The sequence below is a fragment of the Phytophthora cinnamomi genome (assembly GCF_018691715.1).
Source record: "Phytophthora cinnamomi strain GKB4 chromosome Unknown Contig53, whole genome shotgun sequence".
Classification (NCBI taxonomy): domain Eukaryota; phylum Oomycota; class Peronosporomycetes; order Peronosporales; family Peronosporaceae; genus Phytophthora; species Phytophthora cinnamomi.
Window position 1 is genome coordinate 628,489 of NW_027150986.1, and position 111,046 is coordinate 739,534.

Here is a 111,046-nt window from a genome sequence, read left to right on the forward strand (position 1 = left end):
ATTCGAACCTGCTCCGCACCCTTCCAGGCCAGGGTCCATGTCGGTCTCCCAGTCTCACGTGTCGTCGTCGGCTACATTGAACAACGCATCGAAGTTCTTTTGTCCACGAAGGGGAGGCGGGGCTGCTAGCTAGACGAGAAAACAATTATGGCAGGTCACACGAACTGTTTGTGGCTCGTGCGGTAATGCATTTTACAGGTCCATGGAGACCTGTTAGGTTGTACAGTGCTTTGCCGTCGTCTCGTAGCTTTTAGTTTTGGCCAATCGCATCTTGCGATTAGACCTCTTATGGGTCCCTATGGACCTATAAATCACTCCAGCTGGCTGGTAGTCAAAGGGTTAAAAAAGATATATGTCGTGTTATCGCAAAAATCTCCACACCTGCACAGGACGCCGAGATGATCTGCCAAGAAGACACGGCACAGGCGATGTGGAATCGATTCATCGATAAGCAGACGAACCGAGAGTACTCTAATTACATATTTGCTCGTGCTGAGTGCTACTCTAATGTGCATACATCGGAGAAAAGCATGAATCAGTGGTTGCGTGAGATGGAGTCGCTGCGCCGGCAGCTGCTTCACTACGGCAAACGCGTGACTGATGATGACTATGCGGAAACGCTTTTGGGCTCATACCCTGAGGGTATGCTGGGGTCATTAATCTCTGGTTCGTCCCCCCCCCCACAGGTACAGGCAGATTTCTTAGTGCCTGCGGAGTAGCAATGGGCCGGCAGTCTTCCATGTCAAAGCGCCTCAACACTGTCAATGTAGCCACGTTGTGACATCCGCAGTGCCTCGCCAGGAACATAAGAAACCGTCATATGCAATAAATCAGTAACAGGAACCACCTCCACCTAGATGGCCAGTGAAGACTCGGACGTGCTGCTGCTGCTTACAGACACCTTCGTGAAGCAAGGCGAGGCGCTGCACGAGGCTCGCCGTGAGGTCTTCCGCCTCCTGGTCGACGAGGCATGGAAGATGGCGATGTGCAGCCGCCATTACCTCACGACTCAATGTTTGGACGTGCCCTGTGACTCTGCGTGGATGGTGCTGTACAGAGCGACATCAACTTCCTAAACGCTACCAGCCTTACAAAGTACGTTGCACCGCAGCTGTGTTGCCTCAAACACGTTTATTAACAGTACATGAATGCTATAGATCTTCGTTTCACCAGCTACTCCGCCGATTCACTAGCTACTACTACATCCCCCGCGCTCGCTCGAGGGGCCGGTCGCTCAGGCTTCGATACCACCACCAGGTGTTAGGGCTGGTCCTGTGCTTATATGTTGGCTCGATGGAGCTGAGCATTTTGAGCATGCTGTTCGGTGTAACGGGGTTACACACAAATGACAACTGTCACTTGTGCGTGACAATAGTCACTTATGGTTTTAACAGATAAGATATCTGTTAAAGTTTTAGATACTTCCTCACCTTGGTGTAAGTCACACCAATGGATACATTGAAGTGGGCCACCACAATGAGTGGTCCACACCTACCCAAAGATCCTATTGGTAGAAAGCAGCATCTTTCTACCAATTAGAGACGTGCATATTGGCAGGGCTCTGACAGCCAGCCGCTGTCAACCCCTTTCATAAATAATAAACAATTTTAGCAGATTTAGGAGAAAGATCAATTTACAAACAATACAGTTCTCATTTTTTTACCTTAAACTACCTACTTGGAATCTTTATTTGATGTAAATTATACTGGTGGACTCAAGTATAATTAATTCAAATTATTAATAAACTCCTATGCTTTCTCATACACGTAGCGCAACGTGTAAGAAACAGTAGTGAGTCAAGTTAGACCCGCTACACCTGGTAGCACTTTGTAGTCCGTCCAACGACCGACTGCTTGACGTTCGTACGAGGTGTACGAACGCGGAGCCGAGAACCACATGAGCACGGAGGTGCCCATGGAGAGCTCCAACACGCCTGCAACGCATGTTGCACGCTTACTGCCCCCACCTGTCCGACCCAGAGTGGGAAGCCCTTCAACGACTGTCAACAGTCATTGGAGAAGCGGCGATAGCTACGATGCTGCGTACGCTATCGCCGACGGAGCAACATGGTGTTGCTCTGGGGTTCATCATGAAGGAGCAGCGTGATGCTGCTTCCTCAGTGACGGCGTCGTCAGGAACGACACCGCGTGCTCAACCATTAAAGTTGAGCGTAAGCAATTACGTGGGAAGAGAGGGCGAGCCTCTCCTCCGGTGGCTTGGCGAGCTCGACACAGCCATAGCGGCTCGACGCATCGTCGACCCGCTGTCGAAGGTCGCGTTCGCCATGTCCTGCCTTGGCGGACGCGCAAGGAGTTGGGCGTATGGGCGCCGACTCTCCGATCCTACGTGCTTCAGCACGTACGAAGTATTCAAAGAGGAGCTCAGACCAGCGTTTGAGCCCCCGCAAACGAGATCCGGTCGAGGGCGGAGTTCCTCGACCTTCAGCAGGGTAAGCATGACGTTCATGCTTACGCGCAGCGCGCACGATACTTGGTCTCAAATATCGCGACCAATCCAATTGACGAGGCGACTAAGGTCGTCACGTTCATGAAGGGACTTAGAGATGGGCCCGTGAAGACCTATCTCTTCCGAGAGTACCCGAGTACTCTCGAAGCTGCAATCACCCTTGCCATGCAAGAAGAGTTTAGCCTGCGGCAGGCTAAACTCCATGCAAATGTACCGAGGCCACAACCGCGCCCGGTAGTAAGGACGGGAGGTCCAGAACCAATGGACCTCTCGAACGCAACGACTGCTGGTTACCAGCAGCAAGGAGGCAACGTGCGATGCTTCCGTTGTGGAAGGATCGGTCACTTTGCACGGGAGTGCACAGTTTATATGCCCCCTGGAGGAGGCCGTCGTGGCGATGCTAGGCATCGCCGCGGACCAACAAAAAACGCGAACATCCAGTAGGCGCGGGGCGCCCTACTGGTAATGCGGTCACGCGTGCCGACATCGGGCGCGCGGCACTGAGGACTGCAGCCCCCAGGGAGACTAGCTCTCGCTGCAAGAAACAAGATGACAGGCCGAACCTAGTCATCTTGAAGGTTTACTCGAAGAGAGCGAGCGACTCTCTTCGAGCTTTGGTAGATTCAGGCGCGTCGAACAACTTTGTTCGACTACGAAGCCTGCCGAGACTTGACTTCGAGGAGGTAAATGTACCTCGAAGTCTTCTGGAGGTACGACTGGCAACAGGTGCCATCGTGACGACTGAGAAGCGCGTCGTGAACGTGCGCTTCTCGTACAAACAACGAGTGTTTGTCGAACACTTTATCGTCCTGGACCTGGCCGATAAGTTCGACGTGGTAATGGGCATGCCGTGGCTTGCACGGCATGATCCGGTGATAGACTGGAAGAAGCGCACGCTCGTGCGCTTCGGTCGCGCAGCGGAACAGAGAGCGATGGCCCTGTTACCGCAGCGCACGCACCAGCAGGTGCGCGCGGCTTACCAGTCGAGACAGCGCTCAATTCTGCTGTCCCGGAGTGCCCAGGAAGTGTGCGAGGGCGCGCACAAGTGAGACAAACGTCGGCAATGCTGCCGACGTCAGAAGAAAAAGATGTACTGGTTCCGGGAACCAATACCCACGTTCAAGCGTGTAAGGGACAGTCCCTGGCCCGAAGAGGTCAGGTCGACAACGACGCGTCGGCTCCGGGAGCCGACGCACCCTCGGTCATGAGGGGCTCCACCAATGAATGGCGTCGAGGTGACGAAGGCGTGTCCACTCCGGGAGTTGACGCTGCAAACAGTGCGGACGGTTGCAAACGTACCGCACTGACGCAATTTGCATGCTGTCGTGCAGCCCGGCTGCACGACGAAGCGCCATGCGATCAAGCCGGGCTTGATATCGCGCGCCCGCAGACAGAGTCTGCCGGCGAAGGAACACATTTCCGTGCAGCCGGGCTGCACGAAGAAAAATGCGGTCAACCCGGGCTTGATACCGCGCGCCCGCGGACAGGGTCCGCCGGTGAACAACTGTCCACGGCCGGGCCTGGACCAGAAGAACAACTTTGCGGAGCCCGGCTTCGCACAACAAGAAGACGGCGCATGCGAAGAACACTGCGCAAGTCTCGGTCCGGAACCGAGACGCCACGAGAACAGTCTGCTAAGCAGACTGAGTCGGTGACGCCGGACGTCGAGACGCTAAGCGTCTTGGCGCGCACCGATGCTGGATTCCAGTATCGTGAGATGGAACTCGCTAATCCTCCGACGACGGCGTCGGAGTTGACTTCGCTTCCAGGCATGAGCTGGAAGCGCTTCACGCGCGACTTGTACGATGGACGCATCGAGCAGGTCCGCGTTCTTTCGAACAGCGAAAGAACGGAGAGCGAGAGCGAAGAGCTGAGACAGTTCTTCATGGGAAGTACCACTGAGAGCAAAGACACTCTCAGTGCGAAGACGAAGCGAGAGCGCTTCGAGGAACAAGGTTGGGACTCGCTGAAGTCGAGTCCCTATCACGAATTATTGAGGGAGTACAAAGACGTACTCCCGGAAGAGATTCCTGCGGAGCTTCCGCAGGATAAGGGCATTCAGCATGAGATTGATCTCGTGCCGGGCATGAAGTACTGTGTCACGCGGCAGTGGCCACTGCCGCGAGAACAAGTAAAGCGATCGACGACTTCTTGGAAAGTCGTCGCAAAGCAGGACAAGTGCGGGAATCAAAGTCCCCGCACAGTGCTCCGACGTTCTGTGTCAAAAAGCCACAGGGCGGATGGCGCATCGTTCATGCGTATAACAAGCTGAACGATGCGACGGTACCGGCGCAGACGCCGATACCGCGAAAAGATGTTATCATCGATTCGATGGCCGGGAGCACCGTTTACAGTGCTCTCGACTTGCGAGACGGATTCTATCAGATCCTAATGGGTGAGAGCGACATCCCTCTCACGGCAGTGAGCACGCCAAGCGGCATGCTCTGGGAATGGCTAGTGATGCCACAGGGGCTTAAGAACGCCCCTGCGACCTTCAACAGGTGCGTGACGCACTTGTTGCGCTCGGTGCGCGACTTCGCACCGAGCTACTTCGATGATGTGTTCATCCACAGCCGAGCTGTGGACGGGAAGACCGACGTAGAGATGCACGGGATGCATCTCCGGAAGCTACTTGAGCTTATGCGGAAGCATAAGCTCTACGCGAACCTGAAGAAGTGTATCTTCGGGGCGAGCGAGATACCCGTCCTCGGGTGTCTCGTAGGGAAGAATGGTGTTCGCCCTGACCCAGAAAAGGTCAGAGTGATCAATGAATGACCAACGCCTTCAAGTGTCAAGGAACGGAGGCAGTTCCTTGGCTTGGCCACGTACTTGTGCAAGTACGTGGAGGATTACGCGGACAAGATCCGCCCGCTGTCACAGCTTCTTAAGAAGGAAGCTGTGTGGAATTGGACAACCGATTGCCAAAAGGCATTCGATGCAGTCAAGCGGGGCTTGACTGAGGCACCGATCTTGGCAGTGGCTGACCAAGATCGTCCATTCCACGTCGTATGTGACGCATCCGACTTCGCGATCGGATGTGCGCTAATGCAGCACGATCACGAGGGCCGTGATCGTGTCGTCTACTACCAATCGCGTCAGCTGAAGCCAACTGAGCGCAACTATCCGGTACATGACAAGGAACTCCTTGCCATGAAATACACACTCGCAAAGTTCCGAGTGTATCTACTTGGAAGTAGACCATTTGTGGTCTACACCTACCATGCATCACTGCGCACTGCAGTGAAGTCACCACACATATCACAAAGAATGGCGAGATGGCTCTCATTCTTTGCGGAGTATAACTTCCGGGTCGAATACAAACCCGGAAGGTTGAATGTAGTGGCCGACGCGTTATCACGTCGGCCGGACTACGCAGAAGCTGCTGACGTCAATGCCATTGACGTCATGCGATCGAGCAACCCACGTCGTCTCTGTTGGATGACGTGAAAGCCGTGTACGCGCACGACAGGGACGCGAAACTCTTGCTGGCCTATGGCACAGCACCTTCTGACAAGGCTCGTCAGAAGCTGCCCAAGCACCTTCGTGCGCGTGCACACCGCTTTCGAGTGAACGACGTATTACTGCTCTACAATGCAGTCGACGACAACGCGGATCGCGTTGCCGTGCCGAATGATCATGACCTGCGACTCAGGATCATGTACGAATATCATGATGCCCCGACTGCGGGACATCTCGGACGTGAGAATACATACGTCGTTCTCACGCGACTTCTACAGGCACCGCCAGTATAAGTGGGTGCGCAAGTCCATCCGTGCTTGCGAGGTATGCCAACGCGTAAAACCTGCGCCATTCGCGCAGGCTCCCATACAATCACTATCGACTCCGTCGGAGTGTTTGTAGTGGGTCTAGCTTGACTCACTACTTTTGCTTACAAGTTGCGCTACGTGTATGAGGATGCGTAAGTACTGGGTAATTACTTTAGTTAATTATACTTGAATACACAAGTATAATATAAATCAAATAAAGACGCCAAGTGACTTAGATTAGGTAAAATGAGAACTGTATTGTTTGTAAATTGGTCTTCCTCCTAAATCTGCTAAAATTGTTTATCATCTATGAAGGGGGTTGACAGCGGCTGGCAGTCAGAGCCTCGCCAATATGCACGTCTCTAATTGGTACCATTCGTCAATTCTCCGCACCTGGAGAAGAAATCCGCGCTCATTCAACGATGAGCACGCCTCAAGAAAAGAAGACTCCGAAGTCGGTGGAGAATCATCTCTCCATCGATGACTACTTCGAACGCCGAAAGGCGAAGTATGGCGACGTCGTCGACTTCGACGACGACGATGAAGACATGGAGGACGAGGAGGACGCGTCCTCAAAGCGCAAGGACTCAGTGTCGAGCGAATCGCTCGATCCTCATGCTAAGAACGTTCGTCCGCGTGAAGGGGACGAATCGGACGCTTCGAGTTCGAAGCGTTCGCGTACTGAGAGCGATACCCCACTCGCTTCCGCTGGGGCTCTCAGTTCTCCGCGCGCTGCAGCTGCAGCGCGTGATTCCAAAGCTCAAGGCTCTCCGCGCGCTGCGCCTGCAGCGCGTGATCCATGGATGCCGTCCGCGTCCGAGATCACGGACCGGTATGGGAACTCAGTACCTCCGAATGAGGTCTCGTTGTACGTATGCAGCGCCATCAAGGATGACACCGTGGCTGCCGAGCTGCACTTTAATGTGGAAACGCACCAAAGGCGCGATTATTACATCGGACTCTTCCATGAGCTCCGATGGTTTCAAAGCAAGAAGACATCTTCTCGCAGCAAAGTGCCCGAGTGGCAGGCACTTTGTCAAAGTTGGAACGCTTTTGTTGAGAGCTTCAACAAAAAGCCGAGTGCTTACCGTGATCGGATTAAGCAAGCGCGTGATCGCTTCGAGATGTACTGGAAGCGTGGAAAGTTGGAGCAACTCCACATTGCTGCGGAGGAGGCGAATGTGCCGTGCGCTGTGCCCGAGGGCTTTCAGTACACGAAGTGCTTCCCAGGCGCGGTCCGCTTGAACGACCGCGACTTGAACGGGTACAAGTCGTTCCGTGTGCCCGAAAGTCTCAAAGAACTCCGTGCTAAGTTCTTAGCACGTGAGGGTTCGGGCGCTAGCGATGATCGCAGCGCTCGTGTTACTTCCGCTGCACCAGCGCGTACTGTTCCTCGTACACCCTCACCATTTCCGGAACGTCCTCCAGCAAGACGTTCCGCGGCTCCCATGTATCTTGATGGGGAGGAAATCCTCTCCAACGAATACGAAAACGAGCCCCTTGAGGGTTCGTTTTGGGATACTATGGTCAACAATCCGCTCAACAATCCAGCGGGTTGAGCCGCGGGCGTCACGGATCGGCGGTGGCGGGGGTGGGAACACGCCCCGGGTGTGATCAGCCCCGGGCTGATCAGTATGCGCCTCTCCACGACCGGGTGACCGCCGTGGAGCGTCTGCAGGGCGCTGAGTTCGCCGCCCTGAAACAGGAGCTGGCGAAACAGAAGGCCCAAGTCGCGGCGGTCTCGCAGACCGCCTCGAATATCCAGGTCGAGTTGGGGACCCAGATGAAGGGGTTGCGCCAGCGTGTCCGCGCGCTGGAGGAGAGGCTGCTCGTCGCCGAGGCCAAGTCCTCCGCTTCTGCCTCGGCTCCTGCCGAGGCTTCGGGTCAGCCGAGCTAGATGACTCGTGCTGCAGGTATGGCTTCCGCCGTCCGACGTAGAAGGTCGGATGGAGGCGCATGCTAGACGGTATGTCTAGCGTGTAAGCGTTGCCGTGCCGTGCCAACACAGTGAACGGCCCGATGAAGCGCGGAGCAAGCTTACTTGCTCCGAAATCCGAAACTGCATGTTTAAGCAGGTTTTGAGTAGCTAACAAAACCAATGAACCAACTTTGAATTCATTTGTGTTGCCGCTGCCCACATTGTCTGCGTTCCGCTTCTGTTGATCAACAGAAGCTGCTATTGCATCCTGGACAAACCGAATCACGGCTTGTCTTTTGGTAAGGAAGTTGATTGCATCCGAGCTGAAGTCATTCAGCTCGCTCTCCGCAAGAGGCCCGGCCTCTGCGTGGTTCTTCGCGGTGTCTGCGCCCTGCGCAGACCCGTGGTCCTTGTTCCTTGTGGAGTCTGTGCTCTGCACAGACTCGTTTTCCTATTTGGGGTCAGCGCAGTGCGCTGACCCTTGTCTTCCTTGTTGTCGCGGCTGACACTGTGCAGGTGTCAGCGGTTTTGCGACTGCTGTGTTGCAGTCGTAGATCCTCCCCACTTAAAGTGGGAGCTACCACTCCGAGTAAACTCGGCAGACGGGGATGCCGCATGGCATTCACATAAAACGGTGTATGCCCGGTCGAGGCATGCACTGAGTTGTTGATGGCAAACTCTGCCATCGATAAGCACTCGCTCCAGTATTGGAACGAGTGAGCGTAGCTCTTCAAGATGTCGACGAGCACGCGATTCACGCGCTCGGTTTGACCGTCCGTCTGCGGATGGTCCGCAGTCGACATTGAAAGCTGGCTCCCAAGAAGTGTAAACACTTCTTGCCACAGGTGCGCTGTGAAGCGCGGGTCTCTGTCCGACACGATGTCGGTCGGCATGCCATGGTGTTTGAACACCATGTCGACGAACAGACGGGCCGTCTGCTTCGCGGTCACCTCTGCTGGCACCGCAGCAAGATGTACCATCTTGCTGAAACGGTCTACAAAGACCACAACACCGGTGTTCCCTTCGCTATCCGGGGGAAGATCAAAGATGAAGTCCAAAGACATGGACTTCCAACACTCCGACGCAGTCTGTAGTGATTGTATAGGAGCGTGCGCGAATGGCGCAGGTTTTACGCGTTGGCATACCTCGCAAGCACGGATAGACTTGCGCACCCACTTATACTGGCGGTGCCTGTAGAAGTCGCGTGAGAACGACGTATGTATTCTCACGTCCGAGATGTCCCGCAGTCGGGGCATCATGATATTCGTACATGATCCTGAGTCGCAGGTCATGATCATTCGGCACGGCAACGCGATCCGCGTTGTCGTCGACTGCATTGTAGAGCAGTAATACGTCGTTCACTCGAAAGCGGTGTGCACGCGCACGAAGGTGCTTGGGCAGCTTCTGACGAGCCTTGTCAGAAGGTGCTGTGCCATAGGCCAGCAAGAGTTTCGCGTCCCTGTCGTGCGCGTACACGGCTTTCACGTCATCCAACAGAGACGTGGGTTTGCTCGATCGCATGGCGTCAATGGCATTGACGTCAGCAGCTTCTGCGTAGTCCGGCCGACGTGATAACGCGTCGGCCACTACATTCAACCTTCCGGGTTTGTATTCGACCCGGAAGTTATACTCCGCAAAGAATGAGAGCCATCTCGCCATTCTTTGTGATATGTGTGGTGACTTCACTGCAGTGCGCAGTGATGCATGGTAGGTGTAGACCACAAATGGTCTACTTCCAAGTAGATACACTCGGAACTTTGCGAGTGTGTATTTCATGGCAAGGAGTTCCTTGTCATGTACCGGATAGTTGCGCTCAGCTGGCTTCAGCTGACGCAATTGGTAGTAGACGACACGATCACGGCCCTCGTGATCGTGCTGCATTAGCGCACATCCGATCGCGAAGTCGGATGCGTCACATACGACGTGGAATGGACGATCTTGGTCAGCCACTGCCAAGATCGGTGCCTCAGTCAAGCCCCGCTTGACTGCATCGAATGCCTTTTGGCAATCGGTTGTCCAATTCCACACAGCTTCCTTCTTAAGAAGCTGTGACAGCGGGCGGATCTTGTCCGCGTAATCCTCCACGTACTTGCACAAGTACGTGGCCAAGCCAAGCCAAGGAACTGCCTCCGTTCCTTGACACTTGAAGGCGTTGGTCATTCATTGATCACTCTGACCTTTTCTGGGTCAGGGCGAACACCATTCTTCCCTACGAGACACCCGAGGACGGGTATCTCGCTCGCCCCGAAGATACACTTCTTCAGGTTCGCGTAGAGCTTATGCTTCCGCATAAGCTCAAGTAGCTTCCGGAGATGCATCCCGTGCATCTCTACGTCGGTCTTCCCGTCCACAGCTCGGCTGTGGATGAACACATCATCGAAGTAGCTCGGTGCGAAGTCGCGCACCGAGCGCAACAAGTGCGTCACGCACCTGTTGAAGGTCGCAGGGGCGTTCTTAAGCCCCTGTGGCATCACTAGCCATTCCCAGAGCATGCCGCTTGGCGTGCTCACTGCCGTGAGAGGGATGTCGCTCTCACCCATTAGGATCTGATAGAATCCGTCTCGCAAGTCGAGAGCACTGTAAACGGTGCTCCCGGCCATCGAATCGATGATAACATCTTTTCGCGGTATCGGCGTCTGCGCCGGTACCGTCGCATCGTTCAGCTTGTTATACGCATGAACGATGCGCCATCCGCCCTGTGGCTTTTTGACACAGAACGTCGGAGCACTGTGCGGGGACTTTGATTCCCGCACTTGTCCTGCTTTGCGACGACTTTCCAAGAAGTCGTCGATCGCTTTACTTGTTCTCGCGGCAGTGGCCACTGCCGCGTGACACAGTACTTCATGCCCGGCACGAGATCAATCTCATGCTGAATGCCCTTATCATGCGGAAGCTCCGCAGGAATCTCTTCCGGGAGTACGTCTTTGTACTCCCTCAATAATTCGTGATAGGGACTCGACTTCAGCGAGTCCCAACCTTGTTCCTCGAAGCGCTCTCGCTTCGTCTTCGCACTGAGAGTGTCTTTGCTCTCAGTGGTACTTCCCATGAAGAACTGTCTCAGCTCTTCGCTCTCGCTCTCCGTTCTTTCGCTGTTCGAAAGAACGCAGACCTGCTCGATGCGTCCATCGTGCAAGTCGCGCGTGAAGCGCTTCCAGCTCATGGCTGGAAGCGAAGTCAACTACTACGACGCCGTCGTCGGAGGATTAGCGAGTTCCCTCTCACGATACTGGAATCCAGTATCGGTGCGCGTCAAGACGCTTAGCGTCTTGACACTCCGCGTCACCGACTCAGTCTGCTTAGCAGACTGTTCTCGTGGCGTCTCGGTCCCGGACCGAGACTTGCGCAGCGTTTTCCGCTTGCGCCGTCTTCTTGTTGTGCGGGGCCCGGCTCCGCACAGTTGTTCTTCTGGTCCAGGCCCGGCCGTGGACAGTTGTTCGCCGGCAGACTCTGTCTGCGGGCGCGCGATATCAAGCCCGGCTTGATCGCATGGCGCTTTGTCGTGCAGCCGGGCTGCACGACAGCATGCAAATTGCGTCAGTGCGGTACGTTTGCAACCGTCCGCACTGTTTGCAGCGTCAACTCCCGGAGTGGACACGCCTTCGTCACCTCGACGCCATTCATTGGTGGAGCCCCTCATGACCGAGGGTGCGTCGGCTCCCGGAGCCGACGCGTCGTTGTCGACCTGACCTCTTCGGGCCAGGGACTGTCCCTTACACGCTTGAACGTGGGTATTGGTTCCCGGAACCAGTACATCTTTTTCTTCTGACGTCGGCAGCATTGCCGACGTTTGTCTCACTTGTGCGCGCCCTCGCACACTTCCTGGGCACTCCGGGACAGCAGAATTAAGCGCTGTCTCGACTGGTAAGCCGCGCGCACCTGCTGGTGCGTGCGCTGCGGTAACAGGGCCATCGCTCTCTGTTCCGCTGCGCGACCGAAGCGCACGAGCGTGCGCTTCTTCCAGTCTATCACCGGATCATGCCGTGCAAGCCACGGCATGCCCATTACCACGTCGAACTTATCGGCCAGGTCCAGGACGATAAAGTGTTCGACAAACACTCGTTGTTTGTACGAGAAGCGCACGTTCACGACGCGCTTCTCAGTCGTCACGATGGCACCTGTTACCAGTCGTACCTCCAGAAGACTTCGAGGTACATTTACCTCCTCGAAGTCAAGTCTCGGCAGGCTTCGTAGTCGAACAAAGTTGTTCGACGCGCCTGAATCTACCAAAGCTCGAAGAGAGTCATTCGCTCTCTTCGAGTAAACCTTCAAGATGACTAGGTTCGACCTGTCATCTGGTTTCTTGCAGCGAGAGCTAGTCTCCCTGGGGGCTGCAGTCCTCAGTGTCGCGCGCCCGATGTCGGCACGCGTGACCGCATTACCAGTAGGGCGCCCCGCGCCTACTGGATGTTCGCGTTTTTTGTTGGTCCGCGGCGATGCCTAGCATCGCCACGACGGCCTCCTCCAGGGGGCATATAAACTGTGCACTCCCGTGCAAAGTGACCGATCCTTCCACAACGGAAGCATCGCACGTTGCCTCCTTGCTGCTGGTAACCAGCAGCTGTTGCGTTCGAGAGGTCCATTGGTTCTGGACCTCCCGTCCTTACTACCGGGCGCGGTTGTGGCCTCGGTACATTTGCATGGAGTTTAGCCTGCCGCAGGCTAAACTCTTCTTGCATGGCAAGGGTGATTGCAGCTTCGAGAGTACTCGGGTACTCTCGGAAGAGATAGGTCTTCACGGGCCCATCTCTAAGTCCCTTCATGAACGTGACGACCTTAGTCGCCTCGTCAATTGGATTGGTCGCGATATTTGAGACCAAGTATCGTGCGCGCTGCGCGTAAGCATGAACGTCATGCTTACCCTGCTGAAGGTCGAGGAACTCCGCCCTCGACCGGATCTCGTTTTGCGGGGGCTCAAACGCTGGTCTGAGCTCCTCTTTGAATACTTCGTACGTGCTGAAGCACGTAGGATCGGAGAGTCGGCGCCCATACGCCCAACTCCTTGCGCGTCCGCCAAGGCAGGACATGGCGAACGCGACCTTCGACAGCGGGTCGACGAGGCGTCGAGCCGCTATGGCTGTGTCGAGCTCGCCAAGCCACCGGAGGAGAGGCTCGCCCTCTCTTCCCACGTAATTGCTTACGCTCAACTTTAATGGTTGAGCACGCGGTGTCGTTCCTGACGACGCCGTCACTGAGGAAGCAGCATCACGCTGCTCCTTCATGATGAACCCCAGAGCAACACCATGTTGCTCCGTCGGCGATAGCGTACGCAGCATCGTAGCTATCGCCGCTTCTCCAATGACTGTTGACAGTCGTTGAAGGGCTTCCCACTCTGGGTCGGACAGGTGGGGGCAGTAAGCGTGCAACATGCGTTGCAGGCGTGTTGGAGCTCTCCATGGGCACCTCCGTGCTCATGTGGTTCTCGGCTCCGCGTTCGTACACCTCGTACGAACGTCAAGCAGTCGGTCGTTGGACGGACTACAAAGTGCTACCAGGTGTAGCGGGTCTAACTTGACTCACTACTGTTTCTTACACGTTGCGCTACGTGTATGAGAAAGCATAGGTGTAGTGGGCCTACTTTGGCTCACTACTTTAGCTTACACGTCGCGCTACGTGTGTGAGGAAGCGTAGGAGTTTATTAATAATTTGAATTAATTATACTTGAGTCCACAAGTATAATATAAATCAAATAAAACACCAAATAGGTAGTTTAAGGTAAAATGAGAACTGTATTGTTTGTGAATTGATCTTCCTCTAAAATCTGCTAAAAACTGTTTATCATCTATGAAAGGGGTTGGCAGCGGCTGGCTGTCAGAGCCCCGCTAATATGCATGTCTCTGATTGGTAGAAAGATGCTGCTTTCTACCAATAGGATCTTTTGGGTATGTGTGGACCACTCACTGTGGTGGTCCACTTCAATGTATCCATTGGTGTGTCTTACACCAATGTGAGGAAGTATCTAAAACCTTTAACAGATATTTATCTGTTAAACCATAAGTGACAAATGTCATGCACAAGTGACAGTTGTCACTTGTGACCGTTATCGTGCACAAGTGATTGTTGTCACTTGTGTGTGTAACCCCGTTACACCATCCCCCCGTTAAGCTTAGACGTGTCGGTATCGACACGTCAATTAATATTGACTGCTTGTCAATTGTTTGTGCTGGGGTTTCCGTGCTCATCCACAATGAGCACGATCAAGCTGAAGACCACCATTGCAACAGAGTGTAAACTCTCTGTTGTTGTGTACAATGCGCGGTAGCGCGAGGTGCGCCGCTACCACGGGGACAGACAACACAGTGTCTGTGTACGATTCTTCGATGTCGACCGCGTCTATGCGTCGACATCTCTAAGCGAATTTCTGTTGCTTACCGTGATCGGGTGAGCGCCAAAGCACTTCGAGTCCTTCTCGAAGTGGCAAGTATTAGCAACTCCACGCTGTTGCGGTGGAGGCTGGTGTCCGTGCGCCGTGCGCACTGTCCGTCCAGGTGGCGGTGCATATTAGCAACCGCGACCACAACAGGTATACTATATGTATACCTGAGAGCTTCAATGATCTCCGTGCTAATTATCTAGCACGCGAGTTGTCAGGCGTTGTAGATTACTACAGCGCTCGCACTACCTTCTTGCTGGTAGTGCGTGTTGGGTTTCGTACTCCTTCACCATGTCCGGAACGTCTTCCATCAGGACGTTCCGTGGTTCCCACGTGTCGTGTTGGGGAGGGAAACCTCTCCAACGAATGCGAAAACAATCCGGACCTCGGATTGTTTTCCTATGATCAACAATTCGCTGGACGATCCAGCGAATTTCTCCGCGTGCGTCTCGCAGCGGTGGCGGAGGTGGTGGAAACACGCTCCGATGGTCAACGCCGTGTTGACCTTCATCTCGTGTTGCTCCACGACCAAGTGACGGTCGTGGAGTACTTTCAGAGCGCGGCGGTTGCCGCTCTGTTCCTTCGTGTCCGGCTCTGGCGGTCTCCCAGACCGCCTTGAACGTGCCGGTCGGGCTGTAGGCCCGACTGTATTAACTGCTCCAGCGCGACTACGCGCTGGAGAGGGTTTCCCCTGTCGAGGCTGTCTCTTCGGGTCAGACGAGCCACTTGGCTCGTGCTGGAGGTATGGCTTTAACCGCCCGACATAAAATGTCGGGTGGAGCCGCATGCTAGACGGTATGTCTAGCGTGTATGCGTTACCGTGGCGTGCCATCACCGTGAATGGCCCGATGAAGCGCGGAGCAAGCTTGCTTGCTCCGAAATCCGAAACTGCATGTTTGGGCAGGTTTTGAGTAGATAACAAAACCAATGAATCCACGTTGAATTCATTTGTGTTGCCCCTGCCAATATTATCGGCGTTCAGCTTCTGTTTATCCACAGAAGCTGCAATCGTGTCCTGGACAAACCGAATTACGGCTTGTCTTTTATTGATAAAGTCAATCGCATCCGAGCTGAACTCGTTCAGCTCGCTCTCCGCAAGAGGCCCGGCCTCTGCGTGGTTCTTCGCGGTGTCTGCGCCCTGCGCAGACCCGTGGTCCTGTTCCTTGTGGAGTCTGTGCTCTGCACAGACTCGTTTTCCTTATTCTGGGGGTCAGCGCAGTGCGCTGACCCTTGGTTCTTCCTGCCAAGGTCTGCGCCCCGCGCAGACCTGGTTGTCTTGTTCCTTGTTGTCGCGGCTGACACTGTGCAGGTGTCAGCGGACTTTTGCGACTGCTGTGTTGCAGTCGTAGATCCTCCCCCACTTAAAGTGGGAGCCACCACTCCGAGTAAACTCGGCAGACGGGGATGCCGCATGGCATTCACATAAAACGGTGTATGCCCGGTCGAGGCATGCACCGAGTTGTTGATGGCAAACTCTGCCATCGATAAGCACTCGCTCCAGTATTGGAACGAGTGAGCGTAGCTCTTCAAGATGTCGACGAGCACGCGATTCACGCGCTCGGTTTGACCGTCCGTCTGCGGATGGTCCGCAGTCGACATTGAAAGCTGGCTCCCAAGAAGTGTAAACACTTCTTGCCACAGGTGCGCTGTGAAGCGCGGGTCTCTGTCCGACACGATGTCGGACGGCATGCCATGGTGTTTGAACACCATGTCGACGAGCAGACGGGCCGTCTGCTTCGCGGTCACCTCTGCTGGCACCGCAGCAAGATGTACCATCTTGCTGAAACGGTCTACAAAGACCACAACACCGGTGTTCCCTTCGCTATCCGGGGGAAGACCAAAGATGAAGTCCAAAGACATGGACTTCCAACACTCCGACGGAGTCGGTAGTGATTAATGGAGCCTGCGCAAACGGCGCAGGCTTCACGCGTTGGCATACCTCGCAAGCACGGATGTACTTGCGCACCCACTTATACTGGTGGTGCCAGTAGAAGTCGCGCGTGAGAAGGACGTAAGTCTTCTCACGTCCGAGATGTCCCGCAGTCGGGGCATCATGATACTCGTACATGATCCTGAGTCGCAGGTCATGGTCATTTGGCACGACAACGCGATCCGCGTTGTCGTCGACTGCGTTGTAGAGTAGCAGTCCGTCGTGCACACGAAAGCGGTGTGCACGCGCTCGAAGGTGCTTGGGCAGCTTCTGACGGGACTTGTCAGAAGGCGCTGTGCCATAGGCCAGCAAGAGCTTCGCGTCCGCGTCGTGCGCGTACGCGGCCTTCACATCATCCAACAGAGATGATGTGGGTTTGCTCGATCGCATGGCGTCAATGGCATTGACGTCAACAGCTTCTGCATAGTCCGGCCGACGTGATAACGCGTCGGCCACCACGTTCAATCTTCCGGGTTTGTATTCGACCCGGAAGTTATACTCCGCAAAGAATGAGAGCCATCTCGCCATTCTTTGTGAAATGTGGCGACTTCACTGCGGTGCGCAGTGAAGCATGGTCGGTGTAGACCACAAATGGTCTACTCCCAAGCAAGTACACTCGGAACTTTGCGAGTGCATACTTCATGGCAAGGAGTTCCTTGTCATGCACCGGATAGTTGCGCTCAGCTGGCTTCAGCTGACGCGATTGGTAGTAGACGACACGATCACGGCCCTCGTGATCGTGCTGCATCTAACGCGCATCCGATCGCGAAATCGGATGCGTCACACACTACGTGAAATGGGCGATCTTGGTCAGCCACTGCCAAGATCGGCGCCTCAGTCAAGCCCCGCTTGACTGTATCGAATGCCTTTTGGCAATCGGGTGTCTAATTCCACACAGCTTCTTTCTTAAGAAGCTGTGACAGCGGGCGGATCTTGCCCGCATAGTCCTCCACGTACTTGCACAAGTACGTGGCCAAGGAACTGCCTCAGTTCCTTGACACTTGATGGCGTTGGCCATTCGTTAATCACTCTGACCTTTTCTGGGTCAGGGCGGACACCATTCTTCCCTACGAGACACCCGAGGACGGGTATCTCGCTCGCCCCGAAGATACACTTCTTCAGGTTCGCGTAGAGCTTATGCTTTCGCATAAGCTCAAGTAGCTGCCGGAGATGCACCCTGTGCATCTCTACGTCGGTCTTCCGTCCACAGCCCGGCTGTGGATGAATACATCATCGAAGTAGCTCGGTGCGAAGTCGCGCACCGAGCGCAACAAGTGCGTCACGCACCTGTTGAAGGTCGCAGGGGCGTTCTTAAGCCCCTGTGGCATTACTAGCCATTCCCAGAGCATGCCGCTTGGCGTGCTCACTGCCGTGAGAGGGATATCGCTCTCACGCATTAGGATTTGATAAAATCCATCTCGCAAGTCGAGAGCACTGTAAACGGTGCTCCCGGCCATCGAATCGATGATAACATCTTTTCGCGGTATCGGCGTCTGCGCCGGTACCGTCGCATCGTTCAGCTTGTTGTAAGCATGAACGATGCGCCATCCGCCCTGTGGCTTCTTGACACAGAACGTCGGAGCACTGTGCGGGGACTTTGATTCCCGCACTTGTCCTGCTTTACGACGACTTTCAAAGAAGTCGTCGATCGCTTTCACTTGCTCTCGCGGCAGTGGCCACTGCCGCGTGACACAGTACTTTGTGCCCGGCACGAGATCAATCTCGTGCTGAATGCCCTTATCCTGCGGAAGCTCCGCAGGAATGTCTTCCGGGAGTACGTCTTTGTACTCCCTCAGCAATTCGTAATAGGGACTCGACTTCAGCGAGTCCCAACCTTGTTCCTCGAAGCGCTCTCGCTTCGTCTTCGCACTGAGAGTGTCTTCACTCTCAGTGGTACTTCCCATGAAGAGCTGCCTCAGCTCTTCGCTCTCGCTCTCCGTTCTTTCGCTGTTCGAAAGAACGCGGACCTGCTCGATGCGTCCATCGTACAAGTCGCGCGTGAAGCGCTTCCAGCTCATGCCTGGAAGCGAAGTCAACTCCGACGCCGTCGTCGGAGGATTAGCGAGTTCCATCTCACGATACTGGAATCCAGCATCGGTGCGCGCCAAGACGCTTAGCGTCTCGACGTCCGGCGTCACCGCCGCAGTCTGCCCAGCAGACTGCTCTTGTTGCGTCTCGGTCCCGGACCGAGACTTGCGCAGCGTTTTCCGCTTGCGCCGTCTTCTTGTTGTGCGGAGCCCGGCTCCGCACAGTTGTTCTTCTTGTCCAGGCCCGGCCGTGGACAGTCGTTCGCCGGCGGACCCTGTCCGCGGGCGCGCGGTATCAAGCCCGGCTTGACCGCATTTTCCTTCGTGCAGCCCGGCTGCACGGTAATGTGTCCTTCGCCGGCAGACCCTGTCTGCGGGCGCGCGATATCAAGCCCGGCTTGATCGCATGACGCTTCGTCGTGCAGCCCGGCTGCACGACAGCATGCAATTGCGTCAGTGCGGTACGTTTGCAACCGTCCGCACTGTTTGCAGCGTCAACTCCCGGAGTTGACACGCCTTCGTCACCTCGACGCCAATCATTGGCGGAGCCCCTCATGACCGAGGGTGCGTCGGCTCTCGGAGCCGACGCGTCGTTGTCGACCTGACCGCTTCGGGTCAGGGACTGTCCCTTACACGCTTGAACGTGGGTGTTGGTTCCCGGAACCAACACATCTTTTTCTTCCGACGTCGGCAGCATTGCCGACGTGGGTCTCACTTGTGCGCGCCCTCGCGCACTTCCTGGGCACTCCGGGACAGCAGCATGAAGCGCTGTCTCGACTGGTGAGCCGCGCGCACCTGCTGGTGCGCGCGCTGCGGTAACAGGGCCATCGCTCTCTGTTCCGCTATCGCGTCCGAAGCGCACGAGCGTGCGCTTCTTCCAGTCAATTACCGGATCATGCCGTGCAAGCCACGGCATGCCCATTACCACGTCGAACTTATCGGCCAGGTCCAGGACGATAAAGCGTTCGACAAACACTTGTTGTGTGTACGAGAAGCGCACGTTCACGACGCGCTTCTCGGTCTTTACGCTGGCACCTGTTGCCAGTCGTACCTCCAGAAGACTTCGAGGTGTATCTACCTCCTCGAAGTCAAGTCTCGACAGGCTTCGTAGTCGAACAAAGTTGTTCGACGCGCCTGAATCTACCAAAGCTCGAAGAGAGTCACTCGCTCTCTTCGAGTAAACCTTCAAGATGACTAGGTTCGGCCTGTCATCTTGTTTCTTGCAGTGAGAGCTGGTCTCACTGGGGGCTGCAGTCCTCAGTGTCGCGTGCCCGATGTCGGCACGCGCGACTGCATTACCAGTAGGGCGCCCCGCGCCTACTGGATGTTCACGTTTTTTGTTTGTTCGCGGCGATGCCCAGCATCGCCACGACGGCCACTATTGTAGTGCACGGGAGCCGTGCACTCTCTGGCAAAGTGACCGATCCTTCCGCAACGGAAGCATCGCACATTATTTCCGTGCTGCTGGTGACCAGCAGCCGTTGCATTCGAGAGGTCCATTGGTTCTGGACCTCCCGTGCTCACTACCGGGCGCGGTTGCGACCTCGGCACGCTCGCATGCAGTTTAGCCTGCCGCAGGCTAAACTCTTCTTGCATTGCGAGAGTAATCGCAGCTTCGAGAGTACTCGGGTACTCTCGGAAGAGATAGGTCTTCACAGGCCCATCTCTCAGTCCCTTCATGAACGTGACGACTTTAGTCGCCTCGTCTATCGGGTTGGTCACGATGTTCGAGACCAAGTACCGTGCACGCTGCGCGTAAGCATGGACGTCATGCTTACCCTGCTGCAGGTCGAGGAATTCCGTCCTCGACCGGAATTCATTTTGCGGGGGCTCAAACGCTTGTTTGAGCTCCTCTTTGAATATCTCGTACGTGCTAAAGCACGTAGGATCTGAGAGTCGGCGTCCGTACGCCCAACTCCTCGCTCGTCCGCCAAGACATGACATGGCGAACGCAACCTTTGACAACGGGTCGACGATACGTCGAGCCGCAATGGCTGTGTCGAGTTCGACAAGCCATCGGAGGAGAGGCTCGCCCTCTCTTCCTACATAATTGCTCACGCTCAATTTTAATGATTGAGCACGCGGTGTCGTCCCTGACGACGCCGTTGTTGAGGAAGCAGCATCGCGCTGCTCCTTCATGATGAATCCCAGAGCAACACCATGTTGCTCTGTCGGCGATAGCGTACGCAACATTGTAGCTATCGCCGCCTCCCCAATGACTGTTGACAGTCGTTGGAGGGCCTCCCACTCTGGATCCGACAGGTGGGGGCAGTCCGCGCGTGCAACATGAGTTGCAGGCGTATTGGAGCTCTCCATGGGCACCTCCGTGCTCATGTGGTTCTCGGCTCCGCGTTCGTACACCTCGTACGAACGTCAAGTAGTCGGTCGTTGGACGGACTACAAAGTGCTACCAGGTGTAGTGGGCCTACTTTGGCTCACTACTTTAGCTTACACGTCGCGCTACGTGTGTGAGGAAGCGTAGGAGTTTATTAATAATTTGAATTAATTATACTTGAGTCCACAAGTATAATATAAATCAAATAAAACACCAAATAGGTAGTTTAAGGTAAAATGAGAACTGTATTGTTTGTGAATTGATCTTCCTCTAAAATCTGCTAAAAACTGTTTATCATCTATGAAAGGGGTTGGCAGCGGCTGGCTGTCAGAGCCCCGCTAATATGCATGTCTCTGATTGGTAGAAAGATGCTGCTTTCTACCAATAGGATCTTTTGGGTATGTGTGGACCACTCACTGTGGTGGTCCACTTCAATGTATCCATTGGTGTGTCTTACACCAATGTGAGGAAGTATCTAAAACCTTTAACAGATATTTATCTGTTAAACCATAAGTGACAAATGTCATGCACAAGTGACAGTTGTCACTTGTGACCGTTATCGTGCACAAGTGATTGTTGTCACTTGTGTGTGTAACCCCGTTACAATAGGAATTTATTAATAATTTGAATTAATTATACTTGAGTCCACCAGTATAATTTACATCAAATAAAGATTCCAAGTAGGTAGTTTAAGGTAAAAAAATGAGAACTGTATTGTTTGTAAATTGATCTTTCTCCTAAATCTGCTAAAATTGTTTATTATTTATGAAAGGGGTTGACAGCGGCTGGCTGTCAGAGCCCCGCCAATATGCACGTCTCTAATTGGTAGAAAGATGCTGCTTTCTACCAATAGGATCTTTGGGTAGGTGTGGACCACTCATTGTGGTGGCCCACTTCAATGTATCCATTGGTGTGACTTACACCAAGGTGAGGAAGTATCTAAAACTTTTAACAGATATCTTATCTGTTAAAATCACAAGTGGCTTGTAGCCACTTGTACGTGTAACCCCGTTACAGTGTTGGAAGTCCATGTCTTTGGACTTCATCTTTGATCTTCCCCCGGACACCGGAGGGAATACCGGTGTTGTGGTCTTCGTCGACCGCTTCAGCAAGATGGTACATCTTGCTGCGGTGCCGGCATAGGTCACCGCGAAGCAGACGGCCCGTCTGTTCGTCGACATGGTGTTCAAACACCATGGCATGCCGACCGACATCGTGCCGGACAGAGACCCGCGCTTCACAGCGCACCTGTGGCAAGAAGTGTTTACACTTCTTGGGAGCCAGCTTTCAATGTCGACTGCGGATCATCCGCAGACGGACGGTCAAACCGAGCGCGTGAATCGCGTGCTCGTCGATATGTTGAAGAGCTACGCTCACTCGTTCCAATACTGGAGCGAGTGCTTATCGATGGCAGAGTTTGCCATCAATAACTCAGTGCATGCCTCGACCGGGCATACACCGTTCTACGTGAAGGCCATGCGGCATCCACGACTGCCGAGTTTACTCGGAGTGATGGCTCCCACTTTAAGTGGGGGAGGATCTACGACTGCAATACAGCAGCCGGAGAAAACCGCTGACACTTGCACAGTGTCAGCTGCAACAACAAGGAACAAGACAACCGGAAGCGAGTGGGGTATCACTCTCAGGTAGCGAACGCTTCGAACTCGAAGCGTCCGATTCGTCCCCTTCACGCGGTCGAACGTTCTTAGCGTTAGGGTCGAGCGATTCGCTCGACACTGAATCTTTGCGCTTTGATGACGAGTCCTTCTCGTCCTCCATATCTTCACCGTCGTCGTCGAAGTCTACGACGTCGCCATACTTCGCCGACTGGCGCTCGAAGTAGTCATCGATGGAGAGATGACTCTCCACCGACTTCGGAGTCTTCTTCTCTTGGGGCGCGCTTATCGTTGAATGAGCGCGGGTTTCTTCTCTAAACGCGGAGAATTGATGAATGGTCAATTCAGAAGATTGACGTGCGGAGACCCCGCGAGTCAAACCTTAAGGGGGGATGGTGTAACGGGGTTACACGCACAAGTGGCTACAAGCCACTTGTGAATTTCACAGAAAAGGTATCTGTTAAAAGTTTTAGATATTTCCTCACCTTGGTGTAAGTCACACCAATGGATACATTGAAGTGGGCCACCACAATGAGTGGTCCACACCTACCCAAAGATCCTGTTAGCAGAAAGCAGCATCTTTCTACCAATCAGAGACATGCATATTAGCGGGGCTCTGACAGCCAGCCGCTGTCAACCCCTTTCATAGATGATAAACAGTTTTAGCAGATTTAGGAGGAAGATCAATTTACGAACAATACAGTTCTCATTTTACCTTAAACTACCTACTTGGAATCTTTATTTGATGTAAATTATACTTGTGGACTCAAGAATAATTAATTCAAATTATTAATAAACTCCTATGCTTTCTCATACACGTAGCGCGACGTGTAAGCCAAAGTAGTGAGCCAAAGTAGGCCTACTACAAAAGTAAAAAGAGAACTGTATTGATTCTAAAATGAACTTCCTCCAAAATATCTAAAAGGGATTGTCAGCGGCTGGCTGGCAGAGCCCCGTCAATATGCACGTCACTGATGGTATGGTGTAACTTACACCAAGGTGAGGACGTATCCAAAACTTCTAACAGACATTTTATCTGTTAGAACCACAAGTGGCTTGTATCCATCTGTGCGTGTAACCCTGTTACACTTGGCGTCAAACTGGTCGCTTAGATCAGCGTTGATCTCGCAACAGCAGGAAACGGTACGCTTCCTGTTGTTGTTGTTGCTGTTGTTGTTGTTGTTGGTGGTGGTGTTGAGGCTCATGGTAAGCAGGGGGGGTGAGCAGGAATGGCGATGCGTACAAGGATGCATGCGCTAGGGCCACGAACCCCTCTAGATTGCTTCAGGGCACAAGCATTTGTGCTATCAGTTCTGCCGTGAGACGCCCGCTTAATCGTGTGTAGCGCTCGACATCATCCGATCTCCATCTTCCAAACATTTTTTGACTACCAAACTATCGTAACCAGCATTGAAAAGTGCCGTAGCACCGCCGCTCCATAACGAGTGCGACCCGCTCTGGGTTGAGTCCTGAGCGTTGGCGGCGGATTTTATTGCGTCGACAACTTGACGCACTTGCAAGTTGCTCGTCGAGTCCACCTTGCACCGTAACGTGTTTTTCTCCACGCCGAGTGACTTGTGGTGGTTTACTAAGTACCATGCAGCGAGGACCCGGCAACCCAATTAGCGCCTGAGCGTTCAAGCCTGTGCCTGACACCTTATCCAAATTGGTCGGTCTTACTTCCCCTGAAGTGAATGACTACCTCGGATACTTCAGACAGATATTCTACTTCTCTCTCGTCGTCGTTCACAAATTTGATGTCCGATCCGTAGGTACACTCAAATCCAACATGTTTGTTGTACATGTAGTCTTTCCTCTACGTACACATGCTCCGGAAATCTCCATCCACGTTCCCAATACTTGACATCATCATGGGTGTAGATGCAAATAAGAAGAAGTCGGATGAAATCCATAACAGCCGCAAAAATAAAGATATGTCAACGTCAATGAATCGTATCATTTTACTGCATTAATTTATTTTTTTTCCTGGGAAGAAGTGGGATCTGAAGATGGTACTTAGTGGGAGCAACAATCCGTTGATTCGGCCACTGAATCGCGAGTGGAGGTATTATTCTAGCAAATTGGTGCAAGTAGATGTCGGCATTGAAGAGGCTGTTGGTTTCGGTGGAATCGTTGTTGGCGTCCACATTATCCATAGCTGCTACTGCATCGAACGTTAAAAAGCAAGATCTATATACTTGGGTAGAGCGGATCAAGATCTTTCGGATGAACCGACAATCGCAGAAATCGTGTTTTGGGAAAAGTAACATTTCGTTCTGCGTGGTCTCATATTCTACTTTTTTTTGCACGCTCACCGCAAAATCCAGAACTGTTCCGAGCGAAGCACGGCTTTGTTCTAATAAGGCACTCATTGCTGCACCCAACTCGTGCACATGGGACGGGACAGGATGGAGTTACGACACCCAAGCAGCACCCATCCCAACCCAGTTGTGACAGTTTGGCACCCATTCTGTGCCCACTACAACACCCAACTCGTGAGAGCCTGCGTAAAAGTTATACACTATACGCGTATATCCGTAAGGTTTAAAAGAGCCGGAGCGGCATGGCATTGATAAGTGGCGGCAGCCAGAGTCCGAGGCAGGAGAAATGTTCTGCTGGGCAGGTTTTCTCCTTCGATTTCTAAAGCCCACATCAAACATATAACTCTACAAACATAGTTCAATGCAACGATTTCAGTGACTTAGCTGCTGCTACTTCTACTTATTTCGTGCTAACAGCCCTTAGCTACTGCTACTTCTTTCTTCATTCATGCACATGCGCAAGTAGCGGTAGTTTGTAGACCGCGTCCAGAAACTTCCTCTCCGCCTGGGCTAGGTAGACCATTATCGACACAATGCACTCATCCACTTGCATGAAGGAGTCCACAAGCTCTTTCAGCTGCTTCCACGAAGATTCGAGACGGTTATTTGTGTTGTTGCCTAGGGTGCAAGCATTCTGCCTTTCAAACGCGCACCACATATGACGACAGTTATCCCAGTTTTTCACGAAGTACGCCTCAAACGGGTGCTTGCACTCATCACGCGTTCCACCAACTGTGCCCAACTCCGTCTGACGGGTGCCCAACTGGTCACCAACGATGCCCAACTCCGCCCGACTGGTGCCCAACTCAATACCTCCAGACCAAGCCGACACAGCTGACACTCTACCAGTCCCGACATCGATAATATGGTGCATGTACTCGCGCAGTCGCAATTACTGCCGCTCTGTCTTTGCGTACACCAGCAAGTTGATCAATCCGACCCTTGTCGCTTTCTCTTTCCTTGGCCTCGCGGCTTATACCTTTTTGCGTGGGTGCAGACGAATGTCTTCGAGTAGTGAACCCACTCCTCAGGCACAAGCAGCTTCGTGGACCCGGAATCTTGAATCTTCTTGTTTCGCGTCTCGACCTTGTTGTTTGTGCGAACACGGAAGCTCTGCATGAAGCAGTTGAATGAATAAATACAAGTTAGATTATGCGGAACCGCTGCAGTTGTCCTATTCAGAACAGCAAACGTTACCTGGTACGTCTCGGCTGAATATCCTTTTAGATACTCGTCCAACGCTCCCCAGGAAACAAACTCGGTCATCACGGGGGACGGCGCCATCACAACTGGCTGTTTGTCGCTCTGCATTGTCTGGAGACGGTCGAAATCATCCGAACGACGCTGCTTGGACGTGGAGCTGCCGGTACCCGACGACTCCGCCGACACGTCAACCCACTCCTCGTCGCTGTCCACAACTACTTCCCTGTCAGTCGCCCACCCGTGGCGCGGCAGTCGCACCACCGCTTTGACGCGCGGCGCCATGGCTTCCTGGCTGCTGGTAATTTCCCCCGCTTTAAAAATGAGTGGTGGGAGTACCGCTACATATACGCTATGCGACGTATACGCGCAGGACGGATACGGTTTCCAAGGGTTAGGGAAAAGTGGGGTCCTGTCCCATGTGCACGAGTTGGGTGCAGCACTCACTCTCTTCTAATAATAATAATATGTAAAAAAACGCACACATCTACTTGTAGCCGTTTTCGAACATGTTGCCTAACACGACATTTTCGCTAGACTAACGATGCTGGTAGATCCAAGATTCAGTGACCAGACTTCTGATGATAGTGCCAAAAAGTGATTGGGAAATTTATTCCTTCGCGCAAACAAACATCATTACAGTAGCGTCGACAACACTTACGACGGATTGATCCGTACATGCATTGTGATATGCCCGCCTTCCGACGATCGCGGGATCCACATCAAGAGCGAACCACCTCCCTTACCGGGCAAACCTAAAATGCCCGGGCGCCAACGATCCAGATACAACGTTTTGTCCTCTAGCTGTGGGAACGTGGAGTCCCACGTCACCGTGTCGCCAGCACCCACGTCGACTTTGGTGTAGCCGTCGCCGCCGCTATGGACGACCACAGTCACATCCTTCGTGTCGACGCTCTCGAAAATGAGACGCACAACGCCATCACCCGCGTGCGTGTACGACCCGTAGCTTCCTGCGAAAGCTTCGTCCACTGCTGTGAGTCCCAACGCGTCGAACAGCGTTCCGTCGTCGATCTCTCCTACATAAGCTGTAGGCCCGCATATAGGTTGCACGAATTGCGAAGCCATGTATGCTATACCAGTGGGGTCGACCACGGACAGTGCGGCGAGTCCCATATTCGCCACTTTGAGCATGTACTCTTTCTCGGCCACATCCTTCCCCATATCAGTTTTACCAGTGTCAATGAGCTGGTCCACAATCACCCCAAACGTTTTCCGGAGTAGATCTCGTGTCTCGTAAGCTGCCGTCTTAGTTTTCGAAGCTAGCAACTCTCCCATGCAGTTGTTCGTGACAATAGGGATGTCGTTCAGAACGATTGCCGACTTGTACACCTTTACTCGAATATCATCGACGTTGTCACTCGCGTTGCGATATCTAAGAACAGCAAGAGTCACACGATCAGTGAGACGCTTGAGTTGCCAGCCACAGCTCGAGTTCTTGTCGATGATACTTTGTAGTTCATCCACCGTCGTGGCTGTTTTGTTCATTACGCCATTACCGCCACTAAGCAAGTTCATGACATTTGCCCCGGTCGAAATAATCTCGTCGCCGTTAGTGATGGCCTGCTTCACGATAAATTCCACAGTTTGAAGCACGTAGTCTGCAAACCGGGCGTTCTTAGGGACTGGTAAATTCAGACAAGTGCAGACGGCTATCGGAATGTCGTACAATACGACATCAGCCGAATAAGCAGCAGCGAGAAGCTCTTCTACATTGCCTTGGGGCGCAGAGGTTTGCCGATAACGAAGATAGTAGATCAGCCCTCTGATCGCCTCGACAATATTCTTAACACACGTGACAGCCCACTTGGCAGTCTTGTATACAGTATAAATCTCGCCAAACACATTCGCAGTTGCAAGATTCAGTGCCACAGCGATAACCGAACCGATTTTAGTGAGAACCGCGAGAGCACAGTCGTCATTTTGAGGAATGCACTCCAAACCACACGTCACAGGATACGATATCGGACATTGCGTGATACAGTCATCGCCGTCCTTGCCATAGCCCAACGGACAAATATTGTTGCTGTCGAAAGCGGCCGTCTTGCGATAGCATGCTGTATCGGTGGATTTACCGATGGTTGGCCCCACCCAGTTGCGAATCGTTGTGCCGTACGAGTTGTTCCCAACACCCGAAGGATCCGTCAGCAATACGTTCTTAGCGGATATTCTCGTCCAAATTGCGCCGAGTTGATCCACCTCGTCAGCTGCTCGACCGTAGAACCCACTCAACATAAATCCTTCAGGTGCGGCCGCTACTCCCGACTTATCTGTCTTCGTTCCGCCAGAAATCGTCTTACCTTGGCTGGTTGTGAAGCTCAGATAGAACACACGAGTGTGTGATCCCTGCTTCTCCCAGTGAGCTTCCATCGAGTTAATGTACTCACCAGAGCCCAAAGTAAGCGTCTTCTCTTCTCCTCCTCTACCTCCGTGAGAAAATGTCAGTTCGGCAGGAGAGGCCACCTGCAGCGTCACCGCGTCCACGCGCTTGGCCGACCGAATCGTGACAGAGGAGGCCGTCTGTCCGAACTTGATCAAGTCGATGTCCGAGAATGCGTTGCCGTGAGGACCTCCGAAAAGTTCGCCAAGTACAATATCTTCATCCGCGGAAACAGGAGGCGAGACAGTCTCGTTCACGGTTGCGATGCTCGACCACACCGCTCCGATGAGATCAATCTCGTCGCCGTAGCGACCAAAGAAGCCGCCAAGCTGGTAGCCCTTCGGAGCTGTCAATGACCCCTTTTCCTTGGTTTGCGACCCACCAGATACCGTCTTACCCTTGCTCGTTCCCATACTAAGGTAGAAAATGCGCGTGTGGCCACCTTTTTGACCCCAATGAGCCTCCATGGTGGTAATATACTCGCCTGGTTCAAGTGTGAGGGTGTTATCTTTTCCACCGGTTCCGCCGTGAGTGAAAGTCATCTCCTTCGGTGCCGAAATTTGTAGGGTGAGGCCGTCAACACGCTCTCCCGCACGAATCGTGACGGAGCTCACAGTCATGCCAGATGAAATAGCGAGCTGGTCGGAGAATTGCTCTCCGTGAGGCCCTCCAAACGAATCACTTAGTTGAACAGCCCTCTTGTTCGCCTTCGTTGTCACCTCCGACAAACTTCCTGCAATGTCGGCGGGGGCGACAGTACCCGGAGAATCTTCATCTTTAACCGGAGCGGGAGCCGGCGTCGGGGCTGGAGTCACCAGGTCGATGTACGCCCAGACTGCACCCAACGTGTCAATCTCCTTGCCGTCTTTGCCGAAAAAGCCAGCCAGCTGAAAGCCTTCAGGTGCAGTCACCGTGTTTTTATCATTTGTCATCGATCCACCGGCCAGTGAGTTACCCTTGCTCGTGACGAAGTTCACGTAGAAAATGCGCGTGTGGTCGTTCTTCTTCCCCCAGTGCACTTCCATCGACTTAATGAACTCGCCCGGCTCGAGCTTGAGCGTCTTCTGGTCTCCTCCAGTTCCGCCGTGAGTAAAAGTCAAACTCTTGGGTGCTGAGATCTGCAAGGTGATGCCATCGAGACGCTCACCGGCATGAATTGAAATGGAGCTGACGGTCTGTCCTGAATTGACAAAGTTTTTGTCCGAGAAATCCATGCCGTGGGGCCCGCCAAAGCTCTCACTGAGCTGGACAGAGTCCTTGACAGACATTGTCGGGGCTGCAGGTGTAGGTGCAGGTGTAGGTGCAGGCGCAGGTGTAGGTGCAGGTGCCGGAGCTGCTGATGCAGATGCAGAGGGTGCTGGTGCGTCTGCACCGGAGCCTGGTGCAGAACCATCAGAAGATGAGGTTGTCGAGGCATCCGTAGAAGTTGGTTCAGTAGACCCTGAGGCGGACAACTCTGTGGATGTTGCTGCCGACGAATCCTTACTAGCCGATTCAGATGCTGATGATGTTGCCGCCGAGGCGTCCGCGGATGCTGTTTTCGACGCTTTTCCTGACTCCGCTGAAGCTTCTGTCGGCACTGCCAATCCTTTCCCTTTTTTCTTGGACTTCGCTACTTTACCGGCAGACCCTGATGCCGACTCAGTTGAAGAAGTATTTTCCGACGCAGACTCATCCGCTGATGCTGTAGGTCGCTTCCCCGTTTTCTTGGGCCTCGCTACTTCAGCAGCAGACCCCGATGCCGACACATCGGTATCTGCGTCAGCCGATGCGTCCGACCCGCTTGCAGAATCCTCGGTAGACGTCGTTGGCCGCTTCCCAGTTTTCTTGGGCCCTGAACTTGTTGGTCGTTTCCCCGTTTTCTTGGGCCTCGCTACTTCAGCAGCAGACCCCGATGCCGAGACATCGGTATTTGCGTCAGCCGATGCGTCCGACCCGCTTGCAGAATCCTCGGTAGACGTCGTTGGTCGTTTCCCAGTTTTCTTAGGCTTTGCCACTTCAGTAGCAGACCCGGAGGCATCGGTAGAGCTCTCCGCTGAAGCTGGTGCAGACGCGTCGGCTGACCCCGCGGAGGATTTATCTGCTGAAGTTTCACCAGAAGCAGCGCTGGCAGAACCAGCAGTAGAAGGTACCGGCGCAGCGGGAGCGGGAGTAGGAGCTGGTGTTGGGGCCTCTGTCGCCGGAGCCTCTGTCGCGGGGGCCTCTGCTGAAATACGCGTCCAAATTGCTCCCAACTTATCGATCTCGTCGCCGTCCTGGCCGAAGAAGCCTCCAAGCTGGAATCCTTCCGGCGCCTTCACCGTGTTCTTGCTGTCCGTCTGAGAACCTCCAGAGACCTTGTTACCCGCGCTCGTGCCGAAGCTCAGGTAGAAGATGCGCGTTCTCCCCTTCTTCTCGCCCCAGTGCGCCTCCATCGACGTGATGTGCTCGTCCGCGGCAAGAGTGAGCGTGTTTGGTCTCCCACCAGTTCCTCCGTGGCTGAACGTCGCCGCCGTCGGCCCTTTCACTTCCAGCGAGACGCCATCGACGCGCTCTCCAGCGCGAATGGTGAGGGAGGCGATGGTCTGTCCTGCAGCGACCGAGGCTTGGTCCGAGAACGCGTTTCCGTGAGGCCCACCGAAGCTCTCGCTCAACTGAACGGGGTCATCTGCTGATAAGGTCCCGGGGACTACCAGTAGGAAAATCCACGCTAGTGTGAGTAGCGTCGACGTCACCGCGTGGAGATCCCTCATGCTGGAGCTGTTTCAGCGCAAGAACGGAAATGGGATAGCTCGGGCAACAGAGCCCTGCTCACGAACGACGATACGTCCTGGTGAGCAGGATAGCATTTGGGATAGGACTTCCTGTGCAACAGTACCGAACCTCGATTACGGCGTCGTGGCGCGGATTTGCTAACTCAATTCGCGTGCGAATCCAGATGGTTAGTGGGCGAGACGCCGATCGCCTGACTTGAGGCCTCCACTCTGGTTGAAAACTTCTCAGGTGTGCTGTACCGGGGCGTCCCTCCGTGCGCGCTCGATGTGCATCGCGGTCGGCAGAAGTGCTCGTTGAAAGGGCACACACAATGTTGTTCTTGAAACACTAGCCCCGTCACCGAAGCTGAGCCAGCTCGTCATCGCAGTCAAATCCGCAGCGCCGAGTGCGCATTTAAGCTGGAGGATAATGCGGGAAGCATAACCGTGTAAATAACCTACATGTACTGTATGCAGAACCCCCTCCCGTCATGGCAAGAGGGCTGTTGTCTTTACAAGCTCAACTTCAGCTTTCCAGAGCCGCTCAAGGGGTTAATTTGAAAGAATTAAACGTCTCCAAGGCAAAATTAACTTTAATCTCACAAGAAAGCAGATTACTACAATAATACACCTGTACAGATACATGAATGTACTGTCACGCAAACACGCAACCACGATTGACGGCCAGGTGGATAAGGGCTGGGGTAGGCAATCCTGAGCTTCCGTCGCCGGGACGTTGTCCTGCTGCACTGCAGCAGGACAACGTGCAGCCTGCAGGACTTGCAGCCTGCCAGTTGCAGAACTCCTGCAAGATTTGTGTGCACAGATGCTTCGAAAGAACCGTATTCCTGTGTACTGCACTTTGTATGATACCTTCGCGATCGCACCATGTGTGTCGTCGGTAAGGTCCACCCCTCGAAAAAACGTGGAGAACTATCTCCCTTGCACGAGCCTGTTGGCCGACCTATTCACAGGTTGCAGGCAAAGTTTGTCAACTCTGTTCGCGCCGGCACTGACAGCGCGGTTTTCTACAGTAGTAACTAGACACTGATGCTTGTACTGTATATGCATATATATATATATATATATATATGTATTGTCAATTCCGTCCAAATTTGCCGCAGGCGGGCGATTTGGAGAAAGGCAGGAATCGACAGAAAATCAACGTGTGGCTCTGGGTGGTCAACATTGAGCTATAATAACCAATGAGGTGCTCGCATTATGTTGAACGCGAAACGGAGTGCGGAGAGGAGGCTGCTACACGGCAGCACGACGCTAACACGGTGTACCATTGCTTGTTTGCGTACTACAAGCTCGGGTACCTGGAGCATCCTCTCCTATACCTCGATGTAGCACAAGGCGCCTTCAAACACGTATTTCTATTGACATCTCGAAAAGTCCGTCTGGAGACATATCCACGAGTTTGGCCTCACGTGGAAGGTGGTGGATCGTTGTGCAATGCACAGCAACAATCGCAACGTGTTTCGATTTACGGTGAAGTTGAGCCATTTTGGCTGGAGCCATCACAATATAGTGATTTTGGGCTAAGTCAGTTTTGACAAACGGGGTTACACGGAATAGTGACCCTGGCACTATTCAGGGATGGCTACCAAAAGGTCACTCCCCTGAGTAGTGACCCAATAGCAACCGATACATTTTATATAGGATAAACTATAGGAACTTTGGATTTGTATGCAGGCCAAATCAGTACTAACCTATAAATACATTCAGTCTTAGATCTACCGTACTTCTGGTCAATCAGTCCCCTTAGGCCAGGGACACGTGAACTGCCGTTCACTGAGAGTTTGTATACTCTCGTTAGCACACTTCCTCTGTGCAAGGTGCTCGTGTGGTCCCGTCACACTTAGTAGCACTAGTAGTCCATCCTACACCTACGCGGGTAGATTGGACTACCTGAATCGGTCTCAACGAGTGAGCCAAGATGGATAGAAGTGCGTTTCCTCACTTGAACGACTCGCAGTTCGAGTCAGTTCGGAAAATGGCAGGCATCTTTGGAATAGATGCTCTGCGTAGCTTAGCGGCAGCGACGCCAGCTGAGCAGGTCGAGCGCATCAGCGCATTCGACACCTACGAGCAAGGGCTCATTGCCCATGTTCAGGGGCTGCAGGCTCCGGCAGCCGCGCCGAAGCCGGTGCAACCGAAGCCGTTGAGACTGAAGCCGTTGAGACTGAAGGATCACCCCTATGAAGGGAAGGAGGGTGAGAACCTCCACTTCTGGGTCCGAGAGGTCGAGCTCGCGATGGACGAGGCTCTCGTCTCGGACGAGCGACTCCGTGTCGCTTTTGCGCTGTCCAACCTTAGTGGTCACGCCAAGAGTTGGGCGTATACGCGCGAGACGATCCCAGTTCTGTGAGCAGCTGCGGGCCACGTTCCTTCCGGCGAACTGTGAGTATCGCCAGCGCTCGCGCTTCCTCGCCTGCAAACAAGGAAGGCGCGAGCTGCACGAGTACATACAGGAAATGAGAGTACTCACAGCCTCGCTGGCGGGAACACCCCTGCCCGAACACATCAAGGTGACCGTGTTCATGGACGGTTTGTGTGTTGGCCCAGCCCGCACGCAGCTGTTCCGGGTGCAAGCAAGCACTATGGAGGAGGCGATACAGATCGCCCTCCAGGAGGAGTATAGCCACAAACAGGCTCGTACCCCTGCCACGGTATGGCAAAGCGACCCTGTACCGGGTGGTGCGCCGAATGGTGGTTCCGGCAATGGAACCTCCAATGGGCCAGTTCCCATGGATTTGGGAATTGTAGTGGGCCTACTTTGGCTCACTACTTTAGCTTACACGTCGCGCTACGTGTGTGAGGAAGCGTAGGAGTTTATTAATAATTTGAATTAATTATACTTGAGTCCACAAGTATAATATAAATCAAATAAAACACCAAATAGGTAGTTTAAGGTAAAATGAGAACTGTATTGCTTGTAAATTGATCTTCCTCTAAAAGCTGCTAAAAACTGTTTATCATCTATGAAAGGGTTGGCAGCGGCTGGCTGTCAGAGCCCCGCTAATATGCATGTCTCTGATTGGTAGAAAGATGCTGCTTTCTACCAATAGGATCTTTGGGTATGTGTGGACCACTCATTGTGGTGGTCCACTTCAATGTATCCATCGGTGTGTCTTACACCAATGTGAGGAAGTATCCAAAACGTTTAACAGATAACCTATCTGTTAAATTCACAAGTGGCTTGCAGCCACTTGTACGTGTAACCCCGTTACACCATCCCCCCCTTAATGTTAGACGCGCGGGGTCCCCGCACGTCAATCTTTGGAATTGACCATTCGTCAATTCTCCGCGTTTGGAGAAGAAATCCGCGCTCATTCAACGATGAGCGCGCCTCAGAAGAAGTCCGCTAAGTCGATGGGGAGTCATCTCTCCATCGACGACTACTTTCGAACGCCAGAAGGCGAAGTACGGTGACGTCGTCGACTTCGACGACGACGATGAAGACATGGAGGGCGAGGAGGACTCGCCCTCAAAGCGTAAAGACTCAGTGTCGAGCGAATCGCTCGACCCTCACGCCAAGAACGTTCGCCCGCGTGAAGGGGGACGAATCGGACGCTTCGAGTTCGAAGCGTTCGCGTACTGAGAGTGATACCCCACTCGCTTCAGCTGGGGCTCTCAGTACTCCGCGCGCTGCTGCTGCAGCGCGTGATGTTAAAGCTCAAGGCTCTCCGCGCGCTGCGCCTGCAGCGCGCGATCCATGGATGCCGTCCGCGTCCGAGATCGCGGACCGGTTTGGGAACTCGGTACCTCCGAATGAGGTGCCGCTGTACGTATGCAGCGCCATCAAAGATGACGCTGTGGCTGCCGAGCTGCACTTTGATGCGGAAACGCATCAAAGGCGCGATTACTACATCGGACTCTTTCATGAGCTCCGATGGTTTCAAAGCAAGAAGACCTCTTCTCGCAGCAAAGTGCCCGAATGGCAGGCACTTTGTCAAAGCTGGAACGCCTTTGTTGAGAACTTCAACAAGAGGCCGAGTGCTTACCGTGATCGGATTAAGCAAGCGCGTGATCGCTTCGAGACGTACTCGAAGCGTGGAAAACTGGAGCAACTTCATGTTGCTGCTGAGGAGGCGAATGTGCCGTGCGCTGTGCCCGAGGGCTTTCAGTGCACGAAGTGCTTCCCAGGCGCGGTCCGCTTGAGCGACCGCGACCTGAACGGGTACACGTCGTTCCGTGTGCCCGAGAGTCTCAAAGAGCTCCGTGCTAAGTTCTTAGCACGTGAGGGTTCGGGCGTTGGCGATGATCGCAGCGCTCGCTCTACTTCCGCTGTGCCAGCGCGTACTGCTCTTCGTACGCCCTCACCATTTCCGGAACGTCCTCCAGCAAGACGTTCCGCGGCTCCCATGTATCTCGATGGGGAGGAAATCCTCTCCAACGAATGCGAAAACAATCCGGACCTCGGATTGTTTTCCTATGATCAACAATTCGCTGGACGATCCAGCGAATTTCTCCGCGTGCGTCTCGCAGCGGTGGCGGAGGTGGTGGAAACACGCTCCGATGGTCAACGCCGTGTTGACCTTCATCTCGTGTTGCTCCACGACCAAGTGACGGTCGTGGAGTACTTTCAGAGCGCGGCGGTTGCCGCTCTGTTCCTTCGTGTCCCGGCTCTGGCGGTCTCCCAGACCGCCTTGAACGTGCCGGTCGGGCTGTAGGCCCGACTGTATTAACTGCTCCAGCGCGACTACGCGCTGGAGGGGAGGGTTTCCCCTGTCGAGGCTGTCTCTTCGGGTCAGACGAGCCACTTGGCTCGTGCTGGAGGTATGGCTTTAACCGCCCGACATAAAATGTCGGGTGGAGCCGCATGCTAGACGGTATGTCTAGCGTGTATGCGTTACCGTGGCGTGCCATCACCGTGAATGGCCCGATGAAGCGCGGAGCAAGCTTACTTGCTCCGAAATCCGAAACTGCATGTTTAGGCAGGTTTTGAGTAGATAACAAAACCAATGAATCCACTTTGAATTCATTTGTGTTGCCCCTGCCAATATTATCGGCGTTCAGCTTCTATTTATCCACAGAAGCTGCAATCGTGTCCTGGACAAACCGAATTACGGCTTGTCTTTTATTGATAAAGTCAATCGCATCCGAGCTGAACTCGTTCAGCTCGCTCTCCGCAAGAGGCCCGGCCTCTGCGTGGTTCTTCGCGGTGTCTGCGCCCTGCGCAGACCCGTGGTCCTTGTTCCTTGTGGAGTCTGTGCTCTGCACAGACTCGTTTTCCTTGTTCTGGGGGTCAGCGCAGTGCGCTGACCCTTGGTTCTTCCTGCCAAGGTCTGCGCCCCGCGCAGACCTGGTTGTCTTGTTCCTTGTTGTCGCGGCTGACACTGTGCAGGTGTCAGCGGCTTTTTGCGACTGCTGTGTTGCAGTCGTAGATCCTCCCCCACTTAAAGTGGGAGCCACCACTCCGAGTAAACTCGGCAGACGGGGATGCCGCATGGCATTCACATAAAACGGTGTATGCCCGGTCGAGGCATGCACCGAGTTGTTGATGGCAAACTCTGCCATCGATAAGCACTCGCTCCAGTATTGGAACGAGTGAGCGTAGCTCTTCAAGATGTCGACGAGCACGCGATTCACGCGCTCGGTTTGACCGTCCGTCTGCGGATGGTCCGCAGTCGACATTGAAAGCTGGCTCCCAAGAAGTGTAAACACTTCTTGCCACAGGTGCGCTGTGAAGCGCGGGTCTCTGTCCGACACGATGTCGGACGGCATGCCATGGTGTTTGAACACCATGTCGACGAGCAGACGGGCCGTCTGCTTCGCGGTCACCTCTGCTGGCACCGCAGCAAGATGTACCATCTTGCTGAAACGGTCTACAAAGACCACAACACCGGTGTTCCCTTCGCTATCCGGGGGAAGACCAAAGATGAAGTCCAAAGACATGGACTTCCAACACTCCGACGGAGTCGGTAGTGATTGTAATGGAGCCTGCGCAAACGGCGCAGGCTTCACGCGTTGGCATACCTCGCAAGCACGGATGTACTTGCGCACCCACTTTATACTGGTGGTGCCAGTAGAAGTCGCGCGTGAGAAGGACGTAAGTCTTCTCACGTCCGAGATGTCCCGCAGTCGGGGCATCATGATACTCGTACATGATCCTGAGTCGCAGGTCATGGTCATTTGGCACGACAACGCGATCCGCGTTGTCGTCGACTGCGTTGTAGAGTAGCAGTCCGTCGTGCACACGAAAGCGGTGTGCACGCGCTCGAAGGTGCTTGGGCAGCTTCTGACGGGACTTGTCAGAAGGCGCTGTGCCATAGGCCAGCAGAGCTTCGCGTCCGCGTCGTGCGCGTACGCGGCCTTCACATCATCCAACAGAGATGATGTGGGTTTGCTCGATCGCATGGCGTCAATGGCATTGACGTCAACAGCTTCTGCATAGTCCGGCCGACGTGATAACGCGTCGGCCACCACGTTCAATCTTCCGGGTTTGTATTCGACCCGGAAGTTATACTCCGCAAAGAATGAGAGCCATCTCGCCATTCTTTGTGAAATGTGGCGACTTCACTGCGGTGCGCAGTGAAGCATGGTCGGTGTAGACCACAAATGGTCTACTCCCAAGCAAGTACACTCGGAACTTTGCGAGTGCATACTTCATGGCAAGGAGTTCCTTGTCATGCACCGGATAGTTGCGCTCAGCTGGCTTCAGCTGACGCGATTGGTAGTAGACGACACGATCACGGCCCTCGTGATCGTGCTGCATTAACGCGCATCCGATCGCGAAATCGGATGCGTCACACACTACGTGAAATGGGCGATCTTGGTCAGCCACTGCCAAGATCGGCGCCTCAGTCAAGCCCCGCTTGACTGTATCGAATGCCTTTTGGCAATCGGGTGTCCAATTCCACACAGCTTCTTTCTTAAGAAGCTGTGACAGCGGGCGGATCTTGCCCGCATAGTCCTCCACGTACTTGCACAAGTACGTGGCTGCCAAGGAACTGCCTCAGTTCCTTGACACTTGATGGCGTTGGCCATTCGTTAATCACTCTGACCTTTTCTGGGTCAGGGCGGACACCATTCTTCCCTACGAGACACCCGAGGACGGGTATCTCGCTCGCCCCGAAGATACACTTCTTCAGGTTCGCGTAGAGCTTATGCTTTCGCATAAGCTCAAGTAGCTGCCGGAGATGCACCCTGTGCATCTCTACGTCGGTCTTCCCGTCCACAGCCCGGCTGTGGATGAATACATCATCGAAGTAGCTCGGTGCGAAGTCGCGCACCGAGCGCAACAAGTGCGTCACGCACCTGTTGAAGGTCGCAGGGGCATTCTTAAGCCCCTGTGGCATTACTAGCCATTCCCAGAGCATGCCGCTTGGCGTGCTCACTGCCGTGAGAGGGATATCGCTCTCACGCATTAGGATTTGATAAAATCCATCTCGCAAGTCGAGAGCACTGTAAACGGTGCTCCCGGCCATCGAATCGATGATAACATCTTTTCGCGGTATCGGCGTCTGCGCCGGTACCGTCGCATCGTTCAGCTTGTTGTAAGCATGAACGATGCGCCATCCGCCCTGTGGCTTCTTGACACAGAACGTCGGAGCACTGTGCGGGGACTTTGATTCCCGCACTTGTCCTGCTTTACGACGACTTTCAAAGAAGTCGTCGATCGCTTTCACTTGCTCTCGCGGCAGTGGCCACTGCCGCGTGACACAGTACTTTGTGCCCGGCACGAGATCAATCTCGTGCTGAATGCCCTTATCCTGCGGAAGCTCCGCAGGAATGTCTTCCGGGAGTACGTCTTTGTACTCCCTCAGCAATTCGTAATAGGGACTCGACTTCAGCGAGTCCCAACCTTGTTCCTCGAAGCGCTCTCGCTTCGTCTTCGCACTGAGAGTGTCTTCACTCAGTGGTACTTCCCATGAAGGGCTGCCTCAGCTCTTCGCTCTCGCTCGTCGTTCTTTCGCTGTCCGAAAGAACGCAGACTTGTTCGATGCGTCCATCGTGCAAGTCGCGCGTGAAGCGCTTCCAGCTCATGGCTGGAAGCGAAGTCAACTCCGACGCCGTCGTCGGAGGGCTAGCGAGTTCCATGTCACGATACTGGAATCCAGTATCGGTGCGCGTCAAGACGCTTAGCGTCTTGACATTCGGCGTCACCGCCGCAGTCTGCCCAGCAGACTGCTCTTGTTGCGTCTCGGTCCCGGACCGAGACTTGCGCAGCGTTTTCCGCTTGCGCCGTCTTCTTGTTGTGCGGAGCCCGGCTCCGCACAGTTGTTCTTCTTGTCCAGGCCCGGCCGTGGACAGTCGTTCGCCGGCGGACCCTGTCCGCGGGCGCGCGGTATCAAGCCCGGCTTGACCGCATTTTCCTTCGTGCAGCCCGGCTGCACGGTAATGTCCGTTCGCCGGCAGAACCTGTCTGCGGGCGCGCGATATCAAGCCCGGCTTGATCGCATGGCGCTTCGTCGCAGCCCGGCTGCACGACAGCATAAATTGCGTCAGTGCGGTACGTTTGCAACCGTCCGCACTGTTTGCAGCGTCAACTCCCGGAGTTGACACGCCTTCGTCACCTCGACGCCAATCATTGGCGGAGCCCCTCATGACCGAGGGTGCGTCGGCTCCCGGAGCCGACGCGTCGTTGTCGACCTGACCGCTTCGGGTCAGGGACTGTCCCTTACACGCTTGAACGTGGGTGTTGGTTCCCGGAACCAACACATCTTTTATCTTCCGACGTCGGCAGCATTGCCGACGTGGGTCTCACTTGTGCGCGCCCTCGCGCACTTCTTGGCCACTCCGGGACAGTAGCATGAAGCGTTGTCTCGACTGGTGAGCTGCGCACCTGCTGGTGCGCGTGCTGCGGTAACAGGGCCATCGCTCTCTGTTCCGCTGTCGCGTCCGAAGCGCACGAGCGTGCGCTTCTTCCAGTCAATTACCGGATCATGCCGTGCAAGCCACGGCATGCCCATTACTACGTCGAACTTATCGTCCAGGTCTAGGACGATAAAGCGTTCGACAAACACTTGTTGTGTGTACGAGAAGCGCACGTTCACGACGCGCTTCTCGGTCTTTACGCTGGCACCTGTTGCCAGTCGTACCTCCAGAAGACTTCGAGGTGTATCTACCTCCTCGAAGTCAAGTCTCGACAGGCTTCGTAGTCGAACAAAGTTGTTCGACGCGCCTGAATCTACCAAAGCTCGAAGAGTCACTCGCTCTCTTCGAGTAAACCTCAAGATGACTAGGTTCGGCCTGTCATCTTGTTTCTTCTGAGTGAGCTGGTCTCACTGGGGCTGCAGTCCTCAGTGTCGCGTGCCCGATGTCGGCACGCGCGACTGCATTACCAGTAGGGCGCCCGCGCCTACTGGATGTTCACGTTTTTGTTTGTTCGCGGCGATGCCCAGCATCGCCACGACGGCACCATTGTAGTGCACGGGAGCCGTGCACTCTCTGGCAAAGTGACCGATCCTTCCGCAACGGAAGCATCGCACATTATTTCCGTGCTGCTGGTGACCAGCAGCCGTTGCGATCGAGAGGTCCATTGGTTCTGGACCTCCCGTGCTCACTACGGGCGCGGTTGCGACCTCGGCACGCTCGCATGCAGTTTAGCCTGCCGCAGGCTAAACTCTTCTTGCATTGCGAGAGTACTCGGGTACTCTCGGAAGAGATAGGTCTTCACAGGCCCATCTCTCAGTCCCTTCATGAACGTGACGACTTTAGTCGCCTCGTCTATCGGGTTGGTCACGATGTTCGAGACCAAGTACCGTGCACGCTGCGCGTAAGCATGGACGTCATGCTTACCCTGCTGCAGGTCGAGGAATTCCGTCCTCGACCGGAATTCATTTGCGGGGGCTCAAACGCTTGTTTGAGCTCCTCTTTGAATATCTCGTACGTGCTAAAGCACGTAGGATCTGAGTCGGCGTCCGTACGCCCAACTCCTCGCTCGTCCGCCAAGACATGACATGGCGAACGCAACCTTTGACAACGGGTCGACGATACGTCGAGCCGCAATGGCTGTGTCGAGTTCGACAAGCCATCGGAGAGAGGCTCGCCCTCTCTTCCTACATAATTGCTCACGCTCAATTTTAATGATTGAGCACGCGGTGTCGTCCCTGACGACGCCGTTGTTGAGAAGCAGCATCGCGCTGCTCCTTCATGATGAATCCCAGAGCAACACCATGTTGCTCTGTCGGCGATAGCGTACGCAACATTGTAGCTATCGCCGCCTCCCCAATGACTGTTGACAGTCGTTGGAGGCCTCCACTCTGGATCCGACAGGTGGGGGCAGTCCGCGCGTGCAACATGAGTTGCAGGCGTATTGGAGCTCTCCATGGGCACCTCCGTGCTCATGTGGTTCTCGGCTCCGCGTTCGTACACCTCGTACGAACGTCAAGTAGTCGGTCGTTGGACGGACTACAAAGTGCTACCAGGTGTAGTGGGCCTACTTTGGCTCACTACTTTAGCTTACACGTCGCGCTACGTGTGTGAGGAAGCGTAGGAGTTTATTAATAATTTGAATTAATTATACTTGAGTCCACAAGTATAATATAAATCAAATAAAACACCAAATAGGTAGTTTAAGGTAAAATGAGAACTGTATTGCTCGAATCAGCGAATGTCGTGCTGCTCGGCCATTCCTGTAACGGGGTTACACGTACAAGTGGCTGCAAGCCACTTGTGAATTTAACAGATAGGTTATCTGTTAAACGTTTTGGATACTTCCTCACATTGGTGTAAGACACACCGATGGATACATTGAAGTGGACCACCACAATGGGTAATTTTACCTTCGTCCCTATTGGTAGAAAGCAGCATCTTTCTACCAATCCAGGGCTGTAATGGCGAATACGACGGCCAGCCGCTGCCAACCCTTTCGCCAGATGATAAACAGTTTTTAGCAGCTTTTGATCAGATTTACAAGCAATACAGTTCTCATTTTGCAGCAAGCTACCTGTTGGTGATTTTATTGATTTATATTGCTCTTATTGGACTCAAGTATAATTAATTCAATTAATAATAACTCTACGCTTCCTGCACATCGGTAGCTTAAAATGATGAGCAAAGTAGGCTACAATAACACTGATCATCATTTCGGCTTATTTCCGTTCGTGCGAGATGGCTGGCTGCAGAACTCCGAAATTATGAACGGAAGTTATATGAACTCTTCGCAACTCATGTTATCGAGATCAAATGAACCCTCAAACTGTCGGCGCGATCATTGAAGGAAGACGACGATAACTGCAATGTTGTTAACGCTCGCCGACAACTGGCAGCAGTTATTCTGGAACAATACCGATCTCCTCCTCAGCTGGTCGTCGGGGTTGTTGCCGATAATCATTGATGATGGCAAACCAATGGCCAGGAGGGCGACTCTCCGATATGACGAAGACTCATTCCTGCAGCTCGACGACATCATCGACCGTTAATCAACTTCGCCATATTCTATGGCCGGACGACGAAATTTTCATTCAAATCGATAACTTAGCGACACCGAAATCAAACAAACGTTTAACCAGAAGGACAGTCGACCTACGGCGAAGGCTGTGAACGTCATCTTCCGCGGCGTCGCGATCTCGGGTATCGATCACTAACCCGATGAACCAGCGCATGGTTTGAATGGTTCTTCTCCGGAATACCCGGTACTTCGAAGATCACAATCACACTGCCATGCAAGGCGGGCTGGCTGCATGCGAACGATGCCGGGTGTAGCCGGTGAACGCAGTCCGGAACGGACCTCTCGAAATAACGACTGCTGGTCACCAATACGAAAACTTTGCGAATGGTCGCTTTACCGAAGGAGACCGTTGCCACAATAGTGACCGTCGTATATAACAAACGTCGAACATATTGAGCGCGGGGCACTAATGCGGTCGCGCGATAACCAATCAGGCTTGCGTAAACTATGGTCAATAGCTAAGATGACGGGCAAACTGAAGTTTACTCGAAGAGCAGTGACAAACTTTAACCGAATTCAGGCGCGTCAATTAACTGTTCGACTACCGGAACTCGGCGCGACTTCGAAGGGCAGATACCTCGAAATCTCTGAACACGACTTTGAACGGCGATGCTATCGTGAAGACGAAGGCGCGTGTGTTTGTCGCTCTCGCCACAGAAGCTGGCGGGTGTTTGTCGAACGCATCGTCCTGGACTGGACAAGTCGACGATTGAAGCAGTGGCTTGCTGGCATAATCCGACGATGAACTGGAAGAAGCTGCCGCTCGTTATCGTCACGATAGCGGGCTGAAATATTGCAACGCGCCACACCAGCAGGCGCCGCATCTGGATCGAACGGCGCTTCATTCTTTATCCAGAATTAAGCGGGGCGCTCTGAACGCCGTGAATATTGTTGATTCATGCTGGAACCAGCGATAATGAGACGATTCGACTTAATCAGTACAGCTGGCTGCATCGAGGAACTCCGCTGTGGCGTCGAGGTGTTAACGTCAGCTCCGAAATTGAACGCTACCAAGCTGGTACCGGACGATTCTGCCTGTATGCTGTCGTGCAACTGGGGCTCTACGTTTCTTTATGCGATCAAGCCGAGCTTGATGCTCCCTGAACAGAATCTGTGCAACCGGGCTGTGATCAAAATGTCCACAAAAGTCGGCAATCAACCGGGTATAACGGAGTTACACGTACAAGTGGCTGCAAGCCACTTGGTGTGAATGGGTTATCTGTTAAACGTTTTGGATACTTCCTCACATTGGTGTAAGTCACACCAATGGATACATTGAAGTGGGCCACCACAATTAGTGGTCCACACATACCCAAGATCCTATTGGTAGAAAGCAGCATCTTTCTACCAATTAGAACATGCATATTGGCGGGGCTCTGACAGCCAGCCGCTGTCAACCCCTTTCATAGATGATAAATAGTTTTAGCAGATTTTAGAAGGAAGATCAATTCACAAAACAAAACAGTTCTCATTTTACCTTAAACTAGCTACTTGGTGTTTTATTTGATTTATATTATACTTGTGGACTCAAGTATAATTAATTTAAATTATTAATAAACTCCTTCGCTTCCTCATACACGTAGCGCGACGTGTAAGCTAAAGTAGTGAGCCAAAGTAGGCCCACTACACCTGGTAGCACTTTGTAGTCCGTCCAACGACCGACTACGTGACGTTCGTACGAGGTGTACGAACGCGGAGCCGAGAACCCCATGAGCACGGAGGTGCCCATGGAAATAACACGCCTGCAACGCATGTTGCACGCGCAGACGGCCCCCACCTGTCTGACCCAGAGTGGGAAGCCCTCCAACGACTGTCAACAGTCATTGGAGAAGCGGCGATAGCTACGATGTTGCGTACGCTATCGCCGACAGAGCAACATGGTGTTGCTCTAGGATTCATCATGAAGGAGCAGCGTGATGCTGCTTCCTCAGTGACGGCGTCGTCAGGGACGACACCGCGTGCTCAACCATTAAAGTTGAGCGTAAGCAATTACGTGGGAAGAGAGGGCGAGCCTCTCCTCCGATGGCTTGTCGAGCTCGACACAGCCATAGCGGCTCGACGCATCGTCGACCCGCTGTCGAAGGTCGCATTCGCCATGTCCTGCCTTGGCGGACGCGCAAGGAGTTGGGCGTATGGACGCCGACTCTCCGATCCTACGTGCTTCAGCACGTACGAAGTGTTCAAAGAGGAGCTCAAACAAGCGTTTGAGCCCCCGCAAAACGAGTTCCGGTCGAGGGCGGAGTTCCTCGTCCTTCAGCAGGGTAAGCATGACGTCCATGCTTACGCGCAGCGCGCACGATATTTGGTATCAAATATCGTGACTAACCTGATTGACGAGGCGACCAAGGTCGTCACGTTCATGAAGGGCTTAGAGATGGGCCTGTGAAGACCTATCTCTTCCGAGAGTACCCGAGTACTCTCGAAGCTGCGATTACTCTTGCCATGCAAGAAGAGTTTAGCCTGCGGCAGGCTAAACTGCATGTGAACGTGCCGAGGCCGCAACCACGCCCGGTAGCGAGGACAGGAGGTCCGGAACCAATGGGCCTCTCGAACGCAACAACTGCTGGTTACCAGCAGCAGGGAGGTAACGTGCGATGCTTCCGTTGCGAAAGGATCGGTCACTTTGCACGGGAGTGTACAGCTCCCATGCCCCCTGGAGGTGGCCGTCGTGGCGATGCTAGGCATCGCCGCGGACCAACAAAAAACGCGAACATCCAGTAGGCGCGGGGCGCCCTACTGGTAATGCAGTCGCGCGTGCCGACATCGGGCACGCGACACTGACGACTGCAGCCCCCAGTGAGATCAGATCTCGCTGCAAGAAGCAAGATGACAGGCCGAACCTGGTCATCTTGAAGGTAACGTCGAAGAGAGCGAGCGACTCTCTTCGATCTTTGGTAGACTCAGGCGCGTCGAACAACTTTGTTCGACTACGAAGCCTGTCGAGACTTGACTTCGAGGAGGTAAATGTACCTCGAAGTCTTCTGGAGGTACGACTGGCAACTGGTACCATCGTGAAGACCGAGAAGCGCGTCGTGAACGTGCGCTTCTCGTACAAACAACGAGTGTTTGTCGAACACTTTATCGTCCTGGACCTGGACGATAAGTTCGACGTTGTAATGGGCATGCCGTGGTTTGCACGGCATGATCCGGTGATAGACTGGAAGAAGCGCACGCTCGTGCGCTTCGGACTCGACAGCGGAACAGAGAGCGATGGCCCTGTTACCGCAGCGCACGCACCAGCAGGTGCGCGCGACTCGCCAGTCGAGACAGCGCTTAATGCCGCTGTCCCGGAGTGCCCAAGGGGTGCGCGAGGATGCGCACAAGAGGAATCCACGTCGGCAATGCTGCCGACGTCGGAAGAAAAGATGTGTCGGTTCCGGGAACCAACACTCGCGTTCAAGTGCGCATGGGACAGTCCCTGACCCGAAGAGGTCAGGTCGACGACGACCGTCGACTCCGGGAGTAGACGCACCCTCGGTCATGAGGGGCTCCACCAATGAATGGCGTCGAGGTGACGAAGGCGTGTCAACTCCGGGAGTTGACGCTGCAAACAGTGCGGACGGTTGCAAACGTACCGCACTGACGCAATTACATGCTGTCGTGCAGCCGGGCTGCACGACGAAGCGCCATACGATCAAGCCGGGCTTGATACCGCGCGCCCGCGGACAGGGTCCGCCGGCGAACTACTGTCTGTCCACGGCCGGGCCTGGACCAGAAGAACAACTGTGCGGAGCCGGGCTCCGCACAACAAGAAGACGGCGCAAGCGGAAAACGCTGCGCAAGTCTCGGTCCGGGACCGAGACGCAACAAGAACAGTCTGCTGGGCAGACTGAGGCGGTGACGCCGAATGTCAAGACGCTAAGCGTCTTGACGCGCACCGATACTGGATTCCAGTATCGCGAAATGGGACTCGCTAGTCCTCCGACGATGGCGTCGGAGTTGACTTCGCTTCCAGCCATGAGCTGGAAGCGCTTCACGCGCGACTTGCACGATGGACGCATCGAGCAAGTCTGCGTTCTTTCGGACAGCGAAAGAATGGAGAGCGAGAGCGAAGAGCTGAGGCAGCTCTTCATGGGAAGTACCACTGAGAGTGAAGACACTCTCAGTGCGAAGACGAAGCGAGAGCGCTTCGAGGAACAAGGTTGGGACTCGTTAAAGTCGAGTCCCTATTACGAATTGTTGAGGGAGTACAAAGACGTACTCCCGGAAGAGATTCCTGCGGAGCTTCCGCAGGATAAGGGCATTCAGCACGAGATTGATCTCGTGCCGGGCACGAAGTACTGTGTTACGCGGCAGTGGCCACTGCCGCGAGAGCATGTCAAGGCGATCGACGACTTCTTTGAAAGTCGTCGCAAAGCAGGACAAGTGCGGGAATCGAAGTCCCCGCGCAGTGCTCCGACGTTCTGTGTCGAAAAGCCACAGGGCGGATGGCGTATCGTTCATGCTTACAACAAGCTGAACGATGCGACGGTACCGGCGCAGACGCCGATACCGCGAAAAGATGTTATCATCGATTCGATGGCCGAGAGCACCATGTACAGTGCTCTCGATTTGCGAGATGGATTTTATCAAATCCTAATGCGTGAGAGCGATATCCCTCTCACGGCAGTGAGCACGCCAAGCGGCATGCTCTGGGAATGGCTAGTAATGCCACAGGGGCTTAAGAACGCCCCTGCGACTTTCAACAGGTGCGTGACGCACTTGTTGCGCTCGGTGCGCGACTTCGCACCGAGCTACTTCGACGATGTATTCATCCACAGCCGGGCTGTGGACGGGAAGACCGACGTAGAGATGCACAGGGTGCATCTCCGGCAGCTACTTGAGCTTATGCGAAAGCATAAGCTCTACGCGAACCTGAAGAAGTGTATCTTCGGGGCAAGCGAGATACCCGTCCTCGGGTGTCTCGTCGGAAAGAATGGCGTTCGCCCTGACCCGGAAAAGGTCAGAGTGATAAATGAATGGCCAACGCCTTCAAGTGTCAAGGAGCTGAGGCAGTTCCTTGGCTTGGCCACGTACTTGTGCAAGTCCGTGGAGGATTACGCGGGCAAGATCCGCCCGCTGTCACAGCTTCTTAAGAAGGAAGCTGTGTGGAATTGGACAAGCGATTGCCAAAAGGCATTCGATGCAGTCAAGCGGGGCTTGACCGAGGCACCGATCTTGGCAGTGGTTGACCAAGATCGCCCATTTCACGTAGTGTGTGACGCATCCGACTTCGCGATCGGATGCGCGTTAATGCAGCACGATCACGAGGGCCGTGATCGTGTCGTCTACTACCAATCGCGTCAGCTGAAGCCAGCTGAGCGCAACTATCCGGTGCATGACAAGGAACTCCTTGCCATGAAGTACGCACTCGCAAAGTTCCGAGTGTATTTGCTTGGAAGTAGACCATTTGTGGTCTACACCGATCATGCTTCACTGCGTACCGCAGTGAAGTCGCCACACATATCACAAAGAATGGCGAGATGGCTCTCATTCTTTGCGGAGTATAACTTCCGGGTCGAATACAAACCCGGAAGATTGAATGTAGTGGCCGACGCGTTATCACGTCGGCCGGACTACGCAGAAGCTGCTGACGTCAATGCCATTGACGTCATGCGATCGAGCAAACCCACATCGTCTCTGTTGGATGATGTGAAGGCCGCGTACGCGCACGACGCGGACACGAAGCTCTTGCTGGCCTATGGCACAGCACCTTCTGACAAGTCCCGTCAGAAGCTGCCCAAGCACCTTCGAGCGCGTGCACACCGCTTTCGTGTACACGACGGACTACTGCTTTACAATGTAGTCGACGACAACGCGGATCGCGTTGTCGTGCCAAATGACCATGACCTGCGACTCAGGATCATGTACGAGTATCACGATGCCCCAACTGCGGGACATCTCGGACGTGAGAAGACATACGTCCTTCTCACGCGCGACTTCTACTGGCACCACCAGTATAAGTGGGTGCGCAAGTACATCCGTGCTTGCGAGGTATGCCAACGCGTAAAGCCTGCGCCATTCGCACAGGCTCCGTTACAATCACTACTGACTCCGTCGGAGTGTTGGAAGTCCATGTCTTTGGACTTCATCTTTGGTCTTCCCCCGGATAGCGGAGGGAATACCGGTGTTGTGGTCTTCGTCGACCGCTTCAGCAAGATGGTACATCTTGCTGCAGTGCCGGCAGAGGTGACCGCGAAGCAGACGGCCCGTCTGTTTGTCAACATGGTGTTCAAACACCATGTCATGCCGTCCGACATCGTGTCGGACAGAGACCCGCGTTTCACAACGCACCTGTGGCAAGAAGTGTTTACACTTCTTGGGAGCCAGCTTTCAATGTCGACTGCGGATCATCCGCAGACGGACGGTCAAACCGAGCGCGTGAATCGCGTGCTCGTCGATATGTTGAAGAGCTACGCTCACTCGTTCCAATACTGGAGCGAGTGCTTATCGATGGCAGAGTTTGCCATCAATAACTCAGTGCATGCCTCGACCGGACATACACCGTTCTACGTGAATGCCATGCGGCATCCACGTCTACCGAGTTTACTCGGAGTGATGGCTCCCACTTTAAGTGGGGGAGGATCTACGACTGCAATACAGCAGCCGCAGAAAACCGCTGACACTTGCACAGTGTCAGCTGCAACGATGAACAAACCACATGAGTCTGCGCAGGGCGCAACTCCCTCCTAACAAGGACAACAACCACGGGTCTGCGCAGGGCGCAGACACCGCAAGAAACCACGCAGAGGCCGGGCCTCTAGCGGAGAGCGAGCTGAATGACTTCAGCTCGGATGCAATCAGTTTCATCACCAAAAGACAAGCCGTAATTCGGTTTGTCCAAGACACAATAGCAGCTTCTGTTGATCAACAGAAGCTGAACGCAGACAATGCCGGCAGAAGCAACACAAATGAATTTAAAGTTGGTTCATTAGTTTTGTTAGCTACACAAAACCTGCCTAGACATGCAGTTTCGGATTTCGGAGCAAGCAAGCTTGCTCCGCGCTTCATCGGGCCGTTCACTGTGTTGGCACGGCACGGCAACGCATACACACTAGACATACCGTCTAGCATGCGCCTCCATCCGACCTTTTACGTCGGACGGCTGAAGCCATACCTGCAGCACGAGCCATCTAGCTCGGCTGACCCGAAGCCTCGGCAGGAGCCGAGGCAGAAGCGGAGGACTTGGCCTCGGCGACGAGCAGTCTCTCCTCCAGCGCGCGGACGCGCTGGAGTAACCCCTTCATCTGGGTCCCCAACTCGACCTGGATATTCGCGGTCTGCGAGACCGCCGCGACTTGGGCCTTCTGGTTCGCCAGCTCCTGTTTCAGGGCAGCGAACTCAGCGCCCTGCAGACGCTCCACGGCGGTCACCCGGTCGTGGAGAGGCGCATACTGATCAGCCCGGGGCTGATCATACCCGGGCGTGTTCCCACCCCGCCACCGCCGATCTGTGACGCCCGCGGCTCAACCCGCTGGATTGTTGAGCGGATTGTTGACCATAGTATCCCGAAAACGAACCCTCAAGGGGCTCGTTTTCGTATTCGTTGGAGAGGATTTCCTCCCCATCGAGATACATGGGAGCCGCGGAACGTCTTGATGGAGGACGTTCCGGAAATGGTGAGGGCGTACGAGGAACAGTACGCGCTGGCGCAGCGGAAGTAGTGCGAGCGCTGAGATCATCGCTAGCGCCCGAACCCTCACGTGCTAAGAACTTAGCACGGAGCTCTTTGAGACTCTCGGGCTCACGGAACGACGTGTACCCGTTCAGGTCGCGGTCGCTCAAGCGGACCGCGCCTGGGAAACACTTCGTGCACTGAAAGCCCTCGGGCACAGCGCACGGCACATTTGCCTCCTCAACAGCAACATGAAGTTGCTCCAGCTTTCCACGCTTCGAGTACGTCTCGAAGCGATCACGCTGCTTAATCCGATCACGGTAAGCACTCGGCCTCTTGTTGAAGTTATCAACAAAGGCGTTCCAACTTGACAAAGTGCCTGCCACTCGGGCACTTTGCTGCGAGAAAGATGTCTTCTTGCTTTGAAACCGTCGGAGCTCATGAAAGAGTCCGATGTAGTAATCGCGCCTTTGATGCGTTTCCGCATCAAAGTGCAGCTCGGCAACCACAGCGTCATCTTTGATGGCGCTGCATACACAGCGGTACCTCATTCGGAGGTACCGAGTTCTATAGCGGTCCGCAATCTCGGACGCGGATGGCATCCACGGGTCGCGCGCTGCAGGCGCAGCGCGCGAGAAACCTTGAGCTTTGACATCACGCGCTGTAGCAGCAGTGCGCGGAGTACTGAGCCCCAGCGGAAGCGAGTGGGGTATCGCTCTCAGTACGCGAACGCTCGAACTCGAAGCGTCCGATTCATCCCCTTCACGTGGGCGAATGTTCTTGGCATGAGGGTCGAGCGATTCGCTCGACACTGAGTTTGCGCTTAGAGGGCGAGTCCTCCTCGCCCTCCATATCTTCATCGTCGTCGTCGAAGTCGACGACGTCGCCATACTTCGCCTTCTGTCGTTCGAAGTAGTCGTCGATGGAGAGATGACTCCCCACCGACTTCGAGGTCTTTTTCTGTGGCGCGCTCATCGTTGAATGAGCGCGGATTTCTCTCAAACGCGGAGAATTGACGAATGGTCAATTCCGAAGATTGACGTGCGGAGACCCCGCGCGTCTAACCTTAAGGGGGGGATGGTGTAACGGGGTTGCACGTACAAGTGGCTGCAAGCCACTTGTGAATTTAACAGATAGGTTATCTATTAAAAGTTTTGGATACTTCCTCACATTGGTGTAAGACACACCAATGGATACATTGAAGTGGGCCACCACAGTGAGTGGTCCACACATACCCAAAAAGATCCTATTGGTAGAAAGCAGCATCTTTCTACCAATCAGAGACATGCATATTAGCAGGGCTCTGACAGCCAGCCGCTGCCAGCCCCTTTCATAGATGATAAACAGATTTAGCAGATTTTAGAGGAAGATCAATTTACAAACAATACAGTTCTCATTTTACCTAATCTAAGTCACTTGGAATCCTGTCTTATTTTAACTTATATTTGTGTATTCAAATATAATTAACCTAAGTAATTACTAAGTACTTACGCTTCCTCATACACGTTGCGCAACGTGTAAGCTAAAGTAGTGAGTCAAGTTAGACCCACTACAGCCAGAAACTGAAAGGGGAAATCTGCCCGTCGTAACTTGTGAACCTTACGTTTACCGGTGGTAGATCGCTCGCGCTTGCCCCACCCATGGGTGCATATGTATTTGCGCTGGTATAACTTCATCTCAGCTGGAATGAGAGGAATCTCGTCGTCTGACTTGCCTCGGTACTGCTGTTGCGCACGCAGTGCATTGTTGCGTCTTTTGACGTTAATATTCTCCTTGACGACGAGAACCTGGCTGGTGTTCTTCATGTAATCTTTGAGGGCATCCTCGAAAAGAGGCCAGCTGCGTTGTTCTGCACCTAATGCAGGAGCTGTCACTGTGACTTCGTCTTCGACATCACTCAGCGTGCGCTTCTTCTTAATACGGAATGTGATTGCTGCTGCAGCTTTTGCTTCGTCTGACCTTTCCTCCACATCAGATTCATCATCATTGCGATCCTCCTCGTCATCCTCCGCTCGTTCCTCCTCGTCGTCCTCACCTCGTTCCTCCTCGTCAGCCTCAGCACTCCCATCTTCGTCTTGCATCCCTTCATCTTCGTCTTGCATCCCTTCATCTTCGCTGGCATTGCTAGTGCTACTAGACCGCGGCACATGTGGTCCACCAGCATTCCGCTCTTCAGCAGCCTTCGCCATCGCTTGTGCCTTCTCCGACCTCGTCCGTGCCGCCCTTATGCTCTCTCTGCGTGCTTCCTCTGCTTCCCTGGCTTCCTGCTCCTCTCTAGCTTCATCAGCCATGCGCTGCTTGATCAGCGCCGTCTTGTGGGTGCGTGCCATTGTTGCCACGTGCCGCTCCCGCCGATTTGAGTGAATGAGTGGCTGGAGGGTGGTAAGAAAAAAATAAAATTCGGAAATTTATTTCAATTTACATACCTGGCTAATACCTGTTTCAAGGACTGTCAAATACCTGCTACTCAATACCTGGACGCGAGCTTTGCCGTAGATTATTTGCCCCGTTTGCTGATTGGTCGGAACCTGGGGATGGATGGCACGAAGCGAGCGCAGTGAGCCCCGCCTGCGGTTTGACAGTTCGTGTGCGGAGCACGCGGCTGCAAATCCAAGACCAGCAATGGTCTCCCCTAGCAAGCGGAGGCGACGCGTGCGAGCCACCAGCGGGCTTAGGGTTCTGGCGGAGCGAGCGCAGCGAGTCTTTAGGGTTTTGGGGATCGCACGGAGCGCGTAGCTGGGGGATATTGTATAGTGACACCCCTCCTATCGGCACGTTTTGTGTGCATGGCGAAGGATGTCTAGGGTTGGTCGAGTTCAGGGGCCTGGGTCGTAATTTTCAAATCAGCTGCACGCAACTTCTCAAAACCCCAGACCCAGAGCCCGACCCGACCCGCAGACGAACCGAAAAAAATGTAACCTTGTTATGGAGTGAATCTGGAAAAGTATTCTTTGACGACTTGGAATTATTTCTCTATGAGTGCTTCTCATTACGGCATCTTAAGTAACCCTACACAGATTAGAAGCCCCACCTCCCAAATGTGATTGCTTTTTGTGGCCAAAAGTAAATAGTGACCCGGGTACTATTCGGTGAAATCCGTTAGGTACTATTTGAAGTATAATAACTATAATTAATATACATGTAGTAGCAACTATTAGCGTTAGGGAGTACACTACCATTGCGTGCAGCTCCAGCTTGAGCACTTGAGGCCGCACCCTGGCTCCACCTTGGATCATTCTTTTGAGAAGCTGGAGCTCAAGAGCACTGGTTTGTTCTTTGACGATCGACGCCGCGGTTTTGGTACAAAGCTTTGAGAGTGAGTGCTGCACCCAACTCGTGCACATGGGACAGGACCCCAGTTTTCCCTAACCCTTGGAAACCGTATCCGTCCTGCGGGTATACGTCGCATAGCGTATATGTAGCGGTACTCCCACCACTCATTTTTAAAGCGGGGGAAATTACCAGCAGCCAGGAAGCCATGGCGCCGCGCGTCAAAGCGGTGGTGCGACTGCCGCGCCACGGGTGGGCGACTGACAGGGAAGTAGTTGTGGACAGCGACGAGGAGTGGGTTGAAGTGTCGGCGGAGTCGTCGGGTACCGGCAGCTCCACGTCCAAGCAGCGTCGTTCGGATGATTTCGACCGTCTCCAGACAATGCAGAGCGACAAGCGGCCAGTTGTGATGGCGCCGTCCCCCGAGATGACCGAGTTTGTTTCCTGGGGAGCGTTGGACGAGTATCTAAAAGGATATTCAGCCGAGACGTACCAGGTAACGTTTGCTGTTCTGAATAGGACAACTGCAACGGTTTCGCATAATCTAACTTGTTATTCATTCAACTGCTTCATGCAGAGCTTCCGTGTTCGCACAAACAACAAGGTCGAGGCGCGAAACAAGAAGATTCAAGATTCCGGGTCCACGAAGCTGCTTGTGCCTGAGGAGTGGGTTCACTACTCGAAGACATTCGTCTGCACCCACGCAGGAAGGTATAAGCCGCGAGGCCAAGGAAAGAGAAAGCGACAAGGGTCGGATTGATCAACTTGCTGGTGTACGCAAAGACAGAGCGGCAGTACTTGCGACTGCGCGAGTACATGCGCCATATTATCGATGTCGGGACTGGTAGAGTGTCAGCTGTGTCGGCTTGGTCTGGAGGTATTGAGTTCGGCATCAGTCGGGCGGAGTTGGGCATCGTTGGTGACCAGTTGGGCACCCGTCAGACGGAGTTGGGCACAGTTGGTGGAACGCGTGATGAGTGCAAGCACCCGTTTGAGGCGTACTTCGTGAAAAACTGGGATAACTGTCGTCATATGTGGTGCGCGTTTGAAAGGCAGAATGCTTGCACCCAAGGCAACAACACAAATAACCGTCTCGAATCTTCGTGGAAGCAGCTGAAAGAGCTTGTGGACTCCTTCATGCAAGTGGATGAGTGCATTGTGTCGATAATGGTCTACCAAGCCCAAGCGGAGAGGAAGTTTCTGGACGCGGTCTACAAACTACCGCTACTTGCGCATGTGCATGAATGAAGAAAGAAGTAGCAGTAGCTAAAGGCTGTTAGCACGAAATAAGTAGGAGTAGCAGCAGCTAAGTCACTGAAATCGTTGCATTGAATTATGTTTGTAGAGTTATATGTTTGATGTGGGCTTTAGAAATCGAAGGAGAAAACCTGCCCAGCAGAACATTTCTCCTGCCTCGGACTCTGGCTGCCGCCACTTATCAATGCCATGTCGCTCCGGCTCTTTTAAACCTTACGGATATACGCGTATAGTGTATAACTTTTACGCAGGCTCTCACGAGTTGGGTGTTGTAGTGGGCACAGAATGGGTGCCAAACGGTCACAACTGGGTGGGATGGGTGCTGCTTGGGTGTCGTAACTCCATCCTGTCCCGTCCCATGTGCACGAGTTGGGTGCAGCAATGAGTGCCCAAAGCTTTGCTGAAGCCTCAACTTGCCTGTTTTCAGCCCGCTGTGTTACACCTACTGTATCGAGCTGCATTTTCGATCTAGGCAGCACAAAAGAACCTGTAGCTTGAAAAGTTGCATGAGAAAGCGGCACCGGTGGAAAACGAAAATACAAAGCTAACCAATGACTTAGCGACGTTCGACGAATACTACTCTGAGGAAATCGAAAACCTGGTTGCCCAAGATAAGTAAGCGCCAGCTGAAGAAACGAACGACTTGCAGGGGGAGGGGGGGGGGGGGGAGTCGCCTGCGTCGACGTCTTCACGCCGTAGTAAGAGACGCTAGGGGTAGATCTAGTAGTCGTCGCCGCGAGACACAACTTCCTTGCACGTGGGGCGCAGGATAATGGTGTGCTCGTACTGTGCGGTGTAGCTGCCCTTCACATCAACCAGAGGCGGGTACGCCGTGACAATGCCCGTGTCTACCAGGTTCTTCAGAGCCATCAGGTACTTCTCCTGCTTGGCGCCCTTGGGGTTAATCGTGGCCGAACCACCGTCCTCGCGCTCGATCCATCGGCGGCACCACGGCAGTGTGCCGAACGTGCGCGTGATGTGGCCGAGCAGCTTCTTGGCGCGCGGCAGACGCAGGGGTATGTGGGGGGCGTCGAAGGCTTTGGCGTAGTGCGAGCACTCGCCGTCCTCGACGACATAACCGCGGCCGGTGGTGTTAAACGTCTCAATAGCGAAAATTTCACCCTCCTCCATCTTGGTCTGGTCCTCCGTCTTGACAATCGGGACGCTCTTGCCGGCGTGGATCTGGTAGGGGCCAATGGAGTGGCCGTTCAGGTTGCGGATGGACTTGACCGGGTACGTCTTACCGTCAATAGTCACTTCGAACGACTCCATAACCTCCTGGATGTCGCCACCGATCTCACCGAGACGCGCATCAATACCGGCGCTGGCGATACCCGCATTGGTCGCAGCCTTGGCAGCCTCGAGCAGCGGGTCGAACTGGGGGTCGAACGCGACGGTCCACGCACTGTCGATGATGCGGCCGTTCACGTGCGTGCCGAAGTCCACCTTCATCACGTCGCCGTACGACAGCACCGTGTCGTCGCCCGAGTTGGGCGTGTAGTGCGCCGCCACGTGGTTCAGCGAGCAGCCCGTCGGGAAGCCGATGCCGCGCTGCCGAAATGAGCAACAACAACAAAAAACAAATACTGTCACTACGCAACCCCAAAACAGTATGCACCAGTCCAGTCCTGGATAGCTCAGCGACGTACAGCGAAGCCGGCCTCGACCACGAGCTCGCGGTTCTTGTTCTCGAGCTGCGTGCACATGTCGATGAGCTTGACGCCGGGCTTCATGATGCTCTGCGCGAACTTGCGCACGTGGCGGTGCACCTCGGCGGCGTGGCGCACCGTCTGGTACAGGTCCTCCTGCGCGCGGTCCAGCGCGCGCTTCTCCTCGCTCGTGGCGCGGAACGTGTTGAAGTCTCCCGGGTGCGCCTGGATCTCGCCCTCGGGGAACTTGCCGTCCGGGAAGAGCTGCTCGATGGGGATCGAGGGCGGCTCCGTCTGCCCCACGCCCACGTAGCTGTCCGTGAAGCCCGCCACGCCGCGGAACGGCGGCGGCTTGGAGCCTGCGGAGGCGCCAGAGGCCTTGCTCTTGCTCTTCTTCTTGTGCTTTTTCTTCTTCTTCTTGCTCTTGGCGCTCTCGCCCTCGGCGGGCGCCACCTCGCCGCCGTGCTCGGCGTCCGCCATCTTCACGTCCTCCTGTGCCTCCGGGGCCGCCGCCGCCTGCTCCTGCTCCTCCAGCTTCGCCATGGGTTACGTCTGCTTGCGCCTTGGACGGACTCTTGGATAGTGATGGATGCAGTGCTTGGGTCGCGAAAACGACTGGTTACGGTTTCACCCACGTACCCCAGGGTAACCCACCCGAGTTACACCCGCGTGTTTTTATGTGGAAGATACACAGTGTGGCCGCTTTTTTAATAAAGTTCATGGCGGATACGGTACTGCTAAAGTACCGTGACTGTTTGGGCACTGCAACTGTACTGTTTTAGGCTACAGGGGTGATCCAGTTCAACGTGTGCTTTTCCGTGCTGGCGGTGTGCCATGTGCAGGACAGCGCGTGGGTGAGCGTGCCCTTGACCGGGTTCAAGTACCAGCGCAGAATGAGCACGTTGAAGGTTCGCAGCAGTTTTTGCGGCAGTAGCCGAGCTGCAACGAGGAGTAGCACAGACGAAGCCTGGTAGATGTGCTCGCCGTAGTAGAGGTACCCCGTTAGCAGCAGAGCCTCCACGATGGAGCAGTGCTTGTCATTGTACGTCACGTAGACGATGTCGTCGCAGTCATGAAAGAGCTTCTTGAAGGGCATGCCGAGACAATTCAACTCGAAGGACGTGAGTTTGTTGCGAGAGCTCGATGGAGTAGCGTCGAGTAGGTTGCGAGCGCTACTGGACGACATGAAAGCGATGATCGAAGTCTGCTTCGGCAACACAGCCACTCTCCGGATCGGATTGGCCATGATGAAGCTCCTTATCGAGTCGCGAGATGAGAGCACGACGCGCTTCAACTTGGGGCTCAATTTCTTCACTGTCAGCGAGGTGGTGACTGCTATCAGGCCCAGAAGGGCAGACAAGAGGGTGATGATAATAAGCGTGTTCACAGTGAAAATGATGCAGGCGTCGTTCAGACCGCAGTATTTTTCCCCAAGTGCCGACGTCTTCCGCAAAATCTGCGCGTTCGTCGAAATAATTGACTCCAGCGGGTTGCGCTGGATCACTCGCAGTGCAGTCACCACACAAGCCGTAATGTGGCCTCCCAGGTCAGTCGAAAGTGTCGATCCAGTTGCTGGTCTCCTGAACGTGACTTTGCCAGATTGATGAACGAGTACGAGAAAGCGTAAAAGCAACACGTGAGATTCGCGAGGGACTCCGTCGTCAATGTCCCCGTGGAAAACCCGAGCAAATACAAGTCCGAGTTGTAGATGAGGTGGTAGGCAACTTGGGCTAGGTACCTCACCTGGGTGGTGCCGTTCTGGCAGCGATACGCCCAAATTTGGGTGAGCAGCACGGATCTTTTGTGCGACATCACTTCATAGAGACTGACAATGCCCATGACGAAAATCTGCATGACGACCAGACCAGGGAGGACGCTAATGCCAACAGTATCAGCGTAACGACTTCGGAATGTGTTCATGTACATGGCGACACGATTCGGCTTTGACGCAGTGATTTCGCTTATCCATTCCCACTGCGAGTTGTAGTAGTTGTGAACACACACGTCACTAGTGCTGCATAGTGGCATGTCGTCAGGAGATTGAACCATTAGCCCGTATGACGCCCAGTGTTCCGAGATTTCACACGTGTCTTCTATGTAAACACCTGTCGTATTCACTTCGTGTACTCGGCAGGCTCCGTAGTAGGCATGCAGTAGAGGCTCGAGAACGCTAGTAACCTTATATTTCGTCTCCTGAGCTTTGACAACGCGTGAAACTGGAGTCATGCTACTATTGAAGCTGTACGGAAACAGTGTGAGTGCCTCGGGTACTTGAGCTAGCAAGTCGTCACCGTTTGTAGCGAGTGCCAACTTCGAACCGAGAAGACTCACATCCGGGGCGATATTGATGGCCACAGCAGGGATTTCGCCGAAGTCGGTGCTGTTCACGATCGGGAATAAAAACAATCGAGGCAGTGCCATGATACTCCACGTTGTGACGCAGTCATTAACTCGTTCAATACCCAACTCAAGTTCTCGCTGTGTCTTCAGCAGTATGCTGAGGTTTAGCGGCGCAAAGGCTCTGGCTTGCTTGCTAGCGGCCAGGGGCTTGAAGTTCCTGTGGCAGCTACCCGAGAGGGTCAGCCGTCACAGTGAACATGCATTTTGTAGGGAAAACATGAAAAAGAAACATGGAACATGCATTTAGTAGAAAAGAAATGAAAACAAAACAAAAAGACGCAGGGTAGCACATAGTCAAGGAAAACCCCAGAAATACGCAAAGAGAGCCCTGTGCTCGCGTAGGAGCACAGCGAGGCATGCATGTTAGGCTAGCAGAAGCAATTCAGTATTAAATAAACCGTCTACCTGTGCTCGCGTAGGAGCACAGCGAGGCATGCATGTTAGGCTAGCAGAAGCAATTCAGTATTAAATAAACCGTCTACCCCGCACATCGACCACAACTACCGCGCTTCTCGACAGGACCAACACTCGCACCCACTTCAACGACAAACACTCTTCGGGCCCAACGTGACATCTGGTAGCACTTGCGGGGGGAAGGCTCGCTGCTGCACGGCACTCAAGGGGAGGCTTTTTCAGCTTGAGGTGTAAGTGTCACGTCAGCGTGACCAACCCAGCTGTTGGGGAGACTTTGGTACATTAATAGGGCAACCTATTATTGTACGCTGATCGTGGGAAATAACTGGAGGGCAGCCGTGGTGCAAATTTGTTTTGCATCTGGCCCCGGTGACAGCCCATTTGCCAAAGTAGCTACTGTTCTCAAAAGACTGCACCGCATATAAATCGAGCACTATAAGTCTCGAAGCCGGTTAGTCAGTTTTTGTTCTTGGTAGCCCGGCACAGCAAAATTGGCGAAGCGAAGACCAGGACGACAACCGTCACCGCTCGACCTCTCACGCGTCATCGACCTCTCACGTGTCATCGACCTCTTCAAAGGCATCGAAGAAATCCAAGATCTCCCACAGCGCATAACTCGGCCAATTTTAGGAAGTAGCGTAGGCTATTTTCTTTAACAGGTTTTCTCTTTTACTTTCTTTTAGTCAGTGCCCCTAAAAGTAGATTGCTCCCACCGGTATCAAGTTTCAAGGGTGAACACACAAAGTACTAAGTTTTCGCGTGTTCAAGATGGCGGATCCGGCTCAACTAATGCATAGTATGTTGGCGGCCATGGAAAAGCAGACAGAATTGATCGACGAGCTGCGGAAGTCAAGGCAGCTGTCGCAACTAAAGCTGGATGGGATAAAAATGTCCAGCTACGGGGGGACGCTCAAGGAATCGTTCCAACTATACCGGGAGCAGGTGGAGCAGTATTTTTTAGCTAAGGGCATAGACTGGAAGGATAGTAAGTTGAGTGGACGCATTTTGGCTGTGTTAGCGGGATCGCTGAAGTATGGAGCCGCGCAGTGGTACATCGTCAAGAAGGACGATGTGAAGAGTGTGGAAGACTTCTTTTTGAAGCTGGAGGAAGAGTTCGTGCCTCCGGATCTGCAAGAACGTCTTCGGGACCAGATGAATGACTTGAAGGAGCGTCAGTGTCGAGACTTGCCCGATTATATCAGCAAGTTCAGGCACTTGATTACTCAAGTCAAGGAGATGAGCGAACTGGACAAGATCATATATTTCTTGCGTGGTCTGCCGTCAAGTATTCGGGAGGAAGTCCAGTATCGCAGGAGTGCAACGATGACCGACGTTATTACCGTAGCGCTCGACTATGACCGGTCTCACGCGCATCGTGGACGCTCGGAAGGAGCACGCGACAGACCGAGGTACCGATCGTACGACAACAGACGATCGAAGAGCAACAACGATGGACCAGTGCCGATGGAGATCGACAACGTAAGGGTACCGTCGAAGGAGGAATGTATGCGCCGAAACCTGTGTTTCCGGTGCGGGAGTAGCGCCCATCGGGCTCGTCAATGTCCGATACAGCCGCATCAGACGCAAATGGCTAAGCGGAATGCGCCGAAGTACAACAACTCGGGCAGTAATCAAGGGCGTAAGCCGAGGATGAACATGGTCCTCGAGGATGACGAACAGGTGGATACTGTCGTCATGGATCGCGTGACTATGAGTGTGGCTGACATCCAGGAACAAGCGGATGGGTTACAGGCATTCATGGACAAGGCACGTGTACAAGTGGAAGAGACTGTCACTGCAGCGTCAGAAATGACGGAAGATGCTGGCTCGTGTGGACTACAGCCAGTTGAAGAACCGAGTTTGCATGCGATGCAACCGGAATTGGAGTCTGGTGTGTGCGATTCGCGCCAGAGCAGGAAGCTGAGTTGCATGAGAAGCAGCCAGTGAAGTTGGTTCAGCAAGGATCGCAACCAACAAGTCCAACGGAGACCTTGAAGGTGAACGCAGTGAAGTCCGAACGTACGAGTAACCTTTTCATCAGGAAGGGTCGCATCAATGGCAGAGATGTCCGAATTCTGTTGGACACGGATGCAAGCACGAACATGATTATGCCAGGTTTGGCTAGTAATGTGCTTCTGTCAAGACGACTTCAAGCTCAGCGCTTTGATGGCACGTTAACGCCGGCGACGGATGTCAAACACGTGGAAGCGCCAGTGAGCATGGATGGGTACTTCTTTCCAGCGATCGAGTTCGTGGAATGGAAGTTGCCGGAGTCGCACGACGTCATTTTGGGGAAACCGTGGTTTAAGGACGACAACCCTCAAGTGGATTGGTAAAAGGAGGAGGTTGTCATACCTGACCGGATGCAATTCATCGACGTCGATGCACCGTCGTTCTCGCGCAACTTGAAGGAAGGCAAGTATGAGCAGGTGTTTCGGGTGAAGATACAACTTGTGCCCGAAGTGGAAGGAATTCCAGAACCGATCTTCAACGTAGTCGGTAAGGAGTTCAAGGATGTGTTTCCGGAGCAATTACCAGACGGATTGCCTCCGATGCGTGAAGTCAACTTTGAAGTGACGTTGAAGAAGGGGGCTCAACCAAGCTCTCGTGCACCGTTCCGCATGTCGAAGATGGAACAGGATGCTTTCGAAGAATTTGTCAAAGACAAGTTGAAGAAAGGATGGATTGAAGTGTCGAACTCGCCGTGGGTTTCGAACATCTTCGCTATCCCGAAGAAGGACCCAGTCACAGGTCAAATGCCGAAAAGGGCTTAATGGTTGCGTAGCGGCAATTTGAAGATTCCGTTGCGTTGGGTGTTCGACTACCGCTATCTCAACAGCGTGACTGTCATTGCCAAGATCCCGTTGCCATTAATCGAGGTGTTGTTCGATAAGATGGTAGGTTGTGTCATCTACACGTTGATCGACCTTGCACAGGGATATCATCAAATGCTGGTGGGGAAGTCAAGTCGTCCGTACACTGCGTTTCGAACACACAAGGAAACGTATCAGTGGTGTGTAGCGCCCATGGGAGTGGCTGGAATGCCAGGGATATGGTCTAGGCTCATGCACAAGCTGTTCGACAAGTACGAATTTGTCGTCGTGTATCTCGATGACATCTGCGTCTTCTCGAAGGGTATGGAGGAGCATGTGGAGCATCTGCGTGCAGTTTGTATGGTACTGCGTCGCGAGAAGCTTTTTCGCACATGGCAAAGTGTTCGTTTGGTCAGTCCGAAGTGGCTTTCCTAGGACATGTTGTCTCGCAGGCAGGAGTAAGCGTTGATCCGCGCAAAACGGAAGCGATAGCCAAGTACCCGACTCCGACGAATCGAAAGGAGTTGTTGAGTTTCTTGGGTTTGGCAGGATATTATCGCAGATTTATCTGTGATTTTGCCGAGATTGCTCGTCCGTTGAGGGATTTGACGAAGGGAGATGTCCCATGGAATTGGACGAAGCCTGTGGAGGACGCGTATTTGCATCTCAAGCTCGCACTTCAGCAAGCACCTACGCTGAAGTTGCCGGACTTTGAGCGACCGTTTATCGTGACGACGGACGCGTCAGGACATTGTATTGGTGGAGTTCTGTCACAGAAGTATGACGGAGCAGATCATCCGATTGCCTTCTATTCGAAGAAGTTGGATAAACATGAGCGTGGATGGCCTACGCATGAGAAGGAGCTACTAGCTATCAAAGTGGCTACGGAGAAGTGGAGACACTATCTGCGTGGACGCCCATTCGACGTCTACACGGATAACGCAGCGTGTTCGTGGATGTTGCATCACCCACGAGTGTCACCAAAGATGGCTCGCTTTTTGACGCACTTTTCGCAATACACGTTTACTTTGCATCATGTACGAGGTAAGATGAACGTTGTAGCGGATGCGCTCTCACGGCCTCCACTGGATGGACTGGAAGACGAAGAGGAGAAAGAAGCACCTCTTCCGGATGTGACGTATACAGTTCATGACTGCGACGACGAATGCGCGAAGAATGCCGCACCAGTTCATGACCACCGTATTAAGTCTGCAGTGTTGCGCAACTTGTCAACGGATGATACTCACCTGTTACTCGACGATGTCGACTTACGGGGGGAGGGTCGCCCGATTGGTGTAGCACAGCAGCAAGTCAACAGCGTCGACTATCATTTTGTAAGTCCGCACTTGGCCCCTGAGACGAAAAGAGCGTTTCAGGAGGGATACGAATCAGACCCTGCTTTCAAGCAACAGTGGTCTAATGGAGCAGGAAAGGAGAAGTTCGTCAAGCACAATGGGCTTCTGTTTTTCAAACAGACGAAAGGCGAAACTGTCTACCGACTTTGTGTGCCGAAGGTAAAAGTGCTTCGCACAAATGTCATGATCGAATTTCATGATGGAAAGACGTCCGCGCATCCTGGAAGTCGACGTACGTACCTGAAAGCAGCGCAATGGTACTACTGGCCGACTATGGACCGCGACGTAAGGAATACGTTCGCACATGTGAGACTTGTGCACGATGGAAGTCCAATAGCCAGAAGAAAAAAAGGACTACTGATGCCGATACCAGTGCCAAAGGAATGCTGGGAAGTGGTGTCAATGGATTTCATCACGGGTTTGCCAGTGTCGGAAGGGTTTGATGCAATACTAGTTGCAGTGGACAAGTTGTCCAAGCGAGCGAAGTATGCACCAACGTATTCGACAGCTGACGCGAAGGACACGGCTAAAGTGTTCTTTGATGCAGTTGTTCGGCATCACGGATTGCCGAAGGTCATCATCAGTGATCGCGACTCGAAGTTCATCTCGGACTTTTGGAAGTCATTGATGAAGTTGATGGGTATCAAACTCAGCATGACAACTGCGCACCGAGCTCAGGCAGATGGCCAGACAGAGCGCCAGAACCTCGTGCTCGAAGATGCATTGAGATGTATGATCTCGTATCACGGCGACGATTGGGTTAAGCACCTAGGGACTATCGAATATGCGCATTTGACCCTCGTCAACGCGTCTACGAAGTTCGCGCCATTCGAACTTGACACAGGACGTAAGGTGTCAAACATTGTGGCAGAGGAAATGAAAGACCTGCTGCAATCGGAGAATGATGTGACGCTCGCGGAGTTTGCGAAGAACTTTGCGAAGGAGCGACAGGAGATCGTAGAGCGCGCTCAGAAGAATTTGGAAGAAGCTCAAGCAAGACAAAAGGAGTACTACGATCGCAAGCGCAGACAAGTTGGCTTTAAAAGAGGTGACTTAGTGCTGCTCGACACGAAGAACTTACTGCTGAAAACCGTAAACAAGAACACGGAATTGAAGAAAGCGAAATTAGCGGCTAAGAAGGTTGGACCGTTCGTGATTGAACGTATGGTGAACGACAACGTGGCGAAGTTGATACTTCCGCGCACGATGAAACGTCTTAATCCGACATTCAACGTGGAGTTACTGACCCATTACCAAACGAATCGTGAGGATTTTCCGAATCGACCGATTCCGAAGGCTGTACCTCTAATCTTGGACGAGGACACAAGAACTCTACATCGTGGAGAAGCTTCTCAAGAAACGAACTAGACGTCGCAAACGTCAATGGCTCGTGAAGTGGCATGGGTTGCCGGAGCATGAGGCAACCTGGGAAAGCGAAGCGCAGATCAAGCACGTTTCGCATTGGCGTCAACTCCTAGATGAGTATCGACTCCACCAACACGAAGTCAACCAGGGGGAGATGTCAGGCCCACCTCTGGCCTGCTGAGCAAGCAAGCCAGAGCGATACGGCGCAAAGGCTCTGGCTTGCTTGCTAGCGACCAGAGGCTTGAAGTTCCTGTGGCAGCTACCCGAGAGGGTCAGCCGTCACAGTGAACATGCATTTTGTAGGGAAAACATGAAAAAGAAACATGGAACATGCATTTAGTAGAAAAGAAATGAAAACAAAACAAAAAGACGCAGGGTAGCACATAGTCAAGGAAAACCCCAGAAATACGCAAAGAGAGCCCTGTGCTCGCGTAGGAGCACAGCGAGGCATGCATGTTAGGCTAGCAGAAGCAATTCAGTATTAAATAAACCGTCTACCCCGCACATCGACCACAACTACCGCGCTTCTCGACAGGACCAACACTCGCACCCACTTCAACGACAAACACTCTTCGGGCCCAACGCGACAGTGTACCGGTCAAGCCGTTCATTGCAGACCCCCACTCATTGACACTACTCTGACATAATGCGTCACTGGCGTCCAGAGACTCGCCCAATGCAATCGCCTAGGGGCTGAGAGAGCTGAAGTCATACAGCGATTCCGTTGGGGGCATGCCGGTGAAAGCCGTGAACGGAGGTCCACTGGTCAGAGCTACCCTATTGTACGTCAATAGCACGATTTTGCATGAACCCAAACAATCTGTGCACCTGCCAGCCATCGATAGATCTTTCTCAGTGAACGCAAATAAGCTGTTGTCAGCCGTGATGAGGAAGGTGGCGTCCGAGGATAAATAGTTTGTAGCAGTAAACACCAGCAGTAGCACAGTTGGGCCCACGACAGTTCGCCCGAGGACGGCTAGATAGGCACCCAAGACTGACGGGTGCAGCAAACTTCTCCATCCGTGACCCTGACGACGCAGTCTCTCCTGCTCGTAGTAATTTGTCATCCAGTTCTCCGAGTCATCTTGGTCTGCTTCGGACGTACCCGCCCCTTTCCGTGATCTATCGAGCATATAACGATAGGGCTCATTGACAAGCTCTGAACATTCCTAAGAATGACGTAGGAGAGCTGCACCAGAAACGTCTTCTAAACACGGACAATGTGAGAAGTGGGCTGGTTCTCGAATTCGCTCTTGAGCGTTTCTGTAACCACAGAACGAACTCGGAAAAACACGGATTAAAAGTGAAGAAACATGGTTCGGGGGTATTTCGTGCTTCGTCAGGCGCACTAACTTCACACTACCGGGTCTTGTATTTCGAAGAGCAGTCGGTAGAGTAATTCTGGGAGTGTTTCATGGCATGAGCACGCGTTTGAGTCAATGACTGGGCATTGGGTAGCAAGTAGTAGTAGCGACTCGATAAACCCTGTATAGCCATCGTTCGTTGGTGGTGTGACAGCATCCATGTCGACAAAGCTCCTGGTAGCACTGCTCCTGCCAGCAGGTAACGAATCACTTCGTTGCAGAACCAGCAATTCGCGTGGGGGTAGGCAGTTTCGTACAACGCGTCACGCACGTGGACGAAGTCGAAGAATCGCTTTTCGATGCGGATGTCTGGCTTGGTGAAGAGTATGGCAAAATGCTGTGCATCTGCAAGTTTGAGACTTGTCGGGATGCGGCTCGTGGACTGGGACGGAGTGAACACGCCGATAACATAAGTCCCTTTTGCTGTAGTCGAGCGGGACACCTGTACCTTGCAGACTTGCTTGAGCTTGGTCATGATCCGCATGTGGCGCGAGTATTTTTCGGGCATCAAGTCGACAGGTACGAGCCGTGCCAGTCTGGTATCGTACATGTTTGTTGAATTGTGCAGGATGCTCGTCAAACGGTAGTATTGTGAACTAGGGTGCGTTTGGCAAAGTGGAGGCGGTCACAGCAAGCTTTCTTGTTTAATAATTGATAAATCGGGGCCTTCCGGCAGCCACTCACTGCTCCACTCCGGCCCAACCGCTTCGCATGCGAGTGTTTTCACGATGTTGCGCACTATTGGCAAGCAAACATGACCGACTGGCGTTTTTCGCTGCGCGCAGGTCGTGTCCCAAGGTCAAATGCATTTGCTGGATCTTGTCTCAGATAAGGATTTGACACGATTCCGCACGTTTCTGGGCTCTGTAATTCACAATCCCGCCAAACTGCAGTAATATAGCAAACCAAACAATCCCCCTATGCTACTGGTGTTGCGCGATTCAACGTATGATTCTCCATGCTCACAGAATACCATGTACATGACAGTGCATGTGTCACCTTGCCTGTGATCGGATCCAAATGCCATCGTAGCATAAGCACATTGAAAGTGCGGAGGATCGTCTGGGGCAACAAGCGTGCCAATAGTAAAAGTTGCACAGAAGAAGCTTGATAGATATGCTTACCATAGTACAAGTATCCTGTGAGCAGCAGTGCCTCCACAGTGGAGCAGCGTTTTACACTATATGTCACGTAGGCAATATCGTCACAATCGTAGAACAGTTTCTTGAATGGAGTCCCAAGACAATTCTGCTCAAAAGAAGTGAGGGGTCTCTGTGATTCATGACTCGCGATCGGCAGAGGTTGATTCATGTTCGCGTCGCGCAACAGAGCTGACTTGATTTGGTGCGGTGTGGGGGTTGGCGGCATCGGACTAATGTCAGTGAAGCTACTTATCGAGAGCCGAGCTGACTCTTCACCTTCGGACTCATCTTTTTCACAATCATCGACGTCGTCACGGCTGTGAGACCCAAAACTGCGGATATTAGTGTGACAAATGTAGGCGTACTAACTGTGAAAATGATGCAGGTGTAAGGACGCCAGCGTCATGGCAACGAGTGAGACGTTAGGTGCGAATGAGACGACGGGTGACGGTGTTGAAGTAGCCGTCAGTGTAGTACGTGAACCAAATGGACTTCGTGGGCGACAGGATTTGCTGCACGAGCTACCGCACGACAGGATCGCGAGCGTAGGACTTCGTGTCCGACAAGGCGAAGTGAGATCTTTTCCGTGCCAGACGGCAGCCGCGCGAGCAGTTTGGAATCCGCTGGCTAACGAGCAAGCCGGGCGAGTGGTTGAGGACGAGACGGCTGACGAGCAGGCCGACCAACGGAACGACGCGCTCCCGGAACGAGTGCTAGGGACGAAACGGCGAGTAGAACGGGGCGTGTAACCAGCGACGGCTCGGTGGACGACTGTACGGCGTGGACGACTCCGGAGGGACGTCCAGGAAGCACTCGGCTTCCAAGTCTTTCGACGGCTGCAACGATTAGGGCAGGCGCGCGTGGGCGTACGCCCGAGTGGCTAGAGAGGCGACCAGGACGGAACTCAAGTTGTTTGTGTCGGGCGGGCGTGTATTGAGGTTAGTTGGTAACTCGGTTGGTAGCCTAGCTACCTCGACTTTGTGTTGTAAATAAAATAGGTGTCGCTGCCAGTCGGGCACGCACCGGCGCGGTGTCATACGTTGTGACATCGTCGGCCTGACGGACTTCGGACTGCATCAGCACAGTCACGACCAACCCCAAGCGTGTGGGGCGAACACGTTGCATGGTGGACATACAAGGGCGTCCTAACGAGCGAGTTAGACGAAGCCCACGACTCACGAAGACGCCCGCGGACGCTGCAATGGCTCGAACGAGAGTTGCGGTGGTCGCGCAGACGGCAAGAAGCGCGACTGGGACTCCGACGAGGACGACGACGGTACCCGTACCAGCCGGAAGAGATGACGAAATCGAGACAGCTGACGTACGTGGAGACGCGGCCGAGGACGATGAGATGAAGGACAACGACCCCACTGACGAGAATAACCCGGGAAACGCACGCGGATATCACGACGCTGGTGACGCTTCGAGTGAACCACGGGAGCAAGCAACCGACGGCAACGACAACGACAGAGGAGTCGCGATGGCTCCAGTAGCGGCCTTGACGGTGGCCCTGCAGCAGATGGTGGCGACGATGGCGAGGATCGACGCGAGGCTGGACCAGCTGAGTACGGCGACAACAGCCACGACACGACCCTCTACTGGCACGGACGGTCGCACACCAACGACGATGACCACGACGACAAGGGCGACGGCGACACCGGAGCCGCCACAGCAGCCCACGAGTACGACGAGCCCTCCAGCTTCACGAAGTACACCAACGACGGGGACGTCGCGGCGAACGCCGCCAGCAGCCACGGAACGGCGAGTGGCGTATCAGCCACGAGATGACGGCGACGACGGAGATGCAAGCAGCAACGACGATGATTCCTCGAGCAGCTCCGACAGCGATGACGACTCCAACGCTGGCAACGATGATGGTGGGCGACGTGGACGACGGCAACCCGTGACGATGCCTGGCGACCGCGACTTCCAGCGCAACCGACGACGAACCATCCGCGACTTGGATCTGCCGACGTTCCTGCCCACGCCGCAGACCTCCGTGACGACGTGGATCGCCCGAGTGGATCTTGCCCTGGAAGGAGCAAGACTGTCAGGACGAGGTGACTGGACGAATGAAGAGCTGTATTACATCTTAGGAAACAAGCTACAAGACAGTGCGGCTCGCTGGTGGGTCCAGCTGGATCGCAAGCTACGTGACAACGAGAGGACGTGGACACGGTTGAAGTCCTCGCTGCTCCGGCGGTACGGAGAGCGACCAGACAAGTCCATGGCCGAGTGGCGTGTTACGCAACGACGAATGATGCCTGGAGAAACGTATGCTGACTTCGCTGCCGCATTGCGTGACCTGTGTGGCAACAACCGGATCAAAGAGCGTATGCTGTTAGCGCAATTTTACCGCAGCCTGGATAGGACGACCAGACTCCTGGTGAAGCAGCGGCCGAAGCCGAGAACCTTAGAAGAAGCTGTCGACAAAGCTACCGAGATCAATGACCCCATCGACAACGTGGCGCAGGGCATGGAAAACATTGGACAGGCTTTCGTGACTGCACCCTACTCCTACGTTGTACCCGCTAGCGGAACGACCGGGCACATGGCCATCATTCCGGGCGTAGGCAGCGCAGAGGTGGCAGAGGAAGCCAAGCTCGCGTTCTTCACGAATTCGCGCGGCGTGTACAACAAGTACACCGGCCTGTGGGAAGCGCCGAAGGGCAGAGCGTGGAACGGGCACATGTGGGCACCGCTCGCACGGAAGCGGACGGCGCCAGCAGCTGAACCGACGGCGACCAAGCGAACGATGGTTGCCAAGACCGACAAGAAGGCGAAGGTGGACATGGCAATGGCCGTCGAGGACTACGACGAGCAGGAGACTGAGGACGACGACACGGGAGTTGCGCCGACCCCACCTCCCGCCAAGAAGCCAAGAACTACAGCACGACGACCGATGGCAGCGACACGCCAAGCCAAGGGCATCGAGGCTCCACGCCCAGCGGCCGAGGCGAAGCCAATGATCAGACGATTCAATGAAAGTAGGTGTTACGCGTGCAACCAGCCAGGTCACATCGCGCGTGAGTGCCCCGACGACGAAGCACGCGCACGCAATGACGAGTACCTCGCCAAGCGTAGCAAGGTGCAGAAGCTGCAGGAAAACGACGATCGAGCGGCGTAGGGGATTACGACGCTCGGTGATACGACGGACTCCCTGGCGACCGGCGACGGTGGCAACGAACGGTGATACGGCGTGCGAAAAGGATGCGTCGACGGTGCCGGCGACGGTGGTCGATGACGAAGGCGAGAAGATGGACGAAAAGCAAGTGAAGTCGAATGACGGGAGCGTGGCAGCAATACGACGAGCTGTCACCGCTCATTTGAACGAGGAGCTCGCAGTCCGCGACGGCGAACGAGCGGAACGGTACATTAGCACAGTGCGGCCGGCCATGGCAGCGCTGCGCTACGTGCACAAGGTGGACGAGGATGACGACGACCAAGGCAGTGACGACACGCCGGGGTGCAAAACGACGGAGACTACGGCGGTCACGACGAGCGCCGCGACGACAACGAAGATAGCCCCTGTGCAGGTGAACGGTGTGGCGCTGTCTGAGGAAGGCGACGAAAACACGGACGGCGTGGCGCTGTCTGAGGAAGGCGACACGGCGGTCGGTGCGATGGCGACGAAGGACGACGTGACGACCATGGAGTCCTCGACGTTGGAGCTCGGCATGGAGCTTACCGACGAGGTGGTGACGAAACTGGGCAGCGTGGCGATGGTGCGCATGGCCATCAAGCGCTCCAAGCGTGAGACGAAGCGTCAGCGTGCGCGCAAGAAAGTAGATGGAGACCCGCATGTCGACGACGATGTCGCACGTGTGGTCGCCGGACTCGAAGTTGAACAAGTAAGGCGACGACGACAGCAAGCCGACGACGCGCGGGGCGAACTGGAAGAACGACGGCGGCAACGTGCTGCCAAGGACGACGTACGTAAGAACGAACGGGTCCGCGTGAACTTGGTGCAGCGTGGTAGCACCATGACGGACGAGACCACGGACAGCAACGACGGTGTGGAAGCCAGCGACGGGCTGCCCACCGCCGCCATGCTAGTGGACGGTGTGCAACAGTGCGTGAAGATTGACAGCGGGGCGCGCTATTCGATAGCAGGCACCGAGTGGATGGCTCGCGGAGAACGACGACGGGTTAACGCCCCGGTGGCCTACGTGGAGGGTATCGGCGGATTTTTGTTGGACGTGCTGGGCGTATGGACGTTCAACATGGTGAACGTGTACGGCCAGAAGGTGGTGGTCGACGCGTGCATCATCGACGGCTGCACGAATGAATTTTTGGTAGGCGTTGATTTTCTGGAGAAGCATAGGGCGACTATGGATTTCGATCGCGGCGAGGTGCGCTACGACGAGCGTGGCCGTGAGATCATTATTCCGTTCAGGATGGCGGACAACGACGACGACACGGCAGCGACGGCTGTGAGACTGGTCCGCGCGACGAACTTGCACCGACGAACCGTGCAACCAGTGGAAGTAACTATTGCTGCACCAGATGGAGAGGAAGGTATTTTCCTACCCACCGTGAGTCGAGAAGCAGTGCTGCTCGCGTCAGCAGTGACAAAGGTCAAGGACGGGAAGGCTCTGATTCCCGCAATCAACACATATGGCGGTCGTGTCAAATTGCCAAGCAGGCGTGAACTAGGTGTATGGATACCCGTAAATCGAGACGTTGAGATTTTACAGACGCACTGAGAATTGGAAATGGAGCGTGTACAGACTTGGTTAGACGAACTAGGTGACACCCTCACGCCCCTGGAGGACGAACACGATGTTGACATTGGTACGAAGGAACCTGATTCACGAGCACTTGTATTGAAGTTATTACGAGCCTATCGAGACCTATCTAACGCGCAGAAAGAGTGCCCTCCCGCCACTACGCTCAATGTAGAGCACCATATTGATACGGGGAGCGCTGCACCAATCATGATGCGACGGCGACGACAAGCACAGACAGAGGACGCCGTAGTGGACTCTAATGTGGATTCTATGCTTTCGGCGGGTGTAATTGAACATGGAGAAGGCGCTTGGGGCTTCCCCGTGGTGCTTGTTCGCAAGAAGGATGGATCCGTGCGATTTTGTGTTGACTATAGAGCCCTTAATAGCATCACACGCAAGGACGTCTATCCGCTGCCACGGATAGACGAAACGTTAGAATCTCTGGGTGGAGCACGTCTGTTTACTACGCTAGACCTACGATCTGGGTACTGGCAGATTCGCGTAGCTGAGGAAGATCGAGATAAGACGGCCTTCATGACCAAGCGTGGCCTATATCGATTCAAGCGGATGCCGTTTGGCCTTACCAACGCCCCGGCAACCTTTCAGCGACTTATGAATGGAGTGTTGCGTGGATTGACATGGATAACGTGTCTTGTGTACCTAGATGACATTATTATCTTCACGAAAGGAGGTATTGAACGACATGTATTGGAGTTAGCAGGTGTACTAGAGAGATTAAGATCGGCTGGCCTAAGTCTCAAGCTCAAGAAATGCACGTTCGCTACTACTTCAATGGAGTACCTTGGGCATCACCTGCGTGATCGGGGAGTACAACCCGCCGAGCGACTTGTTAAATCGGTACGGGAGTTCCCGCGGCCTACGGATGCGACGGAAGTGAAGAGATTTGTTCACCTCGCGGGCTATTATCGTAAGTTCATAAGTGGTTTTGGATCGATAGTAGAACCTCTTACGCGACTACTGAAGAAAGACATGGAGTGGCAGTGGAGTGAGGCGCAAGAGTTTGCATTTGAACGAGTTAAGATGCTGCTCACTACACGACCTTTGCTACTCTACCCTGATTTTGAACTACCGTTCCACTTGGTGACAGACGCTAGCAAGGTTGGCTTAGGCGCCTGCCTCATGCAAGACCAAGGACACGGTTGGCAGCCGATTGCATACGGCAGTAAGGTGAATAGCAAAGCTGAGTCGAATTACTCGATCACCGAGCTGGAGTGCCTCGCGGTGGTCTGGTCCGTAAAGATGTTCCGCCCGTACCTGTACGGCAGAGCGTTCACGATCATTACGGATCATGCGGCACTCAAGTGGTTGATGACTCGACCGAACTTGGCCGGGAGATTGCATCGCTGGTCATTAGTGCTACAAGAGTACGAGTTTCAGGTCGCGTACCGACCTGGCGCAACCAATGTAGTCGCAGACGCCTTATCCAGGGCGCCTGCAGCTGTCCGAGCAGCGGTGGGACGACAACGACGACGACAGATGAAACCGAGTGCGCCAGAAGGACGTTGTGAGGCAAGTACGAACGCAGCAGCGATAACTGGTTCGCGAGCACGTGATTCGGCGAGGGAGGCGACAGCAGCCGACAGCGCTGCAGCGACTGACGGTACGAGTACGGCAGTGACGGCCGGCTCGCCAGCACCGACATCAGTGCATGTCCCGACGGGCGAGACTACAGCGGTGACAGTAACAACGGACAGCACGACGAAGACGGTCACGACGGATGGCGCGACGACTGCGCTCAGCGCCACGGCGACGACCATTGAAGGCGCCACGGCGGTGACCGGTGCCATGACAGACCCGATGTTGAGTGAAGCGACCCGCGCAGTGATCGACGTGCGCACAACAAGGAACAACGACACAGCCCTTGATGACGCCACGAGCAGCGCAACGGCAGCGCAACGCTTGGACGTGACGACCAGCGTGAGCAGGAAGCAGGGCGGTACAACGAACACTGTGCCCGCCACGATGAACATTGCAGACACCGTGAACGACGCGGTGCACGAGGACGACGACGTGGACATGATGGACGCCGCGGCGCGTAAGACGAACGACGCAGTGCCGACGAGCCGCCTAACGAAGTACCACGATGACGTGAGTTTTGCAACGCCAAATGACGAGACGGCGAGTGTTGGCAACGACGAGCCAGACACACCGATTACGAACGATGCAGTAGCACGCGGCACGAACGAAAGCCCCGCAGCGACGGACGCGCTGGCGACCAGCGGAGGCAGCGCCGTGGCAGTAACGATGCTACCCGAAACGACAGTGACGACCGCAACGAGTAGCCGGAGACGCACTAGAAAGACGAATGCGCCTGCAACGAGACGCAGTGCCCGCATTCGCGAGCAAGCACAGAGGCACGTGCACTGGGCGACGACGGTGCCGAGCACGGACGACGTGAACGACACGAACGACGTGAATGAGGCGAACGACGTCAATGACACGGCGCCGATCGCTGATCCACCAACAGCTACAACGACTACGACACGGACAGTGAGCACGGATGCACTGAAAGGCGTACGAGAAGCGATAACAACGGTGGATCCCAGAACGATGATCACGACGATGGTGGGGACGGAGACCCGAACGACGCTGGGTACCGTGCCATTAACGAGAGCACCAACTCCATGTGACGACGGAGCCCCTGCAAAACGAGCCGATGTGGCACGAGACGACGAACGACGAGCAGTGACAACTGCGACGACGCTTGTAGAGGCAACGACGATGCCTGCAACGAAGGCGAAGCCCACGACCAAGGGCACGGCCAAGAAGAGCACGACGTAAAAGGTCCCGACGACAGCGAGTGTGGTGAACGACGCCGTGGTGGTGATGAACGACGTGGACGGCAAGGACGGTAACGATGACACCGCCCCTGGGGACGATTACACGCTCCAGCTGAGCGACGACGAAATCGCGACGGCGCAGCAACGCAGCAAGTTTGTGAAGCGACTACTGGCGGCTGGCAAGTACGGAAGCATGAAGGCTGAGAGCAAGTACGGCCTTGTGACCATCGAGACGACGAACGGATGGCGTGTGGTGCTGCCGCCAACATTGTGGTCGACGGTATTTAAGGAGATGCACGGCAGCGTGTGGAGCGGACACCTGCGTGGCCCTCACACATACGGACGGGTAGCCCAGCTGTACTGGTGGCCAGGGCTATACCGCGAAGTAAGGCGCTGGGTGCGCGGATGTCAAGAATGTGGTTCCAGGAAAGCGAAGCCACGCGAAGTGATTCCGCCTTTACGTAGTTTACGAGGTGGCGCAGTTGGAGACAGGTGGGCACTTGACATTGCCGGCCCCTTTCCAGTGGCAGAAGGTGGAGACAGATATGTAATTGCAGCTGTTGAGTACGTGACTAGATATGCTGTAGCGTGTTGCGTGCCGCAACGTACGGCAGAAAGTGTTGCAACGTTCCTGATGCAAGAAGTTGTATTACGATTTGGGGTATTTCGCGAGCTACTGACCGACGGAGCACCTGAAATGACTGGCAAAGTTATTGAAGAGCTCGTAGATCTACTACAGGCGCACCAAGTGAACCCGGTGCCCTACCGACCTCAACTTGTCGGACTAGTTGAACGATTTCACCGCTCTTGGAAGGACTGTGTCGCGACTTTCATGCAAGACGAACGCCAGACAGATTGGAACTTGTGGGTGAAATTCGCTGTTTATTCTTACAATTCTGCTAAGCACTCTACGGTGTCTTTGAGCCCAAACGAACTCATGATGGGTAGACGCCTACGAGCGCCAAACGAACTACTACGACGCACGGAAGTGACCGAGGCGGGTGAGCTGCCTGCTTATCACGCCAACATGCTGAAGGCGATGGAGCGAAGTCATGAATGCGCAGAACAAGCTCGGAGACGTGAGCAAGAACGCCAAGCGCGGTACTACAATCGCAAGATTAGGAACAGACGGGAGTTTCGGCCAGCCGACTTGGTTTGGATGCACAACCCGCCGCGTGGCAAGAACGCCACTAAATTTGTACATCAGTGGATGGGACCACTACGCATTGTGGAACCCGCTGGTTACGACAACTTTGTGCTGACGAGAGAGGACACGACGGGGAAAGTGGAGCCGCTGATAGCTCACGTTTCATTTCTTATTAGCTACCACTACCCTGAACCTCTACTAGCGCAAGTGGCGCTCGACATTGGCGAACAGCTTGAATATGAAGATCAACAGCCAGCACGGGATGAATCGGCGACAACAGCGCCTGTTTTGGCAGCGACGGCGACTGCTGAGCGAACAGCGAGTGCTGGAAGAACGAAGCGACCGCGAGCGGCAGTGGACGACACTGCTGGACACGACGTCACGCGTGGACTCGTGGTGGAACGGCGAAGACGGCGAAGGCGCAACGGAGCAGGGCAGTACGTACTGGAGTACGAGCTGTGCCCCTATGGCGACCCGAACCGATGGACGACAAATGACAAGGAGTTATGGCTTGACGAAGGACGCGCACGAACACGATGGACGTCTGTGGCCGAGTATGAGCGACTCTACCGAGACGACCGGGTCGTGGAAGACCCGGGTGATGAGGAAGTCGTGTAAGGAGGCCAGCGTCATGGCAACGAGTGAGACGTTAGGTGCGAATGAGACGACGGGTGACGGTGTTGAAGTAGCCGTCAGTGTAGTACGTGAACCAAATGGACTTCGTGGGCGACAGGATTTGCTGCACGAGCTACCGCACGACAGGATCGCGAGCGTAGGACTTCGTGTCCGACAAGGCGAAGTGAGATCTTTTCCGTGCCAGACGGCAGCCGCGCGAGCACTTTGGAATCCGCCGGCTAACGAGCAAGCCGGGCGAGCATTGTGGAATCCGCCGGCTAACGAGCAAGCCGGGCGAGCAGTTTGGAATCCGCTGGCTAACGAGCAAGCCGGGCGAGTGGTTGAGGACGAGACGGCTGACGAGCAGGCCGACCAACGGAACGACGCGCTCCCGGAACGAGTGCTAGGGACGAAGCGGCGAGTAGAACGGGGCGTGTAACCAGCGACGGCTCGGTGGACGACTGTACGGCGTGGACGACTCCGGAGGGACGTCCAGGAAGCACTCGGCTTCCAAGTCTTTCGACGGCTGCAACGATTAGGGCAGGCGCGCGTGGGCGTACGTCCGAGTGGCTAGAGAGGCGATCAGGGCGGAACTCAAGTTGTTTGTGTCGGGCGGACGTGTATTGAGGTTAGTTGGTAACTCGGTTGGTAGCCTAGCTACCTCGACTTTGTGTTGTAAATAAAATAGGTGTCGCTGCCAGTCGGGCACGCACCGGCGCGGTGTCATACGTTGTGACATCGTCGGCCTGACGGACTTCGGACTGCATCAGCACAGTCACGACCAACCCCAAGCGTGTGGGGCGAACACGTTGCACAGGCATCGTTGAACCCGCAGTATTTTGCTCCGAGTGTTGACGTCTTGCGCAAAATCTGCGCGTTTGTCGAGATGATAGACTCCAATGGATTGCGTTGCACCACACGAAGCGCAGTCACCACACACCCAGTGATGACGACCTGCATTGTCTCTCACGTCAAACGAAAGTGGCGGTCTAGCCGCTGGTCTCCCGAACGTGCTTTTGCCAAATATATAAACGAGTACGAGAAAGCAAAGAAGCAGCACGTGAGGTTCGCAATTGATATGGTCGTTACTGTACCCGTCGCGAACCTGAGCAAATACAAGTCGGAGTTAAATAGGAGGTGATACGCGATCTGGCCGAGGTAGAGTATCTGCATTTTGCCATTCTGACACCGGTACGCCCAGATCTGCGTGAGCAGCACCGATCGCTTGTGTGACTTCACTTGATAGAGATTGATGTTCCCCATGATGAAGATCTGCATGACGACAAGTCTTGGCAGTATACTGATCCCAACTTTGTCGGCGTATCGAGTACGGAACGTGTTGACGTACATAACGACGCCGTTATGTTTAGTTGCCGTGATCTTGCTCACCCATTCCCACTGTGAGTTGTAGTAGTTATGAACGCATACATCGTCTGTGGTGCACAGTGGAATATCGTCGGGAGATTGGACCATTAAGCCGTAGATATTCCAATGCCCCGAAGTCTCACAGTCGCCTTCGATGTACACACCGGTAGCGTTCACCTCTCGGACGCGGCAACCGCCATAATGCGCTTGCTGCGGAGGTTCTAGAACAGTGCTAGCCTCAAATTTCGTGTCCACAGCTTCGATTATACGTGAGATTGGGCTCATGCTACTCTTGAAACCGTACGGAAACAGTGTCAAGGCCCCGGGGACAACCGCAAGTAAGTCTTGGCCATTCGTCGTTAGTGCCAGCTTCGACCCAATTAAGTTATCGTCTACAGACGTGTCTGGCCAGCACACGGTGTAGTCGGGGAATATGTTGATGGCTACTGCCGAGATTTTCCCGAACTCGAAAATGCGTGGGACCACAATTTTCCTGTCCGCTGGTAAGGAAAATTGCCGCGGGATTGCCATACTAGTCTATGTCGTCGGGCATTCTTCAGCATGAATAATGCTCGCCTGGAATTCTTTTATCGACTGTGGAGGAATGTTGAGATTCATTATCGTGATTACATTCATCACTAGCTGCGGTGTAGCGGTAACGACGCTGATGGCGGATCCCCAGTCGTTGATTCCGCTTTCGCAGATCGCGCCTTCTGCATCAAGAGACTCTCCAAGCGCAATTACCTCGGGGCTAAGAAAGCTGAAATCATACAGCGATTCCGTTGGAGGTTGGCCTGCAAATGCAGCAAACGCTGGTGCACTGGTAAGTGCCCTCCCTTCGAACAAACTGTACTTCAGCAAACAATTTTGCACGGACCCCGACAATCGCTGCACCCGCCAGCCAGCGACAGACCGCGCTCAGTGAACGCAAAGAAGCTGTTGTCGGATGTGATGAGGAACGTAGCTGCTGATGAGAGGTAGTCTGTACAGATAAATAACAACAGCAGGGCAACCGGTCCTACGATGGTGCGCCCCATGATGGCCAAGCTCGCACCAAAGACGACGGGTGAAGCTGATTTCTCCATCTTAGAGTTTTCCGACGGAGTTGCTCTTGCTCGCAGTAATTTGTCGTCCAGTCTGTCGATGCATCAACTTCTAGATCAGCAGTATGAACTTTGTTTGGCGCACGACACGCTCTTGAGCAAATTGCACTAGTCACGTGGTGCGACGTCTGCAAAGGGAAGACAACCACGCATCGCCAACTTCGTCGCTATCGTACTGCGATTCTAATAGATTGCTTTCCTGAGAGTCCCTGGTTCCAATAATTCATCCATGTTGCCAGCAATACACCAGCGCGACGAACATGAATAATAGTCCCTACCACTTGCATCGGGATATCGTTCTGCAACCCCCAAGTAAATCTCGAGCTAATACGACATCGTTTGGTGTAAATCCACTGCGATATCCCTCTATTACAGCTTATTTAACCGGGAATCGATAGCTTTAAGTTTATCTCGCAATGATATCAGGCGGTCCTTCGTGTTCTCTGTGGCTTGCGTCCTGCCAGTCATGCTCTGCGCTCCGCCGAAACTTAAAACGAGTTGTGCACTTGCAGCCTGGATGTCGAGGCAGAGTTGCCTGCGTCTTTCTTGCAACTCTTCAACACCCAGGCCTTCCAGTTCTGGAAATTCGGTCGTTTGATCTTGTGCATCAGATCTAAACCCGGTGGATGCTGCATTGCTAGGCACTACTTCTGACACAGCGACGACTTCTTGTACCATGCTCTCCACTGGAAAAAGCTCTCTCGCAAGGGGTTGCTGTTGTGGTGCCTGTGCGACAGTGTTATGCTTGGGCACAGTCAACTCGCGACGGAAACGTTCGAAAGCTCGCAGGAAAGAGGCGTCATTTAGCTCAGCGCTGGTGATGCTAGATCCACCGAGAAAGCTCAGAACGCTCTCCTCCTCCTTCTCGTCGTCCTCGTCTTCATCGATTGACAGCCCATCGAAATTGAACTTGCGAGCGATCACGGGAGTGGCGTACGCGTTATCACCGAAGCGAACTTGTTTTGATGATGAAGCAGCGGATTTCTGGTCACTACCGGTGGTCGGGGTAGTCACACTGCTACCTGAGGTGGGTGTTCTGTGGTTCTCTGCTTGCAGCTCGTCGGACGGTTCGCTTGGAGCTGCATGGTCAGCAGTACCATTTCGCGTACCTGCAGCCGTATCCCGAAGAGTATCAGGCGATGAACCCTGCTGTGAAAACGTTGTGGTGGTAGATGGCATCGGTGGAGCTACTCCAGTCAACCCTAAACCAGACAAATTGTCCACACCCGATGAGGAAGGTGGAAGTGTTTCCGCCGTAGTCGCTCTCGACACTCCAAAGTTCGGATATCTCACCCGAACCGTCTGCCCACGTCGCGGCGTCGAATCCAGCGACGAAAAAGAGTACGCGCTTGAGCTGAACGACTCACTGTTCTGCTTTTCCCGATACACAACACTCGCGTCGCTACTTGCTCCGCTCTCAAAAGATCTTTTACGATGCAGCCGCCCTCTCCGTCGCCCTTCCCCACCCTCCTCTCTTGTTCGCGTCCCCACTCTGCGCTTCTGCACCACCGCCCCGCCGTGCTGCAGCAGTTGATCCCTCATCTGTACCGACTTCTCCAGCTTCAGCATCGTCTCCGCGAACTTCAACTGCAGCGAGAACACGTCGTTCAGCGCGTCGGGCGTGTTCCTGTAGTGCACTCTCGGAGCGGCATCCACCGTCCGCGCCGGAGCCTCAGCAACAGGAGGAACGACAGCAGCAACCGGCGCAGCAACTCCTGCAGCGTGGAAGGACAGCGCCTGCCGCTGCGACGAAGACAGCGGCTCCAGCGTCACCACCCCACCGATAGAGTACTGCATCTCTGACGCCGACTCACTGCTGTTCATGTGCACCACACCATTGCTCCTCTCCTGCTCCTGCTCCTGTTCCTGCCCCTGTTCATGTTCCTGTTCCTGCTCTGAAGCTGCTGCCGCTGCGTCTGCGCCCGCCGCCGCTTCCTGCTCCATCTGGCGCTGGATCTGCGCGCGTTGCTGCTGCAGCTCGGCGATGGCCTGGCGCCAGGCGGCTCTGCGCCCGCTCTGGTGCTGCAATTGCTGCTCTTGCTGCTCGAGCTGGCGCTGGTCTCTGCGCAGCTGCCGCTCGAGCTGCCGGCGCCGCTCGGAGGCCGCCGCCACCTCGCGCATGAGCTGCCGCCGGTTCCAGCGCGTGACGCGCGGCGTGGCTGGCGGAGAGGCGTCTTGACTGGAGGAGGAAGAGGAGGACGAGCTGACGGGCTCCAGGCCCAAGCGCGCCAGCGAGCTCTGCAGCTCTGCCTTGAGCGCGTGCAGCTCCAGCGCGTACGACGCCTGCATCTTGCGGCGACGTTTGAATTTGAACCAATCAGTGCGGGAAAATAACGGCGGGAAAGGAGAAGTATGACGAGAGATAGGTTGGTGTGGCGGATGTACATGAAATAGGAAGGATAGCAGGATGACAGGCTACTCGCATCGGCGGTAATGAAGACGTTGAAGTGCGAGACGAACGCCATTCGAATGGACCGTTCAGATTGCAAGTAGATGGACACTAGGAGGAGTGAGATGAAAATCCGCTGTACTAACTTACATATGCACGTCCGCGTCGTCCTCCGTAGCCAACTCTGCTGCAGTAGCTTGCCTCGGTTCTGCCTGTCCTCTAACTATCCGTGTCCTGCGGTCGGTGGAGCGGCCATGCGTCTACCAGTCTCTCAACCTCTTCATCCAAGGGCGAAGGGCGGCGCTGCCGTTCATCGCCCGCTTTAGCCTTGCATCGATCGCCCCTGTCTGTCGCCCGACCTACTGACTGACCGGCTTGGCTCGCTGGAGATCGATCAAAAATACAGCAGCACACCGAGCGGACGCGTCTATAGGCGCGGGTAGAAGGGCTTGATGCCGAACTGCACGACCGTCATGAGGCCGGCGCCCAGCGCGCCCGCCAGCACCATGGCCTTGGGGCCCGCCGTCGACTTGTAGAACACGCCCGTGGCCGCCGACGCCAGGATCGGCGTCACCTGGTCGAACTTGACAATGTTCTCGATCTCCGCCGAGTCGGCCACGTACTCGAAGGCCTTGTAGATCATCGCTGCAGTGTCGAAAGACACACAAATTACAGTAAAACGTCAGTAACAAAGCTCCAAACTGCTGCACACCCAAAGACAATTGGACGCACCGAGACAGCCGAGCGCGTTGCCGGCCTTGGAGCCGCGTGTGGCCGCGCCGTTCATGAGCGAGTTCATGCGGATCTTGAACTTGGAGCTGGGCGAGCGCGAGAAGCCCGTGAGCGCGCCGTACGCGCCGCCGCCGATGATGCCCGAGAAGTAGGCGGTGCCGCACGAGCCGCTCATCTGCTCCATGAAGGGGCGGCCGGCCTTGTCGTAGTCCAGGTAGTCGGCGTCGTCGTCGTACGAGGCCACGCCGAACACGGGCGCGATGGCGCCGATGTCGATGCTGCCCGACGGGATCGTGGGCAGCACGGGGAACTCGAGGCCGCTCGTGACGCTCGAGTCGAAGCCCGCGCCGGCGCCCGACGCGCTCGAGTCCTGCCACCGGTCGTCCGAGTTCCAGCTGCTGCTGCTCATGCTGCCGAGGGCTGTGGGGAGGCGAAACTGACGCGGAGGGAGGAGGAGGAGGCGAGCGGAGCTGCTCGCTGACGTCGCTTGCGCTTCTGCGGCTGACAGTGCTGGCCACCCAGGTGTTCTCGAATGATCAGTTCTTTTTGGTGGGTGAGACACCATTTCTCGATAAAACCTTGATGTCCCCGAGGTTTTTCCTGTTCACCCTACAAACCTCGATGGTGTGTCACCCATCAAAAAGTACCGATCATTCGAACACCTGCAAATCGCCAGTGGCAACGTCAACATGCACGTCAGCCCCACCGGATGCAGCTTTCTGTATCAACCAACGCACGCGCCGATCTACGGCCAGATCCTTCGTTATCCGACTTTAACCCTGCCTTCGTACCGAGGAACTACTGCCGCATCCTAACGAGACCGGCCACGCCACTGACTCCCGCGGTCTGTCGACCCCTGGTATCGCTACGCCAACTTATTTCTTCTTGCCGTACCTGCAGCAAATGCATACGATAGCATAGAGGTTAGTTCCGTGCTGCTTGTCAGACACAACTTCAACCACCACATCTAGCAAGGCAGGAAGACACTTACGACTGCTGGGTGTCCTGCAGGATGTTGAGCAGCAGCGAGTCCGAGTTCAGGTAGACCTTGTTGGCCGAGCGCGAGATGACCGTGGCGATCTCCTTGGCGGCGTCCAGGCGACGTAGCTGCACGAAGGCCGGGTTGTTCTTGATGGCCTCGCCGACAAGCTCGGCCGACTTGGACACACCGAGAGCGCGGATGACCGTGCTCTTCTTCTCCTGGATGGCGCGCTCCACGACGAAGCGGGCGCGCTCGGCGTCCTGCTGGGCCACCTGCTTGGCCTCAATAGCGGCCGTGTACTCGGCACCGAACGTCAGGTGGATGATGGACACATCCTCCAGCATGATGGCGAAGCGGTCAGCGCGACGCTTCTGCTCGAGTGGCAACCCCGATCCACGGCAAGAAGAAGCAAACACAGCAACGTCAGTCACTGCTTCCCCTGTAAGCAAAGATTGCTGTAGCACGCACCAGGTTCTCGATAATGAGGCGGCTGACGTGGTCACGCTGGAAAATCAGCTCGGCGGCCGTGAACTGGGCCACCACCTGCTTGGCCACCTCGTTCACGATCGAGGGCAGCACCTTGTCGTCGTAGTCTGCAGCAAGTACAAGTCATCAGTCTCCTGCACCCCCTATGTTTAATCCAGGCTGCTCTGCCGCAGCGCGTACCGAGGCCGAGGTTCTGGTAGAGCCACTGCAGGCGCGAGCGGTCGGGCTTGGACAGCACACGGATGGAGATGTTGATCATCTGCAGGTCCTTGGTGCCCGTGAGCGACGCGTAGGTGCGCGGGCGCGTGCGCACGTCCATGATCAGCGGGCGCTGCAGCCACGGGACGAGGAAGTGCGTGCCCTGCTCGATCACCTGGTGGCCCACGCCGTCGATACGGCTGTAGACCACGGCGCGGTGTCCAGGCGGCACGTTGTAGATGGACAGGTAGGCGCCGTAGATGGCCGCGCCCGTGAACACCGCCACCTTGGCCAGCGCGGTGGCGGGGCCCTTGCTGCCCGGGGGCATCTTCATGTTCTTCATGTTCTCCATGGCGGCCTTGCCCTTCTCCATATCTCCTGCTTCCCCTTCCAAGTCGAAAGTCACGGGAGCCACACAAGTCGGCGGGCGGCTCCCGTGTACCATCCTATCGGTACCCACCCAGCACCATCATTCCCCACTTGGTGTACATGTACCACCCAAAACGGTACGGTGGGTGCGTACCCACTCCTCGGTACGTTGTACCCCAATCGCGGTACGCGTCGGGCGCCGCGCTCCGATTGGCTGGCGGATATTGGTGGCCAGCGGGCTTGGGCGCACGCGCGTCTTGGGCCCTCGCCGTCTCCACTCCCATCGCATTCGCCTGAACAAAAGAAGTCGCCAAAATGCCGAAGATTTCGCGCCACCGCAACTACCGCAAGACCTACCGCACGCCGTCGCGCGCCTTCGAGAAGGAGCGTCTGGACCAGGAGCTCAAGCTCCTGGGCGAGTACGGCCTCCGCTGCAAGCGCGAGATCTGGCGCGTGCAGTACGCGTTGTCCAAGCTGCGCAAGGCCGCGCGCGAGCTGCTGACGCTGGACCCGAAGGACCCGAAGCGCCTGTTCGAGGGCTCGGCCCTGCTGCGCCGCCTCAAGCGCTACGGCATGCTCTCGGAGGACGAGAACGAGCTGGACTTCGTGCTGCGCCTGAACGTGCAGAAGCTGCTGGAGCGCCGCCTGCAGACCAAGGTCTTCAAGCAGAACCTGGCCAAGTCCATCCACCACGCGCGCGTGCTGATCAAGCAGCGCCACATCCGCGTGGGCAAGCAGCTCGTGGACGTGCCCTCCTTCCTCGTGCGCATGGACTCGGAGAAGCACATCGACTTCGCCGTCACGTCGCCCTACGGCCAGGGCCGCCCGGGCCGCGTCGCGCGTCGCCGCGCCGCCCAGCGCGCTGCCGCCGGCGGCGAGGAGGACGAGGAGTAAGCTACGTTCTCTCTGTAGCTTTGTGACTTCGTGCTCTGGCTTTCTCTCTCCCGGCTGAGCTGCGGCGCGCGCGCGCGGAAGAACCGACTACAGGCGACACGCGCGCGGCGAGCAGCCAGCTGCGGAGTTTGTTTCTCGGGGGGATCAGCAATGGCGTCCGATAAATAAAATATCATGCGAATTTGGGGACTTCACACGCTTGCGCTCGGGGTCTGTTGCTTGTGTCTTGAGGCAGGAGAGCCGCAGCGTCCAGGAGCACACAGGTCACAGGACAGGGTACAGGACAGGGATCACAGGGACTTGCAGCAGCTACCGATCGATGACCAAGCTGGTCCGCGTTGGTCCTGCTGGACTCGACAGCTGCTGACGCAACCGATATATTGAAACGCGCACCAAAAGGGTCCTTTTACACAAACTGTCACGTGGGCCTACTCCGCGACGCTGGCCATGGTTAGCAGGTTGTCCTTGGCGCGCTGCAGCTGGTCCTCCGTGACCCCTCGGGCCGGCGCGGCAGTGAGCGCCGCGATCTGCTGGTTGAAGTCGCCGGAGCGCGCGTACGCGCGCGTGCTGTGGTCGCAGACGAAGCACCCCAGCGCGCGGCTGAAGTCGCCCGACTCGACGGCCTCGGCGCTCTTCCACATGCGCATCCTCTCCTCGAGGCACGGCAGGTGGTAGCAGTGGCCGCACTCGAACACGCACGCGTGGACGGTCTCCATGCCGGACGACGGCGCGCGCAGCAGCTCGCTGCAAATTGCGCACGCCTTTTTCGCTGCTACGCGCCGTCCACGCTTGTGCGCTGCGACTTGGCGGTGGAGCAGCTCCACGCGGTCGTTGTCGAACACCTTGCGAGAGCCGATGCATAGGTTTTGCTGTTGACAATAAGCGACGTAAAAACATCAGCTCCAGGCACTGTGCTCTAAGAAACAAGGGGTCACATACCTGGACACGGTAGTTGGTGATGATCGCGATCAGCTTCTGCTTGAGGTTTTCGATCTCCATGTCATCTGGGATCTGCCAAATGGCACAGCAAACCAGTATGTAAGGCAAAAGTTGCTCGATAGGTGTCATCAGGAGCACGTTGCGTACCTTGCGAATCAACTTGATCGGGTCGATCTTGTGCTGCGAAGCAAACTTCAGCAGCTCCTCCACATTGTCCTTGCTGGTAAGGCTGAGGTCAATGAGGTAATCCCACAGGCCTTCGTCGTGATTCTGCACGAACTGGATAGCCTGGTTGATGTCGCCACGCTGCGTCAAAATAAGGTCGAGAGCCTTCTTGTGCTGTCCCATGCGACCCAGGATGTAGATCATTGTGTCCCAAAGAGGAGGAGTGTGTTCACTGCAGTACTTGTAGGCCTACCAGTCAACACAAAACAAAGAATGTTAGAACCTCACACATCACAGTACCGCACGGCAAGTGCAACGCGTAATTTACCTTTTCCAATGGCACAAAATTGCTTGTCTGCAGGAACTTGAGCAGGAAATCCGGTGCAAACTCGGCGTACAATGCAACTTGCCTCTCGTGTAGTGCTGAATAGATCTCCGAGTTGTACTCACCCAAGCGGTGTAACACGAGTTCGTGCAGATACGTGTGCAGCAACTCGGGCTCACCCTCAAGCTGGGCAACAATGTCGCTGATCTTGAGCTGTTCGGTCTGATTGACCAGCATACGCACTGCAATCGCCTTATCGATGCGCATGAGGTTCACCACCTTGTTGGCGACGAGTGACCACAGCTGGTGCTCGGTGATCAACTTGAAAGCGAAGTCCTTGTTGGAACAAAACTCGCCTTGGCTAAGATAAATACGCAGCGCGTGGTCATACTGCTCCGTGGCGGTGTACAGCTCTGCAAGAGCCTCCATCAGGTACATCGTTTCCACGCTCAACCGATCTGCGTCCGCTTCGGCGATGCGTCGACGTCGCACAACTGTCTCTAGCTGGTTAATCCATGCCTGAGCGTCATACAATGGATCGAACACATGCGTCGTCTCGGTGTACTCAGGTGCAACGTCCCCTTCCGATTGTTGCTTCACCGCGGGGGTGTCCTGCCGCCTGGGTTTAGGCCATTTCCGAATGAGCTCAAGGAGCTGACCCGGGTCTGAATCCAGGAAATGCTTCAACACCATTTCATACTGCACCTTAGGTAACCGCGGGCTTGCCGTTGGCATGTAGCGCGCAATAGCGCTTAGCTGCCCACGCTGGGCAAACACATACACGTATTTTTCCCACAGCTTCTCGTATTCTTCGCCTCCACCGGTAAAAAGTCGATGAATCTCCTCTGCGGATTTCTGGAATTTTTTCTGGCGCAACAAGTCACCAAGGTAGGTTTCCATAACATCCGTGATCACCACACGTCGAAGAGCACGTGGATCATGCAGAGCTACGTCAAGTGCTCTGGCATACTGTTTTCTTGCCAATGCCCATTGCACGCGGTCGTCGGCGTCACGCAGGCGACAAATAACAACGTCCTTCGGAGTACACACGTAAGCAAGTTGTCCATAACCTGCATCGTAAATTGAAGACGGATCGGTCGATTCCAAGTTCAACTGGTGTGCGTGCGCGTAGCGAAGCGTCGGCATCATATAATCTGACGCACGCAGGCGCTGGTAACCCTTGAGATTCAGCAGATCTGCACTGACCTGCTTTCCATCCAATCGCACAACGTGAACTTCGGGGTATGGCATCTCGCCGCTCTCGCCTTCGCCTTCAATTTTGGTCGATTTTCCCTGAGCCATCGGCGGACCTGATCCCGAGCCTGGAGGTCTGAACGCCAGCACCGACACAACCGAGCCACCACCCCACGGACTGATTCCTGCAACGAAAAAGTCAAACGTAAGCAGTGCCACCACTTCCGCTGTAATAGTCCCAGCTGAGTTTTCCACGGCATCCAACGCAGCCGCCGACGTAGGCGACCCTGGCTGCCCTGAGTGCCCCTTCTTGAAAGTCACCACACGCAGCGTGTGCGCCCACGCCACAAGCAGCACATCGCTACCCTGCCACTCGAGATGGCACCGACACAGCTCCATCGGCGGGCAGTTCGGCGGCCGCTCAATGTACGTCACGCGCTGGTCATTGTCCGAGTCGTAGACCTTCACCCCCCAGTCATTTGCCCACGCGACGAGTCCGTCCTTCCAGCGAATGAGCTGCACGGGGCCCTCTCCCTCGTGCACCGTGCTCTCCTTGTCGATGATCCAGCCCTTCTTGTTGATGATCAGCTGTCCCCCCACCCCGCCGCACGCGAAGCTCTTCTCGCGCTTCATGGCGTATCTGTCCTCCAGCTGTACCGCGTAGACTGCACTGAAGTAGTTGTAGATGTTGACCTCCCCGCCCGTGCTGGACACGGAGATCTGCCTCGCCGCCACGTCCTTGCCCTGGTTGCTGGCATGCTTGTGCCCACTGATGTCCGAAGCGGCCCCAGCTCCTCCTGCTGCTCCTGCTCCTGCTGCAGACGACGCCGGGAAGAGCGTGTACACAGCCACCGTGCCGTCGTCCGAGCAGGACGCGATGAACTGACCCGTCTCGTCGATGCACACCTGGTTGACCTTCTTGTAGTGCTGGTGCAGGCGGCGGATGAAGCGGCCATCCAGCTCCAGCAGCAGCACGTTGCCCCCGTACGTCCCGGCGCACACGAAGTTGACGTGCAGCGCCACGCAGCTGAGCGAGTCGTCCTTGAAGATGGCGTGGAAGTGGCCGCCCACGCGCTCGTACTTGAGCAGCGGCTCCGCCGGCTCCTCCTGCAATATAATAATAATAATAATAATAAAATGTTTTGATGATTATCTGATTAGCATGGAATGTTTTCTTGTTATTTTCTCGGGATGGAGGGCGCATTTCAGGCGTGCATAACGAGGGAGGGAGCACGGGAAGCAGGCACATGACCCGGGGACAACGCACCTTGTTTTCCTGGCTCGCGCTCTCGGGCGTGGTCGACATCAGCGATGGTCACTGAGCCGCGATCTTGAGTAAAGTGAAGAAAGCGAGGGAGCAATAAAACATAACAGAGCCGACTTTATTTTGGTCCGGATCAAAAAAAAAACGACTCTAATTTGTGTCTCTCTGTCCTCACTGAGTCTGTACTCACTGAGTACAGAGTAGACACAAAATAGAGTCGTTTCTTTCGTTGCGATGCGAAGAACTGCTTATCACCGCTTTAGTAAGCTTTACCGTACTAGAAACTTCGTATGGATGCAAGAGCACTTCTTCTCACTAAATAGCGAATGCACGAGTTATCTTTATTTTACCTATTTTTTTTTCGAAATCGCCATGTTTCCGGAGCAACCACAAATAGTGAGTCGATTGCGTTTCAGTTCAGTGGCCGTAGTTTGGCTTGAAATATGTGCAGCACACACCACTAGCCCTGCGCAAGTCGATCTTACGAGGACCGAAGCTGCCTGATAAATGTGCTTGCCATGGTACAGATACCCCGTAAGAAGAACTGCACCAACCGTAGTGCAGCGCTGTCATTGTAACTGGCGTGCGCGACAGTGATTCATAAAAAATAATAAGACGGTTAAATATAGTAAAAATAAATACCTCGTATTGCATATTTAATTATTTATTTTTGAGGGAAATATGTTTTCGCATAGTTGTAACATTTTCAAAATGCTATGTGAACAGCAAACACTATATACCTACAGATTGCTGTACATTATGCATCTAAAAATATCAGCAAGTCAATTTGCACTCGTGTGGTCACTACTGCTGAATTACGTATAATCTTCCCGCCTGCTGATGGTTTAACAAGCCTACAACAGCGAGGAAACCTACTACGTCCTTTAAGAGTGCTTTCAGGATATTAATTGCAATGCTCTCATGAAATTGCAGCCCAAGATATATTGCCACTTTCACTAATTTTGCCACCCTATCAGGGCTTCTTAATCGGACTTTGAGTATAATCACCATGGTGATAAAATCAGATTATGAAACTGTAAAACAGACTTCAGACCGAATAACTTTAGCCCTCAGAACTAACGTTACTTTAGATAGCAAGATGCAAGAGCCCCTCTCTGGAGCAGAAGAAGGCACGATCCCTTGTACGGTTCGTTGCTGCTTGACGATAAAGAAGGTGAAGCACTGAGTAAATACCGTGACAAGGGACGTATGGCGAGGTTTGATTTCACAGTCGGTGATGTGCTTGATGTTTTGCGGGCGAAGGTAGCAACCAAGTTCGAGTCGGCTATACGGAAACCGCTTGACGAAACTACGATAGTGTATTTGAAACCAAGCAACAATGCCCCCCAAAGAGTTCCAATCAAGCAAAATGCAGTAGCCACCGCCGAAGAGTGCGCTCTGCAATGCCAAGCACGAGAGATACCATATGAACCGGAGTGTCGTACGCATACAGCAAAATAACAGGCCTCCATCTTAGGTCTTCGGAGTAAGTCATTGTAAGCGAGAAAACCCCGAATGGCCAGGTGATTGGCGGTATTCGGACTTTCTCGACTGCCTAATCTGAGTTTTAACTTTTAGCACAGGTCATAGCAAATCCCACCCTACACCTAGTTTCGCCTATCTTATTCCCGGTTTAAGACCTCGACTTGGCCAAAATGTGTGAAAGGCACAATAATTGGGCATACAAACACGAAGTGCCAATTTCAAATGTTATTTGTATACAGACGTTCGCTCAAAAATAATGCAAATAATTGAATTATTCATTCCCAGATTCTTCACAAACTTCATTAATATCACTATGGAATATTGACCATCCTACGCTGGTACATGGATCCGAAGACAGGCGTCTTGACACATGTGCACTCCTGCAAGAAAGGAGGAACATAAACTGGTGCTCATGGGCTAGTTTTTCAAGCTGTGGGTTATTGTATTTCATATATGGTACATATATTAGAAGATAGCGTCACATATTGCCTTTCAGCTAATTTGTCGGTGGCAAAATCGGACTTTAAGTCCATTTCTCCGATTTTTCAAATCGTTTTTTTACGTAGTATCCCTAACTCAATAGTAAAAGTGATAGCGGTTTAGCCAAGATGATTGTCGTGCATGATAAAGATAGTTCTTGTCTGACTCAACTATTCGTGGCTGTTATTGCGTCACAGCCGCGAATAGTTGAGTCAGTTGCTGTTGGTACATAAGAGTCCATTGTCTGACCAACCCCCGCCAATCCGTAACGTTGTTAAAAAAAGCATGGCCAAGGTTGTGTAAAATGCGAACAGTTTGAAGCGATTCGATGAGCTGCACTTTCATTTAGCGTTGCTTCATCAGCTGTTTCCCTCATGTCTGATGCTCAAGTTCACGACTCCGACTCATTGCACTGGGCAACGCAGTATTACCACCAAGAGAACCTCCGACGCATAAATCGAAAGCGGAAGAGTCTACTCCACCCCTCCGTCTTCGCTGCGTTCTTAGCGATTGCTGGGCGCATTATCCTTGGGCCGATCGCAATGCTGCTTTTGTTTACCGCCACTAATTACCTCTCGGACGGGACAGTTCTCATCCAGATCGATCACAGCTTCTTTGCGTACACGCAGCACGACCCGTCGATGGCTGGAGGGTGCACAGATTGCATCGGTCCATGCAAGATCGGTCTACTCAAGTATGCATTCTTCAACGGGGAGGCGATCACCAGTGCACCTGGATTTTCAGCGCTAATGGGACGATCCCCAAAGGAATCGCTGTACAACTTCAGCACTTTGAGTCCTGAGGCGATTGCGCTCGGAGAGACCCTCGATAAGAGTGACGCGATTTGCCAAAGTGGCATCAACGATTGGGGGGCCATCACCAGCATCTTGACAGCAACGCCCCAGGAAATCTTGGACGTCGTCAAGGTACTCGACCTGAACATACCACCACAAACGGCGCGAGAGCTCGAGATGGGCGTTGAGCACGCTGCTGAGTGTGTGACCAACTGGTGCATTCTGGCCATTGTGCGGCTGTTCTACTTCACGAAGGAGGTGGGTAAAGCGCAGTTCGGCAAGATTTCTGCTGGGGCTATCACTGTGTTCCCCGAGTACACGGAGTGTCGCCCAGACGTGGCCATTAACAATAATCTTGTCGGGTCAAAGCTGGCATACGCAACCGACAACAAGGATCTACTTTCTGATGTACCTGATGTACTGAAGCTCTACCCTTATAGTTTCACGAGCAGCATGCCCGCACGGTCTCGTGTGATGCGAGCCTCGAATACAAAATACGGAGCTGCCTCCGTTTTGGAACCCGAGATGAACGCTTATTACGGTGGCTGTCGAGTGCGTGAAGTGCATACCACTGGTGTCTACATCGAAGATTCCTGTGAGGTCTCCAAGCACTGGGAGAGTTATGGTCTGATGGTGCAGACTCCAGAAGATTTGCCTCTGTGTAGCACGGGTGGCCTCTGCATTCGCAACTACTTCAACACTCAGTGGGAAGTAATCAGCACCGTCAGCGCGGAAAACCCTAACCGGACGGCCATCGCGCACAACTCATATCGGATTCGGTACGCTGATACGGTAGGAATCAGTGTGTTACCCGGCGTCGTCGTCATGCAAATATTGCTCATGGGTGTGGTGAGTCTCTATCAAGTGATGTCACACAAGCGTTCTGTGTTGCTCACCCAGATTTGGGCCTACCGATGCCAAAACGGTCGTATGCAACCTATTTACCTCGCGCAAATCTCCTATCACCTCATTTACAACTCGGATCTGTATCTATTGGGGCTTGCCACTGGTACTCTGACTAACGAATCGATTGCGAACCTGGTCTGTTGCTTCTTCGCCTTCTCCTATTCGTTCGTCAATATGGCAAAATCTCGTTCGGGTGACCAGCAATTGGGCCGTGAATTTCGACTTACGTGGGAGGCCATGCAGCTTGCGATCACGACAGCAGTGATTGTGGTATTGAAATATGTGCAGCACACACCAGTAGCAGCTATCATCTCTGACAACGCACAGGTGTTGCGCAAATCGTCGACGCTTGGCGCGAAGTACTGTGGTCTCAACGATGCCTGCATTGTGTTCACAGTCAATGTTGTTGTTTTCGCCGTGATCGCATCAGTGATCGTGGGAGTCACCGCACTGATCTCCTCGAAAGTTGCAAAAACGATGAGCTGCAGAACAAGAAGTGCTGCGTATTCAACTGAGCCAAGTAAAAAAGTCAAAGTTTCGAGGGTCCCACAAAATGGCAATGCTGACAAGGAGTCGAAACACAGTACGCCTACAGACAAGGAATCTGAAGGGCTAGAACTCACGTCTTTCGAACAGAACTGCATCGGCGCGCCTTTCAGTAAACTGTTCCATGATTGTGGTGACATCGCGTACGTCACGTACAATGACAAACGCTGCATCACGGTTGATGCAGTTCTTCTCACGGGGTATCTGTACTATGGCGAGCACATTTACCAAGCTTCGTCCGTGATGCTTCTCCTCCTTGCCCAATACATTCCACGCAAGCTACTGCGGACATTCAACGTACTTCTCCTACGCTGGCACATGGATCCGACGACGGGCATCTTGACACATGTGCAGTCGTGCACTTGGTACGTCGCAAGCAAAGATAGCCACAAACTAGCCAAAGCAGTGCCGGTGCCTTAATGGCCGAATGACAGCTTATGTTAGGATACGGGCAACAGATTAATGAGCTCGTTTTGAAAAACTTCCGTAAGTACTGCTGGATTGTGGTCGCCGTGCTTCAGAGACGATCACCATTGGCGTTTCCAGTCCACTTATAGCTTGTCAGTTCTCATGATAGGGCACTATTAGAAGAGCGCAATGGCGGTTGTAGTCAATTTCACTGCGTATGGTAGTGATGGAGCCGGCGATGAGCTCTTCTTCTACCTCTTCAAGTCTACTTAAAGCGGTCAACCTAATATGCTCAAGAATTTGCAAATCACGAAACCAAGTGTGGACAACGGAGCTGAGCCAAGGAGAAAACTGGACGACAAACTACTACCAGCAGGAGATACTTCGTCGCAAGAGTCACGGGTGGAGAAGTTTGCTGCATCCGTCGGTCCTGGGTGCATGTCTGGCCGTATTCGGGCGAACCATCGTGGGGCCAATTGTGCTGCTGTTGCTGTTCACTGCTACGAACTACCTCGCGCCGGACGCCACTTTCCTCATCACGGCTGACAACAGCTTCTTTGCGTTCACCGAGAAAGATCTATCGATGGCTGGTGGTTGTACTGATTGCCTGGGTTCATGCAAAATCGTGTTATTAACGTATGCTCTATACAATAAGGTAGCTCTGACGAGTGGGCCTCCGTTCACAGCTTTCACCGGCATGCCCCCAACAGAGTCGCTATACAATTTCAGTTCTCTTGGACCTGAGGCGCTTGCACTAGGGGAATCTCTGGACGCCAGTGACGCATTATGCCTGAGTAGTGTCAACGAGTGGGGGTCTGCAATGAACGGCTTGACCGGTACACCCCAGCAAGTCATGGACGTCATCACCACGCTAAACCTCAGCATACCGCTGCAGACACAGCGAGAACTTGAGCTAGGTATTGAACGAGCTAAGGACTGCGTCACAACGTGGAGTATCATGGCACTGCCTCGATTGTTTTTATTCCCGATCATGAACAGCACCGACTTCGGCGAAATCCCTGCTGTGGCCATCAATATCGCCCCGGATGTGACTGAGTGTCGCCCAAACGTCCCCACAGATGAAAGTCTTCTCGGTTCGAAGTTGGCACTCGCTACAAACGGTGACGACTTGCTAGCTCAAGTACCCGAGGCACTCACACTGTTTCCGTACAGCTTCAATAGTAGCATGACCCCAGTTTCACGCGTTGTCAAAGCTCAGGAGACGAAATATAAGGTTACTAGCGTTCTCGAGCCTCTACTGCATGCCTACTACGGAGCCTGCCGAGTACACGAAGTGAATACGACAGGTGTTTACATAGAAGACACGTGTGAAATCTCGGAACACTGGGCGTCATACGGGCTAATGGTTCAATCTCCTGACGACATGCCACTATGCAGCACTAGTGACGTGTGTGTTCACAACTACTACAACTCGCAGTGGGAATGGATAAGCGAAATCACTGCGTCAAAGCCGAATCGTGTCGCCATGTACATGAACACATTTCGAAGTCGTTACGCTGATACTGTTGGCATTAGCGTCCTCCCTGGCCTGGTCGTCATGCAGATTTTCGTCATGGGCATTGTCAGTCTCTATGAAGTGATGTCGCACAAAAGATCTGTGCTGCTCACTCAAATTTGGGCGTATCGCTGCCAGAACGGCACCACTCAGGTGATGTACCTAGCCCAAGTTGCCTACCACCTCATCTACAACTCGGACTTGTATTTGCTCGGGTTTTCCACGGGGACATTGACGACGGAGTCCCTCGCGAATCTCACGTGTTGCTTTTACGCTTTCTCGTACTCGTTCATCAATCTGGCAAAGTCACGTTCAGGAGACCAGCAACTGGATCGACACTTTCGACTGACCTGGGAGGCCACCCAGGTTGTCATTACGGCTTGTGTGGTAACCACACTGCGAGTGGTCCAGCGCAACCCGTTGGAGTCAATTATTTCGACGAACGCACAAATTTTGCGGAAAACGTCAACACTTGGAGCAAAATATTGCGGCCTCAACGATGCTTGCATCATTTTTACCGTGAACGCACCAACACTCATCACACTCTTGTCGGCGGTTTTGGGTTTGATAGCAGTGACCACCTCGCTGATAGTGAAGAAGACGAGTCCCAAGATTATACGGGTTGTATTATCATCCCGAGGTTCAATGGGAAGCTTCAAGAGTATCCACCTTTCGCGAAAACCAAAGGCACCCCCGAAAATCACATCGGTTCGTTTTAGCCTCAACAAGCGGAACCAAACTCTGCCGCTTGATATTATACGATCGCCAGTGTACAACCGCCTCACGTCCTTTGAGGAGAATTGCCTCGGTGCGCCGTTCAGAAGATTATTCTACGATTGTGACGATTTTGCATACGAGACTTACAACGGAAAGCGCTGTACTACGGTGGAAGCACTGCTGCTGACAGGGTACCTCTACTATGGTGAGCACATTTACCAAGCATCGTCGGTACTATTACTCGTATTGGCGCGATTACTGCCACGAAAGCTTCTCCGCACATTCAATGTACTCATTCTGCGCTGGCACTTGAACCCAATCAATGGCACATTAACACACGCGCTGTCGTGCACGTGGTACACGGCGAGTAAAGAGAACCATGCATTGAATGGAATGACACCAGTAGCGTAGTTGGCGCTCTCGAACAAAATAAACGTTGTGAGCTTGTTGTTGTCTACCTCAAAACTAAAACCTCAACCACTTCGGAACAACTCGACTAAAGCACAACAACTCGCGAGACACATGATCGGATACTAGAAACGCAACTGCCTACGGCGTCGATATCATTCGTTCTAAACAATGCATGAATGGTATCGCGCAGAACCCGCGCATGTTTGTACCTCGAAAAAATGCGAGAAGGAGCTTCGCGCCTGTAGCCCGCCTAACAAGTTAGACGAGTATTACCAGACATAACAAATTGTACTGCCGCGAGCCTGCCGTATTTGCCAATGACTCCAATGACTCCACGCCGCCGTTACAACCTGAGCGGTGACATTCTCCAAACAGCCTCGCATTTCTTCAGCCCCATAAACGCAGCTTGCATATCCGACTGTCTCATTGTCAGGCGCCATGGCACTCACTCCGCGCGTTATACCTTGTCTCGAGAGGCCCTGCCTTCCACTCCATCAACTTCAGGACAGGAAGCGTCATTCCAGAATCGGTCCGGCGACTACCTCCTCGTTGTAGCGGCGTTTATCGACGCCTCCGAGCAGCTTGAGATCGAAGATGAAGAGGTGCAGTTGGCCCTACCCAGCGAACGGCTCGCGAAGGTCGGAACAAGCGGCAACATGCAAGCGCGCATCGCAGATTTGGCCACCGACTATCGAATCCCTGGATGTGACGACCAATATGGAGTCTCAGGCTGCACTCCTATTGCGGTTACGTCTGCACGTGAGGGCATGGAGAAACACATTCTCAGGCGTCTGCGCCGGATGCTGCTGATGTTCCCGTGGATGGGCAGACGAGAAACCACGATGCCCAGCGACATCAATGTGATCAAGAAAGTATTTATTCACGCCTACAACAGATGATGTTCAAGCGGCACTATGCTCTACGGCCAACCCTCCGAGACCCCGACACGAATGTCGTCACGAAAGCGATGTGTATTTTTGCGAGATGGCAGGGAGGGAGGCACCAACTCGGGCGTACAATGGGGTGCGAAGACCAACTACCACCGACAGGGCTTTCCGATACTGAGCAACATCACGGCACTCTTGCGATTCTACCGCCCCCGGCGATCACCCGTCACCAAGAACTTTTTGCGGAATGGCAAAATGCGCTGCCAAGTCGGCGCAGGAGTGCGCAGATGAACATTAAGTCGTTCAGTGGGGAGTAACGCCAGCGTTTCTTTTAATTGCACAATTTTATTTTAAATTAAAAATGCACGATTAAATTATGCATTATTATTTTTAATCACCAAATAGTAAATCGCGCCAGTTCCGTTTCGGCGCTGATTCTATCGACACGAACTACCGACTGCGCAGCAGCAGCATGGCCGCCCCCGCCCCCGCCCCGAGCGACTTGAGCGCGATGCTGGACGTGGCCGTCGCGGCCGCGCGCGCCGCCGGCGCCCACATGCGCTCGCACCTGAGCACGTCGCGCGTGGAGAAGACCAAGTCGAGCAAGGACGACCTGGTGACGGTCGTGGACAAGCAGTGCCAGGACGTGGTGTTCGCCACCATCAAGCAGCACTTCCCGTCGCACGAGTTCCTGGGCGAGGAGAACGTGGCGCCCGGCAGCGAGGCGTCGGCCCAGGCGCTGCGCGACCTCGTGAGCAAGGACTGGCTCTGGATCGTGGACCCCATCGACGGCACCACCAACTTCGTGCACCACCGCCCGGCCAGCGTCGTGTCCGTGGCCTGCGCGCACCTGGGCGACGTGGTGCTGGGCGTCATCTACGACCCGTACCGCGACGAGCTCTTCACGGCGCAGCAGGGCCAGGGCGCGTTCCTCAACGGCCAGCCGGCGCGCGTGAGCCACGAGGCGTCCTTCTCCGAGGCGCTCGTGGGCTTCGGCATCGGCACCAAGGACAGCGTGCGGCTGCCCATGCTGGACTGCGCACGCGAGTTCTCGGCCAAGTGCAGGGGCCTGCGGCTGCAGGGCGCGGCCGCCATCGAGCTGGCCTGGACGGCGGCAGGGCGCCAGTCGGTGCGTTTGTGTTCAATTGCAGCGAGTACATTGATTTGGATTCTAACGTGTTGTCTCTCTGCGTGGCAGGCCTTCTACGAGCTGGACCTGAACTCGTGGGACGTGGCGGCCGGCGCGCTGCTGGTGAAGGAGGCCGGGGGCCACGTGACCAACAGCGACGGCACGCCCTTCTCGCTCAGCACGCGCAACATCGTCGTGTCCAACAACCAGGGCGACGTCCACGCCAGCATGCTCGCGCTCATCGAGAAGGCCGACGCCGTGCACGTCCGCAAGTAAAAAGAAAAAAGAAAACTATCCCCCCACCTAGAGCTCAGCCACCGCTAAACCACCAACGTTAAACACAAAAGGCAACTACCGTAACTTCCATCATGTGGCCACGTACGTGGCGCTCGTCCTCGCCCCGACTTTCGTCCAATCGCGTCGCCTCGTCTATTCATAGCAGCGAAATCTGTGTCCCGCCACACCAAATTTGTGTAACGTCAGCGCGCTGTCGTCAGTCAGTCCCCAAGAGCTCCAGTACTAGTCTAGCTACAGCTCGCCCGCCATGGAGGAGCAGCTCCCGGCGCCGTACCAGGTCAACACGTGGTTCTTCGTGTGCGGGCCGCTGGCCGTGAACACGTTCCTGCTGGGGCTGGCGGCCAACGTGCTGGCGTTCAAGCGGCACGGCCTGGCCTTCGAGCGCGTGCTGGACATGCGGCCGGACGAGGTGCCCACTGCGCGCGGCCTGCTGCAGACGGCGCTGGCCATGGGCGCGCTGCAGCTGCTGCTGTTCCACGGCGAGGCCGCGCGCCGCGGGGACGCCTTCGGCGTTGACGAGACGCGCATGGAGCTGCTGCTGCTGGGCTACGTGGCCGTGGCGGCGGCGCTGCTGCTGTGCCCGCTGGACGTGCTGCACTACAAGTTTCGCATGTTCGTGCTGCGCAGGCTGGCGCGCTGCTTCTGGCCCTTCCAGCACCTGTCCTTCAAGCTGCCGGCGCACGCCACGCCCTTCGTGGAGGTGTTCATGGCCGACGGCATGACGTCGCTGTCCAAGTTCATCCAGGACCTGTGCGTGGCGCTCATGCTGCTGCTGCTGTCGCTCAACAGCGAGCCCGAGGATCTCAGGGAGGCCTACATCTCCAAGCTCAAGGAGTCGCCGCTGCCCTACTTCGCCGCCAGCACCCCCTACATGTGAGTGCGCAGCAGAGAGAGGGATACTTTTTGCTTTTCCTGACGTTTGTGCTTGTGTTTTGCTTTGCAGAATTCGAGCGACGCAGTGCTTGATCTCGTTCCAGCGGACGACGAGCGTGAACGACCGGTTCCTCCACCTGCTCAACACGATGAAGTACTGCTCAAGTCTGTTGGTGATCTCGGTGGGGGCGTACCCCATGCTCATGGGGCTCGCCAGACCCGAGCAGAGCAGCTTCTTCCTGCTGTGCGCGGTGTTCAACTCGCTGTACTCGTTCCTGTGGGACGTCGTCATGGACTGGGGACTCGGACAGCCCAAGCTGCCTCGACGCGTCGCGTTCTTGCGGCACCAGCTCACCTACCGCCCGCGCAAGATTTACTACGTGATCATCGCCGTCGACTTCGTGCTGCGGATCATGTGGGTGACCAAATGGTGGGATTGGATGCATCGCGGCGTGCACTTCAAGTTCGTCTCGCAGGTCGCGGAGGTCGTGCGTCGTATTATCTGGAACTTTGTGCGCGTGGAGTGGCAGTGCATTAAGCTCGACATCCTCGGCACCAAGAAGCTCTCCGCGGACAGCTTGGAACTCGAGGAGATGATCGAGAAGGTGCCGCTCATGGAGGAGGACGAGGACGATGCCTTGGAAGAAACCAAGCCCAGGATGAGGTCGCTCAGTCGGCCTAACTCCTTCACCGCGGAGACCAGCGGCACCGAGACGAGCAGCACACTCAGCCAGAGCCCCCCTCGCGATAGCAACGGCGGTGAGCTGCTCCTTCAGGCGATGAGGAACGCTGCCAATTCAGAGAACGCAGCACCCAGCACCAATGCAGAGGCAGTGCACCGCGATGAAATCATCGCGCCTGCTGCTATCACCGTCGCCAGCTACCCGGACAAACCGCAGGCGATGCGGATCAGCGGCGGCGACGTCACTGCCTCGACGCACCTGTGACGGGACTCGAGCCCGAACAAGGCGACCACCAGCTCTGCCGACGGCGCGGAGGCCGCCCAACTGTAAAATTGAAGCGTGACATGCGCGAACAAAGTACTACGAGATAGAAATGCCTGCTGCATTTGCTGCCTGCTCCATATAAAAGCGACTTGAATCTTCCAAACGGTCTCCGCTCCGCTCCGTTGTCTGTCTGTCTACCCAGCGGTTAATGCACATCGGCGCTCTCGACGCACCTCTTGAGCGGCGTGAGCGCCGGACGCAGCTCGCTCGCCAGCGCGTGCAGCGCGCCGATGTGCGGCGAGTTGGGCGCCACCAGCGTGATCACCAGCGGCGCGTGGTTCATGTGGATCAGCACCACGTCGTCGAAGAAGGCCGTCACGCTCTGAACGGCCCCGAATTTCAGCTTCCCCACCTGCGAGTCACCGCGTCAGCCACGTGCAGACCTTCAGCTTCCCCAGCTCTGCTCCTACCTGCTCCGCCGCGCCGGCGAAGACCGTGGGCAGCACCGTCTCCGTGTACTCGTAGGACAGCTCCGACTTCTCCTCCGCCGTCACTGCAGCAGCGACAGCGCCAACGTTTAGTCGGACTATATTATAGTCCCCACCTCGTGCTCTCTCTCTCTCTCTCTGTGTACCTTTGAGCAGCGGGACGCCCTCGGACGTGCACACCAGGATGGCCTCAAGCGCGTCGTATCTGCAGAGAGATCCGCAACCGGTCAGGAGGAGGGAGGCGGAGACGGTTTAGGCCCTTGCGCCGCACCTGCTCAGCACGTCGTTGAGCTTCTCCTGCAGCACGGGGCTCTATGGTCAATGGACGAGCAGAAGCAAGGAGGAGTTCGAGTTAGAGGTGAGTGCGGGGGCAATGCACAGAGCGCGGAGGCACTTGCCATCTCGGCGGCGGTCTCCATCGCGACTTCCTGCCTGAAAAATGTGATTTGTGTGATGTAAATTGGAATTTGGTCCGACCAGATGGTTTGAGCGGATCAGTTTCGACTAAAATAATGGCGGCCGTCGTGCAATGCTTGACAAGCGCGTCTTGATGAGCACTACTTCTTTTTCATTCTGTTGGGAGCGACTCATGGGTGGAGGATAATTATTTACGTTTTAGCTCGCCGATGGAGCTGTCCATGTTAATGAGAGCTTTCTCCAGGACAAAGGCGGCGTTCTTCAGAGTCCTCACTACACGGAAGATCGGAGTGAAGAAGTCCACCGCCGTGTCCACTTGCACCACCTGCTTGATCTCTTCATCCCATTCGAAGCAGAGACGGCACGGGAGAGCTAATCGCTGACCCAGCAGTCTTGATCTCAGCAACGCTGGTGTGCCTTCTCCTGAATCTCTCTCCTGTTCACTAGCCGCCGCAAGGTGCGGGAATACTTGTTGGATCGTGGTCTCCGAGATGGTTACGGAAAGCGTTGCCGACGCCGTGAAAACAGTTTGAGATGCCTGCGACACGTGCTTCAACTGTAGCAACAGATCGTCGAAGTAGGTGGAGTATCGCCGCCATTCCTGTATCAAGACCGTTACCCCTTGCTGTCCCCCTACGACCACGTTCGTCGCCACCGTGGATCTCAGAAAAGCGAGTTGATGCTGTTCCTCAGATATCAGGGTCGAGTCTGTCGCTTGTGACGGTGGCTGTTGTGAAGGCCGCATCCCATGTCGAAACAGGCGGAAGTACTCTATCGCCACATACCATGCGGTCAATCTGGAGCTGGAAACGAGCTGGATGTGCTGGATCTCGAGTGCGGGGACTTCTAGACGAAGACTCTCCACGACAGCTTCGAGCTCCTTTGCGTGCTTCATCTGCTTCCTTCGGTAGCGTGCTTGGTTTTTGCGGCACTGCTGGCGACGCTCGTCGGTGATGACACGCGCGCGTTTCCGTTTTGATTTCTTAGTGTTTGACTCGGAATTTTGGCTTGCAGAAGGCGTAGACGCGGCTGTATGTATTTGGTCCGGCGATCGAAGTGAACATTCGCCCGGTGATACCTGCCTATCATTGCTGGAGCCGGCGGCAGAGTCAAAAGCTTCACTCTGAGCGCCATTGTCCATCTGGCGAGTTGCGATCATCGACAAATAAGCGAGTGAAGTATCTTGGATAGAATTCGCAGTTCTGGGGACAGGTGAAGCATTAGCCCCTAGCGTGGAGATTGGAGGAAGCATCATACGCGCTGGCTGGCCTCGTGGTTTCGATCGTTCGTCCCAGATTTCGTCTTCCGTAACGTGGTGGAGAGCTCTCGCACGTGGGTCTCGGTGGGGGTTTGCAAGCACCGCTGTAACTGCCTAGATCTCGATGGGATTCAGACTATCGGACTGAGGTCTGCAGAAAGTATGGTTGCTCACGAGGAATAAACATTTTTAGCCGTCCATCGTTTACGCCGAAACTGTACCAAAACCGTATAGGGGCCGACAACAAAGTTAATGGACTGGATCTCAAATGCTTATGCTGGTTAACAAGTTATGTAGTGCAGCCTTGATTTTGCAATACAAAGGTGTGTTCTCACCTTACAGTGAGCCTAGAATCAAGAATTCAAACGATGTAATAATTGGATTAAAGTGTGTGCTGCTGCTGTGGTCGCCATCTACTGCTCAAGCTTCCCGATAGCGCATTCAGGCGTGATGAGAGCAGTGATCCGTAAAAAAAAAAGGTCGAAAATATATTCCATGTAGAATATTTCATTATTTTTTGTTATCTGACATTTCCTCAGCATGTTCATACGATAATCAATTCTACCCAATTAGTGCCTCTAATATCTAAGATATAGAGCCGCCGTGCCTCGCAGGCCAGTGCGTCCCACTTCACTTGGCCCCAGTATAGTACTCGAACTAAGCTAAAGATCTTGACGTTGGCTGAATTATTCTGTCAGAACTAAATTTGTAAAGTTCTACCCACCGCAACCAACTTGCTCCGAGTGCTACCAACCTCCATCTTCTGGCTCACGTGCGAGCAGAAATCACAGTCCGTGGTAAATCAACATCGTCGACATTTCACGCCGTGCCATAATGTTGGGTTTTGTATTTTTGTTATGAATTGATCCCACATATTTAACGCAATGGAAACACAGGTATGTGTTGATTTGGTTGGAGAGCCCCAAAATGGCTAGCTTAGTCTAGGTGTTGACAAACTATTGCAATGAAACCGGATACACCGAAATAGAAGTGGGTCATACGGCCAGCGATTTTCAAAACTATATTCAGATATTCGTCACGAGCTGGCCTGAACAAGTGTGCACGCAGCATGCCCTTAAAGCGCCGATGTAATGCAGTTGTCGTCTACTTTCAATGGATCACATCCTGGGTGGAGAAGGTGATGCATTTATGGCTCAAGCTGCAGGTGAGCCACCGAGGCAGCAAATACTCGCTGGAGCGGCTACTAGCACTGGAGGAATACACTCGGACCACGCCCCTTTATTGGGTGATTTTGGTGTGTTTAGGCACTCCAGTGCCTATGATGACTCTCGTCGTGGCGCAAGAACTGGTGCCTCTGCAAGATCCGAGTGTTGGTTCGCTAGCAAATTACGGCTTCTGGATCCGAGTTGGGATCTTGACTGCCGTGATCGCCCACACTGCAGGAGTTCAGATGCATTATCTCGTCGACCGAGTCAACATCTCACGAGGTCAATGCTTGGCGATTGCTTGCTGCGTTGGCTCATCCTTTCCCGTTCTGATGATGAATATCGCGGCGAAGATAGTATTCCCCATTCCATTCATCGTGGTTACGACTTTTCCGGTATTCTACGTGTTGTTAATCATTTCATTTCGAGCAGTGGCTGGCAGGGTTTTTTTCGAAGACGCCGCGGCGGACTCGGAACAAACGATCCGATTCATCAAGTACATTTCTTGCCAGGTTCTTCTGATCATCGTATACCCGGCGTATCAAGCGCTGTTCTCCATTGCTGCAGAAGCACATCACGAGCTGCTCGTTCTCCTAATGTTGCCACTCATAAAGTCGCTGATCAAGAATCTGCTTTTGCGCATGACGTCGCACAAGGAGGACCTGACGCCTGAGAGTGTCATTTTTACAGTCGATTTCTTTAACGCCCTCTACCTCGCGACAACCATGCAGCAAGCAACCTCGACGATCACAATAGTCACTTTTATGGCACTCGATATATTTCACCTGATATTCGGGCTGTATGGTCACTACCGGCGCACTAGTAGCATTTTAGGGCGTCTTCGCGCGGTTATCGGCGACTGCGAAAACGGCAATTTGCTTACGTCGATTGCTTTACTCTGTCAGAAGCCAGGTATTTACGCTAATCAAATGCGTGCGGGGATTCAGCTACGCTCTTGTCTTCCGTACAGGCTATCAGACGTAACACAAGAGTTGTTTAACACGCTCGATGAAATCAAGTTTTCGCATTCCTGTCAACATGGACCGCGCCCCATGCATCCATCCACGCCAGGTTTATTCATCGACATACCACAAAAACCTCGCGGAGTTTTGCAAGCCAAAAGATTGGCCCGAGTCCATCCCGTTATGCCTACCAAAGCCGTAAAAAATGGCGTGCGCAGAGAAACCCAAAGATACAATTCAACTACCCGCAAGTCCTTTATCCTCCACGAGACACTCGAGACCATGTTTACCTCCGAGTGTCACGTTCTTACGGAATACTTGGAATCAATCATCCCTCTTCTCTACGGAAGTTTCGTGCTCATGATTGTTCGCCTCCCAAACGCCAAATACCACATCGATCTGGAAAGAATTACGCCCAAAAATGCTACAACCACTGTCCACAGCGTATTCGTTCTCGCAGTACTGGAGCTGCTGTCATTCATGATATTAGCCGTTGTGATGCAGCGCAATTGCGGGGTCAAAACCCTTTATCATCTGGCATTTGTCTTGGAGACTCAAAAGATGTTAATCCAGGACAAATTAATAACGTGGGCACTTTTAACGATGGGCTTCCGTGTGATACACTTCGGTAAGTGCCATAGATCAACCGTCTAACTGCTCTTACACACTGTTAGCTCATTATCGCTCCGTACTTGTGGCACTAGGTGTTGATTTCACGTTTCAATTTTCTTGGATTCATGATCATCAGAAGTAAATGTACAATAATGTAACTCTTTCGAGGTCGAACGGGGTGTGGTATTCGTTAACTTCGCGAAGAAGTTCGGATACTTTACCGCTGCGATCTCCAACTTTTTCAGAGCCGCCACCACTTCGGAAAAAGCCATTTTGCTGCTGCTGGGAATTTTGCTCGTGACATAGCGGTTGCCGTTTGCTTGCACGTTTTAGGTTTGAGTTTTGGCTGTCACGAGGCCGTTGGGGTTCATGGCGAATGCAACCAGAGGCAGGAGTAGGACATGACCCAGTCGAATGATCCTCGTTGACCTTGATTCACTGGTTTTTCGCGTTTTGTTAGCTTGCGAGTCGATTTCGAAATGAGCATGTTCCGCGCACTCTGTAGTGCTGTGAGAGTTCACGAAACAGTGCCGTCCTATCGTTGTGCAGGATCATCGACACGAATATATACACCTAAGAGAAGCTCAATTTACCTAGCATTCCGTTACGCCTGTTCTCCACCATAACCTCGCAAAGGTCTTCGTCGTCTTGAAGTTGCCATCACACTCTGCTTTATGTCTAATTCAGCTGCAGGTAGTGCTTGTCACGGACAGTAGCCTCTACTGCTGCACACGACATTTTCCGTCCTTCTGTTGCTTACTCCGACAACAAGACCTCGACGGTGCAATTAAATTAATGTTGGCTCCATTCGTGTGGTGCACCATTACGATCGATACACGTGGGCTGCTGTCGAGGGTATACCCGTAGGCGGGCCGGGCTCAGCGCGGCTTTGGGAACAGTTTGCCGTCAAAACCGCAATCAAATCAAATCAAAATTACGATCGATAGACGACTTTAGAAATTACCTCTCCAATATGAAACAAGATCTGTTAACGCGGAGGGGAATACAACACCAAGAGCACAATGTAAAGTGCTGTATGTTCGCTCCAACATGGCTACACCTCCTCCACATTCATGCTGCATGGCTACACCTTCCCGATCCACTCTCTTCTCTCCATTGGTCAAAACCGCCTCGTCCATTTTCCTCCAATCCCGTCGTCCCAAATATAACTGGTCGTCAAAAGTCCCCCCTAACAGAGCTCCTCGCCTCTCGTCCCCAATATTCACTTTGGAATCTCTCCCCCTCCCTCTACGACACCATGGCCGAGACCAGCATCTACCCGCGCGCCGAGCTCGACGGCCACAACGGCAAGGCCGTGACGGCCATCGCCACGACCCGCGAGAACCCGAACCTGCTGCTGACGGCCTCGCGCGACAAGTCGCTGCTGGTGTGGCAGCTGTCCAACGACGGCGAGGAGTACGGCTTCGCGCGCCGCCGCCTGCAGGGCCACTCGCACTACGTGGAGGACGTGGTGATCTCGTCGGACGGCCAGTTCGCGCTCTCGGGCTCGTGGGACGGCACGCTGCGCCTCTGGGACCTGAACACGGGCATCACCACGCGCCGCTTCGTGGGCCACACCAAGGACGTGCTGTCCGTGGCCTTCAGCGCCGACAACCGCCAGATCGTGTCGGGCTCGCGCGACAAGACGGTGAAGCTCTGGAACACGCTGGGCGAGTGCAAGTACACCATCACGGAGGACGGCCACACGGAGTGGGTCTCGTGCGTGCGCTTCTCGCCCTCCACGGCCAACCCGCTCATCGTGTCGTGCGGCTGGGACAAGGTGGTCAAGATCTGGAACCTCAGCAACTGCAAGCTGCGCACCAACCTGTTCGGCCACGAGGGCTACCTCAACACGGTCACCGTCTCGCCCGATGGATCCATCTGCGCCTCGGGCGGCAAGGACGGCACCGCCAACCTCTGGGACCTGAACGAGGGCAAGCGCCTCTACTCGCTGGTGGCTGGCGACGTCATCCACGCCCTCATCTTCTCGCCCAACCGCTACTGGCTGTGCGCCGCCACCACGTCGGGCATCAAGATCTGGGACCTCGAGTCCAAGATCGTGGTGCACGACCTGCAGCCCGAGATCGAGGAGCCCAAGGGCAAGTACGCCCAGCCCCCGCACTGCATCTCGCTGGCCTGGTCGGCCGACGGCTCGGTGCTCTTCTCGGGCTACACGGACGGCATCGTCCGCGTCTGGGCCGTGGGCAACTAAGCGTCTGCTGTCGCGTAGTAAGTCGCCGGAGGAGACTCGCTCGGTGGAGTAGGTTGTAGTGTTAGATGGAATGGTTTCTTTAACATGACAAGCGGCCGGGAGGTTTTCCACTAGACAAGTTGTTGATACGGCTGATGCGAAGTAGCGCAGTGCTGTTGTTGAGGTAGCTAAGTCACAGTTTTGTAGCACTATAACAAAGTCGCGCGCGGCACGAAGAGAAGATCTCAAATTTCGTTACCTAAATTTGAAGAAGCAGATGAAACAAAGCTACGCCCTGCGTCGATTTGTTTTTTTCTCGTAGCCTACGCGGCGTGGACGCGGTCACAGGCAAGCTCTAATTGCTCTAGTCTGCGAGTTAAAAAGAACTTTTACAAAACACAAATACCCATATTACCCTGGATCGGTGAAGACATCTGTGAGCTGCGGAGTAATTGTTGTTATGATCCGAAGAGTATCAATTGATCATATACAATATTAGCAACACGGCATCGCATGGTTTAACCGTCGTGCTACATCTGAATAATGCGATTGGCTAATAGAATGCAAGAATACGAGTTTATTTGTTAATAGATTTCGCACTTAGCTGAGGTGGACGAAACAGGTAACATTTAAGTAATTTATGGTTTTGTGCACGTTATTATATCCAGCAGGAAAAAAAACAAGCGGTAATCTCTTTACAACCAATAATATTTAACTTTGAAGGGTACTTGACTTGGCAAAATCGCACACCCGCTGGCACCGCCTATTACTGACTGAAATAAATTCCAGAGATCACGCGGACAGTGTTAAGGTTTTGGATCGACATATTAGAGGAAGGAATAGTATAGAACAACGGAGGACAGCGTGAAGGTGCCGAAGGGAGAGGTCTTGGAGGAAGAAGGATGCCCGGAAGTGCTTGTATATTAGCGGTCAAAAGATGGAGTAAGGACTCAAATACATGTGTGCGATCGACTTTGTACGGGACAGCTCTGTGAGTGAGTCCCATGTTTTCCTGCGAAGCATCAGCCCGTCGGAGATGCTCAACTTTAACAGGCAGTAGTACTTCGGATAAACTTGGTCGAGTCTGCCAAGTCTTTCGTTTTTCAAGTAGTTTAAAAATTGCATGCTTCCGGGTTAATAGTAGCACATAGTGCTCGGCGCTTTGACAATAGTATCAATAATCATTGGAGAAAAGCAAAGAAGAAGAGTTGAACAGTAGTCAATTCCCGACGCGATTCATTATCTTGCCAGAGCACGACTATTGTAGCACGCGTGCCGCCACGCGAAGGAGAAAGCTTAAGCCAGACACCTTTGAATCCGCTAGAATCGTATCTATCGAACTCAAATAGGTCACACTTGCCAGTCTTGAGCTTATTCTCCCATTTCATCCCTCCGGCACATTCCGCCGTGTGCAACTGTCAACGTCATCCCTTTGAGGCAGTTTCCATTGTTGAACTCACATGGGTTCAGGTAGGTGACACCATCGCTTCCACATACGAGATCGGAAACCTGGGAACATTCAAATACGCCGCAAGCGACGGAGCTGTCGGTGGCAGAGGTGCCGACAATCACGAATGCGGCAATTAGAGCCAAAGGCTTGAACTTCATGGTGATTGACTTGAGTGCAGCGGCTTGTTGAAATTGGATAGTGATTTTCACAAGCGTCGAAGCTGCGAGTTCCCGCTCTTGGTCTCGTAAGTGTGATTACGAGACGTTCCGTTATCGGATCTGTCGGAATTGCTCAACTACACGATCACCCAGAACAGATAACTGAAAGCATCCCACCGTGGGACCCAAGAGCTGAGCAGGAGAACTGCTCGCGGGAACGAGCACGAGCAGCAAAGAGCCTGCGAGCGCGCTCGTCGGGATTTGAGCGCTCCCTATGGATTCGATTCGACAGGGGTGTACCGACTCGCGATTTGAGATTTTTTAGCATAGGTGGGATGCTTGGATAACGAGAGAAATCAATGCGTACTAATACCTAAAGGCGTCCTAATCTCAAGGATTTCCCCTAAAATGTCAAATGGACCACGTTTTTATTAGGACTAGGTTAGACCAAAAAAAGAGTCCCGTAAGTAACATTACGGTGAGGGCGAGCGGATGCGAGCGCGAGATTCATTCTGTGCATTCACTAATAGCCAACACCCGCCGATTAGGCGGGGCGTGTCTGCGCGAGCGAGCGGAGAGAGCGCTGCAACCCGATATGTTTTTTTCTAGACACCGCGCCGAGACGAGGACTTAGCGTAAGGGGGTGAGGCAGGCTGCGCACGCCCCCCCCATTTTAAGGGAAATCCTTGAGATTAGGACGCCTGTAGGTATTAATACGCATTGATTTCTCTCGTTATCCATTATCGGATCTGTCGGAATTGCTCAACTACACGATCACCCAGAACAGATAACTGAAAGCATCCCACCGTGGGACCCAAGAGCTGAGCAGGAGAACTGCTCGCGGAACGAGCGCGAGCAGCAAAGAGCCTGCGAGCGCGCTCGTCGGGATTTGAGCGCTCCCTATGGATTCGATTCGACAGGGGTGTACCGACTCGCGATTTGAGATTTTTTAGCATAGGTGGGATGCTTGGATAACGAGAGAAATCAATGCGTATTAATACCTAAAGGCGTCCTAATCTCAAGGATTTCCCCTAAAATGTCATATGGACCACGTTTTTATTAGGACTAGGTTAGACCAAAAAAAGAGTCCCGTAAGTAACATTACGGTGAGGGCGAGCGGATGCGAGCGCGAGATTCACTCTGTGCATTCACTAATAGCCAACACCCGCCGATTAGGCGGGGGCGTGTCTGCGCGAGCGAGCGGAGAGAGCGCTGCAACCAGATATGTTTTTTTCTAGACACCGCGCCGAGACGAGGACTTAGCGTAAGGGGGTGAGGCAGGCCGCGCAAGCCCCCCCCCCCCCCCCCCCCGAGCGCAGCGAGAGAGGAGAGAGGGCGAGGCCCCCGTCGCTAAGTCCGCAGACGATAGCCAACGCGCGAGTGTCCTGTCAATCTATTGTCAAAACAACATGAATATTATAGTGTCTCCTTGGATTATCCGTGGAGTTTAGGACAGATTTTAGGGAATTGTTAGGACAGATAATTAGGTTTAGGACGCTTTTAGGTACAGGGCGTTCTGGCCCAAGTTCACAAAATAGAGAACTGTAGCTTCCGGAGTTATTTCAGGTTTTGGAGCTATTTTGCAAAAATACTCCTTTAGAGTCACAGGGGTACCCGATAGCTCCACTGGAGTTAAGTATTGGACTATCTGCCGGATTTTTATCCTTGATTTGTTTTCAGATTATTTCATATTATCCGGATTTTACGTAGCTCCAACCCCAGAAACTAAAGTTCTCTTATAAAACATCCACACGGCCTCAACGATAAGGCCCTGGTCTCAGTAGAAATTCCGAAATTTGTTCCGAAAAATTCTCGCTTTCCATTGGCCAAAACTAGGTGTAGCACTCGGAACGATTTTCAGTGTTGCACCGTTCTGTATGGTGTTCTCAGAATACCTCGGCGACCTATTCCGAAGTGAGAACAAATTTACTGCCTCTACCAGGTGCTCTATGCTAGTCGTTGCCCCCCCTCCCTTCGCGCGCAAAGAAGACCACTTCGCGATTTTCTGTCTGGCCCACCTTCATCTACCCATCGCGCAATGAACAACAAAGCCAAGGTGGCAGTTCTCTGTGTTATACAGTGTGTTTGTGCCACTATCTCCGCTCTCTGTAGTGACCGCAGACGACTCGGGGGGGGGGGGGGG

At 54.1% G+C, this 111,046-nt stretch overlaps 15 protein-coding genes across 17 annotated transcripts; 6 read left to right on the top strand and 9 right to left on the bottom strand.

The window, feature by feature from the left end:
* Positions 1-25,192: 25,192 nt before the first annotated feature.
* On the bottom strand, positions 25,193-26,235 carry IUM83_00185 (uncharacterized protein; the record flags this gene model as incomplete). Its single annotated transcript, XM_067923937.1, has 3 exons — positions 25,193-25,592; positions 25,730-25,863; positions 25,948-26,235. 3 exons carry the CDS (start codon positions 26,233-26,235, stop codon positions 25,193-25,195), a joined length of 822 nt encoding a protein of 273 aa, XP_067789356.1.
* A 372-nt stretch (positions 26,236-26,607) lies between these two features.
* Positions 26,608-31,080, bottom strand: IUM83_00186 (Mannose-binding lectin; the record flags this gene model as incomplete). The annotated part of the gene is made up of 1 exon (XM_067923938.1): positions 26,608-31,080. One exon carries the CDS (start codon positions 31,078-31,080, stop codon positions 26,608-26,610), a length of 4,473 nt encoding a protein of 1,490 aa, XP_067789355.1.
* Positions 31,081-51,565: 20,485 nt separating this feature from the next.
* IUM83_00187 (uncharacterized protein) lies at positions 51,566-52,408 on the bottom strand (the record flags this gene model as incomplete). The annotated part of the gene is made up of 2 exons (XM_067923939.1): positions 51,566-51,600; positions 51,682-52,408. The coding sequence occupies 2 exons, from the start codon at positions 52,406-52,408 to the stop codon at positions 51,566-51,568; spliced, it is 762 nt and encodes a 253-aa protein (XP_067789354.1).
* A 1,148-nt stretch (positions 52,409-53,556) lies between these two features.
* IUM83_00188 (uncharacterized protein) lies at positions 53,557-54,596 on the top strand (the record flags this gene model as incomplete). The annotated part of the gene is made up of 3 exons (XM_067923940.1): positions 53,557-53,844; positions 53,926-54,059; positions 54,197-54,596. 3 exons carry the CDS (start codon positions 53,557-53,559, stop codon positions 54,594-54,596), a joined length of 822 nt encoding a protein of 273 aa, XP_067789359.1.
* A 729-nt stretch (positions 54,597-55,325) lies between these two features.
* On the bottom strand, positions 55,326-56,797 carry IUM83_00189 (Methionine aminopeptidase, type II; the record flags this gene model as incomplete). Its single annotated transcript, XM_067923941.1, has 2 exons — positions 55,326-56,156; positions 56,255-56,797. 2 exons carry the CDS (start codon positions 56,795-56,797, stop codon positions 55,326-55,328), a joined length of 1,374 nt encoding a protein of 457 aa, XP_067789358.1.
* Positions 56,798-57,032: 235 nt separating this feature from the next.
* On the bottom strand, positions 57,033-81,157 carry IUM83_00190 (the record flags this gene model as incomplete). Of its 2 annotated transcripts, XM_067923942.1 has the most annotated exons (3): positions 57,033-57,749; positions 57,998-58,268; positions 80,421-81,157. In XM_067923942.1, the coding sequence occupies 3 exons, from the start codon at positions 81,155-81,157 to the stop codon at positions 57,033-57,035; spliced, it is 1,725 nt and encodes a 574-aa protein (XP_067788786.1). The 2 variants fall into 2 exon arrangements, with proteins under 2 accessions (XP_067788786.1, XP_067788787.1); XM_067923943.1 differs by lacking the exons at positions 57,033-57,749; positions 57,998-58,268 and adding an exon at positions 80,001-80,070.
* A 527-nt stretch (positions 81,158-81,684) lies between these two features.
* IUM83_00191 (Mitochondrial Protein Translocase (MPT) Family) lies at positions 81,685-82,398 on the bottom strand (the record flags this gene model as incomplete). The annotated part of the gene is made up of 2 exons (XM_067923944.1): positions 81,685-81,902; positions 81,990-82,398. 2 exons carry the CDS (start codon positions 82,396-82,398, stop codon positions 81,685-81,687), a joined length of 627 nt encoding a protein of 208 aa, XP_067788788.1.
* Positions 82,399-82,864: 466 nt separating this feature from the next.
* Positions 82,865-84,028, bottom strand: IUM83_00192 (Prohibitin-2; the record flags this gene model as incomplete). Its single annotated transcript, XM_067923945.1, has 4 exons — positions 82,865-82,883; positions 82,981-83,342; positions 83,440-83,564; positions 83,638-84,028. The coding sequence occupies 4 exons, from the start codon at positions 84,026-84,028 to the stop codon at positions 82,865-82,867; spliced, it is 897 nt and encodes a 298-aa protein (XP_067789532.1).
* Positions 84,029-84,339: 311 nt separating this feature from the next.
* On the top strand, positions 84,340-84,918 carry IUM83_00193 (ribosomal protein S4; the record flags this gene model as incomplete). Its single annotated transcript, XM_067923946.1, has 1 exon — positions 84,340-84,918. One exon carries the CDS (start codon positions 84,340-84,342, stop codon positions 84,916-84,918), a length of 579 nt encoding a protein of 192 aa, XP_067788789.1.
* A 428-nt stretch (positions 84,919-85,346) lies between these two features.
* On the bottom strand, positions 85,347-88,847 carry IUM83_00194 (Vacuolar protein sorting-associated protein 41; the record flags this gene model as incomplete). Its single annotated transcript, XM_067923947.1, has 5 exons — positions 85,347-85,787; positions 85,858-85,929; positions 86,005-86,271; positions 86,351-88,648; positions 88,809-88,847. 5 exons carry the CDS (start codon positions 88,845-88,847, stop codon positions 85,347-85,349), a joined length of 3,117 nt encoding a protein of 1,038 aa, XP_067788790.1.
* Positions 88,848-91,312: 2,465 nt separating this feature from the next.
* IUM83_00195 (uncharacterized protein) lies at positions 91,313-96,967 on the top strand (the record flags this gene model as incomplete). Of its 2 annotated transcripts, none has more annotated exons than XM_067923949.1 (2): positions 91,313-92,356; positions 96,650-96,967. In XM_067923949.1, the coding sequence occupies 2 exons, from the start codon at positions 91,313-91,315 to the stop codon at positions 96,965-96,967; spliced, it is 1,362 nt and encodes a 453-aa protein (XP_067788791.1). The 2 variants fall into 2 exon arrangements, with proteins under 2 accessions (XP_067788791.1, XP_067788792.1); XM_067923948.1 differs by lacking the exon at positions 96,650-96,967 and adding an exon at positions 93,649-93,697 and having other exon boundaries at positions 91,313-92,343.
* Positions 96,968-97,427: 460 nt separating this feature from the next.
* On the top strand, positions 97,428-98,360 carry IUM83_00196 (putative inositol monophosphatase; the record flags this gene model as incomplete). Its single annotated transcript, XM_067923950.1, has 2 exons — positions 97,428-98,084; positions 98,154-98,360. 2 exons carry the CDS (start codon positions 97,428-97,430, stop codon positions 98,358-98,360), a joined length of 864 nt encoding a protein of 287 aa, XP_067788793.1.
* A 268-nt stretch (positions 98,361-98,628) lies between these two features.
* Positions 98,629-100,201, top strand: IUM83_00197 (Inositol monophosphatase; the record flags this gene model as incomplete). Its single annotated transcript, XM_067923951.1, has 2 exons — positions 98,629-99,254; positions 99,325-100,201. 2 exons carry the CDS (start codon positions 98,629-98,631, stop codon positions 100,199-100,201), a joined length of 1,503 nt encoding a protein of 500 aa, XP_067788794.1.
* A 205-nt stretch (positions 100,202-100,406) lies between these two features.
* On the bottom strand, positions 100,407-101,108 carry IUM83_00198 (ragulator complex protein lamtor3-a-like; the record flags this gene model as incomplete). The annotated part of the gene is made up of 5 exons (XM_067923952.1): positions 100,407-100,613; positions 100,672-100,754; positions 100,836-100,894; positions 100,961-101,001; positions 101,088-101,108. 5 exons carry the CDS (start codon positions 101,106-101,108, stop codon positions 100,407-100,409), a joined length of 411 nt encoding a protein of 136 aa, XP_067789534.1.
* Positions 101,109-106,362: 5,254 nt separating this feature from the next.
* IUM83_00199 (guanine nucleotide-binding protein subunit beta-like protein) lies at positions 106,363-107,316 on the top strand (the record flags this gene model as incomplete). Its single annotated transcript, XM_067923953.1, has 1 exon — positions 106,363-107,316. The coding sequence occupies one exon, from the start codon at positions 106,363-106,365 to the stop codon at positions 107,314-107,316; it is 954 nt and encodes a 317-aa protein (XP_067788795.1).
* Between the last annotated feature and the right edge of the window lie 3,730 nt (positions 107,317-111,046).